Source organism: Thunnus thynnus, chromosome 14 (assembly GCF_963924715.1).
Source record: "Thunnus thynnus chromosome 14, fThuThy2.1, whole genome shotgun sequence".
Classification (NCBI taxonomy): Eukaryota; Metazoa; Chordata; class Actinopteri; order Scombriformes; family Scombridae; genus Thunnus; species Thunnus thynnus.
The window spans coordinates 14,132,484-14,253,203 of NC_089530.1; the positions used below are offsets into that span (position 1 = coordinate 14,132,484).

Sequence of the window (120,720 nt, forward strand, 5' to 3'; positions counted from 1 at the left end):
AGTGTGTGTGTGTGTAGAGCGCAGATCTTTTGGTATGCTGAATCTAGACAGGGAGAAAAGCAGCAGCAGTAAGTAAATAAATAGATAAATACTCATTATGAAAATGAACTAGCACCCAGGTCTGTGATTTTTTTTAAAACATCATAAAGTGGCACAGAACATCCACAAGGTTGCTGACCCCTGCTGTACAAGGTCCACAGATTGATTTACATCAGCAACGACTCACTGTGATTCACTCTGAGACATCCTCCTCCGACATGGGGCCCACAGAGGGGCATCCATTCCCCTCCTGAAGCTTGGCGGCATGAAAACAGATTTCCCCTCTCAATTACGCATGAATCACACACTTTAAAACATCATACCTTTCTATGCAAACATGAGAAACGTGCAAACACTCACAACTGTATACCTGTGGAAAATCCCAGAGTTTCCTTCTGACCCTGGTCCACACTTGACACGGGGACAGGAGCACCAGCTTACATCAATGGAGCTTTTCTCTTAAGAGGAGGGAAACCTCATACACACGTACGCAGATACACACACATACACACAACGCGCACGGGCACACACTCACAGGGCAACCCCTTCACATACTCCCACGCTCCAGGCCTCTGTAAATGTCAGACCGTGGGAGAGAGGGTTTATCTTGGAGCAGTATGGTATTTTTACACCTTTCATTACTCTCTCTTTCTCTCTCGCACGCACACAAACGCACACACACACACACACACATTGGATCTTCCAACATTGCCCACCCAATGAAGGGCAAACCTTGGCCTCGGTGTTCTACCTCACTGTGCATAACACAAAATTACCAAAACACTTCAACATTTATGCACTGAGACATCCTTTCATGCTACGCAAAGTTTTACCACATGTCAAGATCGGAGCCAGTGTCCATAAATGATCGGTAACACTACTTTAAACTCCTGAAGGTGAAAAAGAGCTTAATGTCGCTGTCACTGTTGTACCACATTTTTCATGTTTCTCATCCCTTATCTGTGTCTGTACAGCTTTCATCTGCTTGCACCATAAGCAGCCTCCACTGGGGACTTACTGACTTCCTCAGTGTTATACAAACACCTTATCTGGATGCACTCCTGTAAGGGAGCACGTATTCTATGAATAGATGCCCTTCCCTTCACTGAAAGGTAATGTTTTCCTTGTCTGGACTAATCTAGACTGGGAAAACATTATGAAAAATGACTACAATTCACAATACCTGCCATCTCAGGACAGAATCATGGTTATAGTAAGAGAAGAAAGCTTGTTTTTTTGTCATTTTTAGCCTTTAAGAAATAGATATAGAGGCTACAGCAAGATTCAACAATCATAAAATTTACAAATCCCACTAAATTTGCAACAGTATCTAATTAAAGTTCCCATTAGCCTTCAGTTTGTCTGTTGTTGAGCTATTAGAGGAATAATGACATTTAGTGTGTATTTTATCTCAGTAGTTTTTGGGAAACGTGAGCTCAGATTGTGAAGACACCATAATACTAATCCTTGTGAGAGCTAAAGGAGCAATTAAACAACCTGACTCTCAAATCAGACATTAAGGGCAACATCTACTTTTTCTACTGATTTGGATGCTAAGTAGCATGTTCTTTCAACACATGTACCAGTGCACAGGCAGCTGTTGTTTGTTTCTTTAACATCCCTAAAGTGGCTGCAGGAACAACGGTGGCTGGATGTGATAGGGGTGATGGGGGCCACGACAATGCCTGTCTCCCTCCCCGCTGTTCCACCCAGGAGCCTAAACTACTAATGGCCCCCTAATGTATAAATACCATTCTGTAGACATTAGTCACACTTTCTCCCTTTCTCTGACACACATACACATACAAACATGTATGTACGCACACACATACACACTCACACTCAGAGGCTGGTCCATGAGGCATTAGTCACAGTGGCAGCCTTGCCTATGGTTGGATTGCAGATGAGGGCCAAGGCCAGGGGCTGAGGGTCTAAATTCTCTTGCACAAACAATGCATGTCAAAGAGGCCCATCAGAGGCATTCTTTAAGGACGGGAAGATGTTGTTTGGAGTACAAAGAGAGGGCAGCAGGACCGTGCCAGAGACCGGTGAAGATAGAGATGTGTATATCGAGAAGCGCAGCTTGCTGTTGAAATGTGTGTATGTTTTTCACGAGTTTGTATCATGACTGCGTGTGCATGCGAGCCGTACTGTGATATGTGAATATAGCAGTGCAGACAGCGTTGGATGTTGTAATAGAAATGACCAAAACCTGTTTACTCTGAAGCTGTGTTTGCACGCAAATCTGTGTTTCATTTTTCTTTTAATTTCTGATTTCTTTTTTAAAAATTTTTTTTTATGCAAGACCACAAGCAGAGGAGGACAAAGGCTTCTCCAATCCCCGGGGATTTGTTGACAGCTAAATATCTTCATTCTCACATGAAGGCATTAGGGATGCAAATTGCCATTTTGGTGCATATTTGCAAAGACCGTGGAGATCATTAATACCTATTTAAAGCATCATTTGTCAGAGTTATATAAAGACTGTATGAGCGGTCATTAATCACTGTATATTGGGTAAACATCTTGTGTAGAGAAGTGTGTGTATTTTTGTGCTTTTTTTTACATGTGTGCATATGTGTGTGTGTGTTTCTGGGGTGTGTGGGTGAGCGCATTAGTGTGACCTTACCCTAACTTCCTGACATTTTCCCACACATGTCAGGGAAGCTTTGAGCTGACAGCCAAAAACTCTTTGATACATTCATCATCTTCCTCTTTCCACCCACATATATGATCAATCAAATTTCTTTTAGAGCCAGATTCCTGGTTGTTTAGGGTTGCAGAGACCCTTTTTGGCGGGAAACTTAAATTAAACTTTACAAATTCATGAATATACTGTGATATCAACAATCCCAGAAAAGTCTCACATCCTTAGCTGCAACTAACAGATGGTCCTGGGTCAAAAGCTCTTCATGTTGCTGCTCAGGGTACAAACTCATATTTCAGTCTATTTAACAATTAGTGAACCTCACAGCATGGGACATGGAGATCATTATTGGAGAGCATCAATCAGACCCCTGAAATCAACCGTGGCCATGCAACTGTTACCGAGCCATTACCACTTTGTGTCTGTGACCTTATAACAGAGGCTGTAAAACACATAAGGACTCCTTTATTCACTTTTTTTTTTTTAGTTTCACAGGATCACAATGCTTTAACCAACCTACTTTAGTGTGCAAACAATTTAACAGTCTGTTCTGTGTGGATGCTCTTCTGGTGTACGCTGAGCAAGAATCCAATTACAAGCCAAGACAAAATTGAGAACATTAGAGAACATTAATACCTTGTTTTCATCAAAAAGGTCGTATAGTTTGGTGCTTTTGTGTTTGTGTAGGCTGTTATGTGACTAAGCAGGAATGTGTGTGTGCGTATATATATATATTAAAATAACAGTGTTTCTCTTAAGTGGCTGGAAATTCTAACGAGCTGGCAGCATTCGGAGGGGGGATTCCATTAGAAAACACCTCACCAGGGCTTTCCTCGACCTCCATTTCCTCCACCCGCGCAGGCCCTTGCACTCGTACGTGCTAATAGACAGTGACACGCGTACATGCAGGGAGAGTGAGGCATGCTAATTTCTGCTTCTCTTGGACAAAGATAAAACCGTGCAGTAAGTCGGCAGGTTGTTTGGATTCATTTGTGTTATTAAGACATCAAATAGCTGGAAGGCAGGAGTGTGGCTGCACCGAGCTTCACTGTGACTCTGTTTAATCCTTCACCTTCTGAGGACCCCGAAAGAGAGCCACAACAGACACATGAAGTAGACTCTATAAGCTCATACGGTTGCTTTTACAGTGTGTGAAGTGGTGAATCAGTGTCTGTATATTATCGTAAAAGACTACTTTTCTCCTCTTTATAATCAAATCCACATTTTACTCCTCTTTTCATTATTGTTGTTCAGTCTGTGGCCTCCAGCTGATGTGGTTGTAATGTTTAATACCTTCGCAGAATTGCGGGGCAAAGGGGATCAGTGCTCCCCAACACCGTGAGCCACATTTTCCACTGATTTAGATGTTTCTGCTGTTTACCAGGTAAAGACCCCAGAGAGAACACAGGCTGGAAACTTAAACGAGGAAGCCAGTTTAACGAGAGAGGGGAAAAAAAGCCTTTTGCAATTTGATTTCACATCATGGCAAAAATAGTTGGCCTTGAAGAGTATATGGAAACCACCAGAGGTAGTGGAACACAACTGCGTCTGACCTTGGTAGGAGACAACAATGAGGGTAACATTTCGGTGATTTTCATTCCGAACATGGGATTTTAGATAAACAGAAAGACTGGCATCTGCTGCCCATGATGGATAACATTCTGAAGTGAAATGTATTGAGGTTGAAGTGTAACATCCCAGCGCTAATAGTTTCCATCATTTCATCCAGAGCACACTGGGTGATCTTGACTGACAAGATGAACTGTCTCATGGAATATTAAGGATCATTTGGCATTTGAAGTCCTGGGTAAACAGACAAAAACAATATTTTTCTCACCTGTGATTTAAATGCATTTAAGAAGGAGGTTCTATCTCCTCAACTTGAAGTGGATGATTATGGCTCTCAAAAGGATTTTACTGATACTTTTGGACTTTTTTGTCTGATATTTAATATCTTCAAATTAAATGCCCATAATTCCACCAACTTACAAGGGCTCTCTTCCTCTGAATTTCATTTTTGGCAGAGTGGAAAAACCACTAACACAACATTTACACCATTAAACACTAAAACTCCATCTGAAACAAGTGATGATGAACATCTTATAGATGGGTTGCAGACTCTCTATAGTAATGCTGAGCTTTAGTTGAACCTTTAAGCTGCACAAATCAATATTTGTACATTAACAATGGAAAAAATGACTCATGTAATGTGACAGAGGTCGTCCATAATGATGAACTCACAGAGAATTATCATCAGACTCTGCAGTTCTCCTCAGCTCTATGATGTGTTTTAGCATCTTTAAGCTCATTGTTTTGGTTTTACAGCACACAACTTAACTGTTTTGGTTCACCGCCACATTCTCATCAAACTCATTTCAGGCCACAGCAGGTAGCTGTTTTCAGCAAAAAAAAACTCTTATAAACAGACTGCATGCCATCTGCCCAGCACTAAAAGGCAGGCAGACAAAGTTAGTGACCAGCTAATGAATATAGTGAAGCATTTAGCAGCTAAAGAGCCATATATTTCTCTCAGGTGGTAGTGGAGAGGTAAAAGGAGAATGAATACTAGATTTACAACTCCAAATGACTGTTAATGTTGTTGTGTGTCTGCTGGGTGTGTAAATAGGCAATTGTTTGCTAATTGATTTGCTCTATCAACTTTATAAGGTCATAATGTGTGAATTTTGTGTTAACAGCTTGTTGCGATGCCCTCAAGTGCACAAAAAAAAAAAAAAAAAAAAATCAATCAATGCAAGTTTAAAGAAGTCCAAATATTGTCAAATGTTTTTATCAGTTGCTCTTGTGCTCCCTGGGTGGAAAACATGAAACATGGCTTTTAATACACTTGCGGAATCTGATTGGTTCTTGTTCATTTTTAATGTGAATAGTGTGATTTTGACACAACTGATGACTGGCCATGAAGGTGTCCACTCTCTCACCTTCAGCATATTGGTTACAGAACAGCCTAATACCCAATTTTTTGTTAAAAAGCAAATGTGTCACTATAGATCTAACCATGGCACTAATGAGCTTGAAAAGAAAGATTATGTGGTATAGTTGAGTCTGTGATGATAGGCAAGGCACACCTGTTGGATGTTGCCACCTCCACATCTGACAGCCATTACCTCCCAGTTCAAATCTCCACTCCATTACACTATTATACTGTTACCATGACACCACGATACCACCAAAGACGACAGCCTCATCAATCTTCCGCTGTCTTTGAACACACACACATACACATGCACACATGCACACACACTGAAGGCAACTGACAGGCCTGTCTCTACGGTACTCAGGCCTCCTCCTGCAGGGAGTTTATTATTCTTTCTCTTCTGACACGTTATGTGCTCTTTTATCTTTGAATAATGCATGAAGCCTTTTTGAAACCCACTTGTACATTTGGCACCAACACTCAGTTTATTTGGCTTTGCCTTTAGATGTCGAGGTGCCCCGCACATTATGGAAGTCTGTCAAACCTCAAACCGCTGCTCTCCTTCTTTTCCTCCCACCCTCCTCAATAATGACACACACAATTTACAGAACTTTCTTGTGCTTTCTTCGGTTGACTTTGTGCAGAAGGCCCCATTTCAGCCAGGCGCCCCCCCTCCTTTAGCATGTATAACTCTTATTTCTTACAGTAGATCCTACTTAGGAGTGTCCAAGCCTGCAACTGGGATCTTTCCCTCCCTTGTGTATTGTAATGGTGTCGGGGCGATAATGTAAAGTGTTAGCAGCGGGCTGGGTCACTGGCTGCTGTTTTGAGGCCTCTGTGTTCTCTTAGGCCTCTCCTTTCCCAGCTCCTCTCCCCTGAAGCACTGTGGGTGTGTTTAGAGCATGCCCAGCAGGCCGCCCTCAATCACAAAGCCCTCTTCTTCCACAGTCCGAGACTGCCAGCTGGTGAGAGTGGCCAGTGTAAGTGTGTGTGTGTGTGTGTGTGTGTGTGTGTGTGTGTGTGTGTGTTTGGGAGAAACAGAAAATGTCTGTGCTTTAAAAAAAAAAAAAAAAAAAAAGTAACAACTTTATCTACTCCTCCCTGCGCCACTGACCTAACCAGACAGGAAGAGAAAGAAATGAGCAGACTTGGAGAAAGATGCAGGATTTGGATCTCAAGGTGGAATAAATCAACAAGCTGGATTCATTAGACCTAGCACTGCAGGTTTTTTATCTCCTCAGCAGGCAAGCAAGGCTGATAAAGCTCCTCCACTCAGTAGCAACTCCACAGAAGAAAAAAGAACATAAAACACAAAGAAAGAATGAAGTGCTGGCTTTGGGTTTTCAGGAATCCAAATTAACTGTGGGTCATGTCATGTGAGAGCTATGGTAAAGCAAGAAAACGCAGCGACTGAACTACATCACCTTTCTGGAGCACTGGGCAGATCAACCATTCCCATGGGAACTCAAAGGGTCCTGATGACCCGCCCACCATGAAAGCCTTTACCCAAAGACACAAGTTCTCAAGCAGAAGAGCAGAAATAAGATAAAAAAGACGCGGGGGTGTGAAAATGAAGGACACAGTTTGTTGAGGCCAGATGACGTGCTGCAAACCCTCAGGACCTGGCTCAGCTGTATTCTGTGAAGGAGACAATGACAAGTGGTTGATGAGCATCTCGCGCCGATCCAATCCGAGTCCTCAAACAGCACCAGTGGCCACCAAGAGCGATGCATCTGTCATCTGTCATCTTCCTTAAAGTCTCACGATTTAAAAAAAAAAGAATCCACTTCCTTCCTCCCAGGCGTCGTCCAGCGGCCAGGTTTCAGAAGAAAGACATTCTGGTGCTCATCACACACTCCTATGATTATTCACAATGGTACTGGAATGCTGCAGAGGCTGAGAGCTGCTTGAGATGCGGCTGCCGCCAGACTGACAGCAAGAGACACATTTACTGATGCTACAATGTCCAAAAACAATCGGATGACTTCTTTCAGAGCTGTCAAAACTGCTGGTCATGTGCCATGTGGGTTTATAGGGGACACAAGAGGAAGTAGACCCCAGTCTTTTGGCCTTTCACCAAACTTTGCTGCAACACAGCAACCCTGTTCTGCTAATTTCTTCTCTTCCATATTTTCTGTTACTCACTGTCATTTGAATATAATAACTCAGTGAACTGATTGACCCAAATTGCAAAAAGACATATTTTATCACTTTGATCCAGTGTTATCTAGCCTTGCAGATAGATTTAAGTATCTGTCAAGGTTTTGAGATATCCGCCTCTGAGATTTATTCCTCCACTGTAATACAACAGGGGTGAGCACACTTAAGTCTGTGATGCTAATAGCCTTAAAAAAACAACATTAAAAACTTCAACAGCAGTGTCTCTGAGGAATCCGTGTCTCCATCACTCATCGCCCCAATTTTCATTGGGATTGTTTTGGCAGTAGGAGGAAGTTTGAGGGCAGACTGTTCACAATGAGGTCTGTGGATTTCAAAAGATCATGTCTGGAAAGACATGTAACTGTTATACATTACAATTTTTAAATGCTGTCAGCAGCACAATAAAAATTCCATTCACTTCCATTGTATTAAAGTAGAAGGAGAAATCTCATAGATGGATATCTGAAAACCCTGGTAAATACAGTAAAATTATAACTTACCACTTACAAGATACCACTAAGAGTAAGTAAGAATATATGTTTTTTCTGTTTGTTTGTAATTTGCATGAATAAACCCTTTAAAGGACCAGTGTGTAAGATTTATGGGGCTCTATTTGCAGAAATGGAATATAATATTCATAAGTATGATTTATTCAGTGTATAATCACTTGAAAATAAGAATAATTGTGTATTTGTTACCTTGGATGAGCCCTTTATATTTACATAGGGAGCGGGTCCTCTTCCTGCCATGTGTCTACAGTAGCCCAGAACAGAGAAAGCGAAAGGCTCTAGAGAGGGCCTTTCACATTTTTTGTGAATTTCGTGACCACTGTAGGTTCTCCTACATGCTTGAAAAGGAGGGGTTATGGTGAAGAATATTCAGTTGGTTGCAATCTGCAAACTCACTGTTAGATGCCACTAAATTCTACACACTGGTCCTTTAAACACACAATATGTAATTCCTGCTGCTAGGTGTCAATCTCTCTCTCTCAATCAAAACAATAACAAAAGACGGAGAGAATTTGATGATGTTGTGAAGTAGCATGGGATTATGGTAGTTGTTGTTTTCATTGTTAAACAACCAGCTTCTCTGGGTTAGGATTACTTAAGTGTTCATCATTCAGGATGTTTTTACTGGGAGCCAAATTACCCACAGGTTTCCTCCTCTCCAGAACAAACAGACCCACTGATTAAAACAGGTAAAAACACTGAATAAAGCAGTTTCACGTAAAAAATCAGTGTTTCTCCGACGCTGTTCAGCGGACACAGGATGTAAGGAGGGGCAGTTAGCTGAGCTGTTGCTAACGTTTGCTCAGCTTGTTATTCTAAAAATTTAAGATACAAACATTCAGCGGGTTTCTACTGGGAGCCAAATTATCTGCAGAGGTCTCCTCCTCTCCAAAACAAATGTACATGAGGATTAAAACCGGTAAAAACACTGAATAAAGCAGTTTCCAGTAAAAAAAAAAAAAAGTGTCCAACACTGTTAGGCGGACAGAGAACATCCGGGAGGGACTGCTAGCTAAGCTGCTGCTAACGTTTGCTCAGCTTGTTTCTCTGACAACTGAAGATTCAGACGTCCAATGACTAAAATCTGTCATCTGGTTAAAAGATATTAAAACAACCAAGATCTAAAATGTTTGTGTTTGAAAATTGTTGGAAACATTTAGGATAATATAAATACACAACTCAACAAAATATATAACATAGGTCTAATTATTTTTAGACATTTTAATGCAAAATAGTTACATATTATAGCTGTAAATGAATTTAATGCCAGGATAAAAGCCCAGTTTTATTACACAAAGCATTCTATTATATCAGTAAAAATGAACAAAACGTCCAAATGTTGTCAGGTCTGCTGTTTGACTTGTCTGGGAGTCGAACAGCATACGGTAAATGCACATTTACATTTTGGTTCCATGTGGATCAGCTCCCACATTCTGTTTAAGCTGGTTGTTGTGGTCAGCCAAACTGCGGGGCAACTGACTGGATCTTTTTTCAAAGACACTCACGGTGATCTCTGCTATTAGAGCAGACACTTACAGTGCTATTTCAGGAGCAGGCCTCGGGGCCAGAATAACAGTGTTTTATTGTTGTGGATGAAGCTTAAAATTAAACAAGCCACTTTTGAGCTTCAGTGAAACAATTTCAGTGGAACATGGAGAGGCTGATTTAATGAGGTGGATTTGGGTGGATAATAATAGGAACGATATGAATTCTGAACACAAACTGGCTGAACAATGAAATCATAGCCCTTTTGACTCAGGAGCCATACGGAAGCACTTCAGAGAGGATCCTGCTTGGCTACGGTTTCAGTTTTCATTCCCCAAAACCATGATTATTCTTTTGAATTTCACCCCATCAAAACTGCACTCAGACCTCAAGGCACCACGGCAATCCTCCGGGTCTATGATTTGCATTTCAAGATTTATGTGAACACGTTTGAAGATCTCCAGATCAAATGCAATATTAGAACAGTGAACTATTTTTCCGGCTCCATAAAAAAGGAAATAATTACATAAACATAAACAATCCTAATGATATATTGAGTTTTGGTGAGAGACGCAAAGCAGAACATTGGATTTTTTTTTTTTTCACTTCTTGTGCATATAGCCAGTGGCGAGAGGGAATTGGGAGGTCAAGGGCATTCTCACTTCACACTTACAAGAAAGTGAAGGATGGTTTTATTTCCTGTTTATACACTAAATGGATCCACTTTGGCCCATGACCCCAACTGCTGCAAATGTGATTGTTTGAAAAAAGGCTAAATGGCCACATTTATGTTTGCCACTGACGAATACTAATGGTGTTAGTCACTGAGAGGTACATTAACTATATTGATGTGTTTGGCCCACAAGGAAAATTATTTATTAGTTTGTTGAATGCAGCATCTCCCTCCACAGCCTAACAGGGCATCTGTAACTGCTGGTGACCACAGTCCGTTCTTTTGAGACGGAAAGTGAGTTATTGGCCTTTCTCCTGTTTGTCTTTGCCTGTCCAGGTTTGTATTGGCAATGTGGTGACTGAAGAGAAACACAATCAGGCCCAGAGTGCTGCTCTGTGCCCGTCTTTCATCCATCACTTCAAGGGCTTTCTGAATGCAGAGTTCGTACAAGCAATTAATGCTACTGAGCTCCAGCTCAGGGTGCTACTGCTCAGTGTAAAGGCTGCCTTGAGGCGCCGACCAGAGAGGTCACAAAGTACTTCCTATACTGTAACCTCACCCATGTAGTGGAAACAACAAGTAGGCATCAAAGCAGTGTCAAAACAAGATAAAACTTGCTTATTAAGTTCATAAACGCTCCCGGAGCAATTTACTCTTCATAGCGTGTTCCATTTAGCTACTGATTGCACCAAAGCCTCCTTCATACAGCTGAGAAATGTCTCGTGTCCTCAGCAGAGGTGAGGAGTAGTTCAGCCAGAGATTTTCTGTATTTATGGCAAATCCTACTTTATCTTTTTAAAACAGACAATCTTACGAAGGTATTCGACTGCAAACATGTTGCCCAGCAGATCAACTAAAGGCTGGCAAAGTGTTTCCTGTCTAAAGAAGGTAGACTTTACACATTTTTCTCACTGTAAAGTCCCTCTTTTCACCAAGTGTGATGATGGAGATAGGCAGAGAGCAGAGCAAAGTAGCAACGCACGCCAAGCATAGTGTTTTCTTTGGCTCTGGTCAGCATGGGTAACATGGAAGAAAAGTATGCTCTAAGGATATACCATGACATGTTGTACTTTACTTTGTGTTGAACATGTTTTAAAGGCAAAATCAAACAACAAATAGAATTTATTTCATCTGCTCCTTGGGAGTTGCTTTTGACTTGAAATACATGCTGATGGGATATGTGGTGGAAAAAGACGCACAAATGCAAAAGCACATATGCAAAAAGACTTTCACTCAATCACGTTACATGTTTCGTGAAAGCTTTTCACGCCTACTGCCTTCTAAGCATATTAAACTAACATAATCACCTCCACTGGGTTTTGACAACTGCATTTTAAGTAAAAATCAAAATTTGGATGATACAGCACAGGTCTTTTTCTATATTGGCAAAAAAAAGGCTGAAGATAATGTAAAAAGGTGATAGAAGACAAACATGTAAAAGCCAGACTCGGCATCTATTAATCAGGCATCACAACACCTCGTGGCTCCAGAACTCCAGTGCAGTATGGCTCTGTGCCACTGGGCTATAAAGAGAGATGAGATAATCTGGCAATGGTGGAGGTCCACTGTGGAGAGTGCATTGTCTGTGGTGAAGCTAATAAAGTCCAGCCATGCTGTCTGATCCTTGATCCTTGGCCCAGGTCCAGACCAGGCATACTGCTCCTGTCTCTCCACTTATCGTCTCCTCTCTTCCCCCTCCGAACTGTGACAGGAGGGCTTCCAGGAGCAGCTTTGATCAGTGTCTGCCTGTCATTCAGCATTAGTTACCCCAAGAGAGGGGAGTCCTCTCTGGGTCTGGGATGGACCAGAGAAGTGCTGGATCCTGAATGGAAGGTCCCATGGCTGTGAAACAATCAGCTCTGTGTGGTACAGCAGGCGTCTGGGTGTGAGCAGACATACTCTGGTGTGTGCCACATGTCTCACCCCTGACACTGTCACGACCCAATCTGCACTCCCCTTACAGCTTCATCTCTCTAATGCAGGCCCACGACTCTATTGAAAAGGACATGTTGATGAGATCATAAGCTACTGCTGACACTTAGACGCACTCGTTTAACGATGATTTAATTGATATTTAATGAGTTTTCCAGGGCAAACCTCCTAAAAAGAGTGAAAGCATTGAGGTGTACTCATTGCATCCAGAGGGTGAAATGTACAGGTTCACAGTGTTTCAATTCCAGCGAATTAGCTTATTTCCCATTCCATGAGAATCACTCTACTAATGACTTGTTGCTCCAGGCTTATTTAGCTGCCAGTTGTGACATCAGACGTCTCCTATTCGAATCTATCATCTGTCTCTACCTCATGTCTGAGGTAGAGGGGTGTGCAGGAGAAGAAGTCTGCATTAATTTGAGTCTCTTTCAGTCGTACAGTACCGATACCGCCAGACTCATATTGTTCAGATGTGCTCAAGTTGAATGTGAGGATTGTCAGTCTGTGATGGTATGAGAGGTTAAAAAATGGCCTCGGAGGCAGTCACGAGTGTGATCGCACTCACATACATAAACATGCACACACTCAGTACATACACATGTGCTGTAACATCTGACACCGCTTCCCTGCTGCTCCCACCGTGTCAGCAGGGGAAGTCCATTCATTTCAGAAAAATGCCTTGTGAATCAGAAAGACTCCAAACCAAGACTGAGGTTTCAGTTTACATGGAGAATGAACGTTAACAGCTTGTGTCCGCCACATCTGAAACCATTCATAAATAATTTTTATATCTCATATGCAAAGGCTGTGATAAGGCGGACTGGGACCATCGATCATGAAGCGATGTTGGCTGCATTGAACTGTAAAAGGAAGGTAACGTGAAATTTGACATTGTTCATTTTAACCGGGCAGTGGTCAAACGTCTGAGACTTTAGAAGCCAACATCTTGTTCAATACAATCTGTGGGATTCCAACTTGCAGCTCTCTACCGTTCAGTAGCAGTCACACAACTAGCAGACGTATCAGTTATCACATCCCTTTCAGCATTTCCTGTTCACAAACTAAACCTTGAGATTCGTTCAGAGGCAATCTATCATTGAGATTTATGTTTTTGTGTACACCCCCCCCCCCCCCCCCCCCCCTACCCTGATCCTATTTCATTCATATCACATTGCAAAACAGACACACTTCTGAGATTTAAAACTTATTTGGATGGCTTCATTAATAAATTAATTTACCCTTTCTGCCGGTTCTAATGAGGACATTACATCTGGCACTAGCTATCTTATTTCATCAGCTGCATGATCAGACACTCAAACCAACATCACAGAATTCAGTTCACATATCTGCCTGCTTTCTTCAAATTCCCATATTCTAATCAATACATTATGTAATATTTGTAAAATCATTTAATTAAGAGCTGCAACGATTAGTCAATTAATTGATTATTGCCAACTATTAAATTAATTGACAACTATTTTGATAATCAGTCTTCTTGATCTTTTTGAGTCATTTTTTAAGAAAAAAAGTCAACATTCTGTGATTCGAGCTTCTCATACGTGATTTTCTGGTTTCTTTAGTCTTCTATGACAGTAAACGGAATATCTTTGCATTGTTGATTGCTGGTCAGGACAAAACTAGAAATTTGAGGACATCATCTTGGGCTTTGGATCAAACAACTAATCTATGAATGGAGAAAATAATCAACAGATTAATAGATAATGAAAACAGCCCTAGATTCAATTATTATAAGAGCACCTGTGTGGTGCTACAACACATTTTTTCCAAAATATCTAAACTTTCTGTTGAATATGTTGCCAGTGTATAAAAAAAGTTTCCCCCTGTCTTTTAATCTGTCCCAGTCTGCTGCCAGAAAAGGAAGCAATAATGCAGAGAAAGCTGAAGGTTCACCTTGTTTGAAACCAGGAAGTTACAACAAAGGCCCTTCACTGAAATTCATTCAGTCTGCGTTCCTGTGAGATTGGCCACCGCTGCTCTGGCCTTGACCTTACAGCAGGCTTTCTAGGCTTGACAATGTACACTCTCAACCTCTCATACTGTATGCTTATTCTGTCAGCTGCCCCGCCTGTAACACCACCAGAGACAATAGATCCCATTAGACTCGTTGGAAGAAATGTTTGTGCTTGTGTCAACGACTGCCAGAATCATGAAATATCCAACTGATTCAACACGACTTGGAAATATAACAACATGTTTCTTTTTTCTATCTTTACTTTCCTGACTTTCAGTAATCAGTCACTTACAACTACCGGGCTTTCCACTTCCTGAAACCCACGAACATGACATCACCACAGCAACGGTCACGTCCAATTAGAGCCCAGAGAGCGACAGGAGGGCTGAACCCCCACTAATGGGAAATAGATATTGCAGTTATTACTCTGCTAGGAGGGTAAATTTATTGGGAAATATCACACACCGCCTCGCTAAATGATGGAGACAGAAGCAAATTAGAGCAGAGGTCAATCTGACAGATCCATCAAGCTATGAAAAGGCCATATTCCCAACACGTATTACATATCTGCTTTCTTTAGAGAGCCGGAGCACTGGGATAGCAGGCTTTTTTTTTAAGGAACCTTGAGGCCATTACGGTAAAAGTCAGCCCAACAGAAACAAACCCCATATAAATCTCAGCAGGATGTTGTACTGAATGTGTGTGGGCATATCACATTCTGGTAAAACACCCATGCACGAGTGCAAAATTATCACATCCCACTGAAAAAGTACACATCGTCCATTCTTCCCACCTCAGAACTCAAGCTAAAAAACACAAGAAATGTGAAGTGAGGAGGAAGTGACAAATAAGTGCCCTTTGATTTGTTTTACAGTTAAAATACTCGGGCTCATTCCCAAGTGTTTCGTCTATATTTTCTGTCAATATTATGGAACTCGCTGCAATTCCCTCTCGCCAAATAAAACCTCAAGTTTCACTCAAATTTTTGAGTAAAATCTCTAAAAACACGGTGCGGTTTGTGAAGAGGGCCGACCCTTCCGAACTTTGTTTGACACAGTCAGCTACCAAAGGCACAGTCACTCAGGCCCCATTGTGAAATCCGAATAATTAAAGGATTTAGCCAATCAATCTCCCAGCGCAATTTCCTCCATCCTGGCTCCAGCCCGATGGGGTTTAAGGGCAGCCTGTGGAGGTGAAGGTCATGGGCCTATGGGACGTGTTCAGGAAGCAGCAGCACACAGCTCAGCCTGTAATGAATATCACGGACGTCAGAGTAAACACAACACCACCAGTCACACCTCAAATCACACTCTCTCTAGAATATTTTGCATTCCCAGCAAACACAGCACACTCAGTTACTTCAGTGTCTGGGTACAGAGTTGTTCACTCAGTACTGTCTGTAAAAGAAGTCAAACTGGAGGATTTATTGTATGGAGGGGTATCTGAAAAACGTTAGGCCAAATAAATATGAAAAAAATCCATTCAGGGGGGCAATTATAGTTGGCATGGCAATTGGTATTTGCACACAAACACATGCTAACAACATGTGTGGACCACAAAAAAAATAATAAGCTATTAGCCATTAGTCGAGGCACACAGCGCAACATTGATATTTCTGCTGGTGAATAACGTGAGCATTGAGAGATGGAGAGACACAGAACAAAGGCTGCATGTCAGACCTGGGAAAGAACATCAGTCCTGCAAGTGTCTGAAACGTATTCCATTTATTTTCCTTAATCACCGATCAGCCCTCCTGTCAAGTGGTTTGAGCCGTGCTCAGAGAAAATATTCAGTCAGTCAGTGAGATCTTATGCACAATACGTCTCTCTATACCTCGCCACGGGCTGTGAAGACAGAAATGAACCAAAATGAATTGGAATCAGTCAGAAGTCAATTAAACATGAAATAATACTCCCACAGAGGCCTGGTGTACCGTGGGATGTTTTTTCCACACAAAAGTCGGGATGTCACATGAGGTCTTCCAGATTTCGACCTTGATTCAAAACAAGACGTTCCATTCTGCCCTCAAAAGATTGAGATTAGGTGGCCACCTGTGTGTTCAGGAGTCCTCTATCAAAAGCAAAGAGCCAAAGGAGAAAGAAAACCCCAAAACAGAAAACTATTTATTGAGACAAATTCAGAGCAGGAAGGGAAATATTTGGTTAGCTCGGCGGCGAACGGTCGGCGGTGTTGGAGCAGTCCACGGTTGAAGTGGGGGGGAACAGCCGGCCCTTTGTTTGCGAACAGAATGGTGCGCTCCGTGGGGTCACTGCAGGAGGCCCAACATCACAGACACAAGGACACACACACATTCTCCTCCTCTCACACACACGCATGCACGCACGCACACACACACACACGCACACGTTTGCCTGCACACGCATGCACTCACACACAAAAACCATAACATTCCTCTGCTTCTATGAATGTTTTATTAACCATGTGAATGGGTCACAGAGTTACACCCCCTAGCATAACTAGAGTCTCCATAGTCACACACACACACACACACACACACACACTCACATACAAACACGCTCCTGCTCTTTCTCACACTCACACACCTAGCAGGCAGAGTGGATGACATTCACATGGTGGGATTGCTGGTCTTTCATTGCCCTCAGACCTGCATCTCCTTGTTAGGTCAGACTGTGTGAGACTGGCCAAAAACCATGAATCCCCAGTTACAGGCAGTCCGTAATTTAGATCTTTGTATCCTGGTATCAGTCATACTGCTGAAGCAGGGCATTCTGCGCCACAAATATGCATTAAAGGATTAGTTCACCCAATCACCAAAAAAAAAAAATTCCCCACTTACCGCTGGTATGAAGCCATGCAGATAGTTTTGGTTTTATTTGCCGCCTCTGAGCTTTTAGTTGCCACCCCAATACAATGGGATTTAGTTTGTGGTGTTTACATTTAAAATTACAATTACAAAAAACTCAGTAGCAATGTGTCTTTCTAGAGACAATGTACTAGTTTATCTGAATAATCAACAGACGTCACTGTCAACAGTTTTTATTGGAACTACTTTCCTGTCAGTGTTGACAGCATGTTTTGTGAATTAACAGGGACACTCTTTCTGCTCCGTTCCCTTCACTTCCATTCTATTGGGGCAGAAACAGACATCTCAAAACCTGGAAAAATAAAACCAAAGTGATCTGCATTCCTGTAGATACCACCAAAGCTAAATTGAGTGAAATGAACATTTAAAATAATACATTTTGGGTACAATTTGTCTCGTCATCACTGTGGGAATGCAAAGCAAACAGCAGAAATTCATCAAGAAATAAACAGCACGTAACCCCATGAAACCACAACTTGCACGCTTTGTTTTTTTAATGGATTAAACAAATGCTACTATGTTTAATGTGTTAATTAGTGAGATTTAGAAGTGCTAGTGGGCTTAGACTTTACAGAGAACCAGCTGTTTACCCCCTTCTTTCAGTCTTTATGCTAATCTGAGCTAACCGTCTCCTGGCTCAAACATCACACTTAACCGGCAGACATCTTTTTTCTAACTCTCAGCAAGAAAGCAAATCAGCTAATTCCCTAAAATGTCAAACTATTCTTTTAATGAAACGCAGCCAAAAAAAGGAACCCAAACAGAAAAATTTGAACAGAAAACAGCGAAGTGATTTACATGTGGCTGCAGTTTTCACCTTGATGTTTTTGTCTGAATAACAGGATCCTAAAAGTCTTAAAACAGCCTTTAAACTGACATTGACACTTTCAAGTGACCTCTTGCAGTTAAAGTGTGACCTGGTGTTTTGTCCAGCCTGAGGTAAACTGGAAAGTCACTTACATCAGCTGTAAATATCCTGGAGGATACACAACATGCGGACATTTAGCTCAAACTACTCCCTCTTTATTTTTATGACACATGACATTGCCAGTTGGTCCAGCCCCATACGTGCACAGCACTGTTCTTTTTGGACAAAGCATGACAACCTCAGTCACTAGAAGATGACCGGCCAATAGTTGGTCCATAATAAATCCCCTGAGCCCACACACTAACATCTATTAGACCCCACTGCTGAGCCCTGGAACCAGAATGTCTCACCCGATGCCATGCAAAGGTGTTAAACTAGGAGCATTTCCAGAACCAACCATCAGTCCCTTCACCACACACGTGGGCATATTAATTCCTCACACTCCTCCATACCCCCACCGAGAGCAGAACACAACCACTGTTTGGTTTGGATGGCCCTATGAGGAGACCTCCATGTTGAGCAAACTAGAATACACCGCGGCCCTGTAACGCAGCCTGCATAGTCAGATATAACAGGCTTCACACTTCAATGCTGCTGCAGAGATCTATGTGCAGTAGCAAGTCACATCTTACAAAATTCTATATTTATCCAACAATCGTTAAACCACTGAAATGACAAATTACATTCTATCCTGCGAGCCTTGTGTCAGTTAATGTGTTCATACATCAGTGATGCAACAATCCATACTGCATCCATCTGCTGATTTCTGTTTCATGTCTCTTTCAGCTCTACAGTCAACCGATGCAGGCTGTGCATCATGATAGCTGCACTTTCAGCTGTCCGTTTAATATCTTTTCTGATTTTGAAGATCGGATCACATTGCTGCGTGTCCACACTCGGTCTGAAGATGGTTGTGATGCATCTAATGTGGCTGCATTTATTTAAATTAAAATGTGTGGGATTGTGATGCCACCGCGAGCCTGACTACTTCCACATGTGGCTTTGAAGATCCAATAGCAACACGAGTACAATCCGATTTTTCGCGTGTTCTGACCTGTCACTTGATATACCCACATTTCAGATAAAATGAAAGTCATACTGAAATGACACGTGCAACCCTAGCCTTTTATTAGCGCCTACATGCCTGCTGGAGATCTCTTGAGAAACATTTACCACTGGTTTCACTGTCCTGCTGTGTTTATCTTATTAATTCTAGTCGCAGTGATACTGCAGTCCTCACAGTCACGACGGAGAGAGCATTATTGTAGATAATGCCCAACATTAATCTCACGCTGCCCTACATATTCAGGGTTAGAGGTCAAAGCCATTTCATGTTGTCGTCCTCATGCTTGAACTTGTATCAGGCTGTCTCCTCCCCAGGACTATTTATTATGACCTTAATGCCCTGGTTTCAGATATCACTTAGACTCTCCCTCTCTCTCTCTCTCTCTCCCTCTCTGTGCTTACACAGATGTGAGGTGTATTACAATTTTTCAAGTATTTCAGTGTAAACCCACAGCATTTTGTTGAAAAGATGATTCAAGCTACTGTGAAAGATGCCTCTTGTTCCCATATGCTACTTACTGTAGAGAACAAGGGGGTATGCTCCCATGTTGTCATAATCCACCAAGTCCTCCAAATTATGACAAGGGCTTTTTAATGGCATGTTAATAACAGAGAACAACAGTATACTACTGGGCAATTATCATTTGGTTTCGAAATGTATTACTTCCCAAAAAACAACTATAAATCTGTCAACATCTGTTTTGAAAGGCTTTTAATTTACAGAGTGGTGGTTCTCAAATGCCACTCTGAATTCTCACCAGATTTTTCACAGTGTTTTTCAAAGATGACGTTTAACCAAGTTAGAGACAGTATGCATATATTCACATAAATAACCACAACAATTAATCATGTTTTGTTTTTGTCAACAGAATATAACTTGACATGATAGAGGGAAAGACGTAATCTTCATGTGATTGCGTGCCATGACAAAACCGCAGAGCATGCTGCTTCAGCTAACTGCATAATGCTTCTCTGCTATCACACACACATTTTCAAACACATCTCCAGAATAGTCCAGATTTAAGACCTGTCGCTGGTGTGGAACATAGTGAAAAGGAGTATCCTGTGGGGCCCTTGGGGGCCAGAAAGGTACTTAGTAGCCCTGTATGTGTGCTTGCGCATGCATGTGTGTGTGTGTGTGTGTGTGAGTGAGTGTGAAGTGGCAAAGAGTGACCCGAGAGGCCCAGCTAGTTACAGCCTCTCTGCTGGAGACTACCACTTCCACAAAACAAGCATTGTTGGTACAGAGCTCCAGACACCAGAGACACACACTGGAAACAACTCATATGCACGCACACGCATACACACACACTCACATATAAAAATAGACAAAATTGTGGCCAATGGTGAGATTGAAATTGGCAACCCCAGCTGTGTTAATGCAGTGTTTGCTATGAATAAATTTACAGAAAGTCCCTTGCAAAAGTGTTATCTAACATCTCCACCACAGCTTTTCACTACAAAACTTTCTCTCACTCACACACACAGGAACACACACGCAACACGCTGTACAAAATGTGGATCACTGTCACTAACAATAGCCCTTGGGTGGTTCGTCAGACTATTATTGTAGGTGTTTCTATGCTAATTATGTGTGACTGAGAGCATGTCAAAAGCAGTTACTGGAAATAATGTGGGGAGCTGGAAATTGTGAGGTGGAATTACTTTGCTTGCAATAAAAAAAAAAAAAAAGTACAGTGTTGAGTTTCAACAGTGGCTTTGTCTGACCACTGCTAAACAAATGGGTACAACCTATGATCTAAAACGCTGTGCCAAAGCCACTGGATCAATTTTATTACTTCATTGTTGCAAAACAAGATAAGGAACACATCATCATCATTAGTATCATCATCATCATCATCAGAGAGAGGGGGGTGAGGGGGGGGTGTCAGCATCATGACCTCCACCTCTGGCTGTGCGCTTTAAAGAGACCTCGTTGGCTGACAGCAGTATACGTCAGCACCTCTCACCCACTCCACTATAACCCCCCCCCCAAGCCTCTGGTGGTCACACAGACGCAAGTGTAAAAGTAGCAGCTCCAACTGTTGCCCGGACTAACCCATTCAGCATCCACGTCCCACACAGTCTGACACACGGAGGAGTGAGACTGTTCACCGAGCAAGAAGCTGGAAGTGAGAGGAGAGGTGGAACATTTACGCACAGCCTTTTTTAGTCCGGATTTTTTTTTCTTTTTTTTTTTTGGTGCGTCTTTAAAGTCCACATTGGATAGTTTTAGACGTTTTTCTGAACCACTTTCCTCTTGGATTTTGCTTTTGTAATTATTTCAGCACCTAAACTGCATCTCCGACAATGTTTTCCTCGCACCTGCTCCTGTTGCTGTTAAACTGTATCCTGGGTGTTGCATCGGTCAGGAGCATGAAAAGGGGCTCTGGGAGCGCACAGGACAGTAGCTTCTTCCAGTCGTCGTCGGACCCCTTCTCAGATGACCTGGACCAGGACATGGTCTCCCAGCACATGTCCAAACTGTACGAGAAATACAACCAGGAAAACCGCCTTAGAGAGGGAAACACTGTCCGGAGTTATAGAGCCAGCCAAGGTGTGTGAACACATTGATCAACCTGTCTGCAATATTGCTAGAAATCGCCTCCTGCAAAGAAGCTCAGGTGCATTAATTTAGATTTAGTTTTTGGAACTAAAACGACAAAAAAAATCTAGCATTATGTGCCATTAGTGCAGCAGGACATGGATCAGGACACGCAAAGAACAAAAAGTCAGTAGAAGTCAGAAAGCTCACCTGATCCTCTCCATGGATAGTTATTAAAAGTGCAAGAGCTCAGTTGGGCTGCATGGCTCTGCCAGACTCTCTAAATAGGTAGGATTGTTTTGGAACAGTCTGAGAATGCATTTAAATGATTTTGGGACGCTGTGGGCACATTGTGTTTGTGGCAGCAGCTGTGCCCCTTCTGCGCGGTGTCTGATCAATTACCGCAGCCAGACGCGCAATAAGCGCAAGAATGCCTGCGATTCCCTGCGAGCCGAGCAAAGCCCAACTTCAATATATTTAAAACCGCAGCCGCAGTTACGCGCTGCAAATGGTCATTGTCGTGGCTTCTGTGTTCCTGTTGTGGCTACAAGACATGTGTGACTCCACATCCTGGAGTCAAGGGGCTTAAAGCACAGTCGTTCCTCTCCGTCTGAGGCTGTTTTTATAAACACAACTCATAGACATTTATATCCCACATAGTTCTCAGATGGCATATCATAACACGTGTGTATTTTTACTGCAGAGTCTGAGTGTAATTCAAGGAGAGATGTAAGCGAGTTTTCACAACAATGTAAGATCTGTTAAAACAGTTGATTATGTCTTGGTGTCTGGGCAGACAGTGCTGGCTGTATTAGGCTTAAGGGGAAGCTTTAAGAGAAACTGAGGTAAGCATTTCCATATGCAGGCTGAATCCGAGGTAATGTATATCTCTTGAGTCAGTCCATACTTCCGCTGAACTCTTATACAATGAACAATAACTCTGCTGTTGAAGTTAATGTTCATCATGAATATGTAGCTCTCTGCTCGCCCCCTCCACCCCTGCCAGCCAGATCCCCAGAGTCTGCTTCCTCTTAAGGGCACCTTCTGAAATCCTACCAAGGCATGCAGCCATGTACCAGCCACACGGCTCAGTCATGTAACACAGCCTCTAACAAGGAAAGGTGTTTCATTGTACCAATTTGGATTTTAACCACAAGAAAAGTGCTTTTGGTGTAATTTGGCACCTATTTCCAAATCCTTTTTCTTTTCATATGGCACTTTATTATGATTTTTTTTTCATTCCTTTTCATGAAAACAGTTTTTTAACCCAAATTAATGACAAATAGAGTAAAAGTTCAAAAGTCTGAGTTCAATTGAGGTTTCACCAGTCAGCAGTGCTTACATTGGAAAATGCTTTCATCATCTAATGATGCCAAACATTTTTGCCCGTCAGTATGGACCTGTCAAAAAACAACCAAAGAACTGTGGAGCATATAAAACAAATATTGGCTAATTTGTCCATTTAAAAAAGAACATAGAAACACCTGTGAACTACGAAACAGCACAACTGTTTCCATTCAACACATTTTTTATGTCAAAGAGTTTTGGCAAATCTTATAGAAGAAATTTTGTTTTTGAAAACATCACTTTTTGGATGAAGAATGGGTGTCATTGTTGTGTTGTTCACCTGACTGACTGACTTGATTGATTGATTGTCATTGCAGACTCCTCCGACCACAGGCTGGTGTACCAACTAAACCTTACAACCCTGCAGGACTCAGAGGTCATCCTCTCTGCCACATTCCACTTCCTGCTAGATCGGCGCCCTCATCAAAAACCCTGGTTCTGTAAACGCTTCAAGAGCCCGTTCTGTCGTTCCTCACCCATCCACCCTTCTCCGTCCATCAGCCTGCTTCTTCGCTCTGTCTCCTCGGGGTCAGGGGTCAGCTCTGGGTCAATGGGGTCATTCCTGGGCAATGTGACCTTCCACCCCCACAGGAGAGGGGTGTGGCAGATGAAAGATGTGACCCAGGTCATAAAGGAGGCGCGGGACAAGGGTCATCTCCTCGTGTCAGTGGAGTTGGACTTAGGGCAGCAGTACCAGAGGAAACCAGAGGAGGTGCTGTCTGCAGGCAGCCTCCCCTACCTGTTACTCTATGCTAATGACCGTGCCTTGGCAGAGCCCAACAGCGTGGCTACAAGCCTTCAGAGGTATGACCCGTTCCCCGAGGGAGGAGAGCCCTCACATTCCTCACAGTCCTCTCTACTCCTGCACAGACCTAATTCCTCACCAGAGTTGAAAGGACGCGTGAGAAGGGATTCAGCTCTCCCTTCTGACCCCATTCAGAACAACGAGCTGCCCGAGGTGGACTACAGGCCTGATGGATACAGGAAGGATGACCTCTGGGAGAGCACTTGGTACCTGGCACTCAAACCAAAGCTTAAATCAGGAAAGAAGGAGAAGAAGAGAAAAAGCCAGGAGGAAGAGGGAATCGAGCAAGGTAGAGGAGCAAATGATAGAGAAGAACCTGAGGTTCTCAAAGAAGCAGAAAGAACATCAGAGGGGCTCAAATCTGACGACTCAACTGTGAAAAGATTGAAAGACAGTCGCACACTGGCAGTGGACGGACGAAGGCATGAGCGGAGACATGAGGGGAGGGATGGTAAAAAGCATAAGGGCAGCGGTACTCCTCAGTCGCCTGTTCTGAGCTTTGATGAACAAACAATGCGTAAGGCCCGAAGGAGGCAGTGGGGAGACACCCAGCAGAGAGGCTGCTCCAGGAGGAACCTCAGAGTGGATTTTGCAGACATTGGCTGGAGCGAGTGGGTCATAGCACCCAAGGCCTTTGATGCCTACTACTGCGCTGGCACATGTGGATTTCCCATGCCTAAGGTAATAGCACAAGCATCTAAGTCACTCTACATTATCTCATTTGTCTCCAAAATGGCATATTTCTTAGAACAATGTTAACTTTCTATTTTCCCATCTACCTCTACCTCTACTGATACTTTCTCCTAGGTGTCGAGGCCCTCTAACCATGCCACCATCCAGAGCATAGTCCGAGCCGTCGGGATCATCCCCGGGGTTCCTGAGCCCTGTTGTGTTCCAGAGAGGATGAGTCCTCTGGCAGTGCTCTACCAGGATGAATCCAGGAACCCAGTGCTCAAGATTTACCCTAATATGTCCGTCCAGTCCTGCTCCTGCAGATAAGAAGGGGAGGGCAGCAGAGGCAGAGGACAAGGATGGATGTGGAGAGAAACATAAAAACAGGACTAACAGAGACAGAAGTATACCTCTGTTTGTTACGTGGTTTCTTGATACTGAGAAACAGAGTCACTTTGGCCGTTGCTATTCCTGAAGGAACATGGGCTGTAGAGAAATCACTTCCATCTCTTCTGTCCTGCGGCAGCAGACTTGAAGAGACATTGTCTGGCATCTGCCTTAGCAAGAGGAACAGAGTCACACATGTAAAGTCAGCTCCACATGTCTCAGAGGCCCAGTTGTTTTGATTCAGTGTTTGAGGGATTCAGTGGACAGGCACATTTAAGGGATGTTTTCCTTTTATCTCAGAGTGTACTTGTTTTCGCTCACAGTGGATTTGTGTTCACTTTTTCTGTGGACACCAAAGGCAACAAATGAAAGACTTTATCAGTGTGTCATGGGGCAGCTCACATAGTAAAATACAGATGACAGAGATTATAAAACATATTTCCACATTTTTTTTACATGCTGTGTACAGCTGTTCTTGCTTTGAAGCTAACCATACGCCACAGTGTACATACATGCAATGTTGATTTGTTTGCAAGACAGAAACCTTATTGTACATTCTTGCTCTGTATATCTTTAAAAAAGGAAGTATCCAATGAGTTGTAGGGAGCATCTGGATTTCATTTACACCCACGACCCCCCTCATAACACTTCAAGAATGTTATAATGAAACCAGAAATATTTTTTTATTTTGAATGTGAAACTTAGTTGAAATTAATTTGTCATGGTTACTAGGCTATGTATTACTATATTTTAGATGAGATGGTATTTTGTACATGTGTATTGTTTAAATTATGAAAAAGTAGCTGTCTATAAGTTAGAATAAAAAAGTAATTTAATCCAATACTAGAATATTATTGGTTCATACTGTCTCTGTTATTCTTGGTCATTACTGCATATAACACTAGATTCTTGGAGTGTGGGGTGGGGGGCATTTTTGTCAAAACAAACCTAAAAGGGCACCACTGTTCCAAAATAACTTCAGTACAAAGGCAGGAAGGTTCCACTCAAAGATAACCAACATTCCCCTAAAGCCCCTTGACCCGTTATTACCCCCACACCAAAGGCTCGGACGTCTGTTGTCCAGCAAATAATGTGGCCGCCGTGGATTAATGGTTGATGGAGAAGGCAGGCACGCACCAATTAGGACGTCAGCCACTTGAACTTCAAAACATGCTGCGCTTCCCCCTTTTTTACCCATCTGCCCCAGCCAACCCATTTATTTCTAAGTGCAGGATGTTCTCCTCAAAGGACTATTTTTCCAACAGATGTTTGAAGAAAGAAAATACAGATTCTTGTCACTTTTAGTCTCAGGAAGAAGGAGGCGACCCGTGTGCTGCGTAAACAGTGTGTCACACTGACAGTGAAATGACAGAGGGTGCCTTTTGATTATTAACCCATTACTCTGCAATTGTTTCGCCTTGAGCCTGCAAAAGTCGGCACTGATCACCACATCTGTTTACAACAGCTGAATGCTTTGAAGTTTACCAAGACTGGACAGTAATTTTGTCTCAAAGACGGAGACATTTAGTAATCACTTGGGGGACAGAAGATTGAGGTCTTACGCTGTTTATTGCAGTTAAGAATTATAATTTAAGTCTATGGAAAGCTAAAAAAAAACAAAAAACAGAGCAGTGTTCTATCAGCAACCTGCTATAATCTCAAAAAACAAATTGTTTCCCCAATTGTCTGCATTGCTTTCTTCAGTTAGATATAGAACATCAACATTGAATCATAGGGGATCTTTTTTTGGATACAGATAAACAGAAAAGGACCCAAATACCATACTAACTCATCAAGAGCTGGACTTTCCAGATACAGTTGTGTTTATACTACAGCTGATTGAAAGCCCTTGGTGATTTGCATTTACCTAATTAGTTGACTTCTAAAACCAACTGGCTGCACCAGCAATGATTTACATGTTTTTTTAATTATTAAAGGAGGTGGAATACTTACACAAACATGTATTTTGTATTTTATATCTGTAATTAATTTAGATCACTTGTTAGAAATCTGTTTTCACTTTGACATTAAAGTGTCTTTTCCTGCTAATAGGCATAAAAAGCCACATAAAATCCCCTTTGAGTCAATGCTGTTAAACAAGAAAACATGAAGCTGTACTGTATTAACCTAGTAAGTATTGTCCAAACAAATCATCGTGGTATCATTTTAGCATGGCAATAAAAAAATATGATAAATTCTTCTTTACCATTTTAGTATTACAAGAGTTTAATTAAATGGGTGTTTTGTGAAAGGAAAGGTGTATAAGAGACAGCATGCCCTGCAATATTATATACAGTAGTCACTAGACCAACGTGTGCTGCTGTTTTACTCTAATATGTGATGATGAGATGATGAGCAGTATCAAAACACTGAAAAGATTATCTTAAATCCGTGGTTGAGGATGCGGTAAAAGATGTCTGAAACACCAAATGCAGGAATCAGTTTTCCCCAATTTTGAACAAGTGGAAATGTTTGACTAAAAACTTTTTTTTTTTTTTTTTACAAATGCACCATTTCTGGGGTCTAACCCCCATTTAAACTAAGATGATGACTGTAATTAGGGTTATTATAAATCATGTTTACATTAATAGATGTTTCAGCTTCAAAGTAGGCTGGCCCAATTGTAATGACACATCCAGGTTCATTTTTTCCCCTCATTTCCCGACTAATCCCTTTTTTCAGTCGGGACCCACAGTCTGCTATTACAAAGTGAACCCAATGTCAACCGCAATCACAGTCACAGGAGAGTACTTACAATGGTCAAGTCCAGTCGAGAAAACCACAGTAGTCTCGGCTCGCGTTCAGAGCCCAGTATGCCTACAAGCCAAAATGAAACGAGGCAAGCGGGGAAACCAAGAACAATATTTGTTTTTCCACATGATGACCGTTCAATTAAAGGAGAGCAATACAGCCATTATTAGAAAACAGAGGATTTTCTGTGTCTGGGCTGAAATGGCTCTTTCCTCACATGGTTACTGAGCTCAGAGAACTAATAGCTCTGTTCATTAGGAAATAACAATAATAGAGTGACACTGTGCCTCTTAATCACCCATTTAATCATGTAGACCACTGGGTGTCTTATGTAAAAAATCTTATTTTTCCTTTAGAGAGTGAAAAAACATGAAACTGCCAATCCAAAGAATTTAACTTTTGTCCAAACAATCTTAAAGGAATTACAGGCTAAAGTTTTAAAACTCATAGAAACATCATGCTTCATTGTATTTGCTCACATATTTAAATGTTTTGTGTGATGTTTTCCAAAGAAATCTGATATATTTCCAGAAAAGTATTAATGAACTCCCTGAAGGCACCTGTTGATAGATTAATCGGTTTGTGGTAGACGAAGAAACTGGGAGCATAAACTCTCAAGTAAAGGCAGATAACAGCAGTGTGGGTGGGTTTACATCCCTGCTTACATTACAGTGAGAGACTGAACAGGGTCGAGGCTTGACTTTCCCATGAACTTCATGCCTTCTTCCCGCCTCATTTACCTGCAACAGAGACGGCTATTTATGTCCATCTGTCCGCAGCCTGACCTGAATGGGCTGCAAACTCACTGTTAGTGGAGAAGAACTAAAAAATCACAAATACACAGCAGCAGGCTTGTGTGGACCCCATCCAGGTATGCAGATGAATGATAACTGTTAAGCTTTTTAAACTAGATCTTGGCTTCATTTTTGAACTTTTTTTACTCATCATATTCCAGCCCATTTTCTCAAATAGCACGCTTAAATGTTGAGTGAAACATCACAAAGGAAAATACAGGTTGTTTTTGATGTGTCTATAACAAAATGTATGTCTCATATTGTTGGTCAGTGCATGAGAGCTGGGTGGCAACAAAAAGATGTTTATTTCCAATCATTTGGTGCAGTCTTCCCATTGGTTTCTATAAAATTATTATTTTTCTTGACCATAATTTGCACGGTTCAGGTGTATCAAGACAGTCTAGATTATCTAGATTATTCTTTATCACAAGAGAAAGTTTCAAAGCTCTTTTGGAACAAACAAAAATTAACACAATTTCTGATCAACTGACCTGAACCAACATGATGGTGGAAGAAGAAAAAAAACTCGACACGTCTGTTTCATTTTTGATAGTTTTAAATTTGAAAATGAATGTGCAAACACACTCAATCCATATCGCATGTACAAAGCAGAGATAAGCTGATAAATAAGAGGATTGCGTCGAGATATTTATGACAATCATGAGCTGTCCTCGAGATCTCTCCGTCATTTTATTCCATCCTGAGTTCCATAAGGCACAAAATAAGCATCAACCTAACATACAGGACTGAAGGACAGACAACAAACTGCAGTGAGATCAGCTTCCACGTACCTCTATCGTCATCTAGTGGACAGGCTGTGATGGCCACTTGCTATTTTCTTTACAGCTACCTACATTCACTGTTACGAAGTCTTGCCGTGAATCTAAATCTGTTAAATATAGACGACGCTCTACGCATCATTTGGGAAATAAATATAGTTTTTTTTCTGTCCTTTGTTGTCTCAGTTATGAGAGGTCATGTGTCTGGACAGGTGGTGGCGCTCTCGGAAGTATTCGTGGCAGATGGGGCAGGTGAGTTTCTCCTCCCGCCTCCTCCTCACCTGGGACTCCGCCGCGAACTCCTTCTTATGATGAGAGCGCATGTGGAAAACGAGGTCGGAGGTCATGCGGAAGGACAGGTTGCATTTGGCGCACCAGTTCTGCACCGACACGCCGAAAGAGGTGAAAGTCGGCGGAAGGATGGTGAGAGAAGAGGTGGTCTGGAGCTGAGCGCCAATGTTCCTGGACCAGTGCTCCGGTGCGTAATGGAAAGCGCTGTTTAATGTCACCGGGGAGGGCACAGTCTGTAAATCACCGCTCAGGATGTTGGATGCCAACAGATTGTTGTATCCCATAACAGTCCTGGAGGTGAAAGCATCACTCATCTCCTCTAAGCGGCTAGAGGGGGCTGTTGTTGCGCTGCTGAGATGTGCCGGTGGTTCACTTGGAGAAGTTCTTGTGCTCGGTTTACAAAAAGCACTTTTCTGCTCGCTTTGACTGTTGGACAGGACTGGAGAAAACGCGCTTCTGCTGCTTGAGCGCACACCAGAGCTCTCTCCTGTCTCCGACTCTGTGTCCATCTCTCTGTCGTGCGTAAAAGTCCCTTTGGGTTCTCCCACCTCACCAAAAGCATCATTCTTACATCCCAAATCATCCGGTTTGATCCTATCAGCTTTCAACTTCCCCATAGAGCCAGATGCATTTCCTGCTGCCTGATCTTGGCCCCTGCTCAGCTGCGTAATGTTACCATCATTTGAAATATTTGTTTTTTCTAACAGAACTGGTTTACGCCCTTTGAGATATGGAGTTTCCTCGTATTTCCTTTTCTTGGGTGGAATCTCTGTGTCCTCGTTGCTGCCAGACTTTTTGTGTTCCAAATCTCTGGCGATGTTGTGAAAATCTGTCACTCGATGTTGCCTCTTAATTTCCACATGCTTGTGCTCGTAAACCTCGCGGCTCCAAGTGTCACTCTTTACTTGGGTGCACAGGAATCGGCAGTGAGCCAGATATGGATACTCATTCTTGAAGACCTGGTTACATTTTCCACATTTGAACTCTGCAAGAGACACAGGTCATAAGAACATGTTAAGTATATCTACAGATAAATCAAATAGGCATGTATTTTAAATAAAAGTGCAAATGAAATGTTAATATACATCCTTTTACAAGCTTCTATCAATAAAACATGGCGTTACAGAGCTCTGCCTCACCTTCACTTGATCCTCTGATCATGTCTGTGAATCCCAGTAGGTGAGACAGCTCCTGGTCGTACCACACCAGCAGCTCTTCCTCCTGCCGGATGTCTCGGGTGGTCCGCACATACAGTTGACCCGCTTTCAGAAAAGCCTCAGTGTTCTGCTCCTCTTCATTGCGCGCAGCCTGCACCAGGCGCAGCCAGGAAAGCACCAACGCAGAATTACGCATGGCCTCAGGGTCCACCTGTTGACAGGAACCACCCACATTTTAATTTCTGTCTTTTCTACAGCCTTGAAATTATTGATTATAAACGTGGGCATAGTTGTTAATCTGATTACACAAAATTGCAGGCGCACATAAAAATGCAATCAAATAAAGTAATTTCTGTAAGAATTTCAAAAAGAACGAGCAAATCAAGTGTTCCTAAAGGCTTTTGGCCCACCAAGAGCTGTTAAGAGATGCCACATGAGACCATCTCTTTGAAGTTTAGTGTCCATGTTGCCTGACCAGCTGATCACAAAGTTGCACAACTCACCCTGAACACGTAGGATTTCGCTCTCTTGTCGCAGGATTTCTGCGCTATGAAGGCGATGGTGTCGTAGAAAGTGTGTTGGAGCACACATGGACCAAAGCACGTGCCTGCAGGGATGCTGCGCGTAACGACCACACTGGTGTAGAGGTCCGCTGGATGCTGGAGGAATTTACTGTCACCGGTCCAGATGGACCGAGGCAGAAAAGTGTGATCCATCGTTAAACTGTAATAAAATACAACGGTTGTTATTAGTTAAAGAGCAGGTAAACAATATGGGTTTGTAGAATTGTTATTTTAACTGAAAGGTAACATCATGAGGCCTATAACTTCATCAATAATCCAATTAGACTTAAATCACAAGGACTAAAACAACGAATACACGTTTTAATCTTTTGTTTGTTTTAGTCAAAACAAAATGTATTGAACAGAAACAAATACATGGGATGAAATATGGGTTTTGCTGGTCTGATATCTGCTGATAGCTGATTTGGATTCAGATGCTCTAAAATGACGCTGAATTGCCTTGCATGTGTGATTTTAAAAAAATAGCAATTTCTACAACAATATTTTTCTTTCTTCTAAAATGTGGCGTGCCAACTGTGAAGCAGGCACAGCCGGTGCCCAGGCAAAATGGTTTCTAACGTCCTTTGTCTCAGTTTTTCAGTCGGTTTCTCCTTTTGTCTCCCCATCTGCCGTGGATCCTAACTGCCTCCTCTGTACGCAAGATAAGTTCAATTCGTTTTTTCCACATTTATAAACAATATTGACAAACGCAAATTATGTGACTAGTGATTTTTCTAGCTCTGGCCGATATAAAGTATCGCGAGGTAGATGGAGTTTTTATTTGTTGACAGCTGACTGCGCAGCATCATAACTGAATGATGCTGATATCTCCAACACGCCAATTTCCCAATTAAAAATAAAGGGTTTTAAAGATAAAGTCGTGTGTCCCTGTGAAGAAAGCAGATTAGGAATGCATCATGTGGACTCACCCGCTGGACATGGAGGAGGATGTTTGTGGCTCGTGGCAGCGCGTTGCAGCAGGTGCAGTGGACCTCTGTAACGGTGTGCTTTCGTTATTTTAGGTGACCACAAGACGAGCAAGTTATCCGACTGTGTCTTCCTCCGTACTGGCGCCCCTCTCCTCTCCCACTCCCACTTATCCCCTTCAGAGAGCGCACTGAAGCGTTGCGCATTGATATAAACACGTGCGCGCTCAGGCACACACAAGCGCGCACACAAGCACTGAATTTGGTCCCTTGGCAAAATTCTCTCTTGTCTGATTTTGCATTCTTTGCTATGAAGAAGAGATATGGGGCCGAGTAGAGATAGAAAGCGCTGATATGATGATGATCTTCGGGTCTAAGAAGTATGTCACGCTTTTGTGTGGATTGATGTGGACATGCTGGGAATCACATAAAGACAAGACAGAACTTTCACCTTTTAGCGTGAAACGTTTTAAATATAATATATCCAGTCTCTTTATTTTGTCATTTCAACCGTGGTGTTACAGGAACACAACCCGCGGCATAAATCTCACGTAAGCCTTTGCCAGCCTGCAGCTAGTCAAATGAAAATCATTTTAATGCGTGCTTGTGGCCACCCTGACATCTTATTGTCTGTCAGCATAATGATTTGAAATGAACGTCACTTCAATAATTCCACTTTTCGCAACACACAGTGTATCCAACTTGAATTCAGTTTGCACACGCTATGTGGGATCCAACGACGGTTTTTGGTCACGTTTCTGGAAACAATGAGTCCAGTTCCACGGACCGAGTGATGGAAATTGTCCTGGCTAATGTGGGTTATGGGAAATTGTAAAATTGGCCATTATTATATGACATGATGCAGGGTGGTCTGGGTTTGCCACCGGGCAAATGCATTATTCATAAAGTAAATGTTTCTGTCTCGTGAGTATTTAGTGAATTATTCTGCATCAAAGCTTTGGTTTTGGGTAAATGTCCTGGTGGTTACTGAGCCAACTTTCTGTAATGAGAGAGCGGGAAGACATGAAAGCCTCCGGGGACTCCTCAAGCGCACTCCAACAGTCTGGTTCTAGTAAAACGAATCAGTGAAATGAAAGGATAAAAAGTATTTTATTTCACTTTCAAAATTACCCAACATTGTGTCGGGAAATTTGATGGCAATGATGAAAACTTGAGAAAGCTTTCAGCATCAGATCCCTGATGGGTCGATTCACATTTAGGCCACATTTAATTGAATTGCGCGTATGTTTGCAGTTCCACTTATTTTCATATGGGGGCAAATGCCAGAGACAGCAAACGAATGGCACTTAAAAAAAACACACACAATCCTTGGTACAACAAATTACTAAATTATCGATTATTCAAATCAATGCACAAAACGATAAATTAATTAAATACGACAACTAACTCTCGACCCCATGAGACCATCCTGCTTTGGACACATTCTAAATAATCCTTAAATTATGCGTAGTGAGATAAAAATCGCAATAAAAACAATTGAACTGAATCTTAATTAATTATGTGCAGTACATTATGACATCTTTCTCTGAATAGTTAAAAAATGAACAAACAAGAAACGATCAGGCTTATTTAAAGACACTCTTGATTGTGTTTTTTTTCCTTCTTAAAGTAGTCTGTACTTTGGATAATCCCACCTCAGACAGCAGGGACTCTGCATACTTTGTGGGGCATTTTTTTCTGTGGGAAAGTGGAGTTTTGTATCTCTCCTCGGGTGTCGCTCCTCTCCTCCATCCTGCCCTGCCTCAATGCATTTTTTTTTTTTTTTCTGATCTGAAAGCGAAGACTTGGAGACAGAGCCCGGCTTAAACTGAAACAAGACTCCTGCAGGGGTGAATGCCCTCGATCTAACAGAACAGAACACCGAGAAACAACGCGATAAAGACGCACAGTCGATTCAAGAAGCAGACGATAGAGAGAAAATGTGAAGATCTTTAGTTGTCACAGTGTTGGAGTAGTCAACATAACCGGGAAAGATGGCGAGGACGCAGACTCGCATGTTCCTCGCTTTGGCTTTGCTGGGAATTTTCATTCTCGATGTGTCGGTGAAAGGAGAGCTGCAGGGAGAGCAACAGGAGGAGGAGGAGGAGGAGAGGTCCTGTCAGGGCGCCTTCGACCTCTATTTTGTCCTGGACAAGTGAGTGTCCGATATTATTTATGGCTTTGTTACTTTCTCATCGCTGCGCATTGCCATGCAACCGCCCAGTTGTTTGGAAACGCGGAGCGCATCAGTCGCATTCAGCCTCCACGTCTCTGTTGTTGTAACGGTGCAAGAGAAAAGTCACCCATAAGTTTGAGTTTGTAAAATAGGAGCGTAACCTCTAAATTAATTTTTGCAGTTTAAAATTGCTTTTTGTATCACAAAATTAACCCCAAACAAGATAACGTGTTTTAGGCAGATTAAGGTTATTTGTTTTGTCCCCCCCACCCCCCTCCCATTTTAACATTCACATTAAAATGTCTGTATGAGCACGTTTATACTGGGTTTTTACTTGAGTTAGAAAGCATTTATCGGACACTGGGACATGGTATTCGCTTCGTCCGGTTCAAAGTAGTGAGTCAAACAGAGCCACGGGATGTGGGCTGGGCGAGCAGGATGGATTGAGTTTCAGGCTGATGACGCCTGCGGACACAGCTGCAGCAGCTGCCCCACAGCGCTTCTATATGGCCTGCATGCATGGTGATCTACTGTAAGCTGACTGTATCCTGAACCGGCCATTGATGTCTGAAAGTGGTGTCCCGGCTCTATTGTTTTCCTGCAGGATTTTTTATAGGAGCTTATGAGTTGTAACAAATGACTTTTTTAATGGTTAATGCCTGTTTATTAATGCTTCATCAATCAGCTATTTCAACATCAATGGGTTGTCAGGTTGTGAAAAATCTCTTTTGGATAGTGCATGTCCCTCATAACTTGCTTTGTCTTATGAATAGCTCCTTAATTAATTAATTAATTAATTAATTAATTTCCTTAATTAATCAGAATCACACCTCCAATAGACATTTTGAACAGTTCCCTTTATTCTAAACATATTACTTAATAACCTCTTTTGAAGTATACTTTATAGGCTACATCATAAAAGTGGTGCTACTACATCTTTAGAAATGTAACTCTAACTTTGATCTTAGACTAACCCTAAAATGACCCCATTTCTTATTTTTGGGTATGTTTGTCTTTGTTTAATAGGCGTCAGTAGAGGAAATGGGGTGTGAGAGAGCGATGATGACAAACAAAGGTCCCCAGACTGATTTCAATCAGAGATTACTTGGAACGCCTTTTAGACCTCTATAGGCCGCCATAATGCACATGACCCTATTTCTAACATTAATACCAACTCTAAGATGAATCCTGACCCAGTCTTTGAATATATATGCTACTTTATACACTCACATCACCTGAAACTCAATAGATTTTATTAGACGGCACAAATTGTTAGCTTGGAGGAATGCACATTAGGCCGCCACTGCCCCAACAAACATTCCTCAGTGACTGAATCTGATAATCGAAGGATTTTTCAGGCTACATGGTCAGCTAGATGTTCTTGCCAGCTTTTTGAGGCTGTGTAAGTTTGTACCAGTAGTTATCCGTGTGTGATCTCTGCAGCTGCAGACTCCGTAGCTGTTCAGACATTATAATTGACATTTTTGTCATATCTTGGCTCCAGTTGCAAGGTGAGATTATGTGTATGGACACAGAACGATCAGACATGTCAAAACATGCTAAGCAAAGAGAGAGAGGAAGAGGGAAAGAAAGAGAGAGAATGACAAACAAAAACAAGGTATGGTTGATTTTCTTGCCCCCTATTTGTGTAGAAGAACAATGGGTTAAGAACAGATCATATTTTCAAAAGAATAACTGAGAGATTTGTGGGGAAGCAGTTAAACACTGTGGTATCTGTGTATATCATTTAGGATTAAGGTGAGGTAACTGTTTAAAAAAGATTTTTGCATGTCCTCAGTTGCCCTTCCCTCACCGTCTATGAGCTTTGAGGTGTACACGTTGAGTGACATTTCACTTTGTTTTCAGTACATTTGATGATCTTTCGGATGTCCGCGGCAACATCTGTCAGCCGCTCTTCAGTCTTTACCCTTTGCTTCAAAAAGTTTAGGAGCTCCCTGGGGTGTGCGGCACGTCACGCATGGCCGAGCCCCTGGTAGGCCCCTGTTTTTTAACCGTCTGGACCTGCATGCTTCAGCAGGCCTTCAGGAAGCTGCTGCTCTTTCTCCTGAGATGGCAACGACTTACTTTTTTTTTTTTTCCAGATCTTAAATGCCACACGATGACCTAATCTAATGCTTTAGTGGGGGGTTTTTCTTCACCTCCTCAGCGTCCAACCCACATGTTTGGCTGTGGCTTTACTGTCCAGAGGGATAGGAGGCATGCTGAGTGGAGAATGTGCGTGCGCTCTATTGGAAGCATCTCAGTAGACACAATATGAACATTAGAAAAAATAAAGCACCTTCAGTTCCCCACATTCCTACGCTCAACGTCTGACCCGAAGCAAATACCAGGCTGCATTCTTCCTCTCTGTCTGGTAACCCACAAATAGAATAATAGGTGTCGTATTCAATGGCTGGGATCAAAACAGAGATTTGTTTTCACTGATGTAAGTTCTCTGGAGGGCAAATTGCCAGCAAAAACAGATTCTGCCCTTGTATAATGCAAAAGTATGAATGTAAGTGTGAGGGCTAATTGCTGAACTGGTTGGATGATGTACAACTGGAGCCTTGAGTGAAGATACAGTGTATTTACTGAACATGAACTGACTGTGAATTTGTGCTTGTATTGAGAATAGGAATGTCAGCAGATGTTTGGTATTTGCTTGATAAGTGACCTAAACAATGAATTGACTAAGAAAATTGCCACATGTGCGATTAATAATACGGCAAATAATGTTAATGCCTCCTCAGTTATTCATACACATAGTCTGCATTGAAAAAACTGCTTTCTGTGCTGTACACTGGTTTGAAACTGAGCGTTTGTTGCTATAAACGCTGTTAATCTTACTTCAAACTAAAATAAGATTAAGATGTTTTTTCAAATTGTGAAGCCCTGAGCCTCCCCAGGAGACTCGGGGCTTTTATCATGCCCTCACTTTCAGGGAAAAGGATAAGTGGAGCAGGAAGCGACTGGTTAAAAGGGAGGTACAAAAGAGCCTTCATGATTCTAACCAGCTCAGACTTTCTCTCTGTTTATGACCCTGTTACATACACACACACACACACAGACCCTCCCTCTGTTGAGCTTGGTGTAACTCCGCTGTTTGATGTCATTGCATCCACTCACACTCACATTTACCCCCTGCTGAGTGCTACTTCTGCGTCCCTCTGTTGTTCATGTCACAGCCTTTTCACTCTGCGGACCCCCAACCTGTTGTTAGACTGGCTGTGCTCTCTGGGACCATCTGTTCCCCCTCACAGTCACATGCACGCTCACATAAACACCGATACCACACACACACACACACACGCACAGAGACACACAGGCCAGCTGCCTGCTACATCGTCCCTGCTAGAGGCAGACTACTACATCTGTCCCTGTCTAACCTCAACCCTCTGGCCCAGCAGCAATTAGCCCCCATTAGCGGCCCCCTGGGACTGTCCTTCATTAAGGAGACTGTCATGTACACAGCAGCATGTAGCAGGCTAACCAGCAGCTCTCACCACTGACAGGTTAAAGTCCGGCGTGATGGAATGTGACTAAGCGGTCAGTGAACTGTCTTCAAAGGCAGGGCTGGCCCTGACTAGGTGAGATTTTAGATTGGAGCCCCCAAAAAGTGCAAAAATGGTACCTCTAGCCCAGACAAAGTCCCCCCAGTCCTCCAGACAAAAAGGCAAGAGGGTCGAAGTGTGATTCAATCAAGTATTTGATGGCATGACCTGAGATAGTACAAGTTTGGTGGCTGTCAGGCAAAAACTGACCAACCGGTAAGGCTTTGAAAATCAAACCAGACAAAAGTCAACAGGGAAAAACAGAGGAAAAAGTCAAGAAGGGAGAACAAGTGCGTATATCTGAAAGCTGTATAGAAGCAAGCACACCTCTCTGTAAGAAAAAAAACCCAAAAGAAAAAACACATCCCACTCATTTGGTGCCCCCTCCCTTATTTGGAGACCCAGGTGACCAGCTATATGGCCTGTGCCACCGGCCGTCCCTGCTAAAAGGCTGTAGGAGATAAAACATCTTCTCATGGCTTTTAATTCCGGTTTGTACCTATCACCACCTCTGTTGTGTCATATCCTATGAAAAATGACTATTACTACTATTATTCATAATATTACTATGAATTATTCATCAAATACTTTTACATTTTGCTGCAGTTTTCTGGAGCCAAGTTTGAGGCGTCACACTAAATGCTAACAACAGTATGCTAATAAGCTCATAATGACCATGCTAACATGCTGATGTTTAGCAGGTATTTTTATGTTCGCTATCTGAGTTAAGCTATCATTTGCTAATTAGCACTTAAAATACACTTTAGTTGGAGGTGAACGTCATTAGTTTTGACTGAACAAATCAAATTTTGACGAGATGAAGGCGCTAGGGAAAAAGTTGGTAATACTTTATAATAGGGTTACAAATAATATACTTAAGTAAAGGTGCAGTGTGTAGTATTTAGTGGCATCTAGTGGAACTGACTTGGCAGACATGGAATATAATATTCATAAGTATGTTTTGATTAGTGTATAATCACCTGAAAATAAATTGCACTGCCATGTTGCACCGCCATGTTTCTACAGTAGCCCAGAACAGACAAACCAAACACTGGCTCCAGAGGGAGCCTGTCAGGTTTTTTGGATTACTTTGGGTATACAAATTGTCCATCCAATGTCCATCCATTACACACAAAACCACAAAAGTTAACCTGCTGGTGACACTAGTGGAAAAGTCAAAGGATCAACAAAGTCAGTAGGATCTATCCTCTGGGCACCATGAATGTCTGAACAAAATGGCGTTGCAATTAATCCGATAGCTGTTGAGATATTATAGTGTGGAGCAAAGTGGACTAACCAACACACTGGCCTTGCCATTGTTAAAGCCATGTCGCTAGCATGGATAAAAAAATACTGTACTGGTACTGGTCTGTTTAACAGACAAAAAATATTTAGTTAGAATGAGTACGCCCAAACTTCCAGTAAAATCTGACTGTGTTTCTTAGTTATCCTGTATGTCATGTTATTGTATTCACTGTAACTGTCTGGGGCAACAATAATTGTTTCCTTAGAATGTTGTGTTTGTGATATTTTTCAGGTCTGGAAGCGTGAAGAATCACTGGATAGAAATCTACTCCTTTGTTGAACAGCTGGCAGAGAAGTTCATAAGGTACATTCAGCATTAGTCATTCTCATTTCTGTATGGTTTTTGCTTTTTCTCTGTGTTAATGTGAAACAACTGTATGTTCGCAGCCCCATGCTGAGAATGTCCTTCATAGTCTTCTCCACACGAGGAAATATCGTCATGAAACTGACTGAGAACAGGTAAGACCGACACCTCACCAACATCTGTAACTGCTGTGTGGGTCTCTGTGTCCCTATAACATGCAGGCATGTCTTCTACTGTCGTGTTTATCTTTGTCTGTCGTTTTCACAATCTTAGGAGATTTTCTGAACAGATTTTCTTGCAACTCAAAATACAAGTGCATACAAATTTCACCCAAGTCTCACTGTGTTTGTTCTATTGGGAATATTTCTCGATCTGTTTTCTTAAGAGCAGCCAGTTCTTGAGCTCTCTTCCGGTGGAGTTTATCAAGCTGTGTATCTGTTTACCCAACAGGGAAGCCATCACTAGTGGCCTGAGGGCTCTGAGGAGAGTAATCCCTGGAGGAGACACATTTATGAACTTAGGCTTGGAGATGGTAAGGCTGCATTTAAGGATCCAAAACACTGACCGAGCCTAAATCTTATAAGTTCTATTTTCGGCAGCTGGAAACAGGGACAATTAGATTACTGTGATGAGTGGCTTTGATCATGAATTACTTGCTGTTTTTAGAAACTGCTGAACTCTGTGAACAAGTCAGGCATTGTAGATGTAAAATGAAGCATGATTCCACTTTTTCATGTGGCCAATTTCTCACCTCATAGAATTTCACCGCCCATCTCCAGAACAGAAAACATTTTTTTCAAAGTTCAAAAACCTTAAGCAAAGTCCAATTCTATGCCAACATAAAGTGCATTAAGTGCATTGATGAAATCAGATAAATACAGAGTTTATGTCGATGTCTCAGCAACAAAAGTGTATCAATTATCTTTTTACCACTTGAAATGACACCTGTCCCAATGAGCTGCCTCGCCAGACTACACACACACACACATAACAAGGGAAATTTGACACGTTTTAATTTGTGATTCCGTCCAAGAGCAGGATTTTGTCTCAAAACATATTCATTTTGTTCTTAAGTATCTGAACATGATGCAGAGTCCTAAATGATGTAACTCTGTCTTTGTAATTGCAGGCCAATATGCAGATATATCAAGAGAAGCAAGGTAAGCTCTGTCCAGTATGAGCTGCTCGTTACTTTTAACTCAGTATATTGTTTTGTTTGGAGAACTTGATATCTGTGTGTTCTACAGGGACAGCCAGTGTTATCATCGCCCTGACTGATGGAGAACTGAATGAATGGCAGTTTGAGACAGCGCAGCGAGAGGTAAGATGTGATATCAAGTGAGTAGGTGGGCAAAATATTGTGAACACTTGGAAACCTTTTGTTTACTGTACTCTTATATACATTATATCCCCGCTTGTACTGTTCTGCTGTTCTGTTTTATTGATGCTCTCTGTGATTTTAATATTTTTAGACTGTTCCATTTGACATATTAAATCATTTCACTGTTTTTTTTTTGATTGAGGCGCCTGCAATTTTGATACACAAGACTTTGGTGCTCCATTAATTGTTTCACATGAATTTAAAGATTCAGTACTTTGTTGCCATTTCAGTGTGGTTGATTTGAGTTTTCTGTAGTGAGCTCACGTAAAACTAAAACTAAATAATATTCAACCAATACGACACATTTGTGGCAGTGTATGTAATTATGCTACTTCAGAGCTTTTCTATGAGGCTTGTATATAATTTTGTCTATTTCCTGTCTAAACTTCTTACTGTGTAGACTGAAAGCCTGGTGTGTTTTTAGGATGTTTAAATGTCTCCATACCTACCTACCAGAGTCTCTTTAAGCTCACTGCTTTTTGGTTTATTTGTTCTTTTCTTGCAGGCTCAGAGAGCCAGGTCTATGGGCGCCATTGTTTACTGTGTAGGGGTCAAAGAATTTAACCAGACCCAGGTAGGAGCCTCAGAGGAATACAGATGATATATAATTACATAACAAAGCAAATACAAATGATTCTCTGTGTCTGTATGGTTTTCTAGCTTGCGACTATTGCAGACACTGTGGAACATGTGTTTCCTGTGTGGGGAGGCTTCCAAGCCCTCAGGGGAATCATTGACTCGGTATGACAAATACACACCACACATATACACTCATCACACACAGAGAAACACACAAAATCATATTATGTCATTATACTATTGTTTTTTTCCTCCTTTCCTCCTCTCAGATCATCAAGAAGTCCTGCATTGAGATTCTAGCAGCGGAGCCGTCCAGTGTGTGTGCAGGAGGTAAGAGGTGTGGGGAGCAAGGTTTCCCCTCCTTGTTAAGACACTGGGCAGTCAACGATGTGTGATTGTGTCAGATGACAGTCATCTAAAGCCTCTGGAGTGGAACATGAGGTTGAGTAATCGCATGGACGCTTATGACCGCGGAGTGACAGAGAGCGTATTGTCATTCACGGCCGGGGGAAATTAGCATAGCTGCTTCAGCCCAGCATGTGTGCAAAAAAAAAAAATAGGGAGGGGGAACGGGTGTTGGTCAGAGGAATTAGCCGGGAATCTTTAAGCATGGCTGCTTCTCTGGCCTAGTTTGCCACATCGTATATGCTAAATAGACATTCTAGCTTTTTCAACCCTTTCCTCTCCTTAACTTGTTTAAGGAAGTAAGAGACAGGATAAGAGCTGAGCTTAGACAGAGACAGTGAAGGAGCCTTTATTGGTAGCCAGCAGGATGGATGAGCTTTGACATGACCTTATTAGGACTCACTTAAGAGAGTGCATTTGCAGTTGTGCTACCAGGACAACCAATGGAGATTAGCATCCATTATGGGATATGAAGGACAGGAAAGTGTGTGGTTATAAGAGAGGAGAGCAGAGGAGAGGAGAGGAGAGGAGAGGAGAGGAGAGGAGAGGAGAGGAGAGGAGAGGAGAGGAGGAGGATTTTTCGAGCAATGAAAACAAAAGTTGCCCTAAAAGGACAAAAATGAGGATGGTAGGATAAGGAATCACAGTTCTCACGTGATAATTATAGTCTCTGGTCTGTTGCCAGAACCTCAGCATGTCACCAGACATGTGCTCAGATATCCTCCAACAGCCTCATTTATTATTCGATTGATGAGCAGCCTAATGGTCAGTGAACTAAGAAACCAAAGACCCACTTTAATCAAGACTTGATTCTGGCCTAATTAATGAACACATGATTATGTTGTGCTGCGTTTGCCTTTGTTTTCAAATTATGTGTATGAATAATATATGACCTTAATGCTTACTTCTTATCTTACACATCTTATGCTTATGAATGACTCAAAAAATTACTGTGTAAAAATACCCACAACTTGTGATCTTTACACATTTCTTGCAGTATAATGGTATCTACTGTGAATGTCAAGCATGGGTCAGCATGTTGCGAGTTTGTTGTTATTTTGAGTAACAAGACTGTGGACAAGATTCTTCAAAAGTTTAAATATAACTATCTACTTGCATCCACACATACTGACATATTACATAGGTACTGTGACAGTCTCTCTATTTGTCTTTCTCTCCACTTGCCATGTGGTCACTTATCGTACAGGCTTTACACACACACACACACACACACGCCCACTCACACACACGTTTAGATGTCATTTAGTTAGTGCACACACATACACACACATGTTCAGCACATGTACGCACATGTCCCTCACATTGATGTGAAGTGACCAAACCGAGCTGCCTGCAAACAGGCCATCAGACTGGACAGTGAACGTTGGGCCACACTATCAGATATGACAGCACTGATTCCACACACACACATACACACACACACACACACACACACACACACACACACTGTGAGCACAGTGAGAGTTGGGCCTTATATCTAACATGACAGCAGAGATTGCTGCTTTCATTAACGTCTGACCCTTTCCTCCCCGTCGTCCCTTCCTCCTTTGCCCCTCCCTGCCCTTCACTGTCCCGTCGCACTAACGTGATTGAAGAGCTGCCGGTCGGACAAGGCATACCCCACTTTTCTCCACACACACACACACACACACAAACAGACACACAAGTGCCTGCACATGCATGTTCATGTGTACAGCCACACACAAACACACGTTCATACAAATGTAATCCTTGTCAAACGTTCAGGTGTAGATGTAAATGGACATGTGGCCACAGAGGCAGGCAGAAAGCAGAGAGGAGAGGGCAGTAGCATATGTGTTTTACAAGTCAGCGGGGCACCACCAGTCTCTGCCCACCATGTGTCTGACAGCACTGACCTTTTAGCCCATCAAGCCTCAGTGTGTGTGTTTGTGTCATGGTGTGTGTAGATGATTCTCAGATTGAGTTTTTTGAGCTTACAGCTATTACTAACATATTAAGATTAGATATATAAAAGATATGGAAACTAATCTGATCCCTATGTGATATTACAGGGTATTAGACAATTTTTGACTCATGAATCAGTATTTGAATGAGTCAGTCTAAAAATTAGAGTAATATCTGCCATGTACTATTTCCAAGTTGTCCGTTTTTGTGTATATGCACATGCACTCTGTCACAGTTCAGCTTGTGCTGTTTGATAGTAACATTGTGTGAAAGGGGGACAACTGTTAAAGCAGCAAAGGCACTGAGCATTAGGAATAATTAGTGTTAAGGCTTCCAATTAAGTTGCATGCTGTTGTGGCTGCAAACTACATAAACCATCCGTTTATGTGAAAATGAATACAGTCCTAGTTAACTGATATTATATAGTTGGTTCTGATTGTTGTGGTCATGTTTTCAAGCGGCAAGAGGGTGGAGAGGCAGAGTGAACAGGAAACGATTAGGCTGTCTGTAATGAGAAGTTTGTGTGTGCATGTTTGTGTGTATAAACCCATGTGAAATATGAGGCTGGCTGTGGAAATGGCAAGTTGCAAATCACTGGATACATGTAAATAAGCATGCACAGCAGTTTATTGAAGAGAGTTAGAGAGCTTTTTATGTTGCAGCTGCATACTTGTTAATACAAACTAAGTTACAAGGTGTTTAGTGATATGTATAAACTAATACGTATATCGTATTTGTAATACAACTTCATCCTGTTTTGTGAGGGCTCAATTTCAGTTTACATCTGTCTTGTGCATCACCACGTTTCCTCTTGGATAACATCCACTGGCAAATACACACTTTTCATTTCTACAGCATCTGCAAACATGTAGGGATGTGCAGTAATGGTGAACATGTGAGCAGTGTTTTCTCCACTCAGCTCTTCCTCTGTTTGTGTATCAGTATTTTATGACTTTTCGTAGCAACTCATCTGACCTTTTAGAAAGCACTGTCACATATACACCCATTCCCTGTGTTTTTATCCAGTGATCTTCACGCTCGAGCTTTAAAAGTTAAAGGTGTGGCGAATGTTTGCTTCTGTTGGTCAGCATAATGCTAGAGGAAACAGCCACAAACACACACACACACACACACACACACACTCATGCATGTTCAAACACATGCATGCACACACTGTAGACATGCAGACGCTTACACATTCCACAGAAAAACACAAAGACAGCACACACACACACACAGTATGTACAAGTTACATCCTCACGCAGACATCTGCAAACACACACATGTGCTAATGCCATGCCATGGTGCCATAGGTAAGGTCAGACCTACTTTGACAGCACTGTGTTGTTGTCAGCCCTACAGGCATGTTTTTAAGCAAGTGTTTTTTTCCCGCTCTCTAACATATGCTGGGTAGCAGCCACATAGACACTCCAGCATATGCTGGAAAGCCTCTGTCAGTGCGCTTTAACCGTGCCTCAGGGAAACTAAAGGTCAAAGACACACACACACACACACACACATATACTCACACTCCTTCTAGCTACTGCACATACTAAGATATTTGTGAATAGAAGCACTTTCAGCATTAGCACCATTGGAGCATATTATGGCCTTTCCACATATACACGCACAAGCACACAGATATAAACAAGCAGTAATGAGCCTTGCACGCATTTCTTCTGCTTATGTTGAGCACATGAAAGAAAGGGAATGGCTGTCAGAACTCACCGTAACGCTACACCTGAAATTTCCCTTTACTTTAAAGCCAAATAGGAGACTAATTTAGATATTTTACATCTCTCATTTTACATCATCTCAAGATTGTTGCTAATAATTACTGACAGTGTCTGCACTGTTTTTGTTTGTGTCTCAGAGCGTTTCCAGGTAGTGGTGAGAGGCAATGGGTTTCTCCATGCCAGAAACACTGACCAGGTCCGCTGCAGCTTTAAACTGAATGATACATACTCCATGGGTAAGTTCTGCAACAGCATACACACACACACACACACACAAAGAGCAGGTCACTTTTTTGCACTTTTTCAGGATAAAAGGAATAATTAGTGTTAAATATTAAATGCAAAAGGTTCTGATTGATTAATCAAGTTACATAGGACATTCAAATACCCCTGATATCAGTACGTGCTGAGAATAATCTGCAAGCTTTATACTGCAATATATAATGAACCTAGAAATTAATATGCTGTACCACTTTACTTGTATTCAATCTGCTGAGAATAATTTACCATAAGGACTCAACATCAGAAAGAAGCACTGGAATCTAATGGATTAATTTCTTTTAATTGCTTCTTATTACAGCAAACTGCTGTACTAGATTCATGGTTTCAGTTCTCATTTGGATGCATCTGGTTTTGTTTGTGCAATGGATAGCAATGAGGGAACTGTGTTAAGGCTGCAGATGTTTAAATTTCTTCTCCACAAAACATGGTTTTCTTTTTCCCTCTCCAGATGAGAGACCAGCTGAAATAGAGGATACCTTCCTTCTCTGTCCTGCTCCTGTCGTAGAGGAAGTCGGGAGGTAAGCTGCACGTCTCCTTTGGCTCTTACCCTCACACTGTTTTCTCAACTATTGCTCCATTCCCCAAACTATCCATGTACAGCTACAATACTCAGAGCCCAGATCTTTGCCAGCTGCAGCCAAGTTTGGTGTGGACACAGAAGACTGCTGTCCTTGAAGAAATTAGAGCCAAAGTCATTGAGTGTCTGTAATCAATCAGTGTTTGTCACAGCTAACGAAGCCAGACACCAATCACAAGGGGACAACAGGAGTAGAGCCCAGGAACACGACTTAATGAGAGCCTCCTGGAGAGGACCTTCGCAACTGCCTATGTGTGTGTACGTGTGTGTGTGTGTATGTGAATTTGGGTGTGTGTGATGTATCCCAATCTCTGTCTGACACTTTGGGAGAGAGGAAGTGTGAGTGGAGTCGGTGGGGCAGTGTAAAGTTTCCTCTGAGGGCTTCCAACTTTGCTCTGGGTGATTCAGAGTAGAAGTTTCTTGTGAGGCAGACAGAGCGATGCTGCGAGGCTGAGCTCGGAGAGGAGAGGACCGAGGCCCAGCAGCCTTCCCATCCCTGCTGCCTGCAGTCCTGTGCATAATTATACACTTCAGCCTACGGCCTCAGACACCTCCCAGTCATCATCTGTCTTATTGATGTCACTCAGATTTCTAGTGTGATTTGAGCTTGTCTTGTCCGCCAGTGAAAAGTACTGCTTTAATGGGGAACTACTCCTCAGAGATGGGGAAGTAGGAATTTTGTTTTCTCACTGTGGCTGCAGGAAGATTTAAGATTCTGTGACATGCTACATTTCACTCACACGTGTTATAGCAGATGTGGCACATGGAATTTGAATTGAAACTCATTGACAAGCCTTAGGGGATTGACAAAAAGACAGAAAAAGGATAATTAAAACAATTCACGTCTTACACCACCAAGAAGACATCTGGCTCCGTTTCTACCTTTGTGTCCAGTTGTTGGCCACATGGCTTTACACAGGTTGGGCTGCTTCTCCTGAGAGCAGATCAGAACAGGGTGCATCATTACGCACTGCAACGGTGCCTGAAGGAGGCGTCCTTCCATGTAACAGAAGCCCATTAGAACAAAGTCAGTGTTGGCTGACACCCTGCGTGCTACTAAAGAGGAAGTCAGCTGTGAATAGCTAAAGGGCCCAAAGAGAGGGCCAACAGCTGGCTGATGAGTTCTGGGCTGTGGAGCAATAACGTACAAAGAGATATGGAAATATGTAGTTAGACAAGAGTGCCGCTATGCAGGCTAGTCAGGTGTTTGTGGTACAAAATGATCAGAAATAGGACTATTTTGTAGTCCTCTCAACAAAGTCCTACTTCTCTTCATCCAAGATTAGATTTAGATAAATTAAGTTAAAACCAAGCAAGATGCTAAACTTTCATTAGTTCCAGTTTCTCAAATGTGAAGTTTGGCTGCTTCATGTCATTGTAAATAGAAAACCTTTGGATTTTGGACAGTTGGTCAGACAGAACAAGTGACTTGAAGGCATTTTTATGGGTTATTATGTTAATTGTGATGGATATTTTTCCTATTTTCTTTTATCATTAAAGTTCTATTGATAAGTTCTCTTTTGAAGAGAAAAAAAGAATATAGAAACAAAAGCACAAAAAATTCAAGATTCATAATCAGAAGAACCCAACAACATAACAACCAAGATGACAGCACCATCCCACCATCCCACTTACTTGGTTTTATCTGAAGCTTTCAACTAGACCTTGTGGCCTCCTTGGTGGATGGAGTTGCTCATAATGAAACACCAAGAAAGTGGACCTTGTGTTGACAATGAAGCTGTTGTTTTCAAGCTCAAGAGTGAAGCTTCAAGCTCAGCTGTTGACGTTCATTATCGCAGCACCAGTCAATCAACAAAAAATATTCATGACTCACTCATACAAAGACCACTTACATATTAAATAATACAGGGAGGAAAAAATCACTATAGTAGTAAAATAATTATAAGCTTTTCACATTCACTTACATATAATTACAGATAATATGAATAGTATAATGATTGTTTTATTTTTCAAAACAATCAATCAATTAATCAATAATGAAAATAATGACGCAGTCCTGAAAATCACTCTTACATGTGAGATCACATTATAGGGGAACTGTTTCCTGTTTTGGGGTTTTAAGGTCTGTACATATGATCTTAGGGACTCCAGCTCCCAGCATCACCTCTTCACCCAAACACCAAAGACCCTCACTCACCTCCTGTTCCATCCGAGCCTTGTCGCCTATAATGAAGTCATTGATGGCGCCTTCACGCAAATCTGTGTTGACTGGGAACCTTCCGGATGCGGCTCCCCCCTCCTGCACTCATGCATACACACACACACACACAGGGCAAAGACAGATATAGTGGGCAGATTGATGATTGATAGGGGCTGAGATCTCTCTGTCAGAGAGGAGCTGATAGCACCGTGTCCCCCTGCCTGCCTGAAAGGAGGGCTGACCATATGATGTGGGGTGGAGGGGGGGGGCAGAAAAATAGAAAAGGGGGAGAAAAGAAGAAGAAAAAAAGATGAGTGGCACCTGCACCGCCAATTTCCTACCCTGTCAGTGACAGCATGAGTTATAAGACAAGTTACAGTGGTATGGTCGGGATACAGGAGGGGGCGAGGAGGCAAAAACAGAGTGTCAGTGATTGAGGAAGTGGAGGGTGGGGGGGTGTCTCACAAGGGAGAGACAGCTTTGAATGGATGTAGAACAGGAAAGGCCCTCCTCCTACCATCCCCCACTCTCTGTTTCCTCTCCACTGGCCCCCCCACCTTGCAGTGACCTCCCCCCTGTCGCCCCCTCCTCAAATCTAAACCTAGAGCTCAATACCCCCCTTGTCTCTGTCCCCCCAAACCATAAGCACAGCACAAGAAACCTTTCTCCATTCTTTTCCAAACCTATAACTACAATCCAGCTGTCTGCTGTTTCCACCCTCTCAAGCCTTTTTGGCTAACACGTCTTGTTTTTATCTCTTTCTTACGAGCTTTATGAATAACTTGTCAACTAAATTTGCATCTGTCTTTTTCGCTACCGCTATCCTGTCATCTCCATATCCAAAAAATATAACTTTTTCTTGTCTCTGTCCTGCCTATCACTGTGCAGTTATAGCTGCAGATAACAGTGCTGAATACCATGGAGTAAGAAGTCATTTAGTTGTCTGTGGTTTCCACATTAGAGGTCTGGGTCTGATCCAAACAGAAGAGATTCCTTCTGTGGGTGGAGAACTCCCTGACCTCTTTAAAGGCTTTGTGTCTATGTCAGCATGTTTGTGTGCTTATAAGGCAGCAAGTATGGACAGAGAAGATGAAGGAATGTATTTGACACCTCGGGCGAGCTTCTGCAGTAGCCGAAACAAGGCTGTTGGAGTGTGCACGCAAGCAGATGTATGCATATCTGTGACACGAGTTTGTTTTGCAGGGTGATCTACCTGCAGGTGAGCATGAACGAGGGCATCTCCTACATCACCAGCTCGGTTCACATCACTACTACCGAATGTGTGAGTACAAACTGTGAACAGTTTGCACTATCACAACAACACACAATGATATTACCCTCTGGCTTGCTGCCCACTTTGATTAAACTTCCTTCAAACTTCTTATTTTCTCCAGTCTTCTTCCTCTCTCCACTCTGAGGTCTCCTCTGTTGTGTCTGTCATCAGAGGAGGCTGTGAGTACTTTGCCTTTTCATTTTCACTTTTTCTTCTCTATTGTCTTTCAGTTGAGTTTAGTCTTTAATCCAGTCATTTTGTGTTTTCATGTAGTTTGATGGTACCATCGTGCTGATTTCGCTGCTGGTGGTGTTCCTGTTGTTGGGTCTGCTGCTGATGTGGTGGTTCTGGCCTCTCTGCTGCACTGTGGTAAGTTTGTACCTCAGATATCAACATTTTAGCTTGCGGTCATTAGTTTTCCTCGTGACATGAATGTTTTTTTTTCTTCAATCTTCAGGTGATCAAAGAACCTCCACCCCCTCCTCCTCCAGAGCCTGTAAGACACCTGCCACATGAAGCTGACTTGACTTTGCTTTTCTTTAAAGGGGACATATCATGCTTTTTGTGGTTTTCTGTTATATTCTGTTATTTTAAATTAATACTGTTATGATATCAGATATCTATGTTAAATATGGTAAAAGGTTTGTTGATGTAGCTTCCCGATTGCCAGAAGTTGGAGGTGACTTAGCTTTTGGAAGCTAACCAATCAGAACAGTGTGGGCTCATCAGGAGGGGGGTCTTAAAGAGAAAGGAACTAAAACAGCCTGTTTCAGACAGAGGCTGAACTAAGGGGCTGCATAAAGGGTCAGTATGAGTTAAATGAGGACTTTTTGAACTGTAAATCATAGAAAGATATTCCAGTAGAACTCCAGATTAAGAATATAGACCTGTAAATGTGCATAATATGTCCCCTTTAATTGTTACTATTCATTGTAATGACAGATCTATATAAGAATACAAGCATTACATTACTGTTCTTGTTGTAATGGTAGTATTAAGTATTAGTATGTTTTGGAGACTATGATCTGTGTCATGTTATTTTGGTTTTACTCAAAGGAATCAGATGATGAGGATGGGATGCCCAAGAAGAGATGGCCCACAGTGGATGCTTCCTACTATGGAGGAAGAGGAGTGGGTGGCATCAAACGCATGGAGGTACACACACGCACATACAACTTTCTACATTTTTCAACACATTATAGTACAGTTTAACAATGCTTTTCTTACTTAATCTTTCCCAGGTGCGATGGGGGGAGAAGGGGTCCACTGAGGAAGGAGCTAAGCTGGACAAACCTAAAAATGCTGTTGTAAAGATGCCCGAGCAAGAGTTTGAACCTTATGAGCCCAAGCCTCGAAAACCTCCCCGCCGCCCCCCACAGCAGAGGAGGTGGTACACACCCATAAAGGTTTGACTTTTTTCTTATTGCTCTTTAAATGTTGCATGCGTATTAAAGTGTATTTACTTTTTATCCCCTCTTTGAAATATTTGTTTTCGTTCACTGTTTCTCTCTGTGTCCAGGGGAAGCTCGACGCTCTGTGGGCTCTGTTTAGGAGAGGTTACGATCAGGTATCCCTGATGAGACCACAGCCTGGAGACCAGGTGAGCCTGCCTCTCAACTGCAGTCACATTTCATTTTATCTGCATCGAAAACACGACTAAAAGATCCAGTCAACCAAAAACAGGCATAATAACTGATACAAAACTGTAATTATGTGTAATTTTGGGGATTCTGCTGTGGATAACTACCACTTAAAAGCTTTTTAAGAGCACATTAAAGGGTACAGAAAGTGTTTTCTGTCTCTGTGGGGGAACAATTGAGCATCTGCATTCTTTCTCTCTCTCTTTCTTTCTTTCTTTCCTTCTATCACATTGCATAAAGACAACACTTGTCAGTGAGCAACATGTACACGGCAGCAGCTCAGTACTGATTCTCTACACACACACTCATACACACACAGAGTGAGTGAATGAGCCACTGATACCACTCTCCTCATCAAAGCTGCCATTGTTCAAGCACAAGGAGTACTGTACTCTTCTGTACTCTTCATTGAGAATTCCCTGTGACTCCTAGAAAATGACCGGGTTTCTATCGAGTCTCCAAATAGCATGTTACACACTCTCTACTTTCACGTGATGATTATAATTTAAAAGTACAACTACTCTGTCGAATCAGGTTTTATTTACTAAGTTTCATGTAACGTTTTGTTGAAACGCTGCTGCAAAGTCCTAAATCATGACATCACTGCGAGCCAGAACTAAAAAGAGCAGGCAGAGCAGGGCGGCTCTTTTTATCTAACCATGGCCTTGTGTATTGCATCCCATAACCCCACAGACATGTTTTCATCATCATACTGGTTGTCATGGTGAAACATCTGCTCCGTTGTAAATGGTTTCATTGTCGCTTCTCATACCTCAGTCATATCACTGCAGAATTTATTGATTCTTTCTTTGTATAGGATGATTCATCTTTACTGTGTAACAGTGTGTGTGTGTGTGTCTACTGTATTTGGAGTCTGTAAAAATGGTCATCAATGGTTTTATCCCTTCTTTCCATCTTGGAATCTTTTTATTCTCTAAACAGCACAATTAATCTCTGTCAAGACAGAAGTTTCTAGAGTCTTTGTCAGACACTTTCTGTGGGTCTCCGGTTCACAGAGACACTCAACAATGACCCCCGCCACTCCCTTCACGCGCCATTAACTGAGGACTTTCTCACATGGAAAGAAATGAGGGGGAAAAAAATCCACTTTTGTTACAAGCAAGATTCTTGCTCAGAAATGTGCTAATAACCATATCAGACATGAAAGAACGACAACGATGGCCTGAAAAAGTCACTCAAAGTGAATTCTTCACAATTCCTCAAATCTCTGCAAAAGCAAAAAACCGCATCTGTATGTCAAATAGGTTCGGTTAACTTATCATTTGAAATTCGATACTAATGCAAATACAATGTCTGAAGTTGAGTACCAATATCTAAATTATACTTTTAAGAGAAATATCAATGTTTTTCATTTTGCAAAAGAAGCCAAAAGTCTTAAATACAAAATATCTAAACACAAGGTTCTGTACAAGAAATAATACATACAATATAGTATAAAACTGCCAAAATTGTATGTAAATCTTGAAATAGTTATAGATGTAAATCAGAAACTAGCTGATGAAAGAATATGTAAAAAGGATTATATGAATCTGAGCAAGCATTCAATGCCAGCTTTTGGCGTACTTGACTATTTTTGATACTCACTGCTGTGGACACATTTCTGCTGTTACCTAAAATTGGAGTTTGATGCACAGCCCTAATGACCAACAGTGCAGCCGGATTACAACAAGGTGGCAAAAAGCACAGCGATAACTAGCATGGATCAGCCTCCTCAATGCGGCTTGTTAACCAGCAGCTCAGGAGGAGCTCGTCCTGCTTTCTCCCCACATTACTCCTACTTCACTGCCTCTGCAAACGGCCATCAGCGGGCTGCCAGTTTCTGCCACACTCTCTGTTTGCATTACATGTGTCTGCACTGTGTGTGTGTGTGTGTGTGTACATGCATGTGTTGTCACTGTAAGTTGTGTGTCAACTCTCCTGAGCGAGCGTCACACAAACAGATGGGGAGTTGAAAGGCCACGAGCCATATTGTGACAGAAGAGATTCCCTTCTTTTGTCCCCAGAGCTGATGGCACTGATGGCCCCATCACACAGCACAGCACAGACCAGAGGGCGGCCACCATCCCTCCGTCCTCACACACAGACTCCCCCCCCCCCCCCCCAATCACAGCACTTAAAGGCTTGGTTCACCCTAAATTAAAAAAAAAATATTTTCTCACTTACCTCATGTAGCATTTAGTAATGCACATAGTTTTGGTTTTATTTGCCCAAGTTTTGAGATCTGTGAGATTTCAGCCACCACCCCAATATAATGACGGTTAATGGAAATAAGCAAGGTCTGTAACATATTACTGTTGAATTAGTTACAATTCAATTTTTATGCTTTAAGCACCACAAACAAATCTGTTCACCGTCACCTGTGTGAAGGCAGAAATCTCAAGAGACAAATATTTTAAACCCATATCAGATAAACCCAAAACTATCTTGCACAGTTTGATACCACTAGAGTGAAATGTAATTTGGTTGGACTGACCATTTAATGCTTGATCTCTACAATTCAGGCTTTTTATCCTGATAAGTGTGATAACTCTTCTGTGAGAGCACGTGGAGCATATTCCTTATGCAAGTGGATCGCTATAATGTCATATGAGGTGACAGGCAAGAGCTGTCAGGTTAGATGTGTGTCTCCCCTCTTTCTCCCTGTCTTTCTCCCATTTTCCTTACTATAATGGTGACAAATGTATGTGTGCGCAAGCATCATTTCCCTGTAAACGAACCTATCAGCTGTGTGTGTGTGTGTATGTGTGTGTTAGGGAAGGGCATAGTCTTGTGGGCATGGAAAGAGGAACAGGGGCTAGACAGAGGAATGGTGTGAAGAGGAATGCTGGAGGTGTTTTAGGGTTTTATTTTTCTCCAAAAAAGGAGTTGAGGGTTTGAAGTAAACAATCGCCGAGAGGGGAAGCAAAGCTGTGACAGACGTTACAGCCAAAGGGACACGCAGGGGAGTCTTACCATCACAAGTGACACATTGCTGACCTCTCATACAACTCATCTATGTACATATCTGCAAAAAAAACTCTTCTTTTCTCCACTTTTCCATCACTCTATTCCAACACCAACTGTATGTTTTGTAGTGCTCTCTTGCAGCTTCCCCTCTAACCTTTCTCTCCCTCTGTTTCTGTTATTCATGAGGCTGAGATTTCATTCAGGCCATATGTTCTGGTGGAGGCATGCTTACAGTCACACACACACACATGCAAACACACTCATATTCATGAGCTTGTGTTCTCATTGTGTCCATATGCTCTCTCTGGTGTTGTGCTGCTGCTCTGCTGCTCACAAACTGGCCCTTTCACCGCAGCCCGGTGACAAGACCGAAGCAGTCACCTCCTCCCACTACCCCAACCGGGCTGCCCCCAAATCAATTACGTACCCCTCATACACACACACACACACACACAATGGCTCCCTCAGTCACAAAGCTACTTCTGCTTGGGTCCTCTTAATGGCCCCTGTGTGACTTTAGGGCCTCTCTGTTTAATAAGGTGTTATAATCAGACCACCAAGGGTCTGTGACACAGAGACCTACTTCCCATCCTTCACACATTGACTGAGCAAGACAAGAATTTGTGTTTTTAAGTGTGTATGTGTGTGTGTGTCTGCACCAGGAGGCTATGCAGCGAACATAGAGGAAAACCATCAATGAGAACAATAAGAGAAGCGTTCCATTCTCCCAGACTTGTAAATTATGTTAAACGCTAAGGGGCCTCTGTTAACTATTGTGGAGATATTGAAATCCCCCCTTTACATTCCAACAAGTCAAGCACATAAGAGACATAAACCACTTTCTGTTCTGCATCAAGAGAGGCGGAGGGGAAATGGGGAAAGCTGCAAACTGCAAAAGCATGTGTGTGTGTGTGTGTGTGTGTGCCTGTGTGATAACTCTGTCAGTGGCCGTCTTTGCTAGCATCACAGCTATTGTGGTGCAGGTGCGGACAGAAGAAGCTCTGTGCTCCCTCTGGGGCCTCAAACACACACGCCTCTGTCAGCAGAAGCTGGGCAAAGACTCACACAAACTACTTTGGCTGGTGGATCTTAGAGACTCATTGATTTTGCACAAAAAAATGCACACAAAGACGCACTGCATTATAATCTGTATTCTGCACTGAAATGACGATGTGCAGTTGTGGTTTAACACTCCGTCTGTCTTGCAGGGTCGCTGTATACAGTTCCAACGTGTCAAAGCTGGAGAGTCCAACACCAACAACCAGGCTCCTTCTCGCACACAACACTCTCCCTTGCCTCCTTCTCCCCCTTCTCCTCCTCCTCCGCCTGCCGAACAGCAACCTCTGGTCTCCAACTCTGTCCCCCGTACAAAGCCTCCATCCAGAGGGCCCCGCACCACACCCCCCGCCCGCGCACCACCTTCCGCCCGCGCACCCCCTCCAGGTCCACCCCCTGCTCGTGCACCCCCGGGGCCACCAGGACCCCCGCCGTCTCGACCCCCACCCCAGCTCTGATGATGAAGAGAGGACATCCAGTAATCAAATGATACATCTATTCATCTTTAAAAAAAAAAAAAAAAAAAAAAAAAACATGTCCTCCTTTCACCCTGAAGACTCAGTGACAGCAGAGGTGTGAAATCTTGTAAGCCAGGAGCTTTGACATGAAGCTCTGCGCTTTGTTGCTGGACAGCAAATAAAATATTTATCTTGATATCAAAATCAGCTACTGAGTTTCATCAAAGATAACATTTTTGTAAGAAAAAAACAAATAGATTATATAAAAAAGCATGTAGTAACTTGATTAAGCCTGCACATATATTGATTAAAGGGGGAAGAGTAAGTGCTGTCCTTTCTAGAAATTCAACTAAAACAATTCATGCATAGAAATGTGTTGCTTTTAGAAAGTTAGACTGTAAGAGGTTGTGTATGTATAACAGTGATGGTAAATTAGCTTGTTCACTTGGTGTTTTATTTTGCATGGCATGATAATGTTGAGTGAGGATGTGGTGAAAGATGATTTGAATGTTGGTGATGTTGGCGCGCTGGTTTTTAAATGTACACTATCTTATGACTTATGCATCATTTTACCTTTTCAATCAAAGAAACTTTTCTACATCCTAGTTAAAATTTAGTTCAGTGATCTTATTGCAACTGCAGGGCAGTTTCTACATATTTTATTTATTTTATTACAGGCTTTGTCTGCATCTGTTTTATTCAGCATCACGTGGATTTCTGGGTTTTGAAATCATTCATAGGAAAAAATTATAAGGAAACACTCTGGCATGACATCTAATGTATTTGTGGTCTTTAACACCTCCAAGTGAACGATTGCATTGTAAATTCATATCGTCAGGATCCTCCTGTATACTGCATTTATTGACTGAAATGATCACTTGCATTATTTCTGTATTAACAACTTTTTTTGTGTCTGTCTCCAATAAACTAAATGTTTTTTATGTGCTGCTTGGCAGCGATTTCTTTCAAAGATATTAAAATTGACATAATAATTCAACATTATACGGCAGCTTCATATTTTTCTTATACAATTATATTATGAAGCAGCTTGCAAACACACTGCAGTCAGTGCAAAAGCAACCTAATGACATATTTATTGGTTAATTGGATATTACAGGATGCAACATTTGGTGATGTAATGTGTTCCCCTTCAGGCAATGTTCTTTAATTAAACTAATTACATTTCCGCTGCTGTCAGGACACTAATAATCTATCTGCGACATTTATATAGGTAGCCTACAAAATGAATCCTAAATTCAACATTTTATTACTTTTGGATGTATTCAAAGTCGTATTTTTGCTCTCATATAATTCTTTTTGTCATTTGTTTTTCATTTAAACAACCAGTGCAGTAATCAGTAGTAGGGATCTTAAAGTATTCAGACCAGCAAAACATCTTCTATTTGTCATCTTAGGCTATTCCATGTAAACTGATGACCAAAACATACATGTAATTCATTTCAAATTAAATCTAGAGTACAAAAAGGGGAGTGAAAAGGGGTTTGAATACTTTCTGACACCACAGTACAGTACATATATGTTTAACCGCAAAGCTGATGATGCCTGGTCTGGGAATGTCCTGAATCAGTCCAGGATGTCTCCTCCCCTCCTCAAGAACACTGACTGTCACACTGTGTCCAGACACAAAAGACTGCGTTTAGGAGGTCAGTCTGTCACTGAGACTCATTTTGCTGCAATCCATCTGGGAAATGAATCACACAATGCTAATGGTATGTTACCTCACTCAGCGCAACAACCTACAGCCTCCTCAGTGTCTTTAAGGGGCTGCAGTAGAGCCACACTGTCACAGGAAAATCTAACTACAGACTGTAAATACTAGTGGATTGCTGATAAGGAAAAGTGGAAATTTATGTTTTTTACTTTTCAGTCCAAAAACAGTTTTAATGATGTATTTTAATCATCTTAAATGCACTCATAAATGCTCTTATGCAGTGTTAATAATCCAGAAGTCTACAGCGCCCTCAAGTGACCACATAATGCAACAACAACAGCACATATCACTCTTCCCGAACATATCTAGACACATAAATATCTTTTAATGTTTGTCAGAAGGGAGAGTTTTATCGGATGCATACACAAAAGATTACACTTTTGTGATTTATTTGACAGCCAAATGAATTTCCATTTAGTCAGTCAATATTCACCAAGGCAGGGACAGTAAACATGTTTGTCGTCACTCACTCACATTCACTCATTCACACACACACACACACAACTGACTTGAGAAAGCTGTAGGACGTCAGAGCATTTCTAGAGCTCTGTAAGAGGCACAGTTTAAAAACAAACTGATATCACCTTTCTAGACAGTCTGTCAGAAACACACACACACTTCCCACGCTGTATCTGCCTATTTCAGTATGTTGAACACACCATCACACACACACACAACCTATTTGGAGTCCACTGAGCGATATAAAGTGTGCTCTTCAGGCTTTCCTCTTTTTCATCTGCATTTTCTTTCCTGACAGCGCCCCCTTCTGGGCTCCTTTCACCATGCCCTTGAACTGGCCCTGCAGTTTGGCTCGCTTCCTGTAAACGCAGACAGTATAAAAAAAAATGTTAGATTCATTTTTAAACTCAATCAGTTGCTTGTCAAAGAAGTTGAAGGATTCCTGTCATGACAACTGTTGGTTAAACTTTGCTCATACCTGCGATTGAGCTGGGCCTTTTTGAGAGGGATGTAAGCGTAAGGGTCGAGTTTTCCTTTTTTCTTCACATCTCCTTTTCCTTTCTGAGGAATGCAGAACAAAAACTGAGAACTGCAGTTTCCAGTGAACACAACGTCTCTATCCAGCGACTTCCTGCAGCAAATGTTTCTACACACACTGTCGGACTCACCTTCGACTTGTAGTCTGCTCCGTTGTCTCTGCTGCCTCCCAGGGGCCTGTGGATACCCGAGCCCCCAGCTGAGTGAGAAGAAAACACATGTTGCTTTGTCTTAATCACAATCCCTCATGCACCAACGTGTCATCAGCATGATATGTTGTTTTCTGGCAAAACTGCAACTGCCAAGATATTAACCTGATGCCAAATCTTAGTCTAGAACTTCATGCACAGGCTTGTTACTTTTACACAGGATGTTTGGTACAAATCATACCTTTATATTGTAACTCAGGCTCAATGTCCATGTCGTCATCAAAGTTGCCGTCTTGAAACTTTCTCTTCTGTGTCTTTTTCTGATGGTAATAGACATGGGTTAATGACAAAAAAACGTGATAAAATGTCAAAGGTTACGATTACATGTATAAATACTTACGCTCTTGACCCCAGCTTCTTCTAGGATATCGTTCATCTCTCCCTTATCTGTGAGAAGAGTGATGATTAATTAGTTAAAGACTGTTTAGATTTAAAAGGAGAGCACAGAGAAGCCAGATGAACCACAAGATTCCTCTTACCTTTGTCTTTTACATCCTCTTCTTCCTCTTCTCTGATGATCAACCGTCCGTCTGAGGTCACCTTGAAGCCGTGCTCAACCTTGGCGCTCTTTTTCAGCTCTGGGTTTGTAGCTGAAAAACAATAAAAATCCATGTTAATAAAAATCTGGCTCCAAAAATCAACATGCAAGCTGACAGAAACAAAGGACAGTTAGGAGGCTTTATTACCTAGTACTCTCTGGGAAACCTTGGGGTCCAGGAAGTTGAGCGGGTCATCTTCTTCTCCTTCTTTGAGCCAGGCGCGTCCCTTCTGCTGTTTGCCTGCTTTCTTCTGAGCATTACCGGCCTTTCCTTCATCCTCTGACATGTCACTGTCTGACTCTGCAAGGATGTCCTCAATACTAGAGAGGAGAGGGCAGGAGGTTTGTAAGGAGGAAATTTGAGCAAATTTGTAAGAAAAGGTGTTGCTCTGTGTGTTCCATACCTTTCATTCTTGGTTTTAGGTGCCTCTTCTTCGCTTTCCGAGTCGTCCTCCTGCTCTGCGGCTTGTTTCCGCCTCTTGGTGCGCGCTTCGGCCTTGCGGATGTTTGCCAGCACCTTGTGGTGTTCTGCAGGCAGCATGCTCTTCACCAGCTCAAAACTGGGAATACAGCAGAGAATCATAAACATAAACGAAATGCACTGTAACATATAGACATACTGTAATTCTGTTATAAACACATCTGGTACAATCAGAACATCAAGTGAACATGGAACCATCTCATCTTTGTCTCTTCCAAAACAATCAGAGTTTAAGGAAAGTCAGATGTTGATCCCAACAAAGCAACTCTTTGTTAGCGGTAGCATGTGATTTACATATGATAACGTTATTAGTGCTAACATGTGCTTCTTGTTAATTCACCAGATGTGGTTTAATTGGTTGAATTTACAACAAGTTTGTTTTTCGGTTAAAAGGTAGCAAACAAACATATGTTAACTAAACCAGAAGACAATCAGATGTGATGATAAAATATTAATTCTGTGACAGCACAGAAATACATACACTCAGCTCTTAAAATATACAATGCACTGCCTGGAAGACATCTGCTATCCAGACTGCACATCACATGTCCACATCCAAAGCAATTATGAAGCATGACTGTGTACAAATTCAACAGTTACTGTCATTAAACAGTTTACGCAATGGCTAATAACGTCACTGTTTTTCATTAAAACGTTCATATAAGTGATTTACTGACTTCTGTGGAAATACCAAAGAAACAAAAGGAACTACCTAACCCATTAGAAATAATTGAATCAAGAATTACAGCTGAATAAGAATAAAAGAAGAGTTAAATTTGACATTTGTGATGCTCGTTATTACACACCACAATGTCTCCCCAGAGTGACATTCAGGAATACAAGTAGCTGGTTGATGCAAAAAAAAAAAAAAAATTCCTTACCCAAACTTTCTGATAAACTTTGTGAAGATATTCTTCAGTTTGGTTCTGAAGTGCCTCCTCACGTCATCCTTGATGCTCCCAATGCCTTCCATCTGACAAGAAAGAAAGCGAGAGTTAAATGAGGGCACAATTTTCTCTTATCGCGGACTCAAAGTATTATATCCATAACATCAATGCGTACCATGACGGTGACATGTGAAGCCAGAGCCTTGGAATCCATGATGAAGAGGATGACCTTGATGAAGCCCAGGGCAGCTTTCACTATCTCCCTGGTACGAGCTCCCAGCAGGAGGCAAACATTGTGCAGCAGCTGTTCCATGGTGGTCACATCTATTGAGTCTGTGAATGAAAAGATGCAGAGTTTAATTCAGTCTCGTATTTTAAAAAAAAAAACACAAATAAGAGAATGGATGAAGCTGGCGGTTGTACCTTTATACTCAAACACCAGTCGAGTTAGAGCCAAAATCGTGCAGGTGATCATGGTGACCGAGCCTGTGAGTCCTGCGTACACCAACACCAAATACTGCTCCATGGCATCTGGAGAAGAGACAGCTATCGTTTAAGCATTTCAAATCTTCAAACGTGTCCCCGCACATTTAAAAACAAACACAAAGACAAGTTCATGTTACCTTTTTTGTTCCCACAGAAGCGGACAAATGCATTTCCTATTTCCACCAGCAGATTGTAGGCGTTCTTACGAGCTCCGACAGATACCTCTTTGGTACATATAATCACCTGGAAGAGAGAGCATCCTCATGAAAAAGATAACTATGCGTACTCTCTGCGTCTGTGTGTGTGCGTGCATGTGTTTGTGAGGGTACCTCTGGCAGCAGCGCAGTGATAAAGTCCTTGTGTTCTTCACTGAGCCTTTTCACGATGTTGATCAGACACTTCAGTCTCGGCTGAGAAAAAGAAATACGTAAAAAGATAAAATCAGACAGCGCTGTAAAGCCAGATGTATAATATCCATCTAAACATGAGGTTTATTTTATTTCTACTCTACACAGCAGTCTCACCCTCTTTGCTGGTGAAGAGGCGTTTTTCAGCGTCTCAAGCAGGACGACTTTTAGAGTTTCTAGATTAGCCACGACAAACGATCTACACTCGTCTCGTTCTCCTCCGCACATCTCCTCCAGCACGCGGTACGCCTTCTTCTGCATGCCTGGTTCTTTAGTCTGAACAAAAGAACAGAGAGTCAACAACGAGAGATACTTTTGGGCCATGATAGGTTTCATTAAAAACTCTGTGTGTATGCTTACCTGCAAATATGGCCTGATCAGCTCAAAGGTCTGAGTCATGGTGACTTCATCTAAAAAGGGAGCCATGGCAACCACGAGGTCCATCATTGACAGCCTGAGAGGTAGAGAAAGCCAGAGTATGGCAGAGCAAGTATATTAATAAGTCAGTAATATGCAGGCAACCAGAGTTCTATATGAATGTATCCGTATTCAGGTCCTACCGTGTGAACTCGGTGCTCTCTGTGCAGCTCAATCTCTCTGTGGCTTTTTGCAGGAATGTATTGATCATCTGAGGATGATTGTTTTGATTAGCAATTAACCAGCACAGGTGATATGGCCTATCAAAGGGTATCAATGCTTCAATGTCATGCAAACACAACTCACCTGCATTTCGGTGACAGTTAAATAGACCTTGATGGTGTCTAGTACAGCCATCCTGTAGGTGCCAGACTCTCCGGCTGCGGGCTGCTGGCTGTACACATTGAACAAGATGGGCAGGAAGTTCTTAGCGAAGCGGCCCACTTCAGCCTTTTCTTCTTCTGCAGACACAGAGAAATTACAAACCATGTTATCAAATGGGCTGATTCAATAGAAAGAAGCTGCAGTAGTTTTAATGCAGATTCTGTCAGCATGTGTGTTTACCTACCTGTGCTGCAGCTTTTGTTGATGACAGTGCGCAAAGCCTGGCAGACTGTGAGTCTCAGGTCTGGCCGTTCATTAATAGCCATGCCCAGTGTGCGGGCGACGCCTTTGAAGGATGCCACCAGGTCTACGGGACATGTACAGAAACCAGGGAGCATGGTCCAAATCTAAAAGAAGAGCACAGATATTAACTTCTTGGCAACTCAATCACTTCAATTCTTCACTCAGGATAAGTCACACACATAAGTCCACATGAAGTTACCTGAAGCTGTAAGGTCTGATAGACTTTGGCCTCCAGTTTCTGTCCCTGTTGCTCCAACTCTTCAGCTACAACACAAGAACAGAGTCATCAGTCAATACACCTAAGAATCAATAACCCAGTCACCCCACCCTAAAGTGAAGCAATACACATTTGATTTACCTCTCTGCTTGAGTGTAGAGGCCAGAGGGAGGAAATACGAGTTGAAGAAACCCAGGTTAGTGTTCTTCACGTGATCTCGAATGACCGGGACCAACCAGCTGCGTGGAAACTCCAGGTCATCGCTGATTAAAAAAAAAACAACAAAACAAAACAAAACCAGCCAGTTAAACCACAATAATGTCAGTCAAAGTCAGCCCCAAAAGTGCCTTTGTGTCTGAGTATATGCGCTTACTCGTAGCCGGTGATGTTGAGAGGCACAGCGCCCAACACAACTTCAGGCCCCATGCTCTCTACAGCTCCTCCTATAGCCAGATCCAACTCACCACTGAAGGGGAATTGTGGAGTAGAGCGCAGGTCTGCCAGAGACTGCAGGGACTGTCCATGAAACAACACAGACTCTGATTTACCCTTTGACTATGTAACCATCCCACTACAGGCAACGTTTTATCTTTGGTTCGTCACACGTCGGTCTACAGAAGTTTGTCACTGTACCTTGGTCATGATGGGGTGAGCTTGTTTCCCTGCAACGCGGTAGAAGCAGCCAAGTGCTTGCAGAACAAATGGCCAGGAGGCATGGAAGCGATAGGACAATCCCTCTTCTACGATACTGTAACACACAGATACAAGCATAACTATCATGAGCTTTAAAAAACAGAAAGAGAAGACTGAGACTGGCTTTGCAAGCAGCTGGGGGAACTTACCGAAACATTTTGCAGACAGAAGAAGGGTTCCCTGCAGAAGCTGTGGCAGTGATCATGCCCATTTCCTCCATGTGAGGGGCCACACACTCAGTCAACAGCGCCTGAAACACAAACATAAATAAATCAATAATTAGAACACTGAATGCAATAACTCTCGTGCAATAAACAAATGTGTTTTGGTATATTGCTGTACACCGATTCCTTTGACTTGTAAGGGTAAAAATTCAACAACTTCCATGTCTAGAATGTATCTTTCCACAAAAATCCAGACATAATCTTTACCTTGAGTGTGTTGGTGGCTGCAGAAACCACCTGTGTGTGAGGTGACAACAGGCAAGACATGGCAGCAGAGAAGAGGCGGGGCAGGTGACCCAAACTCAGAGAACTCTGCAAACTAGACAAAGACAGACTGCTGTCGAATCTGAATTTTAAAAAAAATGACAACAGAATTTGTTATGCTGCTGTTAGAAAACATGTATTACCTTGCCAAGTGAACATGTGCTTTCTCCATGACGGCGAGCCAGGCCAGCAGAGGCTGCAGGTCGTTCTCACTGGGCAGGTAGTCATACAGAGCCTGGGGATAAAGTGACAGCCGGTTATATTTGATGACAAATATCACAGTATGACTGACAACTTTGTTATGCTCGTCCTCTCTCACCGTGATGATCTGTGCGTTGAGTTCTGGTGTCAGAGTTGAAGGATTCGGCTTCCCGCTGAACAGCCTGTGAAAGGCCTGCATGGCGCTCGCCGTCACCAGCTGGAGACAGGAAATACAGTATTAAAAACTACATGTAGATGAACAAAGGGCATCTGGTGGCACCTTTTGAGTGTTTTTGTGTTCTCACCACATGGCTGAGTGTCATCACTCGCAGCAGTGTCTCACAACAGGACTTGACAGCTCCCAGAGGAAATGTCCCCATCAACTCCTTCAGAAGACCCAGCACATGAAGTGTGGTGGTGTCCTCTTTGCTGCCTGAGGGGGGGGGGGGGGGGGGACAGACATGAATTACAACTTGCTGCACAACCACAGAGTCACATTAACTATTTACTTACTTCACAGTAAGCACAAATAGGTCCATATCGGTGCTGTATGCAGCTGTGAAGTATGTCAGTCACCATGCTGTCTTACCTCCTGCCTGCTCCATTTCTTTGACGCAGAACTTGGCTGTGGTCACTGCAGCGGGATGGTGTGTTGGAGCCTTATCTGTGAACAGGAAGTCACTACCTCTGAGAATAGAACACACCCCCTGCTGTGCTGCTTTACGCACCTGAGAAGGAAAAGTGGATATAAAATTAAACAGGATAAAACTGCATGATTTTATTAATTTTTTATTCATATTTACACATCATAAGTTTGAGATAAATAACCAAATGTGGGGGAGACCTTGGGTTTGTTGTGCACTGTGAAGCTGAGCAGGCCGTGATAAGCCTGAAGAGTTGATGGGTAAGTCCAGACAGATGCATCCTGCTTCCTCAACAGAGTAGCCAGGCATGACAGGATCTATAAATGCCAAAAATATCAAAAATCAATCTTTGACATGGTTTTCAACAATGCACAATAAAGAGATAAAAAACATCACAGAGACAAATCTATTCACCCATCTAAGAGCCGAGGCGGTCTCAGATGTGGCCTGTTTAGACATGACGTCCATCAGAGCCTTGGTGGTGTCCGAGAACTTCGACATGAGCACCGGAGCAGGGACCCTGATGAACACACAAAACAGACACGTCAATCAGATGACAAGTATTCACTGTATTAGCCATGACATGACCTGGCATTTTTAGGTTTCGGAAGAACAGCGGTGTAAAAGCCCAACCTTTTCATGACGAGGTTGAGGAGGTAGGCCACTGCAGCCTGTGACTCCGCTGAATCCACAACCTCCAGCGTGGTCATCTACAAAAAGCAGACATGCTTCATTTTAAGACAGGACACATGGACGCTATCCCTTATCAATGCACCACAAGTTATATCTAAATGTCTCAACAAATACATTAAAAAGTCAGTACTTACCAAAGCTGCAAAGTACTCAGTTTCTGTTTCCTTCCCTCCCTGACCACGGATCACCTCAGTAACAGCTGCCAACACTGCACAGATCTGTGAGGAACAATAGGAAACAAGGTTACTCTAACAATACATGAAATGCAACATCACGGATTTCTGATTATAGTTGTTTTTTTGAGTTGGTAGCACTGCCATCAACTCATAGAAACTCTTTCCTTCTATTCAGTGTAAAACCCACCTCTTTGTGAGCAGCTGAATTGGACTCCCAGAAGCGCTGCACCTTTCTGAATGTCAGGTTGGAGCAGTCTGACAGACCGCTGAGGAAGGTACCGGAGGTCCTGTCTGAGAACGCCTGGTCTGGCTCATCTTCCATACAGGCATCTTTACGGCCGCCTGCACCGAGCTCCAGTGGACCTGTCTGCAGCTCATTGTGCAGCTTCAGAGCATCAACTGTTAGATCACTCTTTTCTGTGGAAAAAAAGATGAGACATTACAACTTCCCTGTAGGTCACATGTGACCTACATCGGACATCACAGTCAAGGACTTTTAAAATCCATTTTAGGACTTAACATATTTTTGACATTGTTAAATTTAAATTTTTGATTGTGCATGACATGGCTCTGGCCAAGTGCCACAGAGACACTTTCTTTGTTGTTTTGACTCTGTATTTCCACTCACTGAATTTGGAATAAATAACTATTAGGCTGAGTGCTGACTTGCAGCTTTCAACATCTGCACTGCTCAAACAGTGGAGGAATCAAACATCTTTTTCAATAATTGGCCCCAAAGATTTACGACAGTGCAGCTGAACAATGATCATGAACACAGAGACATGGTAAACAAGAAGTTTTTAGTTCTACACACCACCTTGACCAAACTTAACATGTGTTTCACTTGCTAATGTGTCACCAAAACAAGGACGAAGTGAAGCTGTCTGGAGCACAGGCACCAATGTATCTGATGTCTATTAGTTTTATACTTCCACCAGTCAGTGACTGCTCAAAATATTAAATATGATGACATTTGTCCAATTTATTTTGGTCCCCTGAATCAGGGGAACCATGTATAAATAGTGCAATTATTCCTACAGTCTTCACCCAATGTGTGGATGTTAATACCCTCAAATTACAGCTGAGAGTATCAGAAATTTAGCTGCAATAATCAAAAATTAAGAATACATTTAAAATTGAATTTGCTGTTATATGGAGCCAATACAGCTAAAAGTGTGTACAAACACTTTGCACAATTATTTCCAAGACTGTCTATTTCAGTATGTTGCATTATGGGACAACAGCAATAATGAAGAGTCACAAACACTCATTGAGAAAACCTAACTAGTTGTTGTCATCTCAAATTTAACTGACTAGCAAATTATTTCAACTGACCAACAAGAAGACAAGATAGAAAGTCAGCCTATCCGCTGACAACTCTATTGGAACTGTTTGAACATTTAATGACAGACTGTATGTCGTTAGTTTGTGCTGTGCTTCAAGTGAGATGGCTAATGTTAGCACTAGCCACAGACCCACGTGTAAAGGGAAGCTTACCGGTGGGTCGGCTGAAGAAGCGGCTTTTAGCTGCCTGCCGAAAGCGACTCGTCTGCGGGTTGGAGTCGCTGCTGTGTCCCTTCTTCCACCGTTTGAGTTTCGACCCCGTCCCAGATCTAAGTTTCCCCGATTTCACCATTTTCGGGGTTTCAAAATAATCACGCTACCCCGACAGCCCGTGTTGCAGATCCAGATGACGCCGTCGCTCAGCGGGTGACGTCACAGGTCACGTTGTTTTGGTTGCATCTACGTTTGGTTGCGGCAGCAGAGGACGCTGTCCGACACAAAACTACACACAGCAGCAGACAACATTACAATCTATGAGTCCCCATGACAACTGAGCTGAAGTTTACCTGAAGAGGTACTTTGACTCTATTTAGTTTTTCAAAAACGTTAAAGCTATGAAAACTGCTGTTATTTACAAACGCTGAAGAAAGATCTGTGTTGATATCTAATTATTTAAACTTCTTATGATTATTATTGTTATTCATGTCATTTGTGTGTCCCCTGGTTTTAAGTTTTATGTTGTTTTGTAATATGTGATTTGTTTAACTCAACATTAAATCATTTATTACCACATCAACTTTACAGTTGATTTGCAATTTGTTTCTGTGTGCTCAAAGATCACAACAGTAAACATATGACCACACAATTCATACAAGAAGTGACAACAAAAACATACTATATATATTATATTTTTTATTAAATATATTATTATATTATAAATTTTATATTATAATATAAAAAAAGACAACCAAGCTACCTTTATCCACTGATGAAGACCATGTGGTGTAGTTGAAAGCCCTGGAAGGCGAGGAGTGGACCATGAGTTGGAACTGTTTTGTAAAAACTGTTTCCAAGGTCAAAGTAAAGCTGCTGAACGAAGAACAGCCACTGAGCACACAAGTCAATTGATCCCATTTTTGTGACAACTGAGAAAACTGATGAAGACCATGTCATGTGATACAGTTGAAAGATCCGAGAAAAAGCAAGTGTGTGGACCTTGATTTTGTAAATATGCGTATATTCTTTAATTACTGTTCAGCTCTATTCAAGATTCAATGAGTTTACTGTCAACAACAAACACAGAATGCATAAAAAGTTTTTTTTTAAAACATGTACGTACAAATCAAACAGTTCAAATGCAAGAAATTTTTAATTTACTGAATTTACCAGAGTAATTCAGTAATAATATAGTCAGTCAGTAATAATATATTTCAGTGTTAGAAGAAGTATTTCAATATTTTCATTTAAATAAGCCTATTTAACATGTCAGTAAATTTTACTTATGTAAAAGTACATAACTATTAGCATCAAAATATACTTAAAGTACCAAAGGTAAAAGTACTTATTATGCAGAATGGCCCATTTCAGAATATGTGTATATATATATATTTTTTTATGAATATGTATTAAGCATCACTAATGTTTCAGCTACTAAATTGGGGCTAATTATGTCAACGTTATATACTGCTGAATAATACATCATAATACTTAATAAACTGAATCTGCAGTAACTAAAACTGTGTAGTGGTGTGAAAAGTACAATATTTGTATCCAAAATGTAGTGGAGTAGAGGTATTAAGTATCAAAAAATGAAAATACTCAAGTACAAGCACCTAAAAACTGTACATAAATACAGTGCTTGAGTAACTGAACTTAGTTACATTCCACCACTGTTTAGCTCGATAAATTTATAATACATGATGTATTTATATTAACACTATTCCTCCCTACTCTGATTATACACCTTTGGGACTTTTTTTTTTGCTTGTGACACCTTAAAATAGATCAATTTATTTATTATTTTTTCTATTTGAAATCCCTAATTACAAGTTATGGCTCTAGGATAAGTTCTAACTTTAATAACCAAACATTTCTAGACTAGATCAGTAGTGTGTGTATAGTGCTTATGAATCAGGACACTGGTGAAGCATTTAAATTTACAATATTTATTCATAAGTTATTCAAGTACAATGAGCATCATATTGTACATAAAATTACAATATCTTGTTTGGAGTGGTGAAATTTTTAAAACATCAAATCCTCCCATATTACCGTTCAAAACGGTACCTTCGTTACATTCCATGTCTTTATTATGAGTACAGTTGTGGACTTTAAATTGTAGTGTGCACACAGTTACATGACCAAACAACACATATAGAGGCTGATATTTACATTTTTTTTTCTCTACAGTTTTCTGTCACCCTCATCCTAAATCTCAAATCACATGACAGAAATCTTTTTCTTTTTCTTTTTTTTTTAAGAAAAAAGAGAGAATGGCTTTTCCTTATTTGGATCCCCAAACGGACCATATTCAGTTTAAAAAGCACAAGTACAAACACACATGACAAGGAGGAGTGCCTGTGTAAACAATAGAGCTGTGAGTTGATGTGATTTACTGAAGAGTGATGTCCACACAAATAGACAGACACAGACAGACACTGGGTGGTGCATTTTAGGATCCTACTTTTAATCTAAAGTGTTTCAGTGCTTTTCAATATTCTGAGTTCATTTGGAAAAAGGAAAAAAATACAAAAAGGAGCAATATAAAAGCAATATTCTTTTTATATAAAAATGTACACAAAATTCCACTGCAGTACCAACTGGAAAATTATTTCAAGCCCTACTCGCATTTCTGCACCTCTCTCCGGCACGTCCTTCATCTCCTCATCACTTCATACCCCTCTCCTCTTCCTCACTGCTCAGTTAGGAGGGTTCATATTGACAATCACTTGGACGACAAAGTCTTTCTGGATTTTGGTGTCTTGCAGACGAGTCTTGTCAGTCAGGAGTTTCCCCGAAAAGAACCACCTCTGGCGGGACACGTCAATTTCTTCTTGTTCCTCCAACTGCTTTTTCAGCTCAGCGATGGAGTCCGCCATGCTGGCTGTCAGACGCACATCCTCTCCTAAGAAAGCAAGAGGACACAAATAGATTTGACACTGATTTCTGAGCAAGCTGCGAGACACTGCAAAGCAATGAATTCTTAATCAGCCTCCAGTCTAGATGAGATGAGATGAAATGTCATATGAATGAGGAGAACTGCACAGCATGAAGACTTTAGATTTAAAACAAAAGGTAAAATCAGAGAAATGTCATGTTTTTGTTTTTTTTTTCTTACCTGTTGACAATCGCACCCGCAACTGGAACTCTTGTCTGCACGGAAGATGTTGAGCTTGTTTTTGTGTGGATTCAGTGACTTTGTTCTCACTGGATGTTTCAGAGATGAGGTTGACAGGCGGGGCTAAAGTGTACGCTGGGAGCTGGTAGCGGTTGCCCAGTTCATCATAACTCTCTGTGAGAGAGCCTGCAGAGGGAGAAATGACCTATTTAAACAACCAGTTTCCCAAAAAAATCAGTAACAGCAACTAATTTTCACTCTGATACAGAAACCCTTTTTTCTACTCCCTACTGTACCATACTGTCAATAAACCAGTGGAAGTATGAGGCCATCACATGTACTTTCCTACATCAATGACACCGAACACCAGTGTCCTCCAACTGGTGAAATTGTTAAAAGCAAAAGCACTCTTGCATGTGTGTAGATAAATACACGCTAACCGTGCAAGTGTTTTTTCCACCTAACTCTGCCATGGCTTTCTGTGCACCAATCCATTCACAGTGGTCACGCAGCACTGCGACTATTATGTAACTAACAGCAGTAATCTCTGAACAGCTGATGCATGTGTAATGTTTTGTAATGAGTTATGCATTTGTGCTGAAAGTTCCAGGACATTTACAGCTTACAATTCATAGCTGGGTCAAGCACATTTCCATATGTAAGGGCGCATCACTGGTCAGTGTGTTCATGTGGCTCTGTGCCTGTGGGTGTATTTCATACCATGTGGCAGAGTAATGCAGGCTCCGTCCACTATGGCCTGTGCTAGCTCCAGGTCATTGCACTCTGCAGCCAGCGCTGCTGCTCTGAGTGCGTCCCAGATCTCCTTGCGTCCATCAAAGGCCGGAGCAGTGTCCCAAAACTCGTCCCTCTTACTCCTCAGCTGGCCCTCCGTCATCGGATACTCGCTCTTCCATTTTGGGCGCTCCTTCTTGAGAGGCTCATTGCGTCCTGAGAAACACAAAAGAAGGCGGTTTTAAATCTGATCTCAGGGCTGTTAGATGATACAAACAGAGATAAAAACCTTTAACATGTGCTGCTCTACATTCATTCAAACATTTTGTTTTTAAAAAGCACCAGGGATGACATTTGAAATAACCTTTTACAGTTGATTTCTCATAATGACATAATGTCTCCATGTTAACAGCTAAAGGGGATTACAGAGCAACAAAACTAAGCATCTCCTTGTGAAGCTCTAAGAACCCTGATTATTATGTAGGTGTTTGCCAGTTTGGCTCAGGTCACAACTGCTGTAAAGAAGGCTGAGCTCTTTAACTTGACCTCAGGCACGATCAAGTGTCAAGAAACGTTTCTGGGTGATTCAGAAGTTGATTCAGACACTAATAGCTCTAAGCAGAGCTGAGTCAAGTCATGATTTCTGGGGAAATAAATGACTGAAACGAAACGGCTTTAAATGGTTTACCTATTTGTCATTGAAAATGCAAGACTATTATAACCAAAACAAACACTTTAGAATATAATATGCCATCTTTCAGTGCAGTTAGAATTTACATTACATTAGAGGGCCTAAAAACTCAAATGTATTACAGCTGATGGGTCATTTGTGCACGTGGTCATGTAAACACCACTGAGGTCAGACAAGGATTGAAAGGCTCATCTTAAGACTGGCAATCCCTTACTGAAGGTCTTTCTGCATGAAGAAAAACACACTATGTATGTATACAGCCACTTGCATTTGTTATATTTAACACTATGTCATTTACTATATATGTTAAGTAACACCAATTATTAATTAATTATTAGGTAAAACCAATTATTACTACTGCAGGTTTTTCCACTGGTATATACGGTACGGTACATCCACTTCACCAGAGTACCAAGAAAGTCAGTTTGATTCAGAGAGGGAGGAAAATCAAAGTAGTTATTTATAGCACTGTGGATTACAGCGGTGACCAGTAACGCATACGTACGTACATACATGTGTGCTCACATTCACTCACACAAACAAGCACACACCAGTGGATTATAGGCAGTAATCAGGTTCCACATAACAGGATTTATCTGCCCCTATCCTATAAGGCATTGGTTGGAAAGACGAGCACACTTTGGCCAATGAAAGGCAACAAAAACATCCAGAGACTAATACAAGTTTTACACAGCAGGCACACAGAAATATAATCACAGTTCACAACAAATCAATTAGTGCATTATCAGGTTCGTGATAATGCAAAACCCTGGCCTCTACTCTGTCAAATATACCCTTATTTGCAGTGAAATGTTTTGTAGTAAGAACAAATGTCTAAATCTTTTTACTCAGGTGGGCATTGTTGGCCATTCCCATCATACAGCATGCACAGATTTAAATGATCTTCTATGCTATTAACAATGCAGGTCACTATCTAATGATAAATGTGACACAATGGCCTTTATACATAAGATGATGTGTTTCAGGTTGCCAGTTTGTTTGTATCTAAGGTCTGTTTTTTGTATGTGTGCCTGCATATTCATTCACAAATAAATAACCACACTTTACACCCTTATTCAGTAATTTACATTCTATGTTTTAATGATAAAAAGTCCCAGAATTAACATCAAATGAACTCTTTTATCTTTTCAAAGCCATAATTAAAATGTCTCAGAAGTGTGCAGCTATAAAAAAAAATACTACTCTATACTCTTCTTGGGGTGTGTTACATTATTTTGTTAATAAGTCTATTCTTTGTATTTCTCTTGCTTATCTCTTCCTGTTGTTGTGGATTGATGATTGCAAAGTTGCAAATATATTTGCCTGCATTAACATGCCAGCCAAACACATGCAAATATTTGGTTCTCTGGAATCCTAACGAGCATCCTGGCTGGCAGAGATGGGGACGTACATGCAAGCTGCACAAAGTGCAAGTTGAACCGATTTGTTGTGATGACAAATTAATTCAAGAAAAACAATATCAAGCCTGAGTATCCTGAGACAATATGAAGAAAAACCCCACTCGAAGGTTTTAGTTCAGAGGATTTATGGGAAATTTTTAAGTCATGAGGTTTGAAAGAAAAAACATGGCTTGCAGCACATTACACGCTAAACAAAGCATGCCTGATTAGAGCTTGTCCTGATTTTGCATACTTAAACATAACATTACTGGTGGTGACTAGAATGAGGCGGATGGAAACCTGCATTATATGACAGATGCTTCATTCACCTCATCTCTGTAGTATGTCTATGAGCCTGGTTGTTTGTGTACGGTGAACTGTGAATGTACAGAGAGATCAGCTTTAGCAGTGTGTCTTTAGATGTAAGCCTTGCTACCTGGAATAGAAGCTTAGGTATTTTGAATGAAGTCAGTGGATCAAGTTCTCTTCCTTGAGCTTAAATGTTCCTGGTGGAAGGAAACACTGATATGAAGTTATTTTCATGTGAAGGAATGTGTTATTTTGGTGTTATTTCAGGAAGAGGCAGCATTGTGGAAGATGTTATTTTTAATGTTACGACCTCATTCTGTTTGTTTTTCTGGCATTTTTGGACAGTTTTCCTAATTTTCATTTGTTCTATTTCATCTATAGCCAAGCTATAACGGCAAATGAATAATTAAAATACATTCTTTGTTACACAAAAGCGCATGAAAACCATAATACAATAAAAACAGCAGCAACAACACAGTAAATCTTGAACTCAACACTAAACCTTCTGAGACAAATTATGATAAAACACAATGAGCAATGCAAACATGAAAACAGAAAACATGAAAAGCATTTCTTTAATCCCACACAAAAACCTATACTTACTTTTCAGCAGAATCTTAAAGGGTGTATTTGGAGCATGATAGTAGTTGTATTCCCTGGAATTAGGTACTCCCATAGTTGTTCTTTGTCTGACGTTTGTTGTGAGTCAAACTACATCCAAAGTCCTCATTAATGAGCTACAGAGACCGTCAGCCTGTTCTGTGTCCAACCAGCTTGCTGTAAACACTCCGCACGATTGACAAGACACCCACCTGATCTAGGTTGCTATCGTGTGCAGCCTCAGGTTCAGAGCTCAGTTAAATCATCGTGACAATTCCCCAGTTGCTTAAAAATGAACTCACTCTTTCCACTTATATCCTTTCTAATAACAAACACTTGGCAACCCAAAAATACTACAGGATCAGTTCATGGAAAGAGGTTCAATATATAGTGAGAATAAGTTGAGTGTCCTAGCCAGAAGGTGGCTTCTTTACACAAGAGGCTTAATCCTATCAGCTCTATTTAGAGACAGGATAAAAATACCCAAAGGCAACATGCTAAACCTATTAAAAGACAATAAACCCTTGTCAGACTATTACAGTCTGTGTGAAGGAGAAGCTACTGTACTTCTGTGAACTGCAACTCACAACAGGTGATTTGTTTTTCTTGCTATTTAAATGAGGAGATGCAAATCCGTCTCGGATGTTGCAGTCGCACAACTAGAGAGGCGTTCTGTGCTTGCATCTCTCAGAAGTAGCAGGTTTCGGGGTTATGAACAAGAACCAAAGTCACATCCGTCTTGCAGGTACATTACCTCTCTCTGCATGAAAATATATTTTACAGCAGGTTGACATCAGGCAAATCATGCACTAAATAGGTCAAACTCTGACATGAAAAGTCTCTGTGCAGGCCCCTGCTGCTGCTCAATGCATAATGCATGACAATACATCGCAGCACGCAGCCTCTTTTTCACAAGGAATGGACTGAACAGTGTTGAAATCAAACGCTGTCCTATTAGCAGATCGTCAGCACAGATTAGACATGTGAGGCCTGAAACACTTAACACCTGAGACAGCCTTGGGAGATTTCAGATAATGACCCGTGCAGCAAGAGTGAAGCGAGAAATTCTGCCTTCACTTTGCATTTTCTCATAAATGCATAAATCTTTCATTCTTATGGTCCATCGGGCTGGTGCAATGAACCCATTTGCACTCCCCTGTGCACAGTGTGCTGTGCTGGTTCTGTATTGTCCCAATGTGTCCTGATATAATTATAATGTGTCTGATGTGTCAGAGGATGCATACTCTGCTCCCCTTGACAATATGATGAAATGACCAAATCTGATGCTACCTAAATAATAAAACAATGCTGAGCCTACACAAAGATTTATAGGCTTTCTCAGGCTCCAGACCCCTATTATCACCACCTTTTATCTCACTTGTAACAGCACTCCCTGCAAAGATATAAATCTATATTACAGAGACCGTTTTATCTCCCAGTTTCTGCATGTCTTACAGTCAGTAATGTTCTCATTATCTCACAAAATATGTGCTTATTTCAAGAGCTGACGTCCAATATGTTCCAGCTTCTTACCTCCACGTTTTTTGCTCCTTGTTGAGCTTCGGGCACTCCCTTGTCCATCTGTCCTACTCCTCCCCACACAGCCTCCCATCACTGTGCCTACATGCCACACCAAGGAGACAAATCATCAGTCATCAATCCATCTACATATGTGTCCATATTGTTCAATTGTAAATACTTAAAAGTCTATTAAAATGACAATGTCAAATAAAAAGACTGACGATGATGTAAAATAAACTGCCTTAGATGAAAAGCATCATGAGGAAATAATGACAGCTCAGCACTCCTTGTTCCTGTGAGGTCAGACAAGCTGCGATGTTTACGTCACGTGTACTGCCAGCTGACTGGGACACGCGTCTAAAGCTCATGCCACACTTGCTCTGATTTTCCATTTATTTATTAGAAATTGGCTTTATGAATTTCACAATTTATTAGTAATTTAAAACATTTTATTCCGACGGGATTGGATTAATTTGCAGCCTCGTTGATCACAAACTATCTGCTGTATCAGCACTTAAAAAAAGATTAGATTCATATTTGCCTACCAGAAATCCAGTCTGCTAGATTATGCATTCGTCTGCAGTTTGCTTGCCACATCCGAACTTGCTTCCAAGTGAAGTTATCACTGGATCCTGGCGCGACGATCTGCAGAAGATGCGAGTCAGCAGGTTGACAGAGTCAAACTGGGAACCGTGTGTCCGTGCAGGGCTGGCGGGCTAGTAACCAGTCTGGCCCTGCAGAGCCTCCAGGAAATTTCAACAGCTTCTCCCAGAAAAAAATCTGCAATCAATATTCCCCCCGAATCATAACGAATAGTGCTCTCCAGCCCAATCCGTTTGCACTGATCTAGAATTAAAGCCGTATCAATCTGCACGCATGCGCAGTCTTGACCCATTCGTCCAATATGCGTCAAGTTCAATAAGTGAGAACAGACACTCAGAGACTATCCTTCAGAATAGAAGTGCAGATTGTAAAAAACAAACAAACAAACAAACACATCTTGTTTACCAAGTTTTAGGATATCAGAATAGGTTTTTAAAAACAGTGACTAAAATATACTTAACTAGTAACTATCCAGTGATTGAAGGCCTTCTCTCCTAATGCAGTAGCTTATATGTTTGGGTCAACCTAACAGGGGTTTTAATGTGACATGAAGAGCGGAAGTTTATTGTTGTTATTAGACCTTCCTGTACAGCCAAAGATCATTTTCTTCAAATCTGGCATTTGCAATAAAACACACACTCTGACTTTCATTTGCATCACTTAAAAAAATTACCAATTTTGACTTCTATAAGGTTATAACCTAACTATTTACAGTTGCATTGGAATAAAGCTCTGTGCAAAGAGCCTGATACTGTCTGAAAACTGTCAGTCCAAGAAGATTCAATCAAGAGATTGTTGTATGGATCCTAAATAAAATTAGTTTTAGTTTATATTGGATTATGTTGTATCTTACTCTGGGAACAAGTTAATCCATTTTCATTGTTAGGTGAACATATACATTTATAGTGTGCACAGGTGAGGGTAAAAACAGGAACACCTAACAATATTAATAACCTAAGGTGCCTGATAAGGAGGGTTACACTTTTGCATTTGGAACAATGTCAATCTCCCACAGAGAGTCATCACATAGCATCTACATCTTTCAAAATTTAAAATTGAAGTTTGACTCAGTCCTCCCACTGACAGCTTCTCACCAAACTTCACTTGATGAACACTGACATCTGCTGGAAGGTTGAATATTGACAGGTCAGTGTGTATGGTCTGTTTCTGACAGAGTGGGAGGGTGTGATGAGCAGTAGTAGGGTGAAAGAGGGTGAAATCTGTTCTCATCCCTTAATCTCTTCTCTCTCTTTATCTGACATTGTCTCTCTACTGCATTACCCTTTTAACTGACAACATCAGCATCCGTTTTCTACCTGTCTGCTCATCAAAAGGCCCTGATTGTAAAATATTCATCCTGGGTGGAACAGTTCCTAATTGTTACATCCTCTATCAACCAGTAGTTTCATGCTGCCATGATTAGGCTCAAATGGCGGATATCACATGTGGGAGCTCATTTGTCTTCTTCTTATTGCATCTGCACTACTGTGTCTGCTTATTTCTGATGTAATACGAATCTGCAGATCAAATCTGGCATGCCTCTCAATTAATCCTCCACCACTGACAGAGAGGATGTCTCTGGGTCTATCTGCACAAGCAACTCTGTGACGTAACACCGGAGCTGGAGTTTGCACAGTACTGTGAGATGATCCTGAGGCAAAAAAAGCTCTGCATACCAAACAGTTCTGTGGTCATACACACCTTACAATTACCAGAATGAAAATATGTCCTTTCAAAACAGGGTTTGATGTACAAAAATTCAATCTGTGTGTGTGTGTGTGTGCAGTGAATTTGCATGTTTAGTAATAACCCAGTACTCCTTGTGCAAACTATTTAAATAAAGCAATTTATAAAGATTTATTAACTTAACAAGTACAAAATACAGATAAATAATACATTATCATGGTGTTGCTGTTTTCCTTGAATGTTTGAATCAAATGATATGTTGGACTGGAGGGTGCAAAAGGAATAGAGGGGTGTAGGTGTTGGGAGAAATGACTATGTCCCAAACCTTAGTGTTTTATTCTTTTTTTTTTTTTTTTAAAGTTTTTTTGAATGAATATTATCTTGGGCAGGAAGAGCAGAGATTGTTTGCTTTAAAAAAATCATTTCTTTGCAAGTACTTCAGTCCAATGATATGTCAGTCAGTACGTAAAAATATCAAACCCGTCATTAGCTCAGAGTCAACTAAGACCAGTTTGTAACTCAAGTAGAGAACAAACCCTACAAGAGAAACTGCCTTATCACTGCCGAAAAATGTAGAGCGTTAAACCATGAGCTATGCCACAGCATTTTTTGAGGTATTGGAGGTTGGCATGACCCCATTTCTCCACCATAAAGAGAATCTTTACGCCAATCGGATCAAATGACCAGAGTAGGCTGGACAGAGCAAAGTCTGTAGACTCTGAGTATGTCTAGGAAGAGTCTGTCATACGGGTATCAAGTCCTTTTTAACTGAGAAGATGTCCCACGTCAATCCATCACCATGTGGGGCATGACCGGAGGGAAGAAGGACACGTGTCACCCAGTGACTAAAGACAAAAGATAAAGCAACGCAGAAGTTACAAGAAGCACAAGACATTGGTGATAAGAAGATATATGAGTATCTTAACATTAAATCTCGACAAACGTCAGAGAAACACACCTTGTCTTTTCCACACCGAAGAAGATTTTCCAGTTATTCAACCTGCCATAATTGAACGGGTTTTTGTATACCTGTCAGGACAGTTAGAGTAACAAAAAGGGAGCAATTAATAACATATTAAAAGGTTTGAGCCATTTAAACTAAAGAAACAAATTTCCATTAATTGAGGATTTATAGTCAATCATAACAAAGAATCTCCCTTAACTTTCAACCAGAATTATTTTAACTTTTTAATCATTCAACAAGCTCACCCTTCCCCGTTTGGCCAGTCGCTGTGTTTCTTTGCTGTTAATGTGTCTTTCTATGCTGGTCTCTCCTCTGGATATGAGAACTGCATGCCAAACGGTCAAAGCTCCTAGTGCCACACCCACTGTGCTGAAAGAACAAAACATAATTTATTTGATCTGCTGCCGAGGCAATACAAAACAACAACCATGTCCCAATTCCAGGCTCTGTCATACTTAATGACAGTTTACAGTTTGTAATTGATAGTACACTGTGGTTAGAGCTGGTATGAAGGAAATCAATGTGCCAATACAAGGCGTGTCAATCAAAGTGCAAACCTGGAATGGATCTGCCATTTAAACTTAACAAAAAATGTTTTTCCAAAGATTAAATACTTTATTTCTTGTTTTCTGAGATCTTCTTAGGGCTGTGCCAATACCATCTATAATTTGTTTTAATTTTTTGCAGCAGTGAGAAGCTTCTCCATTTCCTTTGTGCATTAATTTGTGTTGATCAAAATCAGAATCAGTATACATATCGATATCTTTGAGTACGCTTGATTTTGTCACTTTTCCAGTGTGAATGAACTATCAAACTATGGTATGGACTTGGGATATATCTGACACCAGATGGTATGGTGCTATGTATGGCAACATGAAATACACATCTTACCTGGTAAGCACCCACATGTAGATGATGCTCTTGTGAATCATCTTATCCTTAAAGGTGTATGGAGGTGCAGCTGTCTGATAGTGAGTCTTGACAAAGAAAAAAATATTACAAAACAGATGATAATAACAACAGATAAGCTTACTCTTGTCATTGTGTGTGTACTTTTGAGACTGTACCTGGCCAGGAGGGAGGAGCCCTATAAGAAGTCCCATCCCTGTTACTGGTACCCCTGGTTTTTCCACATCCAAATGCTTAAAGCGCTAATGAAGCAGCCCGTGTACACAAACCCGAGTGTTAAAGAAAGAAACAGTGTCAGTTAGCAAACGGTTAAGCCCCACAGAGAAAGACACCAGACATAAAAGAAAAGTTACAGTTAATACCAAAGAAGCCTTACAAGGACAAAACCCCCAAGCAGCCCCACAGGCTACAGCATTCCAACAGTGTGCTGTGAAGTCTGAATATCTCACCTCAAGAGCATTGTATGCGTCTAGGAACAAGTTTCTGCCACTGATGCTACAGTAGACACAGCCCAAGGTCATGAAGAGACAAAAGGAGAAGAAGTAACGGTGGTTGAAATGTCCCACGCAGTTATTCAACCAAGCTGAGTTGCTGAAATTAAGGAAAACCACCTTCATGTTTTACAGTCACATTATGTGAATCCCAATACTGCATAAAAATATTATTTGAAATGATTTTAGCCCAAAGGATACGACAATGATGGTCCATTTTCAGAATGCACCTGCGAAGGAAATACAAAAGATTCAATCAGACAAAGCATGAGGCTATGGTGGCACCAAACAGGCATGAGGAGCCAGACACCAAAAAAAACTTCCTGATAACCCGGCCGAACAGAAGAAAAGCAACACTGACTCACGTGTTACAGATACCACAGTGGTGTGTTCTTGCTGGTTTGGGCATGATGCATTTTTTGCAGACAGCTACAAACGGAATGTCATTTTTCTCCTAAAAGAAAAGAGAAGACATTTTAAGTGGCATCACTAAATGTGAATTTAATTCATGCCTAGATTAGTAAAGGAAAGTGGAGTTTATATCTTACTGTAGGCGGGGCCCCAGGGGAGGTCTTGGCGGCCTTGTAGTAATGAAAAGCAATCATGATGAGGTTCCAATGTCCATAACAAACATGCCAAGCGATCCATGGAGGGGAGTAAGTGTTGAGTACCAGAGGCAGGAGGACGACATAGGCTATCACCACGATGGAGCTGGTCAGTATCACCACCAGGCAAACAAACACCTTACAGACAAAGACAGGGGCCAGACACAGAAAGGTTCAGAGAAAAAGTTAAAAACTCTCTGAGACTAATTAAATGAGCACACAACACAAAAACACACACACACTTACCAGGCCAAACCAGCGGGTGACATAATCCACAGTCCAAAACACTGGTTCAAAGACTGAATCAAAAATCACATCCGAGTCTGTGAGGGAGTTAAAGTACAGTGACTGCACCAGTAGTTTCATGTAGGCCGATAGTTCCCTTATCCACAAAGGCAGCCTGTTCTTTCCTCTCCTGGTACACAACCGCAACCGCACACAGCGCAGCAGGTGGAGAATAGAGCTAGGACACCACCGCATCCTGCATCTGTAAAATGCACCCACCTACAAAGCAAATAAAGAAACGATCAACAATGGATTCTCACAGCCTAATGCCAAGTTGACATACACACGAGTCTTAAAGGACGGAATCACAATTTTTCACTTGATACAACAGGCTGCTGAAGCCTTATATAAGCTTCGGATAAACTTTTAAATGTATTTTTGCACAAAAAAGATTTTGGCTCCCATCACTTACATTGAAAGTACATTTGAAAGGGATCTTTTAATAGTCAGTATGAACAGGAGGAATGATTACAGCGAGGGAAACCTCTTTCAGTGTTCATATGGGCACCTGACTGTTGTTTTAAGACAGACTTGAAAAATTGTGAACCTATCCTTTAACAAAATGTAGTTTTATTTTAATTGTTACACTAATCGCACGTTCAGCTAATACATCCATCTTCAGCAAAAAGGACATAAAAGTAATCTTGACTGACAATTATCCAGTGTAGGGCTGCAGTTAAGTATTATTTTCATTATTGATTAATCTCTTGATTCTTTTCTCAACCAATCAACTAATGTTCTGTCTATAAAATACAGGAAAATAGTTGAAAACGTTCATCACAATCTCCTAGAGCCCATGTGGATGTCTTCAAACTACTTCTTCAGTTATTCATTTACTATCACTTAAGACAAGAAGAAGCAGCACATCCTATCAAACGAGAAGCTGGAAAAACAAAATGCTTAACATAGAACAAACACAATTAATTGATAATGAAAATAGTTGCAGATTTAAGTTTAGTCAGTCAATTTAACGGGTAATAGTCAAACCGTTTCAGCAATAATCCCAGACTCCACCCTGTCTGGAATGCAGCACAGCAAGTGCATTTCTACGGACATGTTCAGTTAGTTACCTCTATATTTATTCAACAATCGGCAGGCTTGTTGGTCTATTTAACGCTGCATTTTAGCTGTACAAGATGAAGTTCAAGTGTCATTTGGCTCAGCCACTGGTGGAGTGGCGGATTATATAAACTTAACTCCCAAATTCACGTTGACTGGCTCCCAAATTCCATTTGATATACCTACTATTCACCACCATACACCACTGTAAGGCGGTTAGCTTTGCTTTCGCCCCATGAAACTGCTAAATAATAAACTTGTTCATGGTAAACATTATTGTGGAACAGTCTCATTGAATCCTCACACTCCCAAATCCCTATTGTTTGGATGTCATTCAGTGTTTTCCTGTACCCAAATATCCGACGCTGTGTGTTGCACCTCATAACTTACTCTCGTATTTAATAACATTTCGGTTTTCCATTAGGGAATACTTACTTCTCTATGAATGCAAGAAAACTGCCGAAACCAACCGTCCGGTCGACATTTTCAGAAGAAAAGGCAAAAACAGTACATATTAGCGAAGAAGAGCAGTACCAGACACCTTCTGTGACAGTTATCACATCTGAATCCTGATCCGGACTTAGTGCGCATGCTCCTGAACTGCGGCGAAAGGCATCATGGTAATTCGAGTCAGGAATTGAACGCAATATTCTCGGCACGGATGGTTTCCTACAAATATCTACATGTATGAGCCTAAATCTTGAAAACATGTATCTCTAAACCCACACTTATTTGAACAGACTGTTAATTGGCAGTTAGTTTATTTATTAAAAGATAGGTAATAAGCTGGGAATCGTTTGCTTCGCTTCAATGAACTCTGGGATTTGCAGTTTGCCTCACACGAGTTTGCTCGCCATGTGGAGCCTGTTTTAAGCTTAACAGATACCAACTTTCCAACCCCGAGCTAACTTTGTGTGGTGTTGACGTCCATCATGTCATTTTGTTTTAACTTCGACGTGCACGCAGAAACAACAAACCCAGGCGACTTGGATGGAAATGAATTGCGAAAGGGAAAAAACGACCATACTGATAAATCTGTGAGTAACGTTGTCTCACTCGATTTACTGGCACCATAGGATAGCCTACACTGTTATTGTTGGGTATTAATCTAATAAAGGATGGAAAAGATTTATCGTGTAATCTGCACTTGCAGTGGCTATATAAGTTTGAGAGAGCTGGGGGCAGTGAGGGGGGCAGAGCAGGGCCCATGATATAAAATCTACATACAGTAAATTACAAAGTCTTGGAGGACAAACGACATTGTATTTCTGTCTATAACAGTGCAAATTATCCAATGAGAACAAGCAAGGCTAAGACAACATCAAAACAAATGGAGCAAAATTATAATAAAACTATATTTAAATAAAATTACATTCAAAGGGTTAACAATGCAGCAGATTACATTGAGAAATGATCATTTAAGTTTTTTGTTAAAAAAAATTAAACTGAGTTGACAAAAAACACCTCTTTGGTTAAAATAAGAGAAACTGAGACATGCCCTGATACAGTTTCTGGACTAACTGGTGTGTAATAACACCAAAGAAGAAAAAAACATCTTAACCTCATTAATAACTCCTGAATGAAATTCAAGGGGATTTCTTCTTCTTTCATTTCTATGAATGAATATGATTATGATATGATAATATTTACTGTTACAGATTTCTTTTGAAAGACTGCGCATATAAACTGCAGTTTGGAATATATCAAGCTGGAATATTATAGGCTTTCTTCACAGAAGACACTTTTACAAGTCAGTCAGTAAAGCCACAGGTGTAAATAATAAATTTAGTGATGGCTGAGTTCTATTTAGCTGCATCAGTTTCAGGGTCTTGGTGCTGTGCGTGCTGGCTCACTGTCACACTGTTGTGGTTTACTGGTGTGCTTGAACAGAACAGAGCCATCATTAATGTTATTAGTAATACCTGTGCTTCTCCTACCATGACAAGTCAAAATGTCTGCTGTGAAAAAGGGCCTTTTAATTTTAATATTTAACCAACAATGAAGACAGACCTGTCTTCTGTTACAATAACACTCAAAAGAAGTATTAATTTGCCTCTTGAATGGGGGTACTCTTTAATCTCATTAGAAAAGAAAAGGGCACAATGCCTCACCAATACACATACTATGCATATATGCTGATTATTTAACATATCTTCAATAACAACTTTCAAATCTTCCACCATATGAGCAACTGCACAGCTAATCAACAACAGAAACGTTTCCATTACAGTGTATTAATGGTGTAATTATGCATCCACCAGAGAGCGTATGTCGACAGCCTCCCTGCCAATGAGCCATGACGTCACAAGACAGTGTCATGTGTCAATAAAAAGTCATAACGGAAATCATACAAGTTCATATTAATAGAGTTGTTATTGTTATGTCTGACACCAAAGCTTTGATGATTGCAACAATTCGTTAGGGTTTGTTGTTTTTTTTTATCTAAACTAGTGAGCTCTGGAGGGTGTGACCACAGCTGACAACAGCTGTATCAGTACACACATGACATTTGCAAACAACGTTTATATCACACACATTGAATCACACGGCTGATTTGTAATAGTTTCATGTCTAATCATCATAGTCAGTCACCAGTCAGCTAGCTTTTGTGACAGCCTTTGTTTGTAGGGCACATTTTATAGAAAAAGGAGCATAAATTGAGTAGTAAATACATACAGAATCAGACCAAAGTCAGACAAACAAATTAACAGTCAAACACAGAACTTCATAAATGAAAACGCTTAAATGTGCATTTACTTTGTGCTTTCACACTCAGGAGGATCCCAGATCTAATAACAGAGCGTCTTCTTCATTTGACCTTACAAAATCCATTTCATAAGCAGATGTCACATGAGCCATGTTAACTGAAGCTTGGAGTTGTGAACCCATTTTTAATACATGTCAACATCACCACTAGTTCTCTTGGTTAGTAAGGATTACATATTGTTGTGTGTTAAGTGACACCTTTAACATTTAATTTAATGTAAATGTTTAATCTCATGTAAGTATTAATAAATCACGAACACTGTTTATTTCGTTCCTTACCGAAAACACTTGGCACGCAATGTGACATGACATGACATGACATGATATTCACAATTCGCAAGAAATTCATATGAAGTCATTGAGATCAGAAAATTTCCATGCTATATTTAGTTGCCTCTAGCTGTACAGCCTCACTGTATTGCTGATTGGTATCTGTAAGCTGTAATATTGTCAATTTGAAACACATGTTGTCTACATAGCTCTATTGTTTCAGACATAGGCTGTAACTTAGAAAATATGTTCCCTAACCGTACACACTGCTTTGTATTTTTCAGACGGAAGACAATACCAAACCAGCAGAGCCAGTAAAAGAGGCCAAAGAGCACCATCCACCACCTGACCCACATCTCATCCTTGCGGATGTCGTCTGTGAAACAGTCACCATTGGAATTCTCCCTCCTCTCCACTTCCTCAATGAGACAATTTTTGAGAAGACTGTGTCAGAGAGAGAGGATGAGGAGAAAATTCTTTCCCGCACTACGGAGCAGAGGTCTGATCTCATCTCTGGCTTGTACGAGGGAGGGCTGAAGGTGTGGGAGTGCACTTACGACCTTCTGGAGCTGATTGAGAAAGACGGAGAGACCTTTGGGGGGAAGGCGGTTTTGGATTTGGGCTGCGGTGCGGGGCTGCTGGGGATATTGGCTCTGAAGAGAGGAGCCAGGCAGGTCCACTTCCAAGACTATAACAGTACAGTTATTGAACAGCTCACGGTGCCAAATGTAATACTAAACTGCCAAGAGGATGATGTTGACAGCGAAGATGACATAGAAGGGAGGGGAAAGGGAAAAATCCAGGAGGTGGATTCTTGTAAAACAAAGGCGAAAGAAGAACTAAAAGAAGGCAACCCACCTCCTAAGAAAAGAGCTGTTGACCCATCCCTGCATCCACTACTAGCCAGGTGCCATTTCTTCTCTGGTGACTGGAGCACATTTCTTACTCTGGTTCTAAAGAAAGACCCGCCACCAAAATACGACATCATCTTCACCTCAGAGACTATCTACAACACCGCATACTACCCTGCTCTACATGAGGCCCTTCGCAAACTGCTGGCAGCAGACGGACTGGTCTACCTCGCCACCAAATCCCACTACTTTGGTGTAGGTGGTGGGCTGCACCTGTTTGAGACGTTTGTGGAGGAGAGGGGTATTTTCTCCATGGATCACCTGTGGGATAGTGAAGAAGGACTTCAGAGACATGTAGTAGTCCTACGTTTTAAAAAGGACACTTAAGTTGTGGGTTGAATATGCAGCTTTATTCAGAGACTCTGTGTTCTGTTAAATGGGAATTAGGATTACTACACAGTTGAATTGATATAAAGAATGTAAGGATTGTCTTTTAGTCCTCTACATGGAGTCTGTACATGAGTGTAACAGTGATAAAACAAGAAAAAGCTGTAATAAAATATGCTGTCTCGTCTCCTGTTTGGTCTTTGGTCACCTACACCTTCTTTCACTTCCTATATAGAAATTTGAATATGTCTGCCAGTAACTAAAGTGCAGTTGAAAGGGGCTGTTACAGGTCTTTAGATAAATGGGGGGGAAGGAAAGAAAGGAAATGGGCTCAGTGACCTTTGCAAGTGATTTCCCCAGTGTTCAAACAGCAGCATGAAAGCCAGGCTTGTTTCTGAAGTCCGGCGCAAAATGTCAATTGCAACTTATCCCACCAGCCCAAGGATGTAGTTTGAAAGTGGATTCTAGAGTCACTGCACATCAATGGTGGGACTCTATGGGGTCTCTGTACCTCTGATTCTGGTAATGGCTTCTCTTGACTATGCTGGTTTTCACCTTCTGTTTTTGTAAAGTGAAATTTCATACTGTCCTCTGGGTGTGGTTTGTTGCAAAACTAAAAGATGTGACGCACGGTAATGACTATATACATCCTGGAAATATGTCAAATAAGCGTCCGAGAACAAGAAGGGAACTGGGCCGTAACTTTTCCAACACAAAGTGGAATCCCCTTTTAGTCCAGATCAAGGAAATCCATTGAATTAATCTGACAGGGCTTTTTCTGAGGAAGTATGCATCAGGTTCAGACTAGTTTCTCGTATATGAGGTGGTAAGCAAAGAATGGGGAAATCAAAGGGTTTCTACACGGTCACTAAACAACGAAACTGTCTCAAGTCATTACGACTGACAGCTTGTTTTAAAAGCTGTTTTTTTTTTGTTTTTTTACCTTGCTGACCCGAAGCTGTCATATCTATCTGATTTAACACCATCAGTGCCATGTCCCTGTCTTGTTTGAATATGACCAAAGAGCAAACACAGTTATTTTTAGGGAGATTGTACTATTGAATACACCTCCATCAAACCTCACCTGATTGAATGACTTCAGCTTCACATGAATCAACCTCATTCTAAATATGCCCATGACGCAAGCAGCATACACTGCTCTGCTGATAAATAATATTTAGAGAAGATAAAATACTTTACCTGGAAACATAGTGTCACCAGCTCAAACATGACTGTGCATTTCAACACCCACAGTGTGTGGACAGAATTTCCAATTACCTATTATGTAAATATACTGTAGTGTTAGAATACTATTTCACTCTTACGCATATACAAAATACCAAACACGGTTTCTGTTTGCATATGCCCGGCCGTCAAACCTCCGGTGTGCCCGCTTCGTCATCATCTCTCATCTCGACAGCTGTTCATGGCCTGTGGGGGAATTCCTGGTTCCTCGAGTAGACACAGCCTTTCCCCTGCTTACTTTATGGGAACAGGGGGCAGGGCCAGTCAGATGGTTTTCCTCAGAAACTATTATGTGTTGATTCACTGTGAGGGGGCGTGTTGTTCACTCCCACTGTTTCCTTCTTACTGGGAAGTGACTGTCAGGCTTACCGTACAGAGGGAGTGCATGAAAAACAGATAGAGAGGAGGGAGGAAGGGAGGCCGGTGGGTGATGTGAAAGGTGGTGGTATTTAAGGTTCTTTGCGCTGAATGTCAGACAGTGTGCTCTATCCTTCCTTAGGACTTGGAGGGCATGGGAGAGCATGCAGGTGAACTGGTAAGGGATGGCATACTGTGCTGCGTGTTCATTCAGTCTGGAAAGCCCTGCTGCTGATTCAACACTCAAACATCTGTTTGTTGAGATGGGCCTGCTGAAGTGTGTTTAAGTTTGACTCTACAAGAACGCAGTCTTGGAAGGCCTTTATGAGGAGATGTATTTCAGATTCATCCCGGAAAGTAGGCTCATCAGTGAATAACTGGGGTAAGTATTATTTGAAACTGGTAAAATTCTCCTAGGAGACCGGACACATTTTTTCTGAAATTTTCTGCCTATAAAAAAAGACTATAAGCTACAAATTTTGAACATGTTTTAAGTTGTGAAATTTATTTAAATAGAGTACTTACTAAGAAATACCAACTTCCACATTCTCGAGAACCAGCAGATGAGGAGTGTTTGGTCACACTGTGATCTAATCTTTTGTATGAGAGCTGTTTAACTTAGTGAATGCCTTAAGACTGGGTTAATGCCCTGGATTTCTTGTCTCGTAATAGGCCGTAGAACCGGTTGTTTCCCAGTCCAACTGCCGGGAAGATAGGAGTTTCCTGAACATGTTCAGGTGTGGCCTTCCTCAGAAAATTCATTGTGCTGTATTGCATGTAACCTAAAAGAATATGGGCTCACACTGAATAAACTACAGTAGCTGAGATAGGATTAAGGAATTATCTCACTGTACGGTCACTGTCAATATTGACTCCAGTCCTTGAATTAGGTGTTTTTTAGATAAAGGAAGAGATCTTGGGATACAACGTGGTTGGTTAATATCAAACTTACTTTGGAGGGTTCAAAGATACATCGGCCAACTGAATGTCAGTAATCACACTGTCCTAAAGTTCTTTTCCTGGGAGTGTACGGCCATAACTGATGAGTCATTTCATGCCTTGACCAGAGCACTATCACCATGATCTGATTCAGTGCTTGCATCAGCCCAACAGCCAGACTTTCATTTCAGTGGATGTGAAGCTTTTCCAGGAATACTTAAGTTGAGAGGATGATTGGAAGATTCCTCAGATGACCCTGAATCTCTCCATAGGCTCTAATCGGAGGACTGGATCCGTTTAATCATAATTGAATTTTAGAAGTTTTATTTCCACTTTCATTTTATTTCATTAACAGAAAATGCCTCTCGATCTGTTGCAAATTTATGAAAAGGTACATGTTTTGATTTACATATTGCACTACTGTATGAGAATGAGAAGTATAACCGACTGATCACTGTTTAAGTGAACTTTACTTGCCACTGTAATGGTCTCTTGCTCAATCTTCCAATGAAAGAAGAAAGGCTGACGTTATCAAGTCATCATGATGATTTTCTTAAGAAGCAGGGAGGGTCATGGCACGCTTAACCTCATTGTGCTGCCCCGTATGTTACATGTCATATCCTAAACTCACTTTTGTTGTTAATTAATGTACTTTTCATGTAATTTCATTGGTTATTTTGTATTTTTTTATTGGTTACATTAAGGCAGTTGATTCATAAAGAGGCATGAGTTGTGTCAAATGGTTGTCTATCAATTCTGATGGTTAATAAGCCATTCACAAAGGATCAAGAGGCCGCTGAGGATCAGATTTTAAGAAGTGCTCTACTATGAGAACTGAATTCCATAGATGGCGGCGTCTTCAGGTGTCATCTATGGGCTCAGTTCTTTCGGCATGGCACCTGTTTGTCAGCCTTACTACACGGCGCAAGAGAATGGAAGTCATGACCGTTTTAGATTAATTCCAGCTTGTGCTGTGTACACAACCAGATAGTATCACCCGTCTTCAAATGAATAAGGAGATCATTTAAAATGGCATATTACTGTGAATAATATTTCTAAATTACTTATCAGAGTAAGCTGATGTAAAATGTTGTGTATGTGAAGCACTTTCTGTATTGTTAATAAAGTAAATCAAAGTGAATTATTTTCCTCTGTAATTTCTTAACTCTCATTTTGTTTGAGGTTGACAATATTGCAACATTCAAGATAGACACAAATGAGTTAGAGCATTCACGGACAATGATTTTCAGATATGCATGGGCTACTGACATACTTAACCCACGCATGTGGACCTCCCATTTTTCCAGATCTTATCTCTAGTTCCATAAAACTTGCAGCCATGGAGATGGCAGTTAGTTATATTAGCTATAAACATTATGATTAGATGTGACAGCCAACATCCTTTTCGATTACAACATCAGGGTAATCATACTAAAATTCCAACTGCTATACTTTTGAAGTATAAAATACAAAACAGAATATTATGGACTTTCAAGAAAATAACTCAATTATAGATTATAGATTAAGTAAACCAGTACTGGTTTAAATCAGTGTCTTCTGAGGTTGTAGCAATTATGGAACAAAGAGTAATCCAAAGTAGAAAAAAATATAATGTAAAGGCACTGATAAATGTATGTCATTTCTGTAAAAAAGTAATTGAAAAATGAAATTGATGCTATTCAACATCACTGTGACAATAGTTCTAACTAAGGTATCAGTCAAACTCATCCTGTGATAGTTGCCACTATCCTTTGGACCTTCCTGATAAACGCTGGTAGCTCCGTGGTAATCTACCCATAGAAAGCCTTCAGTTTTAGAGGGAGAAGCCCTGAAGGTAAAACCTAATCTGGGACTGTAGCCATAGTGGACTGGATGGAAACTAAGTCCCAGGAAAAGAAGATGCCGTGGTTGCCGAATTTGCATACATATGCATGTATCTCCTGCTGTGATTGAACAACATTACATGTGGAGTGGTTTTATCATTCACAGTCTTGTATGTGGAGAGTCCTAATGTTCCTGCCCACTAGGTATAGCTACGTATAATGTCTGGTGGAAATATAAATTGAAAAAGGTAGCAGCTATAATAGAAACATTACTCTACTGTGGCATGTAACAAGGAATTATGTATGAGAAAATTAAGGCTTAAAGAAGATATTCGTGAAGACTGGGTGATCACCCTGATGCCTGACAGGCAGGTTTAGATGATCTTTGTCTGAACAGGCAGGAAGGTGTTGGCTGATAAAACATGATGCTTCATTATCGTTGCTCTTCACTATAATTCACTACTATGAAAAACATGACAGTGCCATATCTTTGAACAGGGAAGTAATGATTTTTAAGAAGTTCCTCACCAATAAACATGGTGTTTTTTTGATGAGCATATGTTGATGTCAGCTAATATGTATTTTTATTTTCTGAAGTGAAATTAGTGATAAAATTGTTATCACTTTTGCCAAGTGGCTCAAATATGACAGCAACCAGACAGCAGAAAAACAAGTCAGATAAATGTAAATCCTGATAATGTTTTATGAATATATCCTGCAGGTACTGCATAAGCATGGCATCATGCAAGATCCTCTGTTTTCTAAATTCTCTTTAAATTGATTTATCATAGGTTGATTTATCATAGATTTTATTCAAAGCATGCACTATATTGCTTATATCTGACATACAGTAAGTACCACTATGTAACTAGTGGCTACCATAACATACCCTTTTCCTGTCTAGTTAACATTAAGGCAGGAAAAATCTCTCCTCTAGTGGACCTGTGACCTTTTGGAAAACCTTCCTAACCATCTAAGGGCAGCACAGACGCTAATATCTTTTAAAACAGGCTAAAAGCCTTGAAAGGCTTTTTCATATTAACTCTTGTTATTTTCTTTATGTTGTGTGTTCTATGTTTTTAACACTGTAGCACTTAAAGATTTACCGGAAATAAAAAGTACAGTACAAACTAAATGTATTATAATTCTTATTTATTATTATAATAATAATATGAATAATATACAATAAAGCCATTAACTACAGCTTGAGAAAGTGGTATCAAAACATCCAGGAAACAAACTTTAGATAGTGCAGGATATGTCGTAGGCTATGGCTTTCTTAAAGCCTTAGCTGGACTTCTTTCATGGTGCATTTAACATCCATAATTTGGCCCTTTTTTCTCCCATCTATTTATTCATTAAAACCGTCAAACACGTAGGCATCATAATGAAATAAAGATAACATAACAGACACCTTTCAACTGGTTGATACATTCAACATGGTAACAGGACATAGGGTAATAGTAATAATAATGAAAAGAAAAAAAATAATTTAAAAATAACTTAACAGAAAAGGAAGGTAATAAAATCAGATTCCTTTAAAAAAAATTATTGGAGCATACTAACTGTATATGCACATTTCTTATTGATAATTTGGATAGACTCAGAATACTTTCTAAATTTAATCATGAAAAGTTCAAACTATGGGCAAGACCGCGAGAACTTGAATTTATGGATGTGAAATTTTCCCAGTAAAATTAATAAATTGACAGTCCGTTGAACTTTCTGGTTTTTGTTTTCATACTATAGTATTACATCTTTGGCCTCCAGCTTAATTGAATGGTTGGTTTGAGTGTCAAAATAATCCTCTTTTTTCCAGAATCCTGATGTACACTGACATTCATAAAATAGATGTTTAGTTGTTTCTTCTTAATATATATAAATTTTTATTTTATTTTATTTTATTTTATTTTATTTTATTTTATTTTATTTTATTTTATTTTATTTTATTTTTACAAAAATCACATTTGTTTCCATAATTTGGCCCTTAAAAAACTTCGAAGACACGACCCTGTTATCACGTCTTCACATTGCCTGATTGACAATTTATCAGCCAATCATAATCCTAGAGCTCCTTCACCATTGGCTAGTAGTAGACGTCGGTCAGTGACGTCAGTAGTTTTTGTGGATGAGCAACAGGCTGAGTGGAGCACAACGACCAGGGTTAAACCTATTTTTCCGTTAGATAGTATTGCTAGTGTGAAGCTTTTATGGTTTAGTTTTGTCTCTATTTTATTCAACTGGGGGTAGGAAGCAGAAGATAACTGCATTCACGTTGTTTTCTTAATAGAATAACCACGTTAGTTCGAGGCCGTGGCATGGATGAAGTACGGCCTACCAGTGGTGCTCAAGCCCATGGGCTAGTGTCGCTGTTTCCCCCGGGACTGCAGGCTATCTACGGGGAATGTCGGCGACTTTACCCCGAGCAGGCCAACCCGCTTCAAGTTACAGCCATTGTAAAATATTGGTAGGTATCCTGTTCTTTTGTTGCTGGCTTGGCACACGTGTAAGAGTTGAGTTTGTTTAGTGATGGCTAGATGTTTAGCTAACAGTTAGCTTTCAAGCTAACATTTCAGCTAACGTTACACCCAAGAACCATATTGTCGGTTAGGCAACTGCTATTTTGTTTGAGGGAGTTTTAATCATGATCGATACTATATTTTGATTGAACCCTAACAGTTGTGTATGTTAGAAAACACATGCCCTCCTGTCTGTGTGTAGTGAAGAGTAAACACAGCCCACTGACAACTAAAACAATGTGTGACATGGCTGAATGTATTCATTATGTGCTTCTCACAGGTTAGGGGGTCCCGACCCTCTGGACTACATCAGTATGTACAGGAATGTGGGCTGTCCAGCCCAGGACATCCAGGAGCATTGGCACTATGTGAGCTTTGGACTGAGTGACCTGTATGGGGACAACAGAGTTCACGAGTAAGTACTTTTAGTTGTAACTTTGACTTGCAGTTGGACAAGGAAAAGAAGGTTAAAGAAATTGGGATAATCTCAGTTGTTTGTTTTATGGGATAGAGCAAAAGTTTTTAATGTAATTTTAGTGTCTCAATGTACATCAAGCCTTTTCTTAAGTATGCAAGCTTATGTCAGGACACCTCTAACAGTAGACCGCTTACTAATTAGCATGCCACCTAATGATCCTCTATTATTCTACACCATGCTGTTAATGTTGATAAGCATTGTGGTTCTAACAACACTCATGCATATAAGAGAGAAACGTGTTTACTCACACTGTGTGTCTGTGTGTCAGATTCGCAGGGGTAGACAAACCCAGTGGGTTTGGCTTTGAGCTCACCTTTAGACTCAAACGAGAGGTGGGAGAGACGGCGCCACCAACCTGGCCCGCTGAACTCATGCAAGGCTTGGCTCGCTATGTGTTCCAGTCAGGTAAGAGTACGGCTTTATGTGCACTGCTGCATTAGGAAAAAAACAAAAACAAAGCAGTACTTATCTGTCACATCTTTGCTTGGAGTTAGCTGCACACCGTTAACAGCTACAAATAATATGTTTTTGGGACTGGTCAAGACAAAAAATAAGTGGCTCTATCTCAGCATATCATTTAATCTCATAGTCCACTGTAAAATAATTGAAAACTTGATTGAAAAACTTTATTGCAGACAATATAGCAATAATGATTGTACTCTTATAGGTATTTCCCTGGTAAAGGGAGCTATTTAAATATAGTTATCTTTTAAAAAACATTAAATATTTGGTATTAATATGATAGTTGACTTTATAAAAAGTTGCATGCTTTGCTTTATTTTATATATTGATAAATCACTACTTTACTGTTTTTCGGGTTTTTTTAGCTATTGGTCCTACATCTGAAAAGAGTAATGATTTGTGTTTTCCACAAATCACAGTTTGTTTATAGTCTAGTAAATCATTTATCTGCGCTGGTCTTGATACAACAACTCCCTTTTGGCGACTGCTGCCATGCCACCGTGTTAGCATTTGCTAAATGTGAAGAATGTGTTCTTTGTAAAGGTGACCTGTATTTCCAGGGATACATACATGAAGAGAGGAGTCTGCTACAGGCTTATTACATAGAGCTTGTGTTTGTTGGAGCTCTGGGTATTTACAGGAAGTCTTAATTTCTCCTTTCTTTCCTATAACCATTTAAATAGGATTGATTATACCATTGCTGAATGAGACATTTTCTAATGTATGCTCTGGGTGTGAGAGAAATGTGCATATATTGTGCTGCAAATTTCTCAAATCCTCAAGTTGTGTATCTAATGTACACAAGAAAGTGTGGTTGAGAAGGAAGGGGGCATTTAAAAGCCATGCAAAAAGAGAGGAAGGCTATTCTCTCCAGGCTCCCCAGTCCTCACCCCCCAACCCCTCTCTGCTCTCCAGCTGGGGTCAATTTGCGCGTGGGTGGGCTGGGCCCCTGAGCTAAATGAATGCTGATTCCTGGCTATCTTCCCCCTCGCTTTTCTCCTGCAGTGAATCTGGAAAGGGTGCATGTTACCTCCCAAGCAGACAGATTTCTCAGATGGAAATGTAGTTTTTTATGCTTTTTTGGTACACTGGGGTTTCAATTTCTCTCTGTTACTCACTCTCGTTGATCTATGTCCCCTCTTTTCCTGTAATTCTTCACTGTCAGATGATGAAAAGTAGGAAAGTAGGACTGCTTCTCACTGGTGGCTGAAGGTACAGGCTCAAATCTCCTCTGTTAACTAACACTCATGAGAGAGTGTGTAACTTGATACTGTATATTTTGTCATACATGCAAAGTAAAATGTCTCCTTTTTTTTGCTCTCTTCAACAGAAAACACATTTTGTAGTGGCGACCATGTATCGTGGCACAGTCCCCTAGACAACAGTGAGTCTCGCATCCAGCATATGTTGCTTACAGAGGACCCACAGATGCAACCAATTCAAACTCCATTTGGCGCCGTGAGCTTTCTCCAGGTCAGTCATAATATGTGATGTTTACATAGCACAAGTTACTACACATCAGGCACTTTCACAGACTATTGTAACATACTTCACATTAAGGATGTGAACAATATATGGATGAGCATAGCCTTGAAAAAACGGATATATACTTTAAATGCTGATTAAATTTATGTAGCAATTCTTTCAGGTCATTTTTGTCTTTTTTTTGACTAATTTGTGACAATGTATCCATAACAAACATGATGGTTCTGATCCAACAGACAAAATCTTTAGTTTTTGTCATCATTTACCAAAATAAATGCATGCAACAGTAGTTAAAGGCTCTCAGAAAGTAACAAAATTGTAGACCACACCCTCTCATGCTCCGCACTGTGTCCTCTAGATTGTGGGTGTATGTACAGAGGAGCTACAGGCGGCCCAGCAGTGGAACGGCCAAGGCATTTTGGAGCTTATGCGTGGAGTCCGAGTGTGAGTTTCAGCACGTGTTGGCTACATTATTATGTCGGCTGTTGCATCAGTGTAAAATCATGTCTTGTGTAAAATGTATGGAGTCTAGTTTGAAATACACATTGCACACAGCAGCAAGCAAAGAGCGTTGTTACCTACTCATTTATTAACTTGTTTAACTTGAGTTGATGCTGTCTGGAACTAAATGTTGATGATTGTCATGTGTGCAGAGCTGGTGGCCCCTGGCTAATCACAGACATGAGGAGAGGGGAGACCATTTTCGACATTGACCCACACCTACAAGTAAGGCTTTATTAAGTTCTGCAGACTCAGCCAAGCGTATTTATATGTCTATTATATTTGTACAGTGTGAGATAAGGGCAATCTCCTGTTCCACAGCTGTTCGCTTTGTGTGTGTGTCATAGATTTTAAATAAGTTTATTGTTCATTTGTTTTCTTTTTGCTGGTGCTCCAAATGTATTTTATAAAAATACTGCTATATTTCCAATGAACTTATTGTGTAACAGCATCACAATCTACTATTATATTATGCAAAGGCTTTATTTTGAACCCTGTATTAGACCTCCACCCTTGTGTCCAATGTTTGCTGGGATAAGGTAAAGCCGGCATAAGAGAACTGATGGATGGACGGTCAGTTATGGGAACTGGGTGAAAAACTGGAGCTAAATTGTAAAGAGTTCAGTTTAAAGGGAACCAGGGCAAGTGATTATCCATATATAATGATAAAAAATAGATAAAAGGAAGACATTAATAACTTATTAGATATCAGAAGCAAAGTGACCCTCACATCTTCAAAGCATTTTAAAAGGAACCCTGCATAGATAATATAGGTTATATTATGACAGCTTGCACGTTACTATACTCTCCAGCAGTATTTAGCGCCCCATGTTGGTGCATTAATCTTGATCAGGGTTCCCACGGTCATGGAAAACCTGAAAAAGTCATGGAATTTTAAAATCTAAAGATTTTCATTTAAATAAATGAATGTTAAGTGACTATCTATCTCCGAATGAGATAACAAAATGGTGATTGAGCATATGGCCCACTGATGAAAGCTCTTGCTTTTGCAGTATTTTGATTATTATGATCAGGGTGTCAGTGGCGGCTTTCCCGTCATACATTTCACATCATAAGCAGAGCAGTTAGTGACACATGTTCCATCACCCAGTAGTCGATCCACCAGAGAGGGTAGGCGGACCTAACGCAACAGACTCACTCTTCAATTCGTTTGTGCTAGTGTGACATCACACAGTAACACTGTTTTGATCTCTGGGAGTGAGGTCCATAAACACATCTGCAATTACTGCTTAACACCATATGGTTCCACCAAACAGAAGGAAACGGAGATCTTCAAGATTGCCACTTTAAGTAAAATCATCAAAAGTTTTTGAAAAGTCATAGAATTTAATTTTGTTGTCTGTAATGAAATTAATTAGGCTATGTTACAGTAATGTTCCATGGATAATCTTCCAGATAACGTTTTGATGTGGAAGTCCGAATTTCTGTAGTTTTTGGGATAACGTGATGTGTGTTGATGCGTGACTATGTTATGCTCCTTCAATTTCACCCCGCTATCCAGTATTAACCCTCCTTCCATCTGTCTCTCCCTCCATTAATGCTCCCCAGCTGAAATGAATAGTTAGAAGCGACACAAAATATGACATTTATCATTAAGTCAAATAGCCTGCAGCACACGGGAAAAGACAAGAGAAAAAGCCTGTCAGATTTAGACAAGGACATCGAAGAGAAGTTTTTAAAAAATGGAGTAGACCCGGGTATTGAGTTCAAACTTAAAAAGCAAACCATGATGGTTGAATGTTAGTTATTTTCTTGAATGTAGCATCATACCGCTTTGTTTTCTTATGGCTGTTATGTGAAGGGCATGTCTGTAATTATTTAAGAATACATTGTGGAGATCTACACTCTCTCTTCTGTAAATGTGTCCATGCAGTTTGCACAGCCTTGTTGTGCCAAATAGTTCATAATAACTTCAAAGGAAACCCAATACAGCATGTTTGAGCAATTATATCACATCTTGTAGGGGTATTTTTTGTTAAAGCCCTTTTTGAGTTGATTAACAATTTTAATTGTGTATGAGCAAGTCAGTTCAGTTTTCCTTGATGCTAGAAAGCCAGTGCCAGACTTTGTTATCCTAAGTGCCTGTAAAGCTATTTCTGTAATAAAGGGCAATGTAATGACTGTTCCTGTAGTTTAGAGTATTTGATGTGAATATGAAAATAACCGACAATTAGAGAATGAAAAAGGTTGCTGTTTCATTTTCATACACTATTTAACTAGAGTACTACATGTACTTGAACCTGCAGTGCGGAACTTATGAACTTATAAATGCAGACGTCCGCATGCCGAACCAGCTAACTGCCAGTTAGCGCTCTGCGAACTTGAAGGGGGATAAAATAATTTAATTATGCGACTCTTCTAGACTTTCCAAATGTTAATGGGCCAAATAGGCCAAATTCTAATAGCAAAATGAGTCATTTCGCGGGGGATGTGTGACGCTCTAAACACTTTTATCCACCGTTTTTACAGCCACAACAGTAGCGATGGAGTAGGCTACCGCAGAGCCTGTGATGTAAGCACATGTCTTCAGTGTTTTTGTAATTACTCTCACTGCCAGAAGTGGGAGAGAAAAGTCCCGCACTACAGCTTTAAAGGTTATGGGCATGGAAATTATATTATGGGTCTTTGAAAAGTTATGGAAAAGATTTGAAATTTTGTCTTGAGAACATGTGTAGGAGTCCTGTTTGATGCAGTGTCTTCTCATATCTGTAAATATTTACCTCATTCGAGCTTTAAGTGAGCTAGTGTTAATGATTGCGTATATTTCTTGCTCATCTAAGCAGGAGAGAGTGGACCAGGGTATTGAGACAGAGGGCTCCAACCTGAGCGGGGTCAGCGCCAAGTGTGTGTGGGACGATCTGAGTCGACCGCCAGAGGATGAGGAGGACAGCCGATCCATCTGCATAGGATCACAGCCACGGAGGCTCTCGGACAAAGGTATGCCAAGTCCTGAGGAAGCCAAAGGAGTAGATCCTCTAATTAAGTCTTGAGAGGATCCAAGAACCATGTGGTCAGTGGTGCATGATGGGATGATTCCACATGATCTTTTGTGTGTGTGTTGACAGACACAGAGCAGATCAGGGAGACACTGAGGAAAGGACTGGAGTTTAACAGCAAGGCAGCACTACCACCCATCAACAGCCAGAGACAGGGCCACGAGAGACCTCAGTGAGTGTTCCTCCCACGCACCAACACACACACACTAGCGCACACGCCAGCACTGGTTCATCTCAGCACAAGGGTTACACCAGGATAACTCCCTCCAGTGTGTGTGCAGTGACTCACAGCCCAGCCGGCATCTAAACTGTTATCACCATTGTTTCATAGCTACCAGCATAATATAGTGGTTTGTCTATATTCCTTTGTTATTTTTCTGTGGAAATCATTTTGTCTTCGTCGGAGGCAGGTAGCAGTTCTATGGAAGGAATTGTGAAATCTGTCTGTACATTGTCAGTAGCAGACAAAGACTAAGGCGCTACCATTTCCTTTGCAGTAGCTTTTTTTTCACAGAAAAGCAATTCCCTCATTGCTGATTGTACCATTTCAGACTTCCTCACTTCCATTCCCCCTGGGATGACTTCCACTCTTTCTTCTCTCTTCTTTGTCTGTTTCTCAGGAGTCGAAAGGACAGTTTGGAGAGTGAGAGCTCGGCAGCCATTGTTCCTCATGAGTTGGTCCGAACACGACAGTTGGAAAGCGTCCATCTGAAATTCAACCAGGAGTCAGGCACACTGCTGCCCCTCTGCCTGCGGTACCGCACCCTATTCTCTCCTACTCCCACACAAGATATTTACTGTTTTTGGAGTGTCCCTAAGACAAACAGATAAAACAATTGCTCAAAGGTTTGTGTTAAGTGGGTGTGGCAAATTGTCTTGATAAAACCACAGATGACGTCAGGCTCTTAAAAATTTAAAGGGGATTTTTTGCCTGTCAGGTCAAAGTTCTGATTTTCCTCGTTTTAGTTTCATTTTGATGCCACATCGCAGTGTCAAGAAAATAACATGTCTTGTGTAAATAGGTTTTATGTTTTTACCTTTTTTATCCTGACTATTTACTAACCGGGGAAGTCAACAAAGGTTATTACATTGACACCATATTTGAGCCAATGGAGACAACGTAGATTAAGAACAATACCAATACCTACAACTACGACTGTTCCCCTACTCTACAAGAAGTCTGTCAAATTACAGGAAGTTACTTTAGAAGGACAAGGGTCATGATTGTTAATTTCAAACAGATTTTTAGTGATCATAACTTCTATAGTAAAGTTGCCTCGTTATAGCCTAACGCACGATTAGTGTAAATCAATTTACATTTAAGGTATAAACAAACTAAAACGGAGGAAGTTTGCACTGTATGAAAACAAAAATAACAGAAAAACAAAAAAAAGACTACAACATAAGATCATTTTTGTGTTTTGGATTTCCCTGATGAGCTCTGCATCTTTTGGAACCTAAACATCTGTGGCTGTTATATAGTCTTAGTTTTTTACCTTTTTTATTTGAAACATTTTTATGACTCTGCGCAGGCGACAGCTGTGGCCGGAGGCATTATGTTTTGGGGGGTTTTCCGTCCATCTGTACCATCCATTATGAACTGTGAGGATGTTAGAAACGCTCCTGTGGTTGTGCTTCTCTGTACAGCCAGGAGAGGAGGTTGAACCTGCTTTATGTAATGTCTGTCTGAGGAAAGATCAAGACCAGGGTTAGTTTACAGAGAGACCTTTTTATGTGAGAGAGTCGTGCAGTTAAAGAGTGAGAACACAGGGCTCAATTATGAGATGCCGGCTCAGGGGTTGATTATGTCAAATGTTGTCTATAAACTATGTGACTTTTCATTTCTGAAAAGGTTGTAAAAAATATGTCTGCTTTCTACCAGTGGAGTATGTGTATAGCACTTTTAATTAGCATAACTGGTGCAGACAAATGTATAAAACCTGCGTTGACTGATAACATTACACTGTTTCCAAATGTCTGCAATGAGTCAACGAGAAACATTTCTGTCCTTTCGTTTACTTTTTTCTACAGCAAGTGAATACCAAAATATTTTTATGTGAGTTTCTGACTGTCAGACTGTTCTGACCTGATAACTTTTTTTTCTTGTTAATATCAAAAAGGGAAACTTGCTGTCTTCAGTCATCTCAAAAAATGTGCTGAAACTAGAATATTAACTGTGTTTCTAAAAAAGATTGTTAGTAATTGTCACATAGAAGAATTCTATTATGGCTAAAATGAAAACAAACAATTAAAATGATTGTGTTTCCTTTTGTAAAATGTCTGAGTATCATGAAAGTGCTATATGCTTATTATTAAAACATATACTTATTTATTTAACAATGTACTTCATATTTTTTTTTGTATTTAATCGTTCACAGGGGCCGGTTGCTCCATGGGAGACACTTTACTTTCAAGAGTATCAATGGAGACACAGCCATTACATTTGTGTCTACTGGAGTTGAGGGAGCTTTTGCTACTGAAGAGCATCCATATGCAGCCCATGGCCCCTGGCTTCAGGTACACACACAGACTGACTCATACACAAACACACACACACACACACACACACACACACACACACACTCTCTTTCCGTGTGGTGCATTCATATTTAATGTATCTATTTGACCTTCTGCTCTCCTCGTAAAGATATTGTTGACTGAAGAGTTTGTGGAGCAGATGCTCGGGGATTTACAGGAACTTAACACTCGTGAGGAGGTAAGTAAAACCTACTGGATTGTAACGTTAATTTTCAGTTTAGTTTCAACTGCCTTTTTTTTTTTTTTTTTTTAACCTTGTTTCATTTCTGTTTTATAGACAAAGTTACCAAAGGAGTACAGTTGGCCAGAAAAGAAGCTGAAGATCTCTGTCTTACCAGACTCTGTGTTTGATAACCCACTGCAATGAGACAGAGATGCTTAATCACTAGACAATACCAACAAAAACACCTGCAGCCACACACTTCCAGAGTGGACCATCACAAACAGGAAATCTCCCATGCAGACATGCAGCGACCCTGAGCTGTCAGGGCGCACAGATGTTTCACTCCCGAAGATGATCCGACGGATGATCTTAAGACTTTTGACTGTTACTGCATTTCTCACACTAGCCCCACTGTTTACAGCATTTCTCTGAGGCTCGAATGCTTTTGAAAATGTCAAACCAGCCTCAAACCAGCCTTTCCACATGGTTGACCTGTTAGAACAATCATTATAGGTGACACGCTAGCTGTAGGGCAAAACAGGATGTTGTCATTCCTCCAGCGAGGCCTGCCAAGGTCCAAAATATACGTCACTAATGCGGTTGAGCGTGCATCCTGTGATAACCAGACATGATGTCCCAAGCAATAACTGGGTTGCAGTTCTCAAAAACACTAATATTTATTCCAGTGGCCATAGTAAGGGCAGAAAAGTCACCTATTGAACCTTTTTTTTTTATCAGTGTTCTTTTCAATTGAGCTAATATGTATAGTATTTACAAATGCTGGACATTTTCTCTTATGTGTTGTGGTCATACCAAAGTAATATCTGTTGGCAGTCCCATGCCAGCACTGTTTTTGTCTCAAATGTGTCATAATTCTTTAATAACAACATGACAGACTGAACTATTATTCACTGCCTGTTTGTCTAGGTTAACCAAACAAGCATTTGAACTGTTTCCATATGTATCTGGAAAATGCTGCAGGTGCAACCACGTCTTCTCCACTGTGCCAAGAACATGACTCCAGTATTGAGTAATACTTTTCAATGTGTCTTCTTTCAGTTTTCTCACACTTGATGTGTGTCAGTTACAAAATGACATACATCAAGGCTGTTGTATTTGAAGACTGGGAATTTATGTTCAGTATCCTGTCTCAAATGTTGTCTCCAACAGCCACATAAATATGAAATATTTCATCAATAGGACCTGCTTGAAAAGAGAAAAATTCCTCAGTGCCTTGTGTTTAAGAAGGACCACATATTCTCTGTTAGCTGTTAATGCTGCCTGGATTGTTAAGACATCATTTTGAATCAAGGCTGCTGCGTTCACTGTCTGTTCCTGATACCGTCATTGCATTCCATGGTAGCACCAAAACAGAGGAAAAGACTACTTTTACTACAACAAATGTACTCTTATACAACATGTGATGGCATATCTTATTTTTGTTTGTCTTTTTCTATTCAGAGTGACAAAGTTTAGATGACATTGATATGGTGTTTTGTAATTGCTATCTTATTTGACTGAACTGGCTGATTGTAATCGCAAGTGCATTAAAGAGTGTAGGTATTTACACAAATAAAGCTGGAACACTAATGAAAAATACCTGAGGAACTTCTTCCTGATGAAGATACTGTGTGTATAGTATGTTTAGGCACACTGCTATAGATTAAAAGTTGACTATAATATTTTATATGTACCTGTTAAGGCATATAATATGATTATTATGGTGTTTTATTTTTTCTGGTGAATTATACACAATACCAACAAATTGAACATACAGTTATGAAAGTGGTAAAATAATACTAAATAATGGAAAACTGAAGCCTGAGCTTATTGTGCCCCTTAATACTTAACAAAGCATTCCTATCTTATTCTACCCAAAATAACGGTGAAATAAAACAAACATAAATAACATTTAATAATGAAATGCAACATCATAAAATGGAGACATAAACAAAACAAACACAGATCATAATAGTTTCTCAGTGTTGGTCACATATTTTGTATCTCTCAAATATTGTATAATGTTTTTGGACATTTTCTGAAATTTACACATATTATGACATTCTTTTAATTCATTGTTACAATTATTCCATAATTTGACCCCTTTAACTGTCACACACCTATTTTTTACATTTGTCCTTTTACATTTTGTCTTTTTTTCAAACATATAATTTCCCCTGACTGGATGCCTGTTTTCCGTCACTGAAAACAACCCTTGGATACAGTCAGGAAGTGTTCTGTCTTTTGCTCTAAACATTATTTGTAGAGTTATAAAGTCTACTAGATCCATTTTCTCCCTTTCTAATAAATCATATAGTCTGCAGTTGTAAATCTTAATAAGTTACTAAATGGATGTTGGTGCTGGTGCTCTGCAAACTAAGCAGTCTGCTGTCCATTGGAGCGGCAGGATTACCAAACCTCAAGGGCCTCCACACTGCATGTTAGTTGCTTTAATTGGTGATTTGATTACTGCAGTTTTGTAACAGAATTGGCAGCATTAAAGTAGCCTCTATCAACTCAAGCAGGTCCTGCATCATTAGGTAGTGCTGTTGCCAAAGTATGAAGTGTCTCCTGGTCATTTCCAGTCTCTCCGGTAGAGTTTGCTGTGCCCGCTCCCTTGCCCTCTGTGACATTCATGTGGTGTCGGAATAATCGGAAAAATGAGTTCTTGACTGGGAAAATTCACGTGAACGCCACCTCAAGTCGCTACAGAAACTCGGAAATTCGGCGAACATTTTGGTAAATGTTTGGTTGATGGCAAGAAACTTTGTTTTACTAATTCACGTATCGCATATCAATTTATTGCTCACATGTAATTTGTAATATGGTATTAGGTTGTAACCATTAGTTGATGTCCGTGTAGAGTGACCTAGATTAGTTAGAAAAGTTATTTATTAGAATTAACCCTGATAACAAGTCAGGTAAAGCAATATTATAGTGGTTTTAGGGAATGTACCGGTGCAGCAACAAGTCTGGGACAAAATACAACACATCTTCTTTGTAGCGTCCATGTTGTTGCTACAGTATGACTTAAAGGACCAGTATGTATGATTTAGTGGCATCTAGCGGTGAGGTTGCAGATTGCAAACAACTGAAGACCCCTCCCCTCAGCCTTATTTTTTCCCCACTTGCATTTCATGAAGACCCATCCAACTCTGCTTCTGATTGGCTAGTACTCATTGCCTTTGTTGGTTGGGGTTGGTTTGGTTTAGGCATGAGGAGTGTGATGGTTAGGGTTCGGGTAAATATCAGAGCTTATCAGAGGCAGAGTAGGAGCGGTCTTCACAGAATGCAGGTGGAAAAAAAATCCCTCCCCCTCCCCTTCCAAGCATGTAGGAAAACCTAGGGTGGCTGCAATACTTGCAAAAAAAAAAAAAAAAAAAAAACGTGAAACGCCCTCTCTAGAGCCAGTGTTTGGTTTGTCAGTTCTGGGCTACTGCAGTAACATGGTGGTGCAACATGGCTAGCTCCCTGGGGGAGGACCCACTCCTATCCACTCCAATCACATTTCTGAAGTCTAGAAGAGCCACATGATTGAATAATTTTATCCCTATTCAAGTTAGCCGGATGGCTAAACTGGAAGTTAGCTGTCTTGGCCACTGAAAGTCTTTAGTGAGCATGCTCCATTGGTGCATTGTGCTCATAGAGCGTGCACAGTATGTTTTCAGGAAGTGGCTTTTTTGGCTTCATGCGCCACTGAGCAACTTTCATTGGAATGAACGGGGCCCCACCTCTGACTCTGTATCCAGTTCTCTTTATACATCCACTCCCTATGTAAATATAAAGGGCTCATTCTAACGATTCTCATTTTCAGGTGATTATACACTAATTAAAACATTCCCATGAATATATTATTTCCGTTTCTGCCAAGCCCGTTCCGCTAGATGCCACTAAATTCTACACACTGCACCTTTAAAAGCTCATGAACACACCCGTAGTCGGAAGAACGACCTCATCGCTCGGGAAATGGGATCATCCGAGGAGCACGTGAATGCAGCAGAATCCTCCTCTCGGCTCCTCCCCGTGCCTGTATCATCTGTGACGGGTCACGTTACCGGAGGGGGGCAGTCGGTGTGGAAGCACTGAGCTCCCTCCTGACGAGTTTTAATCTGCCTGCACTTACCGTTAAATATTAGTCAAAGAGTTGACGGAAAGGCGAAACCAGGCGAACAAAAACCGGCGCTGAGCGGGCGGACGGACAGCCTGCTGGGATCTAACCAGAGCAACTGGATCTCATCGCGGGCTGGACGCGAAGCTCTACGGCGTTATAGGTGCACCGGAGTCTGCCGACGGACGACATGGGAAATAAATAGTTGGTAAGGTTGCTTTTTATCCAGTAGAATAAATCTAATGTGCGTGAAAGGGATGCTATGGTGCTTTATTGACAGCAACAGTGGCTTCTCGTAAAAATATAATGTCAGTGCAGCAGTGTGACATTTTATATGACAGAGTCCCGTTTCCACAGCAGCAAGTTGTCACTTGCTTTCAAACGCCACAGCTGAGAATTTCCAAACGACAATATGGTCATTGTACGTAATGATAATTGTATTATCACGTGTCTGTTTTCCAAGTTTCACTGTGTTTGCAAAATGTTTGACACTTTGTTGTCTCTTTGGATACACGAATAGTTACATTTTTTGCCGGTTTCTTACCAGTCAGTCGTCGCCTGTTAAATGCTACATTTGCTAATTGTTGTCTTATTGTAATAAACTCTTAATAAGCCTGTTACTGCAATCAGAATTTCTCCACCTGTCTTTGCTTGGCCCACATCTTTCTGTTTCATTTTGGACTAGATGTAAAAAAAAAAAAAAAAAAAGGTAGAGACTGGGATAGGCGTGATTTTCATTAGGTTTTTTTTTTTTTTTTTTTTTTTTACTGCAGAAAGCACTCTAATAAACTAATTCTCTTATTTGCTCCTTTTAGTTACACAACATCATTTTCCAGCTGAAGTCATGGATGCAAGTTGGAAAAACTGCTTCGAAGAGGAGCTTCTGTGTCCCATCTGCCTGAATGTTTTCGATGAACCCATCCAGCTGCCATGCAAGCACAACTTCTGCAAGGGTTGCATCTCTGAGGCCTGGGCCAAAGACAGCGCTGCGGTCCGCTGTCCTGAGTGCAACCATGACTACGACCAGAAACCCACACTGGAGAAGAACTTTAAGCTTGCCAACATAGTGAAGCGATTTAACGCACTGAACACCGACAAAGCCCCCCCTGTGCTGCACTGTGTCCTCTGCAGACGGGGCCCTCCGCTGCCTGTGCGGAAGGTCTGTCTGCGTTGTAAGGAGCCCTGCTGCCAAACACATATCCAGACGCACCTACAGCAGCCATGTGCAGCCCCGGGACACCTGTTAGTTGACGCCGAGGAGCTGAGCGCTTGGACCTGTCCCAGTCATGAGGAGTACAGGCTGCTCCACTGTGAGGAAGAGCAGGTGGCTCTGTGTCCGTTCTGCTGCATCTCTCACTGCACTAACCAAAGACACACGGTCTGTGATGTGGATACACAACGCATACAAATGCAGGTAGATAAATCACACGTACCCTCTTACTCTCCCAGCTCACCTCAGACTATCAATTAAATGCACTTTCTTCCATGGATTCTTCTTTCTCGCTGCTCACTAGTCTGTAAAGGCTTCCACTCTCTGCCTCTTCCTTTTATCTTCTCTGATGTGAAAGGACTGGACAGGTGAAAGCCACCCCTCAGGGCTGATGATATACACACACACACACACACACACACATATAACACATGCACACACATGCAGGCGTACGTCAGGCATTGCTTTTAACCTTGATCACACCACCGACTCCACGCCGCCACGCCTACACATTAGCCACCCTGTGCCCTCGGCTAAGGGCTGTGATGCAATCTGCATCCACCGGAAATGATGGCCAGCGGGGGGCGGATCCGCATGCATTTTGTTTATGTTTGCTGCTCTGATCAGTTGCAGTAACTGTGTCAGGATTTTTTTATAATGAGGAAATGCACACTGGGAAGGCTTTAGAGGCCGGTGAATGAATCAATGCACTGTTGCTGAGAAGGAAATGTGGTGATTTGTGGAAAAGTATGCCATTCAACCACTCTTTCTGAAGTGGAGGGTAATTCTATTGAAATTTTAGAGGAGGTAAAGGTAGAAAAGAAGGCAGAAAAAGAGTAAAAAAAAAAAACCTACTGTATGCGTGTTAATCTAACTGGCGGCATGTGAATAATGATCTGTCTTGGCAGGGTTGACCTCAGGATGCATGGAGGAATGCGTCTCACAGAAGGCCAGCGTGTCATGGCCGCTTCTGTATTCTCCTCACTTCTATATTTTATTTCAGTTTGTTCTCTTTTCACAAGTCTAATGTAAGTGGCAAGGTGTAAAATACAACCACCCACACTGCCTTATACACATTTCTTCCCTGTTCCTCCACTATCTGTGAAAGGCGCGGGAGTGAGAATCACATTAGTTTTAGCATCTGTTGTGCTGTGGTCGCGTTGTGGATACGGTTCGCCGATTGTGTTATTCCAGTTGGGAAAGTTACAGACGTGTATAGATCACAAAGTTCTATATCGGTTGAAGTTTTCGGTGCAAACTGTTGCTTTGCTTCGGAGCTATTATTGGGACAAAAGATGTCTGTTCAGCCCTTTCCACAGCTGCTCTCCACACACACACATGCACACACCCACCCAACTTTCTGTTCTTTCACAACTGTATGGAGTTATCCAGGAGTCAGAGTTCCTGGTTCTTCTCAGATTAGCACTGAGAAGAGCCAGAGTGCACTCTAATATTGATACATGTGGTAGTAGCTTAAAAGTTAGGCTTTTTGCTCACTGGGTTGTTTGTTAAAGTAATCTGAAGCCAGAATGGCTTCTCATAATTTCTTACTGCAAGGTCCTCTTTGACAAAGCTGTGGTCTATTTTAGTGAAAGGATTTTAGATTCCCCTGGCAGCTCTCTTGTTGCTTTTGGGATAAACAAAGAGGGAAAAACCAATGCAGCTATGTTCATATCTTTGGTTATCTTTGGCTCTATGGCTCTCAAAGGAGACTTTTACAGTAACCTTTTGCGGGCGTGCTCATAATTTCAATGGGAGAAAGAAAGAGTAATATAATAGTAATGTCGTCCCTGGGACAGGCGGAGGAGGAGCCCTCCCACACAACCTCACCTTGGTTTTCTCAGGCACCTCAGCAGGAAACCATCGCTCATGGAAGCTCTGCCATTTGCAGTTTCTTGTATCTGGGCTGGAGTGAATCAGTTCCCTAGAATGCTGAGGGCAGCCCATTGACATCAGACGTGGGGAATAGTTGTCAGTTGATTGTGAAAGAAGCTCTCTGTTCATTGAGCCTGAGGCTCCTCATTTAAACATGAGCTTCCTGGCAACCCGTGGGTGTCTGGATGCCTAAATAGGACAGTGGGGAAAGTGATCATTGGTGGGTTTAATCTTGATAAAGGTAGGCTTTCACGCTGCTACAGAGAGATCAGCAACCAGACAGTTCCCTCCTGTCCCCTTATGCTATTTCAAGCACATAATAAGACAAAAAGGGAATTGGAGGAAACATGGCAAAATGAGGAAGACACGGTTGTTGAACAGAAGCATTTAGGCACAGAAAAGCTGTTACCGTCATGTGAAGCCAGCTCATAAAGCAGTTCATGCAATGCTTACGATAGCAATAACCTAACAAAGAGTTTTTCACTGTTCTTTGGTAATACAGCAGTGACACAGAAGGTACGTGGCACCACTTAACTTTTATGTCAGTGTATTACACAATGGTTATAAATACAAATGTACAGTTTCGCCAAACACTGCCAAATAACCTGTAAGCACCATGTGTGTTTGCAGTCAGTCGTTATGGGAATTATCAGATTGTTTGAAGAGGACTGTTTAGCTGAAACTGCCTCTTGTATAAGCACAATGTAGTTTGGGGATGTAGCACACGTGTTGGATGTGTTATTATTGGTGTGTGACACAGGATTAAGGGCCACATTGCTGATTTTCAACATGAATGCCGCCAGCCTCATGTGAGTGAAAACGTGACAAATTTCCATTGCACCCCTGCATTCAGAATCAGCCACCTAAGTAAACGGTAAGTTCTGTAAGTGTTTCTAACCTAATAACATGCATATATATCAGCTGCTAATGGTAGCTATGTAGCAAAACTAAAGGCTGTCTTCTTGTGTGTACCTGATGATGAATACACGTCCTACCTTAGGACAACATTGGCAAAGCCTTAATGCTTCATTTGTTTATCAGTTCGCAGTCTTCTCCTCCTCCTCTTTTGTTGGTGAATTGCACCATTAACTGTGCTCATGGTGTGCATGTGTGTCCTCGTCATTGACGTTTTAAGTAGAACTGGATATGCCATGATGAAACGCCCACCCATTCATCAAACATAAGTTGTTCACCCAGCACAGCTCTATTAATACATCCACACCTCTCATGTGCGTGCTGGTAGAACATGTGATATGAACAATACAGGGAACTCTTCAGGGTACATGTAAAGGCTTAAACACCCATCACCGCAGTTTAAAACATAGGATTGGAATCTGCTATTACTCCCCCAAATGATTGACAGGTCATTTAATACAAAAACTAGCACCAGAAAACAACAAATCAGAAAACGGAGCTATTCGTATTTTTTTTTTAATGCTGTTTAAGTCTTGTTTACATCAGTAAAACAGTGAGAAAACAGTCCTGTTATGATCAGTGTTCAACACACAAAACACAGATTTCTCATCATTAACATAAACTATAAAATTATGTGTGTGAACTTAGCTCAAGTTTATATTATCCAAAAGATGAAGAACAGTGAAGGCTATGCATGGGGCGAGCTGTCTGTTACATTCCACCAAAGTAAAACTAAATCGTATGCATTGCACCTTTTAAGTTATCCATTCATTTCCACCTTATCCATTTCGTTACTCTCATCAGTGTAGTTATTTATTGTCAGAGAAAAACTCGCTGTATGCTACCGGCTTAGCGTCAAACAGCAGACAGCCACATATTAATTTATTATAGTCCTTTTGGTCCTTGTCATAGAGCAGTTTATTTTAAACGTGAACATAAACAGAGACATAAACTTTTTGCGGTTTGAATGAATTAAAGTCCAGATGAAACAGCATTTTGACAGTATCTAACTGCCGTATCGTGATGTATTTGCAAGTGAAACAGGACAGACAGGCGGGACATAACGCTGGGAGGGATTTGATTTGAATGTTGAAAAGTGGGTGTGTTATGATGAATTTTAGCTCTGTGCCACTAAAAGTTGATTGATGGGTAGATATCATGATATTATTGGTTGAAAGTGGTTGGTTCAAGCCTATGTAAGTACATGTCATATTTTACAGTCAGAAAACATGATTGGATTTTGATATAAGAATACAAAGAAATTGATTTTTTGGTATATATTTTTAAATAGGTGCACAATATGATAGTGGATGTGATCTAAAAGGGTTAAAAAAGCATTTTTCATTTCATTTTGACTATAAATAATATACAAACAAGCAAAAATGGATGTAGTTTTATGTATTTGTTAGTATTTTAAATGATCTAGAGTCTGATGTTTCGTTTGGTTGTTGAAACTAGATGCAGTGTTGGAAGTGTTCACTGTATTGTGTAGTAGCCAGCCAGTTGTTGTCCATGAGTGTTGTGAGCAGCTGAAGAGGCCTGTTGCTGTGATACCACAATGTAGCTACACTGAAACTCGCTCACTATAGACCGCAGGAATGCCCTCATTCTCCCTATCTCTCTCTTTTTCTCGCTTCAAACTTTCTCTCTGTTGGTTTCACTCTCTCTTTTTTTTTTGTATGTCTTTCTCACTTTCATTCGGTCCGTTCTTGGCATGTGTAAGCAGAGCCCCACAGCACTTTACCATCCCTCCCGTTTTCCCCTTTCTCCCTTGCACACTCATGCGGAGGGAGAGTGCAGACCCCGGCGTTATACACACAGACATGACAATGTGTCACTGACACAGAGGCCAATGCAAACAATGGGAGCAATGCATGTGGCAAAATGAGAAAGCAGCAGAGAGGGGTGAGTGTGTGAGACTCCCCCGCTTTTGCTCCCTCACATACACATTAGCTTCCACATATAAATACATACACAAGGCTTTGTTGCCATGACAGCGGGTTTTCTCATATTTGGGCATGGTGATTTTGCAATGTAGAAACAGTTCATTAAAAAGCGTACCTGGCCTCTCCTGTTCCTAGCTATCTGTCAGCCTGTGACTGTAGATTGATTTCCATCTCCTGCAGTAAATGGAGAAGGATTATGTTTACCAGGTCTGTGACTGGCCGTTGGCTCTCTCTGCACTCCAATTCTGCCCACAGAGGAAGTTGGCTAGTCCCAACAATGGACAATAGACTGAAGGAATAAGAGATGGATTTGTGCAATTGTGTTTGCCTTTGTTGGTGCTCTCTTAATGGATAAATGCATGCGGTTGTCGCTGGCAGCCATTGCTTCCTCCATCTAATCAGGATTGTGGAGGAGGTTGCCGTAGTGACTCATGAATACCAGCCAAGTTTGCTGAGGTCGCAGCAAGTTTTAGTCACGTTTTTTTTTTTTTCCCCCTCATTTCCCCGTTGTCTTATGCATCTCTTGTATGTCATCTATCCACAGGCCATGCTAATGAGGCAGCAAGGCAGACTGGATGATCGAGTTCAGAACATCGACGAGCAGCTTACTAAGCTGGAGTCAGACAAGACGCTGATGAAGGTACAGTAAGACATCATCAGTACAGGTCCATGAGTTTTATGTCACCATGTGGGTTTGTGCTACAGTTTTGTCTACTCTGTGCTATAACGAGAAGGAAAAAAATTAAGAAGCTTTAGCTCAAGCTTTAAATGGCTAATGTATTAGGATAGAAAAAGCATTTTCCCACGTTAGTTCCTAACAAAAAAGCTTGGATTCCACAAAATGAAGTATAAGAATAACTATATTTTAATATTCAGTAGCTGAACACATCAGTTGAATTAAAGATCAGTTGAGTTAAATATTAATAAATTGTTGTGAAATAATAAATGACTGTATAATAACTCAGTAGCATCTGTCATTAGACCCTCTGTTTGTAATTAGTGCTTTCTGTTAAAAAAAAAGTGCACTCCCTAAGCTCTAACTGAGATTACTCAAGTGATGTCACTTCAATAACTTTTCTTAGACTTGACAAAAGCTCCTCCAAAGCCACAGAAGACATACAACTTTTCACAGCCTGAGTAGTACCCCTCATTACTACTAAGTTAACGTTGTCCTGTCAACCCGTCTTCTCTCTGACAGGACGCAGTGTCTGACCTGAAGGAGCGTGTGAGAGACCAGTATCAGCGGATGCACGCGCTGCTAGAAGCGAACCAGTCTGAAACCATGCAGATGCTGGAGAGCACTTACACTATGTACGCACGGAAAATCTCCCAGCAGGTTCTGCAGCTCAACGAGAGGCGGCAGGAAGCAGAAAAACTTCTGAGCTCAGTACAAACGTTCTTCCAAAGAGCAGAAAGCTTTAACTTCATGAAGGTATAAAATCTGCACTACCTTCCATTCTCCACCTGTCCCACATGTCCAGCCAATCAAAAACATGCATCATGCACACCAACTGAAAATGTTTTTACAGCATTTGCATCCATTGAATGACTTAATGTGTCTTATTTTCTTTTTCAGAACACAAAACCTTACCAGCTTCTCCTGGACAGGTAAGCATTTCTGTTTCACTTGAATGTCAGGTTTACATCCGTTGACAAGTCTGATGCGTGTCTTTATTACCCCACTGGTAATAAAATACTGTTTTATGTGCGACTGTGTGTCTTTTTTCAGGTCAAATTCACACCTGAGTAGTGCCATTCCTCCACTTAGAGTGGGTCAGCTCAACTCTCATCATTTGTTCTCCGAACTCTCAACAAGAGAGAAGAACCTGCGCAAAATGCTGGAAGGTAGAACAGAATTGCAATAAGTAACTAAAGAGTAAAGGGGGGAATGTGGATTTTAAGCTATTTAACAACAATTTCTATATTATATTGTCAGAAATAACTACATATAATCTCTTTCTGCCCCACCTCTGTTTTCCATTCTCAGAACCGTTCAATGAGGCACCCATTCTTGACATTGTCCAGTCGCAGAGTAGCCCTGCTGGCTCCTATATGGGGACTAGTTCAGGACCACAGAAGAGGAAATACGGCATGTCTTTCCTGGAGAGTAACACTGAAACCTCTGCATCCCAGGATCCTCCTCCGTTGCTCTACAGCAGCAAAAAACCCTTCCTGGCTGACCAGAGCCATCATGCGTCATCCATGTATTCCTCTGAAGGTCTCACCCACAATCCTCACACCGGCCCCGGCCACAGTCGGCTCCTTGACAGTTCAGCCCATCACATGGTGGGTCTAGGGTCCAGCTCTAGCCACCCCTCAGGGACCATATTCACCCCCTCCCACTTCCCCAGTGGAGGTGCCTCGCAACAAGCCATGTACGAAGGGAGGAAAGTACTGATGTGCACTCTGAATAACTGCTGCTGCTCCCGGGCCCCTGCTGCCCGTGCCCGGCCACCGTACCCGGCACCAGACTCCTTCCCCCCCATGACCTCTCAGGAGTTTAACCCACATGCCCCTCTACCTGCAAGCCAGCCGCTGCAGCATTTTCCCATGAGGGGCCTCATGGAAGCCGCACAGACAGCCAGGCACCCAGACATCTACGGGCTGTACAGCCAGCCTTCAACCAAGCATTATGGGACCAAGTAACGAATCAGAATCAGCATCCACTTTTCCGTTTTATTGAATCATAATTGGCATCGGAATATCAACTTTTTTGCTTTTTGTTCCAGAGATTTGTTGTCCGTTTGTGTCTCCAATACGCCTCCATGATGTTATTTTAACCCCTTGTTTACTTTCTGAATCACGTTGTCAGTAGTATTTTCTGTTTAAATTCAACTGGAAGTGCTAATGTGAACAATATAGTCTTAAATCCATTAAAGCAGTTGAACTAGATCTTAAAGAAAAAAGACATTGTTCATCAGGAGCCCTGACATGGGACTCCAGAGACTTCAGTGCCTAAAAAGACTGTTAACATGCTCTTATTGTACTTGCAAGTTCCTAGCTCTTGATTATTTCCTGTTTGTGGCTGAAAGCATGCAGGGAGCCTCTCCGTGCACTCCAAAGTCCACGTGGCTTTAGAAAAACACTGGACTACGAATGCTTGTCAGGTTTTTCATACATTTTATACGAGATTATGAATAAACCAAAATCAGAGAAAATTATGAATAAACAAGCATATTAAATGGCATTTTTGTCATATTTTAAGACCTGGTTTACAGTTTTGAGTGTAATCTTGTGGGCTTTTTTTCCCCCCATGGTAACGAGTGACATATTTGTTATTTTAAACATTATGTTTGATTATAGTTTGAGGTCTGTTTGTACTGAGGAGCACATTATGTGATTTATTTGGGTTAGGAGGTTTTACAGTTTGACTCACTGGGCTACATTTGAAATGTCAATGCTGCCTGTAAGAAAGGAAAGCCATTATTGTAGCACATCCCACCCTGCAACTCACCCACAATCTATTCATAGGTTAAGGCTTGTAAAATGGAAAAAAAAAAAAAAAAAAAAAAGGATACTGAATGACCGCATGTTTGAGACCTGCTGTATTCAGAGGAATCTCAAAACACAGCGGAGGAGCTTTGGACAATGATTTGTTATAGACCGGACCACAGCAGGCCCATTATCTGCCAATTTAGGACAGTCCACTTCCTTGTCAACATCCTGGTCTCTGGCAAAATCTCTGTCTCATCCCTCTTTGTCTCATTATTGGAGCTGGTTGTCAAGTTAGGTCAGAGAACAGGAATAACTGATGAGCAGCACCTCCCTCCCCTCCCCTCCCCTCCCCTCTCTCTCTCTCTCTCTTCCTCTCCCGGGGTATCATTTGCCGGGGCTCGATGCGCAGGAGGAGGAGGGGTAGAGCGGCGGATGATATAAGCGCAGAGTTTTAATGAGGACTGGGACAGTAAAGTCATCTACTTATCTGTCACTCATACTCCTTTCATCGTCCCCCCCCCCTCCCCAGAGCGAGACGGTGAGATAGAGGGAGCGAGAGGGAAGAAAGGGGAGGGGGATATAGCACATCACTTATTTATGGGTTGTAAAATGTTCTGCCCCCCCCTCCCTGTTTTGCTCTCCCTCTTCTCTAGTCCAGTCTCTCTTTTTTTTGTTGTTGTTGTCATTCAAATTCAAGAGAGTGTGAATATAAAAAAGTTTCTGATAGCTTTTCAAAGAGCCCGGCCCCCCTTTAGCACTGATTATAGGAGGCAGAGGAGTAGGAGGAGCTGAGGTTTAGTTACAGTGTGGCATCAATCTGACATTTATTGTGTGTATGTGTGTGCGGCAGCCTATGAGCATTCCCCTTGTGCACCGCTTCATCTGTGTGTGTTATTAATAAAACATACAGTAGACTGAAGGAGGCCATACCATTAATTTAATCCTTATAAATAATTTCATATATAGCTGCATGTTTATATCCGACTTGTCATTTTTTAAGCAGAAAAACATTATAAAAATAAGGGATTTACACGTTAAAGAAAGCTGAATTTTGTTGAAAAGAGTGAAAGAAATCACATTTTTTCATAATTTCTTAAGAAATATTTTAAATCACCTTCATTTCACATCACAGCAGTTTTATCAATCTTACAAACGTGAAGCTGGAAGAAAAGTGTGTTGCCTTCATTGTGTGTGTGTGTGTGTGTGTGTGTGTGTGTGTTTGATTTGGGCTGCGTTGTGTGCAGGATCGGTGCGAGTCGAATCCTGTTGTTGCGGGAGCGAATGTGTGCTCAGGTGTCAGCATGCAATCAACCCAGTCAGTGTGTGTTTCCTCATATGTGTGCAGAAGTAGGCTCAGTATAAGTGTGTGTGTGTGTGTGTGCTCCGTGAGGTTACATATAGGGTAAAGGGTGATGCACTTGACAGCTGTGCTCTTGTTGTGGCAGGTGTGTTGGGAGCTGTATATGTATGAGTACAACACACCCCTGCCTGCAGCAGGACGTGGGCCTGTAGTGTGTGTGTGTGTGTGTGTGTATTCAATACATGCAGTCAGCTGTTGCAGCTGTTGTTTGTGGCTGGAGGTACTGTTGGGAGTTAAAGTGGGCACTCTGTCTTTCTTTCTTTTCTATTCATCTGAGTATATTTACATTTTGAAGATGTTTTATAGAAAATAAAAGGAAAAATCCACCCTAAAAGAAAGAAAATCACAAACTGACTAAGAGAAATTGGATGTATGACAACACTTTCATCCCGCTTAATAGACTGGTGATATATGGTAGCTAAAGAGTATTTTAGGGGTGGAGTCTTCCTCTGTAACTCAGGCCTTTGATGAATATTATTGACATAGTCCCAATACATTTGCACAGCTTGCAGCTTGCATAACCATCCTGTCAGGTCAACGGTGGAGGAGAGAAGTGGCTGACATGGCAGCGATAAGTGCTATAATATGTGGAATAAATGAGTATCTATTAGTGCTATCAGTCTGAACACACAAACACACGTATACGGTCTTGGCAGCCGTTGTACTAACGCTCAGGGAAATATAAAGCATAATGCATAGAGAGCGGCTATTCATCATACAAGCAGAACCTTTATCTGATTAGGCCTTTGAAATCTGTGCCAAATCTCCAATCCAGGATAGCAGCACACACACACACACACACCCACACACACACACACACACACACACACACAAAGAGAGAGAGCACAAACATCAAAGACAAAGATCCAATGTTTATTGATCTCCAGGTCTATTTTTTGCTGGTGGAAAGCGGTGTAACATAAACCAGTCTTCTGTCGTGTTTCAGCTGAAGGGAAACGGGCAACAACATTCAAACAATGTACATAAAAATAGTGAAATAAGCAAAGACAGGAAGGGTGTGTGCAGGTGAGCTGTGCCAACAGAGATGTGTGTGTGTGTGTGTGTGTGTGTGTGCGTATGAATGCGGCTGACATTTTAGATCAAAATTAAAAGGGCATTTCAGAGTCTCTGTTGAGAACAGCTGTATCATTTTTTTTGAGTGGGAATACAAAGTGGCATGCTTGAGCTGTTGCCATAGTAACTCAGGGGTTTTGACACTGGAGTGACACCTGTAATTGTGTCAGAGGTGGAAAGTACTTTTGTTCAAGTGCTGCACTTATAAGTGCTTATTGTTTCCATTTTTGCAGCTTTATACTTTAACTTTTAAATGATAAAAGTAGAGTTATCATTAAAAGTTTATTTAGTTAGTAAATTCATGAACTTTAAATTTTTATAGCAAATTGAAGGATCTATTTTGTGTGTGCGTGTGTGTGTAGTAAGAGAGAAACACAAATTACAGGAAGTTGTTTTATCCAGGTATTCACCAAACAAACTTCTGTATTGTTTTTGTGTTTCATGCAGATTTTGGAAAAATTTCAAATTGACAGTTACATTTTTTTTTCTCCATGGAAAAAAGTACAAAAATAGCTACGTGATTATTAGTAATAGTACTACTGCTAATGTCGTCAGCAACATAGACCAGCTCTTGGACCACTTTGGCTCAGATAAAGTTTGAATGTGTACAAGGTAACCACACAGACAGCAATTGTCAAAATCCCCAGTCATTTGTCTCTTCTGGGGTGTTGCACAGTCATCAGAAAATCCCCCAACTCAGTGCACTGACACAATGTTTCCCTTTCTGTTTTATGTTTAAAAAGCCTGTACTTTCCAAAATCATCTTCAAAGCTGGAACACTTATAATGACTCGAGAGATTTCCAACACTTTTGAATGAAACCAGGCACCATATGTCTGTTAAAACGCTTTATGCATTAGATTATACAGTATAGTATATTTTTAAATGTGATTAAAGAAATTGGTAATGCCCTCACCGGTTAGAAATTACTTTTCAATGATTAGCCTTAACCCAGTATATTTTATGTGGTATGGTGGAAAGGCAGAGCAGGATTTGGACAGTCAGACATGTCAGTAACCCAGCCAAACGGACTAACATGAAGCCACAGGTCCTTCTTTAGAATCTAGGCTAAATAGACAACATCCCAATAAGGCAGAAGTGAGAAAAGTGCCCCAGATCTGTTCTGTTTTTTCACCTTCTTCTTTCTATAGTGGTTAAAACAGTAGGCCTTTGACATTGATACTTCAGAGTACAGTTATTAGCTGCCACAAAAACGCTTCCAACATCACAGACTGCAGAACTGTCCTGCTGCCTAATGCCACCCTGGACCAGGCCAAAAGAACTGTTGGACAGCTGTAAGTAGACAGGCAACACTCCCCTTACACATGATGCATGTCTGGATAGATTCACTCAGTTGGTATGAACAGGAGGTATTTGAACTGCGATGTTTTGTTTATAAGTATGGGTGTCTGTGAGCAGCTGTCCTACGCCAAGAAACAATATGACTCTGCCCTCCGCCCGGACACTGGTGAACATATGAACCTTATTTCAGGTGACAGGTTGTATGGTCATCACCAGACTGTTTATGCTATCGCTCCACTCATGAGGTCAAAAGTCGGAGTTCAGCGAGGTCAAGAACTGCGAGTCGTGCGGCAGTTGTGGATGTCGTCTTTATTGTGCTGCTCTGAAGGACAGCGAGCTGGAAACAATCAACTCAGCTTGAACTACGTATATAAATACTTGGGCAACTTTTGGAAAAGCTTTTGTGGTTCATTACTCACAGTGTATGCCATGGTACTTCCCAACATACCAGTTGCCTGTAGTAATAGGGAAAAGGAAAATTCAGTCGTCTACATAGTATTTACATTGTGTCTACTGGATGCTCATCTCTGATATTTCCTCAGATCAGAAGTTCCCTACTGTTTCCTTTATAAATATAATGAGGTAAACTCATGCATGAGCTGTGTAGAGACATTTAATGGACATGTCATGCTCATTTGGAGCTAAAAGGAAGCTGATGCAGAACTTTCGAGTGTCTTGAAAATGTCAGTAGGCCTTTTTTATCTCTAAACATTTTGACATGTCACAGTAGGAGGATGTGAGGAGGGATGGTTGGATTCCATTTAACTACATCAGTTTCAGTGTCCTGCTGGCTCTCTGTCACACTGTAATAGCTCACTGGGACACTTGAATATAACAGAGCCATTGATAATGTTATTAACAATCTGTATTTTACTATGACAAGTCTGTGAAAAGCCCTATGGAGATTTGACTGACATGAAGGCAAGCAGATAATGGTAGAAATTTGTCTCACTTTCAGCCACAAGCTCTGCACCGATCACATCTCAACCTCTATGCAACGTTGAGAATTTAAACGCAGCACAGCCATCGGACCATAAAGCTCATCTACCCAATAAAAGTGGTGTGAAGGTTCACAAAACTTCCTGCCCAGCATACATCAGTTTTAATGTGGTTTTATGAGTCAGAAAATAAGAAGCAGCAGCACCTGCTCCCAGTCAAGGTGACATTAACCACTTGAAATGTTGTTGCACATTGATTTGCTGTCTGTTACATGACCCTTCAGGGTGTTTTTTCTCACTCTGGTGGTGTGTAACACTCTAACAAATCAACCACTTTCCAAAAAAAAAAAAAGACTAAGATACTTTAAAGATTTGTAAAAAAAAAACCTCAGGTAACGTGATGTCACTCCTACCTTCCTATCATCGCCCTATAACCCTCCCAGA

The 120,720-nt window shown here is 41.2% G+C and overlaps 9 protein-coding genes and 1 long non-coding RNA gene across 13 annotated transcripts; 5 read left to right on the top strand and 5 right to left on the bottom strand.

The window, feature by feature from the left end:
* Positions 1-20,373: 20,373 nt before the first annotated feature.
* gdf10a (growth differentiation factor 10a) lies at positions 20,374-27,126 on the top strand. Its single transcript, XM_067610035.1, has 3 exons — positions 20,374-21,687; positions 23,340-24,508; positions 24,635-27,126. The coding sequence occupies exons 1-3, from the start codon at positions 21,441-21,443 to the stop codon at positions 24,824-24,826; spliced, it is 1,608 nt and encodes a 535-aa protein (XP_067466136.1). The 5' UTR covers positions 20,374-21,440; the 3' UTR covers positions 24,827-27,126.
* LOC137196993 (uncharacterized) lies at positions 21,488-22,316 on the bottom strand. Its single transcript, XR_010931340.1, has 2 exons — positions 21,886-22,316; positions 21,488-21,614 (listed from the first exon to the last, which is right to left on the bottom strand). It is a non-coding gene; the product is annotated as an uncharacterized lncRNA (long non-coding RNA).
* Positions 27,127-28,760: 1,634 nt separating the features above from the next.
* Positions 28,761-32,621, bottom strand: znf488 (zinc finger protein 488). The gene is made up of 4 exons (XM_067610038.1): positions 32,151-32,621; positions 31,162-31,381; positions 30,641-30,869; positions 28,761-30,486 (listed from the first exon to the last, which is right to left on the bottom strand). The coding sequence occupies exons 1-4, from the start codon at positions 32,159-32,161 to the stop codon at positions 29,393-29,395; spliced, it is 1,554 nt and encodes a 517-aa protein (XP_067466139.1). The 5' UTR covers positions 32,162-32,621; the 3' UTR covers positions 28,761-29,392.
* A 1,270-nt stretch (positions 32,622-33,891) lies between these two features.
* On the top strand, positions 33,892-56,886 carry antxr1d (ANTXR cell adhesion molecule 1d). The gene is made up of 18 exons (XM_067610037.1): positions 33,892-34,302; positions 39,412-39,483; positions 39,567-39,638; positions 39,934-40,015; positions 40,613-40,643; positions 40,731-40,804; positions 41,370-41,438; positions 41,525-41,605; positions 41,713-41,773; positions 45,669-45,767; positions 46,262-46,331; positions 49,755-49,833; positions 50,098-50,193; positions 50,282-50,320; positions 50,881-50,979; positions 51,066-51,230; positions 51,344-51,424; positions 55,640-56,886. The coding sequence occupies exons 1-18, from the start codon at positions 34,142-34,144 to the stop codon at positions 55,943-55,945; spliced, it is 1,737 nt and encodes a 578-aa protein (XP_067466138.1). The 5' UTR covers positions 33,892-34,141; the 3' UTR covers positions 55,946-56,886.
* A 955-nt stretch (positions 56,887-57,841) lies between these two features.
* Positions 57,842-67,557, bottom strand: rrp12 (ribosomal RNA processing 12 homolog). The gene is made up of 34 exons (XM_067610036.1): positions 67,335-67,557; positions 66,025-66,254; positions 65,796-65,879; positions 65,602-65,678; positions 65,383-65,488; positions 65,169-65,285; positions 64,914-65,052; positions 64,630-64,757; positions 64,443-64,541; positions 64,267-64,358; positions 64,067-64,178; positions 63,785-63,885; positions 63,576-63,690; positions 63,316-63,458; positions 63,084-63,205; positions 62,925-62,989; positions 62,667-62,829; positions 62,405-62,559; positions 62,242-62,309; positions 62,042-62,135; positions 61,799-61,957; positions 61,604-61,684; positions 61,412-61,517; positions 61,212-61,319; positions 60,964-61,121; positions 60,783-60,874; positions 59,825-59,980; positions 59,569-59,741; positions 59,362-59,472; positions 59,223-59,269; positions 59,064-59,142; positions 58,805-58,872; positions 58,615-58,697; positions 57,842-58,495 (listed from the first exon to the last, which is right to left on the bottom strand). Exons 1-34 carry the CDS (start codon positions 67,471-67,473, stop codon positions 58,393-58,395), a joined length of 3,873 nt encoding a protein of 1,290 aa, XP_067466137.1. The 5' UTR covers positions 67,474-67,557; the 3' UTR covers positions 57,842-58,392.
* A 1,713-nt stretch (positions 67,558-69,270) lies between these two features.
* On the bottom strand, positions 69,271-76,625 carry ubtd1a (ubiquitin domain containing 1a). 2 transcript variants are annotated; one of them, XM_067610043.1, is made up of 5 exons: positions 76,257-76,625; positions 75,724-75,810; positions 71,179-71,406; positions 70,459-70,644; positions 69,271-70,245 (listed from the first exon to the last, which is right to left on the bottom strand). In XM_067610043.1, exons 1-5 carry the CDS (start codon positions 76,306-76,308, stop codon positions 70,040-70,042), a joined length of 759 nt encoding a protein of 252 aa, XP_067466144.1. In that variant the 5' UTR covers positions 76,309-76,625; the 3' UTR covers positions 69,271-70,039. The 2 variants fall into 2 exon arrangements, with proteins under 2 accessions (XP_067466144.1, XP_067466145.1); XM_067610044.1 differs by lacking the exons at positions 75,724-75,810; positions 76,257-76,625 and adding an exon at positions 74,194-74,840.
* A 1,519-nt stretch (positions 76,626-78,144) lies between these two features.
* Positions 78,145-82,896, bottom strand: zdhhc16a (zinc finger DHHC-type palmitoyltransferase 16a). 2 transcript variants are annotated; one of them, XM_067610040.1, is made up of 11 exons: positions 82,749-82,896; positions 81,216-81,473; positions 80,913-81,107; positions 80,730-80,818; positions 80,566-80,594; positions 80,323-80,456; positions 80,032-80,115; positions 79,856-79,941; positions 79,210-79,333; positions 78,959-79,029; positions 78,145-78,845 (listed from the first exon to the last, which is right to left on the bottom strand). In XM_067610040.1, exons 2-11 carry the CDS (start codon positions 81,447-81,449, stop codon positions 78,743-78,745), a joined length of 1,149 nt encoding a protein of 382 aa, XP_067466141.1. In that variant the 5' UTR covers positions 81,450-81,473; positions 82,749-82,896; the 3' UTR covers positions 78,145-78,742. The 2 variants fall into 2 exon arrangements, with proteins under 2 accessions (XP_067466141.1, XP_067466142.1); XM_067610041.1 differs by lacking the exon at positions 80,032-80,115.
* A 73-nt stretch (positions 82,897-82,969) lies between these two features.
* On the top strand, positions 82,970-86,774 carry mettl18 (methyltransferase 18, RPL3 N3-histidine). The gene is made up of 2 exons (XM_067610042.1): positions 82,970-83,350; positions 85,634-86,774. Exons 1-2 carry the CDS (start codon positions 83,246-83,248, stop codon positions 86,585-86,587), a joined length of 1,059 nt encoding a protein of 352 aa, XP_067466143.1. The 5' UTR covers positions 82,970-83,245; the 3' UTR covers positions 86,588-86,774.
* Positions 86,775-93,060: 6,286 nt separating this feature from the next.
* Positions 93,061-103,713, top strand: sufu (suppressor of fused homolog (Drosophila)). Of its 2 annotated transcripts, none has more exons than XM_067610046.1 (13): positions 93,061-93,114; positions 93,242-93,418; positions 93,751-93,885; positions 94,217-94,353; positions 95,741-95,883; positions 96,254-96,339; positions 96,549-96,621; positions 99,201-99,354; positions 99,483-99,585; positions 100,034-100,168; positions 101,792-101,930; positions 102,061-102,129; positions 102,229-103,713. In XM_067610046.1, the coding sequence occupies exons 1-13, from the start codon at positions 93,080-93,082 to the stop codon at positions 102,316-102,318; spliced, it is 1,476 nt and encodes a 491-aa protein (XP_067466147.1). In that variant the 5' UTR covers positions 93,061-93,079; the 3' UTR covers positions 102,319-103,713. The 2 variants fall into 2 exon arrangements, with proteins under 2 accessions (XP_067466147.1, XP_067466146.1); XM_067610045.1 differs by having other exon boundaries at positions 93,062-93,114; positions 99,198-99,354.
* Positions 103,714-106,041: 2,328 nt separating this feature from the next.
* On the top strand, positions 106,042-115,355 carry trim8a (tripartite motif containing 8a). Its single transcript, XM_067610047.1, has 7 exons — positions 106,042-106,430; positions 107,038-107,636; positions 112,713-112,808; positions 113,367-113,600; positions 113,745-113,776; positions 113,898-114,013; positions 114,156-115,355. The coding sequence occupies exons 2-7, from the start codon at positions 107,067-107,069 to the stop codon at positions 114,812-114,814; spliced, it is 1,707 nt and encodes a 568-aa protein (XP_067466148.1). The 5' UTR covers positions 106,042-106,430; positions 107,038-107,066; the 3' UTR covers positions 114,815-115,355.
* Positions 115,356-120,720: the final 5,365 nt, after the last annotated feature.

Excerpts from the sequence above, each read along its gene's own strand:
- antxr1d (XM_067610037.1), top strand. The coding sequence starts at position 34,142 with ATGGCGAGGACGCAGACTCGCATGTTCCTCGCTTTGGCTTTGCTGGGA. Across the intron at positions 46,332-49,754 it reads GTCGTAGAGGAAGTCGGGAG|GGTGATCTACCTGCAGGTGA; the intron begins GTAAGCTGCACG and ends TTTGTTTTGCAG. Across the intron at positions 50,194-50,281 it reads GGCCTCTCTGCTGCACTGTG|GTGATCAAAGAACCTCCACC; the intron begins GTAAGTTTGTAC and ends TTCAATCTTCAG.
- rrp12 (XM_067610036.1), bottom strand. The coding sequence starts at position 67,473 with ATGGTGAAATCGGGGAAACTTAGATCTGGGACGGGGTCGAAACTCAAA. Across the intron at positions 61,685-61,798 it reads CCTCTTCACCAGCAAAGAGG|CCGAGACTGAAGTGTCTGAT; the intron begins GTGAGACTGCTG and ends TCTTTTTCTCAG. Across the intron at positions 59,270-59,361 it reads AGAGGATGTAAAAGACAAAG|ATAAGGGAGAGATGAACGAT; the intron begins GTAAGAGGAATC and ends CTCTTCTCACAG.
- znf488 (XM_067610038.1), bottom strand. Across the intron at positions 30,870-31,161 it reads CGAAATCCTACGTGTTCAGG|GTGGACCCTGAGGCCATGCG; the intron begins GTGAGTTGTGCA and ends TCCTGTCAACAG. Across the intron at positions 30,487-30,640 it reads GATCAGAGGATCAAGTGAAG|AGTTCAAATGTGGAAAATGT; the intron begins GTGAGGCAGAGC and ends TGTCTCTTGCAG.
- sufu (XM_067610045.1), top strand. The coding sequence starts at position 93,080 with ATGAGCAACAGGCTGAGTGGAGCACAACGACCAGG. Across the intron at positions 93,419-93,750 it reads ACAGCCATTGTAAAATATTG|GTTAGGGGGTCCCGACCCTC; the intron begins GTAGGTATCCTG and ends TGCTTCTCACAG. Across the intron at positions 95,884-96,253 it reads GCGCCGTGAGCTTTCTCCAG|ATTGTGGGTGTATGTACAGA; the intron begins GTCAGTCATAAT and ends TGTGTCCTCTAG.
- zdhhc16a (XM_067610040.1), bottom strand. The coding sequence starts at position 81,449 with ATGCGGTGGTGTCCTAGCTCTATTCTCCACCTGCTGCGCTGTGTGCGG. Across the intron at positions 81,108-81,215 it reads TCACCCGCTGGTTTGGCCTG|GTGTTTGTTTGCCTGGTGGT; the intron begins GTAAGTGTGTGT and ends TTTGTCTGTAAG. Across the intron at positions 80,116-80,322 it reads ACGCATACAATGCTCTTGAG|CGCTTTAAGCATTTGGATGT; the intron begins GTGAGATATTCA and ends CTGCTTCATTAG.
- mettl18 (XM_067610042.1), top strand. The coding sequence starts at position 83,246 with ATGTCATTTTGTTTTAACTTCGACGTGCACGCAGAAACAACAAACCCA. Across the intron at positions 83,351-85,633 it reads ACGACCATACTGATAAATCT|ACGGAAGACAATACCAAACC; the intron begins GTGAGTAACGTT and ends TGTATTTTTCAG.
- ubtd1a (XM_067610043.1), bottom strand. The coding sequence starts at position 76,308 with ATGTGGCAAGCAAACTGCAGACGAATGCATAATCTAGCAGACTGGATT. Across the intron at positions 70,645-71,178 it reads CTGCATTACTCTGCCACATG|GCTCTCTCACAGAGAGTTAT; the intron begins GTATGAAATACA and ends CTCCCTCTGCAG. Across the intron at positions 70,246-70,458 it reads GCGGGTGCGATTGTCAACAG|GAGAGGATGTGCGTCTGACA; the intron begins GTAAGAAAAAAA and ends TTGCTTTCTTAG.
- trim8a (XM_067610047.1), top strand. The coding sequence starts at position 107,067 with ATGGATGCAAGTTGGAAAAACTGCTTCGAAGAGGAGCTTCTGTGTCCC. Across the intron at positions 107,637-112,712 it reads CACAACGCATACAAATGCAG|GCCATGCTAATGAGGCAGCA; the intron begins GTAGATAAATCA and ends ATCTATCCACAG. Across the intron at positions 114,014-114,155 it reads CCTGCGCAAAATGCTGGAAG|AACCGTTCAATGAGGCACCC; the intron begins GTAGAACAGAAT and ends TTCCATTCTCAG.
- gdf10a (XM_067610035.1), top strand. The coding sequence starts at position 21,441 with ATGTTTTCCTCGCACCTGCTCCTGTTGCTGTTAAACTGTATCCTGGGT. Across the intron at positions 21,688-23,339 it reads GAGTTATAGAGCCAGCCAAG|ACTCCTCCGACCACAGGCTG; the intron begins GTGTGTGAACAC and ends TTGTCATTGCAG. Across the intron at positions 24,509-24,634 it reads GTGGATTTCCCATGCCTAAG|GTGTCGAGGCCCTCTAACCA; the intron begins GTAATAGCACAA and ends ACTTTCTCCTAG.